Raw genomic sequence first — 144,179 nt, forward strand, 5'->3', positions numbered from 1 at the left:
CAAACTGTGAACATATTTATAATAGCTATTTTAAAGTCCTTGTCTCCTAATTTCAGCAGCTCTGCCATCTCTGGGTATGTTTCTATTGACCTCTTTTTCTTCCTGGTTATGTGTCACGTTTTACCTGAATTTTTTCCATGTCTAGTAATTTTTTATTGTATGCTAGATATTGTGGATGCTGTGTTGTTGAGAGCCTGGATTTTTGTTGTCTTCCTTTAAAAGATGCTGAGTTTCTTGTTTTTTTATCTGGCTAGCTTGATCCGGCTAAGACTTGTTCTAAGGGCTTGTTAGGATGAGATTGATGTAGTGTAGTGTAGCCTACTCCTAAACATGGGCTTTCTAGGGTCTCAACTGAATGCCCGGGCTTACCGTCATCTGTCTTGACTCTAGCTGGTCAAGAATTCCATCTTATCTCAGTAGTGTGTGATCTGTGTAATCTCCAATCAGCTCTTAGACCCTCTGTAGCTGTTTTCTATGTTGCTTTGACATTTGCCTAGTTTAATATTCAACTGAAGAGGCCTACATGAAGATTTCTGTAGCTTCTCTACACAACATCCTTCTTTCCTGTATCCTTCCCTACAAATTCAAGCCGCCTCTGCAGTCCCCAAACCTGGTATCTGTTTCCTCTATGTTGTAAGACTGCTTTTTCTTTGGGTTCCACTTTTCTGGGCCACTGTTTGGAAACTGCACAGGCAGAAAGCTCAGGTGAATGTGGAGCACATCTCATATATTTCCCTTCTCTCAAGGACCACAGCCCCATGTTGTCTGTTGTCCAATACCCAAAAGCAATTGCTTTCTATGTTTTGTCCAGTTTTACAGCTGTTACAACAAGGAAGTAAGTCCTTTAGCCATTACTCTGCCATGGCTAGAGCTGGAAGTCCCAATGTCATCTTTATCTTTGTGTTTTCAGAGCTTAGAGTAGTGCTCAGAACTTGGTGCTTGATACTAGTTGAATGAATGCACAATTATTTTGTTATATGACATGGCTAAGGATACATGGTAGAACAGCACATAGATCTTAGGTCTCTGGCCTCTTGGCCTGGGCTTTCCTATGCTGTTTTGCATGGGGCTTCATTTCCTTCTCTTTGTGGTTCTGAATTGGGGCCAATAGTTCACCCAGCATAGCTTTGTGGAAAGAAGTCTTAAGTTCCCCGTGAACGGCTTCTTCTCCCCTCCTTTATGAAATTGACACCCACGCTTGTGATGAAACCACATTTAACCTTTTGGGATTCACTTTGGGAAACTATGGGGGAATGTCCAGTGTTTTTCAGAACTCTCTTCTTAGCTTCCTTCTTCATTTAACAAGGCCACGGAAGAGTGCTTAGAGCATCTGTCTGATGCAATCAGGGGCTACTTTCCTGTCTCTTTGAATAATCCTAATGATTAGCCTGGTCCTTCTGCAACTATTTATTTACTTACATTCTTTCAAGTTGATGCTGAGATATCGATTTCTATTTAAGCCATTTCCTGGGACCGGCTGCAGCGGGAAGTGGAATTAGAAGATTGTATCAGTTCAGAAATGTGAACCACAGAAAGAAGAGGGCCTCTGAAAACTGTGTTCTCTTTTTTATTATATGTGCAGGACTGGTCAATTTTCTTAAGCTCTCTAAGCCTCTGTTTTTTCATGTTTAAGGTGGGAATATTAATACCTATCTTCTACGTAAGGTAGAGTACCTAGTGTCATGACTGACTCGGGGAGGTTATTAGTAATGGTAGATGTCCTTTCCTTCTTTCTCTCTCTCTCTCTCTCTTTCTTTCCTTCCTTCCTCCCTCCCTCCCTCCCTCCTTCCTTTCCTTCTTTCCTTCCTTTTTTCTTTCTTTCCTTTCCTTCCTTCCTTCCTTCCTTTCTCTCTCTCTCTCACTTTCTTTATTTTCCTCTTTCTTTCTTTCCTTCCTTCCTCTCCTACTCCTCTATTTCTTTCTTTTTTCCTTCCTTTATTTCTAGGAGAGGACAGGGGAGAAAGGAACAGTATATTTTGTTAGAGTGGTTAAAAGTGCTTAAAGAAATCACTTTATTGAGGTATGAATGACTTACAGAAAGCATAGAAGAGCATGTTTTTTTCGCAATCAGCCAGATCTCAGTTCAAATCTTGCCTCCCCACCTCATTCCTTTTGGGCCTGTGGAAGAGTCACAGCACCTCTTCCAGCTTCAGTTTATTCAGCTGTAAAATGGGAGGTAACAATTCCAGATTCATAAGATTATTGTGAGAATTGAATAAAAATTGAGTAAGTGAAAAGCAGCCACTGGAGCCTGTTGTGTGGCAGGTGCTCAACGGTTCTCTCTCCAGGGAGTTCTGGACCAATCCCAGAATGGGCTCTGGGATCAGCTGCTTGGTTGTTCTAGCTTCCTCCCATTCTGAGTTTCTCTCCTTCTTGCTAGGGAGAGTTGGTCTGGAGGGTGAGATGTGGGTGGTATCTGAACTTATATTTATGCAAAAACATAACTGATGAACACTTATTTTGCAGATTTGGGTCGGAACCTTCTCCCTCCACTTTCCCCACCTGCTTTCAGCCCCCACCGAAAGCCTGTTTCGGTTCTGGGTGGGATCCCCAGGGATAGATAGGAATGGATAGATCTCATGATAATTAATTTCCAGGTGGAAATTGGAAGACAAATGCTGACAGGAAGGGACTCTGCATTTGGAACTATGTTTAATATCTTGTGCCACAAACATTTATTAGGCTCCACTTGATGCTCAGTCCCCAAGAGTGAATAAGACACCATCTAATGGGGGAAAGACAGGCTAGGAGACAACGAGCCTGTAATTGGGGGAAGGGGTGGTGGTGGTGTCCGTGGGAGCCGCTGCATGGGTCACTCAGGGAAGGCTAAATCTTGACGAACGAATAGGAGTTCACCACGACGTAGGGGGACCGCAGGTGCTTTCCCCAGAGTGAAAATGAGGCCAAGGAATGTGAAAAAGCCACACTTTAACCTGTGGTGCTGGAGCCAGTATGTGACAATTTGCAAGAGCTGAATGTTAACTTTTCAGGAATTTTGTGAACCAGTCATTAAACACAGCTGTGGTTAAAAATTAAATTATGTAAACTTACTTTGAAATAACTCATATTAAAACAAAAGTAACAAATACTCAAAACTTATCACTTCCCAATTATCACAATGTTATACTATTAAATCCTCTTGAGGTTATTTGTTTCTATAGTATCCGTGTGGTGGAAATATTATGTAACAGTTGGCTACTATGCATCTTCTCCCAACTCCTCACTCAGTGGCAACACATTGGCTGCTTGAAATTGGTCATGATAGAAATACTTACACCACAAATGTTAGCAAAGGGTACCAACCAGGGCTTTAATTTGGAGAGCTGGTTGTTAAACATTTATCAGCACGCGACTGCCTGTAACATGGGAGGAGGGGGTACTTGCTACAGCAGAGAGACTGATAGGGTCTGAATCAGGAAGGCCCTTGGATGTCAAGTTCAGAAGCTTAGATATATCCCCGAAGAGGATAGGAAGCCACTAGAGCATTTGAAAGCAGGACACCTCTATGACTTGATGTGTCATAGAAGGACCACTCTGGCTGCTGTGAAGTGGATAGACTGGAGTGAGCTTTGCTTGCGGCAGGGAGACTGGTGAGGAAGACGTTGAAATAAAGAAGGACAGATGGGGTCAACTTTAGTAATGATTAATGTCAGGAGTAATGGAGTGTGATCAGTCTAAGACGACCCTGGGTTCTGCCTTGGGACACACGGTAGAAGATGTGGATGCCCCTGAAGTGTTGGTGCCCATGAATAGATGGGCAGGGAGAGTGTCCTGGAGACATGAGGAGGTACCAATGCATGGGGGACTTACCCCTCTGTTGCTGCCTGCCTCAAATCCACAAGCACTTACAGGGATTTATTTTTGCTGTGTATGTTCTCAGAGTGGGCATCTCTGCCCCTTTTGCCCACAGACTGCATCCTCTAGGGAGGCACCATAGGGCTGGGAACACAGAATTAGAGTTAATCAGAATGGCTCCCTTTATTCCTATGAATCCTTGGGCATGATAGTTTCCTCAATGAGCCTCAGTTTACTTCTCTGTGAAACGAGGGTTGTCATCCAGATTCTGTTCTCCTCCCTGTGAAACTCTTGGGAAAAGGGATACTTTTCTTACGGTGTCAGATTGTGTTTCCTAGGGCAAGGGCAAAAACCAGGAGAGTTCCCTAGCACAGAGGGAAGCAAAGTCCAGTTGGGTGTCATTCCTGAAAAATAGCAGGATTTCTGGATCCCAGTGCAGTGGCTACAGGAGAAATGATTCCCATCTGAGAGCATGGAGTGGAGTGCTAGGGATTGGTGGGGTGGTTGTCATCAGCCATGCCAGAAGAATCCAACATGCAACTCATTTGCTTTTGGCTCAGGGACAGCTGGCTGCTGGCCAGTGCTTGGTCATCTTCTTCTTTGCCCCTGAAGGTCCTAGCAGTTAGCAGTACCCACTGAGTGAGTCACTCTTGCTATCAGTCAGTCATTGTGTTGTGGAGTCACAAGGCCAAATGCTATCTAAATCAGACACGCTGAATCACCCAGATGGAATGTGGGTCCCCCTTGTTGCTCTCTATCTTCCTACACTGTTTGTTTCCTTTAGATTGCTTATCACAATGTGTTATTATCGTTCTCCCCTCACAATTGCAACTCAACAGCACGGAAGCTTGGGGAACCCCATAGCCATGTCTGTTGCACTCATAGCACCCAGCAGGCACCTAATGCAGCAAAGGTGCTTATCAAGCATCAGTTGAATGAATGAATAACCAAGGCCCCGGCCCATCATTTACCCTGCCTCGTTTCATTATGATCTTATAATTTCCATAATTTGGTTTTGCTTCCTTAAATGTGGAAGAGAAAAAGGACAGACAGCAGAATTTTCAAGTCACTTTCTGACAGAATCACTGTTGTTCATGGAGCACTGCCCAGGGGCCATGTGCCTCCATGGACGTAATCTCATTTCACTCTCCCCAGGGCACCATGAGGCAGCTTCTACATTATTCCCATTTTGCAGATGAGGAAAGTGAGGCTCAGGTAGACTGACTTAGCTATCTGAAGACTCACGGCTGGAGTGTGATGGAGCCAAGAACGTAAGGCAGATCTGTCTACCTTGAAAGGCCCTGCCCTTTGCTTCATGTGCCAGTGCTTTAAAAATACTGGTTCTTAACTCTGGCTACACATTGGAATTACCTGGGAGTTTAAAAAGTACGGTTGCCTGTCACTTACTATTGGAAATTCTGATTTAATTAGTCTGGGGTATGGCGTGGGCATTGGGCTTTTAAATCTACCCTCATCCCCTACTCCTGCCAATATGCAGCCCAAATTGAGAACTATTGCCCTGAAAAGCATGAAACAAACATGGAGCCAGTCAAGCAGCTTTGCTCAGCTCCAGGCAGGGCCATCTGGGAAAGTCTTTGATGAGGGTACCTTGTGGTCCCCTGGGATGAATGCACAGCCCAGAGAGGAGAGGATGCTGGGTAGGAGGTCTCCCTAAAAAGCAGGACCTGACCTTATTATCTGTAATATGGGGGTGATGACAATTCTGGCATTGCTTAGCTGGGATCCTAGAATCTCAGGACTGAAAGTGAACTTAGAGATTCTCATTGAAGCCCAAAGAAGTTAGACAACTTGCCTAAGACCACACAATGAGCAAGAGGCAGAGACACAGGCAAAGCAGAGAAGCAGAACAAGACAGTGGATGAGAGGTTGGAAGGAGACTAATTGATGGGTCCAAATCCAGATTTATCACTCTGGCTGTGTGGCTATCTGACAAGTCACCGTATCTCACGGAGCCTCAGGTTCCTTCTCTGCAAAATAGCCATGATGATATTCGTACCCACTCTCCAGGGTTTTGTGATGCTGAAAGGAAATTACGTTTGCAAAGTGTGTTGCACCATGCTTGGCACAGGGTAGGTGCTCAAATCCTCCTACGGTTGACAAAAGCAGAATAGAGACAAACCAAAATGGAGCTTCAGAGGCCTCCCTGGGTGGGTGGTGATATTGCAGAGGACCCTGGGGCCAGTAGAGAAGAGACTCAGGGGATCCTGTGGTTGGGAGCTGGGGCTTGTGTGAAGGCTGGACAGGGCCAGACTTGGGGCGCCCCAGCTTGGGTAAGGTTGGCCTGACACAATAGTGATGGCGCCAGTGTTCCTATTATAGGTACGAGGCATGGGACATCAAGTGGGACCTGGCATTCAGGAAGGGAGGGCATCCTTGGGTCCTTGCTTGGGTTAAAGTGATTTTTCAGCCAATGGTTATTGCACTGAATGGAAGACCATTCATCTTTTGAGGATTTGGCCATTCACCACTGGAAATGCCAATCTCTGTGGGAGAAGATGTGTTTTACTGACTGTGGCTAGGAAATCCGGTTCTGATTGAAGATTAAATGAGATGACGCAGGTGAAGCGCTCAGCACTCTAAGTGCCCAATAAACGTTCGCTATTGTTATTGACTGCTAAAAATAAACTCTGAGAGTTGGGCTCTTTCATCCTGCCTGGGTTCGAATCCTGGCTTAGCTGAGTCATTTTGGGCAAGTAGACTTTCTCATTTCTCTCATCTGTAAAATGGGATGATAATGCCAGTCTCATAGCGTTTTGAAAGAAGATGAACTCTGTGAAGAGCAGAGCCCGATGTCTGACATAAGGTAAGAACACAGGAAATGTCTGCTCTAAGTCCTGGTGGGAAAGCCAGCACTCGCCTGTGAGGGAACGGTCCCCTGGTTTCCGTGGAATGGTGAGTGGGCCGCCAAGCCCCGTGGAAAGTCAGAGGGGCCGGGGGAGCGAGGGGAATGAAGAGTGTGGTGAAGATGGAACAGCATTCACCCACCCTGGACTTTTACACCTCAGTCCCCGTTACCTTTCCATTTCCTGCACTGACGGGGTGAAAAGTCCCCGTGTGCCAACCGGAGAGCTTTGCCGCGTAAGGTACATGGGGAATTTTGCTTTCTGTTGGAGAAACCCGCTTCTCTCCCCCAAGCTACCTGAAAAAGGGAAGCTCAGTTGAAAGTCAAGCATTATAAGCATAGAGTTATTGAGACCTGTTTCTAAACTGCAGAAGGAAGGGACTTCAGCTCACTTCATCCACCTCTGCTCCTGGTCCTCAGAGGAGGAAACTGAGATTTGTAGAAGTGAAGTGGTTGACCCAAGGCCTCAGAATTTGCCAGCCGGCAGACCTGGGCCTGGAACACAGGTCTGTTGCCTCCGGAACCACTTTCTACAATTCTACCCAGGAGCATTATTATTACTATTGTTGTTGTTGTTATTGTTGCTTATTTTGGTGTGTGTGGGTGAGGGGAAGCAATGTCAACAAGGATGGTAGTCAAAAAGCTAACAACCCTGGTGGCATGAGCATCAGCCAATCAGAATCAGGTTTAACAAATCAGAACAGACACCGCCCCTGGACATCCCAACTGAATGTTAGCTGGGCTCTGATTGGACACTGGATATCCACTGTGGACAAGTGGATACACATCAGGAGAGGTGGTTAGTTTTGTCTCCTTGCTCCAGAGTTCCTAGGAATGGAGTGTCCTTTTGAGATTTGATCTAAAAAGTTGTCTGTGGTGAGCTAGATTAGGTGAACAATAGTTTTCATCTGGAAAACTGGCATTTTGACTTTTGTGATATTTGCCTTTAATAAATTTAGGCCAAATAATGTATTTCTCTCCACAAGTGTAAAAAATGTTTTCTTCTTCTCTCTCCCAGGAGTGGGTACAAGCTAAATGTGAGAACTGGATTTCAGAAGGATGTCAGTGTGTTCTCAGGTTTCCCACCGGGAGGGCAACTTGAGACTGATGCTCTGGAAGAGAGCCTTACCCTCTTCTTTCTTTAATCCTGGTCTGGTTCTACCTGTAACTATCAGATGGAAACTGATAGAAACAAAATTTCTATGTGACTATTTTTTAATTTTTGCTGAGGAAGATTGGCCCTGAGCTAACATTTATTGCCCATCTTCCTCGTTTTTTCTTTTTCTCCCCAAAGCCCCAGTACATAGTTGTGTATCCCAGGTGCAGGTCATTCTAGTTCTTCTATGTGGGACGCCACCACAGCATGGCCTGATGAGCCGTGCATAGGTCCATGCCAGGACACAAACTGGGGAACCTTGGCCTGCCGAAGTGGAGAGTGCAAACTTAACCACTTGGCCACAGGGCCAGCCCCTATGTGACTATTTTTGATCCACATGTGACTATTTTTGACCCACAGAAATGATGATTTAATATGGTCCCCATCTAATATCATTTGAACATTAGTGGTGACTCCAACTGCCGCTTTGGAAAATGGAAAGAGATGGATGAGTCGGACCCTTTGGACTCCTGCTGACTGCTGTTCTCCTGAGAGCCAGTGGGGTGTAGTGTCAGAGAGACCTGGGTGGGAACTCGGCTCCATCAAGTATTAACATGGCTCTCTCTGGCCTCTCTTTCTCTTTTCCAGGGTTGTTCAATACGAATTTAGGCCACTTAACTACAGAATCTCCTAATTCATAAGAAGAACTCAGGCAATTCCCTTCTCTCTCTTTCCCTCACCTGACCAGAGCGGCACCAGCTGTGGGGTTTCACATAATCTTGTTATAAGATTTATTATGAAAATCAGTTGCCATTTTGCATTCAAGTACATGGAGAACTAGATGCGTTTTTAAGACCCCAATAACTTGCCCAGAGGCTTTAACTGAGAAAGAAAAAGAAAGGAACAGATTAACAAAAGAGTTGACTTGGTTATTAAAATTCTGTGGCTTTCGACGCCGATTTATTAAATTACATCTATTAAATACATTAACACATACAACGTTTCATTCACAGAGATTGGAATTCACACAGTAGTGCCTGAAGACATGGGAGGCATCCAGTTAAGTTCATTCCAACAACATACAATATGCAGTTTACCTTGGGGTTGCGATGTTTTAACATAAAACATAAAATCAATGAAAGCACATGGGGCTTATCACTTAAACCACAGAAACACCTAGATATGTTGCATCTGTACACCCCCAAAACAAAAGAGGGGAAGGTTACATATTTTAATGACTTTAACAATAAAATCATTTGGTTACATTCGGCTACTTTATTTACTTGAAATTGAGTGTCTCTTTCCTCCTGAATATATCCCCATGAGATGGGGAGTTGCCTGTCGTGTTCCCTCTCGTCTTGGCTCTCCGGCATCTAAGTAAGTGCTGTCATGTGACAGATGCTCAGAAAATAACTGATTCCGGGATGAAATGGGAACACTGCTGGGCTTGGGGTCAGGAGATATGAATTCTGATTTCAACACTGTTACTACCTATTGTCTGCATTGGGCTGTTTGTGTCATCAGTCTGTGTCTGGGTTTCTTTATCCTTAAAATGATGTAACTTGGAGTAGATAAGCTCTCAGATGCCATCAGTTCTAAAATTCCGCGATATCCTCTATTGGGCAAGATCTCAGACTCATTTTATGTCAGACACGCTCTGAACAAGTGGGAAAAGGCGACCACTTCTAGGCCGGAAGCCACTGAATTCTTGAGAAGGCCTGCCAAGTTCTTAATGATCAAATAGAACTCACAGAATTCAGTCGAAAACGGCCACAGAATCAGAGATTCGGAAAAGACCTTCGACATCTTTAAGCTCAGTCCCTCCTCCCACCTTAATGAAAGCGTGGCTTCTCCAAAACCCATGAGATAAGCCCTTTGCTTGAATATCCCCAAGGACTGAGAAATCACTATCTGGGGACGTTCTATTTTTGGGTAGAAAGTTCTTTTGAGTATTAAGTCAGAAATGGTGACCCTATACCTGGAACTCGTCAGCCATATCTCTTTCTTCTGGCATGTTGACCCTAGCATGGTTTAGATATATTTGGCAGAACAGAATTGCCTAAGCTACTAAAATTCCTAGATTTTTTAACTAAGATACAGTAGAATGTGAAAAGTTGTACTTTCAGATCCTGTGAAAGGATCCTCCTAGGCAGACATGGAAGAAGTTTCTCACTACTGGAGCTAAAGGATTCAGGGGTTAACCGTCCACTGAAGTGGATCAGCTCCCGAGATGATGCAATCGCTGTTAATATCCAAGACAGTGATGCACACTCAAAAAAAATTCTGTTAAAAATGGCAAAACACTTCCAGGACTCTGAGCCCTAGGAGAGTAAGAAATCTTGAGGCCAGAGACTTCTGCATATGTTTTGCAAGGTGTAGAATATAAATGGCCCTGTCCTAAAGAACTAATCCCCAATGTCACAATCATGGAAATACAATTGGGAAAGGACTTGGGAAAATACCTTGCAAGAGAATGTTGGCAACGGACGTGCCTTGTGCACAGACAGCTAGTTGAAATTTTATAATCCAGAAGGGTTACTGACGAGCACGGAGGTGGAATTTCCTCCAGGGTGACGTAGCTTAGATTGAAATGGAGCCAAGGGCTTTGGCGTGCCATGTTATTGAAGCGAACCAGACATTTTCAGGATGTGAAAGTGCACCTTTTCACATTCTACTGTACCTTAGTTAAAAAAATTTAGGAATTTTAGTAGCTTAAGCAATTGTCTTCTGCCAAATATATCTAAACCATACTAGGGTCAACATGCTAGTGACCCCATGCTTGATTATGGTTCCTGTATTTGCTGAGGAACACAGGCTTGTCCAAGCACGTCTAGGGTCATCCATAAAGTTCTAACATTTTCAAGGGTGTTGATGGCCAAGCTCGAGTCCAGCAGATAATAACCTCTCTCTATGTGTGGCTTAAATAATGGATTCCACCATAGCAAATGGTCTCTTTATTTTCCCCCCTTTTATTTGTGAAAAATTGTCCTTGGGTAGCTATTTAAAAAACCACTTAGAGTTAAGCACAAATCATTTTGTTAATGATCATCCTTCATCAAGTGGCACCCATTTTCGTAATGAGAAAATATCCATGTGCCTAAAGTTAGCTAGTTAATTAGCTAATACAACCAAAATAAATGAAAGAATCTGTGGACGGTGGAGGTGCTGAGCAGTTAGAATAAACACATCTGAGACTAAATTAATTTATCTTTGTGTCCCCAGGGCGAATAGGTACTCAGTAAATGTTTGTGGAATTGATTTGAATTCAGCCTTTCGAGAGACATTGAACCACTAAAGCATTTTCCCCCTAAATTAACTATTTCCTAAAACACATAAGCTGCTTCTTCCCTTTCAAATCCTCGAATGCATCCCATTGATTCCTTTTAGGGAACCATCACATGTTCCTAAAAACCATTTCTCCTACTTCATTTTTCAAACGAGTGCACTAATTTTCGCCATGGAAAAATGTCTAGGAAATAAAGATTCTGACTGGAGGCCTACTAGGAATGTTTGGCTGGGCTTTTCTGAACAGTAAAACATATATTGTAATATATCATAGAGAACTTAACACATTCAGCAGTGAAAAACTTGAGCACAATATATTCTTCAATAAAAAGCTTATGACAGGAGAAAAATAAATATGTGGCAGGGATTTCTCCGAAGTCTCAAGTCTTTTAGGAGGGTAGGGAATTCCCATTTCTTGGATAAACTCCAAATCCACCAGATTTCCTATGGAACAGCGGGCAGATTTGAAGGCCTTGGAAGAAGGGTTCCTTTTATTGGAGGAGAAAGTGAACAAGTCACTCTGGCCTCTTCAGGGGAAATCTTTTCTTGCACCCCAAGTTGCTTGGCTCTCTCACGCAAATGCAGACAGAGCATTTTATTTTCTCACTGAGGGGTAGTTCGGATCATGGAGCCACACTAGGGTCGTTGAGAAAGCATTCCTGATCTACCAACAAATATTGTTCTAGGAGTCGGTTGTGGGAGCATTCTCTTTTCAAGTTGGTTTTGTAGTTACTGAGAAACCTTTGCTTTCTGCTTAAGTAAAGGGTATTTCCTCCGTCTGAGATGCCCTTTCCCCAAGGCCATCTGCAGTCCGCCCACCTTCTTGCACGAGTCACCCGGGCTTCACTTCCTTTATGAAGACTCTTCCCACCCAGGTGGAGGTGACCACACCCTTCTCTGTGCTCCAGCTGAGCCTTGTGCTGACTGTTTTGAGAAGCTGAAGGGCTTGGAGTCTTAACCTCCCAACTGAGGAACCGGAAACTAATTTTTGTTTAATTATAACTCAACAGATATTGATCAAGTACTGATCAAGCAATCCTTGTGCTCAGGAGCCCCATCACGCACCTCTGTGCCTCTACATTCTCCTGGCAACAAGGCTAAGAATGGTTTTGGTGCCAAGTTTGCCTTTAGACCCATCCGTGAGGTCTCCTACAATAGGGAGCATTTATAATACAGGCCAAGATGCTGAAGATCACTCTCCACATCATCCTGACATGCTCTCAGACTTCACAGAATGCTCAGAGTTAACGTGCTTCATCCCCATGAACTCATTGGATCTTGAGAAACAAATTGGTGGCTTCCTGCTTTAAGACAAGTCAGCATAGGCTAAACCAGCGGAACTGCCCCTCCCATCCATGACATATCCATGCAGGAAAATCACACAGATTAGAGAACGTAAACTCATGGAAGTATAGGAGGGACCTGCTCAGTGTTCAGTCTCTCCTCCAGGGAAGAAAGTGTGGCTCGGCTGATCAGCTAATCCTATATTTAAATCCTTTGGAATATTTTAGGAGAAAAATACCCATATAACACTCTACAAATAAAGTCGTGAATCAGACCTCAGAGCAGACGTGGAAGAACTTTTCCAGATTTGGTGAATGACTTTTTTTTTTTCTCCCCAAGGAATAAGTCCACTGTTTCCTGGCATCCAGCAAGTTTGTTGTCTAGCTGGTCTAGTTAGCTAGAAATCTGTCTTCAAGTTTCGTGAGTGACCTAATTGGCTGGATATCTTTCACAGTGAGGAAAGCTCCAGAAATCTTATGTAACAGCGTCAGATGACACATTTTTGAGGACTTGGAGTCTGTCCTTGGAATATGTTGAGTGATGTTTGACCAGGAGCCATCTAGTGATTTTGAGTAGAGTCTTTCTTGTTCTTCGCAGTGTCTTCTGGGTTAAGAGAGTTTCCAGAACATGAAAGGTGCTCAAGAAAATCATGCCGAATAAATGCTATTGTTGTGTTTTTGATCTGCATGTAGAACTCATACTTGCTTGCTTTGATGCCCACGTACATGATAAAGGGAAAGGCAACTTTTCTCATTTGCCATAGATGGCGTGAAAACCAATTTCTTTCTTTTGAGAATGTTCTTGAGAAATACCTGCTCTCTTTTCATTTTTTAAGCAAGGCATTAAACTATGTGCTTGGGGAAACTGATTAAGGATTTCACCTCTGAAGGGTTTACACTGTTTTCTAGGGTTTTGGATTTTGTTCAAGGCTCCTGAAGTGAAGCAAATACTTCATAATCAAATTGCACAATAATTGGGCCCACTGGTGACAAACACATAGTAAGAAGGTGTGGAAATGTTCCGAGTAGATCATCTGTTCATTTGATGATCAGTGTTCTAACGTTTAGAAACTCACCACTCTTCCAAGCAACCACAATTATAGGTCTGCACTCTTCTGCCTTTTTCCAATTAGTATTGTCATCAGGAAGGCAAATAGAGTGTGAACTTATGGGCCCTAAATTTCATAGCTAAACCACTGTCTCTGTGGAACGCTCCAGGAAAACCTCTGGTTATAATTACATATGAAAAGAAATTAGGAGCTAGGAGCCAGAGGACCTTCACAGGATGACGTCCATCCTGCCTCTATAGCAAGAAGGCTCCAAAGAAGGTTTTATCTTCTTTTGTGTAATCTACCAAGGAGATGTCACTGACGTTCACCATCAGCTTGTCCCCTTCTTGCAAGGAGAACATGGCCCCTAGATAGATGGGTTGGAACCAGTTGCTGCCTATTTCACACACTGACTTGGTTCCCATTAGGAGCTGGGTCGGCTCTGGGTAACTATCTGTTACCTTGGTGATGACCACGATGATGGAGTCTGGCTTGTTCAGTCGGCTCCCTTGGCCGATTTCGCCACACTCGGATGTGGTCCCCCGGAATGTGACCTGGGAGTAAACAAAGTAATCTCCCTGCTCTGGGATCACCAGGAATTTGTTGGTGTAGTTCATCCGGTTCTTGGTGAAGGCCAAGCCAAGTTCATGCTCCCAATGCAGGGCCGGGAACTGATTTTTCACGGGCTGTGTGGGGGTTTGTCTCACAACTGCAAAGACAAGAGAGAGATTTAATTTGCGTTGTCAGAACCTGTGAGCTTTGCTCAAGAGCCTCATATCGTTTTCAAAGAGTAACGTGATTGAATAAAACCAAGAGCTACCAAGCTCCTTGAGGAGGAATGAATGGAGGGTATGCCAGTGGACAGAAACATTGTTCAGAGAGTAGCATCTTCGGCAGGGGACGGGGGGCAGAAACCTTGCCTCTCTGAGCCTGAGTTTTCGTATCTGACAATTTTGAATTTTACCCAAGCCCTGTGATCCTGAAAAACAGTGAATGTTAAGAAATCGCCTCGCTGTTTTGTGTTTTGGAAAACAGTTTACTGCAAAGACCCACTCTTCCCCAAATGACGTGAGTAAGACTGGTGGATGTCCCCTTGTTTACCTATGACAAGGCCAGACAACAGACCCTCCAAATTCCCAGTCTTTGTCTCCTAAGGGATTAGCTGAACTGTTTTGTTCCCCTCGAGCCATTGGAACAACACGCTTGTTAACCAAACTTTGATCAAGCTTCTCTCCTTCCTCTGGCCTCCTGAGCTTTGCCCGGCTCTCAGCCTCAGCTTGTGTACAATCTCTCCCCAGCATTGGCTGGCCTCAGGGTAAGACATTCTCTGATCCTATCACGCCAACTTTTCTTCCACTTACCCCCACCTGGCTCTTTCTAGCTTTGTTTATGCCTCCCAATGAAAGAAAAACCCTTTTAGCCTAACTCTGCAGACACTTGCTGAGTTTATGGCCAGAGCATTCTCCCTATTGCAATAGTCCCTTCCCTTTCCTTGCTTCCTACCCTGCAATAATCCTTTTGAGTAAAGTCTCTCCTTCCTAAGTCAAGATTTGTTTTTATTTGACATATCTTTCCTTAAAAAAAAAAAAGAGATAATAATACCTGTGGAAAGAATGGAAAGAGATGGTGTGTATAAAATCCCAGCTATGAAGAATATTCTCTAAAGTACATTCGCATTTATTAGCCTTTTTGTTTCAGATGTGCTCTGCTACAAAGAGGGGACGTTTCCTGAGAGAGCCAGATGCTCCCTGTCACTCCCAATGACGTGGTCCAAAGTCGCTTGAAACGCAGGCAGTAATTAAAAAATCAACAGGCAGGAACCAGAGATCCAGAACATTTTGGAATTCCTTCTCCCACATCAATAGGGCAAAAATATAAGCCAGTGTAATATTGACTCGTGGAATGGCAAGGACCAGGGCTCTGAGCCAATTAGGCCTCGTTTCAATCCTGACCCTAGGGCAAGCTGGGTTATTAATCAATTATGTGGGTTCCTTCTCATCTCTGATCCTCAATTTCCTGTCTGTGAACTGGAGGTAAAGCTCCCTCATAGTTTTGTTCTGAAGATCAAGTGGATGAAAGAGACATGAACATTTTTATTACGATGGCCGGATACAGCAGTTCTCAATACGTATTTATTTTCTTGCCTCAAATAAACTGGCATCTTTCATTTTGACGGATTGAAAAGTAAGTTTATTTCATTTTATATAGTTTAATATGTTCTTATGGGTGTGCTACTTACAAATATACATTACATAGAACATATGAGTGAATGCTTTTATGAAGCAGCTGGAGCAGAAAAAAATGAGTCAAATGAAACCATTGATTTCAAATAAGATAATCTGCAATACAACCAATAATTTTCAGGAAAAATAAACATCTATTTTAGTTTCTTACAACTGCTTTTGAAATCCATAGCAATCACCATCATGTATTGTCAGCAACAGTTTGGGGATGGGTTATGTTCAAAGAAGCATTTAGCAACCTTCACCCTTGGTGGTTGACCAGAAACCTGGTTCTTGGATTTTTCTAAAGCATCTTTCCCATTGCTGACTGGACTATGGTTTACTTTGCAATTATGACACATGTTCAGAATGTGTGTGGTCTCCCCTGGCCTCTGCACTAAGTGGCCCCTGGAGAGCTCTGTTGCTTCTTTGCAAAATCTGTGAAAGGCATTTTATTAGTCACCTCTGATAGTCTCAAAACCTTCTTTGTGGATGATGCTGTAGATTTGAAAAAAAAAATCCTCTCGGATGGTGCAAAGGCAAAAATCACTTAGTCTCTAGACAAAGGAAGTTCGGCCAAATTGATATGTAATTAGCAATGTCAACACAGCAATAAGGGGGAGTTTGGGTAAGAAGTATGTTGTCACGGAAACAGTGCAGTTCTAAGAGTCGAGCTTGAATCTCAGCGCTTCTTAGTTGTGTGACTTGGGACACGTCAATCACATTGCCTGGTCCATATTAGGAGCTCAGTAGAACCTAGATTCCCTTTCCAATTTCTATTCTCCCCATTCAATAGGAAGAGGGTTGGCATCTCCACACTCAGGTTTGAGGATTTTCCCGCCCAGCCTGTTCAAACCCTCCCATTCTTATAGGCAAGTGGTAAGTGATGGCAACTTGACATCTCCCTGGTCTTAATCCTCACTCAGGATTCACCACAAACAGTTTCCTCTTGGCTAAACGTTAAGACAAATGTGTTGGGCACAAGGATATCCCTCCGTGGGTTGCAAATTTTCCTTTAGGTCAGGAAGGTAGGCTTGCTTTCTAGCTCTAGTTTTCAAATGGCTTTTTAGCACATCCTTCTGCACAGTCTTGCTCTTTTCTTCATAGTCTTAGATGGATATGCAACTCTAGGCATGAGATGCTAGGAATTTTGATAGTAAACTTGGGAAGCTGGCTAACTGGTGATATTGTGAGATTGCTCTTCATGTCTTCAAATCAATGCAAATCCTTTGGACTTTTCTACCTACCCGAATGTACACGTCCAATAACTTCATTTTGAATAGGGCACAGATGGACTCATAAATTGGCAACTCAGGGGATGTTTCATCTTTGACCAGATTTAGAATTATGTGAATCTCTGAGTCTGAGTAAAGCCATTCCTGAATGACTGAGTGTGTGAATGAAGGAGAGCGACAGTAGAAAAAGAAAGAAGGCTAATAGATTCTGAAAGAAAACACCACTAGACATTTGCCTTTGGACCCCTCAAATGAGGAAGACATCTGAAAACCTTCAACTGAGAGGAGGAGTCTGTTACCAGGGGGTGTGGTTTCCAAATCGAAGCTCCCAGAGTGAGTTCTGGCAAACACTCTGAAAGAAATCCCAGACCTTTGGCCCTTAGTCTCCTGCAAAACACACCAGGGGGAATTACCTGTCAGATGTGCCCTCGGCTTATCTCCACCTCCACTGGCTTCGGGAGGAAGGTCTGTAAGGATGGGAGAAAAATGCTGAGTCAGAGGGTGGCTGAAGGGAAGACAGTATTTTGGGGATTGCGTGGCACCCGCAACCGGAGAGAATCATTCCTCTCCTCCAGCTTGATTCAGTTCTAATCTTTGCAGGTTTTTTGAGGGGACGGGAGCCTCAGGAGAAGGAATCTTGAATACAAATGAATCTTGGCCCTGTGACTTTGGGCAAGCTATCTAACCTGTCTGAGACTCTGTTTTCTCACATCTAACGTGGGCACATCAATTCCTACCACGGGTGGAGAGTTCTCAGAAGATTCCTGGCACATGGTTGGTGCTCAATACAGCTCACTTTGCCTCTCTTTTCCTCCCACTGCTTCTGTGGGAGCTGATTGGCCTTTGGCCTTCTTCATGGTCCCTTTAACTATAGACACTGAGGCAACTGGATGGCCTGACAGAACTGGATGGAAAGAAGTCTGTAGCTATGTGATCTTGGCACGTCCCTTTTCCTCTCTTCTGCTGTTTCCCTGTCACTTCTCCAGAAGACCCCAGAATTTCCTTTTGGTTCTCAGGGATGATTATAATAGACGAGTGTGTTCTTTGTGATAAAGATGATGCTGTCGATGATAAAAAGGAAAAATCATTGTGTACTTTTGATGTGTTAGGCATTGTTCTAATACCTTTATAGGAATTAACTAATTTAATCCAGACTAACCCTGGGAGATAGACACTGTTATAATCATTTTGATAGGTGAGTAAACTGAGACAGACAGATGAAATTATTTGCCCAAAGACCATCGACTCCACAGGCTGTGAATTTGGTCACGGCACCATTTTGCCTTCTTAGTGACTGAAGAAGACCCTTACTTCTCCTCTGGGTTTACAACCTTCTGAACCTCCTACATCCCAGAACTACTAGATGTGTTTTTGTTCCCAAGAAGAAAAGGCATCAGATATGAACACACTTACAAGCTCGCTGATGTGAAGATCCAAACTCTTGTTCTCTTGGAGTCTGTTAGGAAAGAAAGATATAGCTCAGACCATCTGTGGTCCTTTTGACCCCAACACCCACACAGCTTCCCATGGCATGGGAATGATTAAGATGCTGCTGCTACCCTGCCTGGTCACTCTGAGATGAAGGATACGGGAGTGAAATATTTTGGGGATGGGAATCTGGTACCCAAGCTTTCCCCTTTCATCCTCCAGCATCCCTAAAGAGCTTTCACTCTCTTATGCTTGTCTCTGAAGCTCAACTTGAAGGTTCTATCCTAAGAGCTTTTCTTGTTCTGCTTTAGAGCACTCTGACATCTTGTCATTGCTTCTGTTATTTGAACGAAAAATGACACTTGCTTTATTTTCTTTTCCTCACCGCAATTTAAAAATTGGAGCTATTTTAAGAAAGTGATACCAAAAAAGAAATAATGGCTATGTTCTCCTTCTCAGCAGCCTCAACAATTCTTCCTTGTTCCCTTGCAAGAGATGAAGACTTTTTCATCACTACAATCCTAGTCTGTGAGCCATTTCAGATATCATGTGCTGGTGGACGGGTAATTGATTTGGAGGCAGACAGACCTGAATTTGAATCCTAGTTCCACCATTTATTAACATGATAATCTTGATCAAGACACTTTTCTTCTCTGAGCTTTGGTGTCGCCATTTGTAAAATGGGAATAACAGCATCTGTAGCCCTAGATAACCCCCAGCTTTGAGATAACGATCCACTCAGAAAATGTATGAGTCAGTGCAAAGAATGCATGGAAATGAAGGCACCTCCACTCACATGCCTGAATAGAAAGCTCAGGAGCAATAAAATCACCATCTTACATTCTACAATGTTTCCAAAAAACCTTCTCAGATAGGATTTTGACTCAACCCAGAGTCTTCTGATTTGGTTCTCGTAACTACACAGTCCCCACAAATGGTGATCCTCATGTAACCAGGGACGCTTGATCAGATTTACATCTTAAAACCCGTATGTGTGTGTGAGAGTGTACTTGTGAATGAGGAATTGTGTGTCTGTGTGAGTAAGACAGAAGACAGCTCCATCAGTGGGAAAGTGTGTGAATCGATGTGTTTTTGCATCTGTGCATCTACATGTGTCTGTGCTGTGGTATTGTGTGCATGGGTGTGTCTATACCCATATGTGTGGTCACGTGAATGTAGCCGTGCCATTTTTGAGTCTAGATCTGTAGCAGTTCTGTGACAACAGTGATCATGTTGGAGCCCAGACAGTCAGGCTCTTTTTACTCCCAAGCCAGGCAACCTGAGCTCTACTGGAAGCCCTCTTAAGGGCAAAGATCTTGTCTTTGAATGACTTCGAATGACTTCCGGCTCCCGTTTCTCTGCTTCCTAAGTCTATTAATGGCACCACTACTGCTTCCCATCGGTTACCAGGCCAGAAATTAGCTTTTCTTCTTCCATGAAGACAAGCTGTCATTTCTATTTGGGAGTTTTTCTCTTTTGTGCCTCTACTCCAGGCCCCAGCACGTTGTTCTCCTGGATTCTCCCAACAGCCTGTTAACAGATCTTCCTGCTTCTGCTTTCTCCTTTTCTCTAATCCATCTCCCAGCCTGCCTGCAGGGGGCTTTTTCTAAAGCATCACTTTATTGAGACACAGCTCTGCTCATAAAACTTTCCATGGCTCCTCATGGCCTTCAAGATAGTCCCAAATACTTATTTTGGCATTCAAAGTCCCAATTTACCCCCCAAGTCTTGTTGCCCGCTATTTACTCCTCTCCAAGTCCTCTGTGCTCCAGCCATGAGGCAACCACAGTGAATGATTCAAGGAACCTGAAAAATGCAGTAAGTGTAGCTACTGTTTTTTGAATGAGATGGGACACTGTGCTATGCTAAGCCATTCACAGGCATCATCTCCTTCAGCTTCGCAAGGGCTCTCTAAGGTAGAGGCTATTCTCACCCTAATCTTGAAAATGGGGCTCACGGAAGTGAAGTGACTTGCCCAATGTCCTATATCTGGAAAGTGGAGGAGTAGGATTTTAACCTAGGTCAATTGACTCCGGAAGACCAAGCCCTGGGCCATTGAACCTTACATCTTCTGGACAAGCTCTTTATCTGGTGTGGCGGATGGACAAGTATCAGTAGTTTCATGCACTATGACAGAGGGGAAACACAGAGTTCAGAAAACAGGAACCTGGCCCAGAGTGGGGGAATCAGGGGAAATTACCCTGAACTGAGTCTTAGAGGTCTCCCAGGTATTAGCCAGGTGATAAAAGGCAATGAGCATTCCAGACAAGACCAACAGCTTATGCAAGAGTCAGGAGGCCTAACACAGCATGGGAAGACCACGACATTCCAAGAGTCCCCAAGAAGAACGTCGTCTGGGACTCTCTTTCCAAGAACAACATCTAAAGCCTTCCGTTGCTGCTTCTCTTGATGATGGCTCTGTCGACCGTGGGAGAAAGATTATTGTGATAGGAAGCAGGAATGAATGAAGAGGAATCTTGAGAGGAAGAAGGAGTAGCTTATTTGGGGAAAGATCTATGTATTTGAGCCGGCTCAATGCCTGCTCTCCAGATGGTTGCTGGCAACACTAGATCAATAAAACCTCTTACTGTCCTTCACCTTGACTCACCTCCATTGATTCTGGGTTACTCTGGGGCACCAAGGAGATGGTGGCTCCTGAGGGACACTGGTCACTACAACGTTAACTTCCAAATCTGAATAGAGCTGGAGTCCAAGAGCACCCCGAAAGAACGTCATTTATTCCCCCTTCAATGCCTTTTCTAATCACTGGCTGAAAACAAGGGTCCAATTTTATTTTCCCTCGTGAGCATTTATCACTCTCTGCAGTGGTATTATTTATTTACGTGCTTATTGTTTTTCTCTCTCCAGTAGAATTCAAGCTGCATGCAGGCAAAGAGCTGGTCTGTCTGGCAGGCAGAACAGGCAGACAGAAAAGAGAGCAGAAGATGCAGTAAGATCCAGCTTCAGTGACTTTAGCCAGAATTTTGCAATCCGAAAAACTAGGAAAGAGACCTTTTTTTTAGAATACATGCAAAATTTTGAGTTTCTGTTTAAATTAAAAAAATTTTAATTATGGAGAGGTGGGTAGCCATAATCTTTTAGTCCGGGGGCCTCTAAAGGTTTTCATCAGGCTCTGCTTGGAGCCAAGTCGTGGGTCTAGAAATGTTTGTGGAAAGTTGCAAGGGTTGGCCAGGAGTCAGAGCCAGAAGAGGCAAATTGGTATGCCATGGGCATGCTGTGTTAGTGGACAGGGGGATGTCTGCTACCATCAGCATTCATTAGCCCAAGCCAAGCAAGCTGCTCCTTTTCCCCTTAGTTCCTATAGTTAGGAGAATTTTCACTCTTATTTAATTTTCTTTTTTTTTTTTCCCTTCTCATTTATTTTTCGTATGTTGATTGGTAATCCCTGACTCAAAATAACTATGACCTATGGCTATAGGCATTTTTGGAATTACTCTAATTTGTCAAACGGGGAGGAAGGCAGGATGAAGGGAAAGAGGAGACCACTCTCTGAGTTCTCGCTGGGTACCAGGTCCCCTATTGGCATTTGCGTGTGCTCCTCAACTAATACTCCAGCAACTCCCAAAGGAGGGTGCCACTTTTTTTATGGCCTTTGTAAGCCACAGATCAAAGAGTAAACAGAGCGCTTGAGCTCTGAACCTTTAGACCAAGTACAGACCCTGGCACATATCAGGAGCCCCATGAACGTGAACTGGGCACACACAGTGGATGATGGAATTTGAAGCGAGATGGTCTTTGAGATTCTCTTATTGGCATTTCCCCAGAAAAATCCCTTGAGTGTGTTTTAACTAACAGCCCGTTTAGCCTTTCTCCTGTACTCCGTAGCCACTGTCTAGTATATTCATAAACAGGAAGAGAGATCCATTTCTTGCCGTCATAAATGCCGCAACTGCAAAGGCATAAATGTTTTATGACCCTCACGTCCTTCCGGCACTTCTGGGAGAAATACACAGACATTTGCCTCCTTATCCTTTCCTCTTGCTTCTCTCTGTTTGTACTGGCACAGGAATAAATCCAACCCGGAAATATTTTATTCCAAGGCTATTTCATTTCATCATCCTCCAAGGTGCACCGGAAGGGGCTTTGCATGCAACATTTGGAGTGGTGCAGAGCAAAGAATGTGGTGTTTGCAGCTGAGCAGATGTGGAAATCCCAGCTCTATTATTTCCTAGTGGCCTGACATGTCACCTAACCTCAGTGGATCTCTTTCCTCATCCGTAAAAGCAAACAATGACTCCTCCTAGGGTTATTGTGATGCTTAGAAAGACCACACACATAAAGAAGCTATCCAATTCATTTTCCTTTTTTCTTTGGCCTCAATAAATGCTTGTGGTATGTGTTGTTGGTTCCATGTAGCTTCCCTTTGGTTTCATCACTTCAGTGACAAACAGAAGCCACCTGTGTGTTTTTATGACTAGCGGCAGATGGGGAGGGATCCTTTAAGCGCACAAGAGGCCCCCTCCTTTGCCCAAAAGGAGAGGCTTCCTCAGTCCACAGTTTGCTTCTAGACTTCCGCCCTTTCAGAATGCAAATGGGTGGAGGGAATGGAATGAACTCCCCACCCATTGCAAAACCCAAGCTTGTTGCTGTTGGCTGCTGCCGGGCCTCATTAAGGACACCAGGCTGGGAGATGACCTCTTGCAGCCATTCTGCAGCCACAGCCCGGCAGTGTGTGGCCTGTCAGGTGAGGACGTGGGAGCTCGCGGTGCTGGGCATGGAGTAATGTTTATTTTAACAGGGGAAGGAATGCATCCTGGCATTGCCAGCTCCAAGCTGCCGCGAATGTTTGGGATTCACACCCACGGCTCGCTCGCCCTCTGGTCCTTTGTCTTTCTGCACGCAACTTCACCGCCTCTGGTTTCTCTGCCCTTCGTTGGGCTCCTCTGCCAGGGCTGCCAGGACTTCCTGAGGCTACAGCAGGGGCAGTGGCACTGAGCACGCTCAGGGTTTTGCAATTTACCTCAACTGTCAGTTTCCTCTAGACCACATTGAAAGGGGATCATCACTATGATCCTCATTCCAAAAGAGGAAACAGCTTGAGTGAGATAAAAGGGCTCACCCAAGGTGCAGGGGGGCAGGGAAATCCTGTCTGTTGAGCGTCTACTTTATGACAACAGCTTTCTGGACATCTCCTTGCTGAACTCTGAGCACAGTGCTATGGAGAGAGGGTGTTCACCTCCCGTTTTATAGACGGGGAGTGTAAGGCTTAGGGAAATTGGGGACTGTGTGCCTCCCTCCATCCCTCGCTCCATCCAGCAAACAGTGAGTGCCTTCTGTGTGCTGGAGACAGCTAGGTGCCCCCAGGGGAGGAAGGGGGCTGGCATCTACTGAGGGTTTACTATGTGCCAGGCACTTTTCAGGGTGTCATTGTCAAATCCTCCTGACCACCCCAGGAAGTAAATAATTCTCTGAGCTCAGACCAGAAGCAGACTAGACTGGTGGTTAGGAGGAACATATATGGTGGATTTGCATCCCAATGTCACATTCTGACTGGGTGACTTTTGAGCACGTGGTTTAACTTTCCCCAGCCTCAGTTTCATCATCTCTAGAATGGAGATAATCATAATATTTTCCTCATGGTGCAGTTTCCAGGATTCCCTGAGACGGTGCATGTAGCAATAATGGCAAACATAAACTGCATGTGTTTATATGTCAGACGCCACGCTAAGGAATTTCTAAGTGTGATCTCATTTACTCTTTTCAAAACCCTAAATAGCAAAAAGCTTAGAGTGGTGTCTGGATATAAGAAGTTATTATAAGGTCACAGCTGTGATGTGGTGGAATCCTCTGTAACTCTGAAGACTGAGCTGGCATCATTCTGGGGTCTGGTTGGTCTGGGTGGAGAGGCTCAGGGGCATCGTGGGGGTGGGGGGTGGGGAGGAGGGGTGCAGAGAGCAAGGGCCAGGAGCCTTGCAGGGATTTTTAAGGAAGGGATGGAAATGAGATTGGAGGGGACCATGGAGGACGTGGGGGAATATGTGTAGATGATTCTAGAAGTAGGACATGGAGGGGAAGGACAGAGATGGGACAGTGGTGCACCCCGGGAAGCAGTGTCTTCTATGGCATCCCTGATAGTTCGTTGCACAGTACTGAGCGCTCACTCTAGGGGCTGCCAGGCTTGGGGCTGAGGCAGCGTTGTGCATTCTGTTACACCTGTGTGTGCCAGAGCAGAGGCTGGGCAAGATGGGAGCCTGGCCTTAGGGCACCTGTGGGCCACAGGAGAACCTGTGGACCCATCCTGAGGGCAGTGGAAGCCACGAAGGGCCCAAAGAAGGCCCAGGCTGTGGTCCAGTGCAGATGGGTAAAGAATGGATTGGAGGGTGGGTTGGGGGTACAAGCTCACAACACAGAGTGGAGAAGGAGGCACAGACACAGATCACAAATATCAGAGACCAAGCAAAGCTCTCCAGTGCCAAACCCTGCTCTCTGGCCTGGTAATGGCAGATTGCAGAGCAGGCAGAGAAGTTGTCTTCTGTGACATAAGTTCCATGAGCAGGGCAGTTCCCTGGTCATCATAATAATAATTGCTACCATTTACTAACCCCCCCCCCCCCCCCACCCCTGCCAGACACTTTAGGTACTTTACTTCTAATGAGCTCATTTCATATATAAGAAGCTGTGGCCCAGGGAGGTTAGGTAACATGGCTAAGAAACAGCTAGGCTAGAATTCAATCTGGATTTGAGCTTTTGACCCATGAGTTTTCCAAGATGCGCATCTACCTAACATTCTCCAGGAGTCTAAAGATCCTAAAACACTTAACTGTCTCCATTTTTCTTTGTATAGGGAACATATCCATTTTGTACAAAGGGATCAAGCTTTAAAAATGTGTCTCCCGTTCCCTTGTCGTCCAGCCACCCAGTTCCTCCACCGGGATGCTGGCAGAGTTCCCAGTCTCTTTCGTCCTCTCCTGAGACAGTCTACACGTTTATAAACACATTCATCTAGGTGAATATGTATTGTGTTTCCAGAAAATGAAGTGCCCATATTCTACACGCTATTATGCCCTTTGCTTTTTTTGCTTAATGATATGTCTTAGAGAATTCCTCTCTCTTTACATAGGGAGATGCCTCACTTTTTAAAAACAGTGGCAGCTGCACTTCTCCATTGCCTGGTGACACCATGACACATTTAGCTGATGCCATATTTATGGACACTTCACCTGAAAGCATTTATCCCAAACCTTCTCAAATCTAGTTTTGATTTCTGCTCTGCAACTGACCTGGGTAATGAGTTTATCACGTCACCTCTTTCCTTACACAACCCCTGAAGAAAGATTCCAGTTAAAAATTTTTTTTACACTCCCGGTAATTGTTTTTGTTGCTGTTAATAAAAACCTAGAACATCCCTATGCCAGTTGCTGTGGCTTTTCCAATGTCTAGTCTAGGGACCAGGCAAGCATGAGTTGGTTTCATTTTCTGGTAGAATGAGGCCCCCGACCGTAGAAATTGAATCTCGTTCTGGCTCTGCCCCCGACCTGCTCGGTGACTGTGGACTTTTCCTTCTCGTTTCTGATGTTCTGTTCCCTCAGCTGTAAAATGAGGAGATTAGATGAGATCAAGGGTCTGTAAACCATTCCTGTCAAGGGCCAGTTAGTAAATATTAACTTTTCAGGCCATGCGGTCTCTGTCGCAACTGCTCAACTCTGCTGTTGTAGCGTGAAAGCAGCCACAGGCGGTATGTAAGCGAAGGGGCGTGACTGTGTTTCAATAAGACTTTCATTTGCAAAAACAGGCAGTGGGTGAGACTTGGCCCATGGGTCCACGTTGCTGACCTCTGGACGAAGGGCATTTCCATCTCTTCGTTTCTACAAATCTGTGAGGGGCTTTCCTCTTCTACTTAGGGAAGGACAGGAACGCTCACCTGGTGCTCATCCTGCCAGGTGCTCACTGGGGGTTTTATGGGATTACCTGGAATCTGCAAAGCACTTCAGTCAGGAGGTATTATGGGAAAACAAACTCAGAGAGGTTTCTGTGCTTTGCTCACTCTCTTCCCTTTGAGCCTCCTTGTCTCAAGTCTTGACTCCTCTATGTTAGATTAGAAAAGATTCTTAGTGATGCCAACCTCCTGTGGTTGTTGTAAGGCGGCATGAGGAAGTCCCTTAGAGTGATCCTGGCAGAGGGAACAGCCTAGGTAAAGACCAGGACCAGGAGAGCACTTGGAGCGCTGGGGAAACTGAGGAAAGCCAGGGTGGCCAAGAGGCTGGTGACGGGGCAGGGAGAGGAGGGAAGATGGTACAGGGTGAGACTACAGAGACACGGCTGTGACACTATCTAGTGACGGTTTTCAAAGACTCACTTTGGCTCCTGTGTGGAGAATCAAAGCCAGCCTCACCTTCACAGAATTTCTTTCTTTCTTTTATTTTTTGTTGAGGTCGTATTGCTTTATAACATTATGTCAATTTCAGCTGTATGCCAGTATATGTTGACTTCTGTATAGATCATGTTCACTGCCAAAAGGCTAGTAGCCATCTGTGACCATACACATGTGCCCCTTTTCCACTTTGCTCTTTTTGTGGATGAGTGAATGGATCTCCCTTCTGTGCTGGGGATGCCTAGGGAACAAGAGGATTCTGTAAAATAGAATTCCCTATGCGTCCCCAACACACGAGGGGGATCCAGTCATTCATCCATCAAAAGGGCAGATGGAACGTGCTGTCCATGATCACAAAGCTTGCTTGTGGGTGGGAAGGAGGTGGTGCGAAGACAACGTGGAAACCAAAAGAGACCTGGATGTGCCGCCTCCGAGACCAGCTCCATCCCCTGCAGCCTCGGGACCTCAGGCGCTCACACTGACTCTCTTGCTTCAGGTTCCGCATCTGCCAGACATGAGTGCTCACCCCGGGCCTGCATCTCTGGGTGGATGTGACTGTCTGGTAGGATGGTGTTTGTGAGAGCTCTCTGCAAGCGTGAGATGGGAGTTAATATCATGTCATTATGATTGCTGTTATCATCATCTGCTTATCCTCTGCTGCTGAGCCTACTCTTCTGGCTGTGAATGCATTTGAAGGGCTGGGTGATCCTCCTCTCCTAATTCTCCTTGATTCAGAGTTGACTTGCCTTTGGGCCTGGGCCACTGTGGGAATGGAATCTCAGATTCCATGGACCTTGCTGGAGGCTGTGGGCAGAAGAAGAGGCCTGTAGGGCTGGGTGGGGGGACGTGAAGAGGAGGAGGGAACAAAGGCTGGGACACAAAGGGAATGGGGCGAGGTGGTTATTGCTATTTGTCCCCGAGGTGAGGCTGGCGGAGTCTACTCAGGCAGATCACAGTGGTGCTTTGTATTTGCCCGCCTTGTAGAATATTCCAGACTTTGGGGGAGACAGATCTGGGTGCACGTTCTGGATCTAGGTCTTACTAACTATGGATTCTAGATCATAAGGACAAATGCAAATTACAAATAGGAAACTTAGCTCTCCCAGCTGGAAATAATGGAAGAGATTGCCCTCCCCTCCTTGTCCCCAGAGCATTTACTTTCAAAAATTTTTAAGTACTTTCTCTTCTCTTTTAAACATTCATAAAAGCTTTAGAAGACTAGATATGCCTTTTCTTTCTCCAGAACTGGGAGCCATCTCTCTGAAATGTGAACATCAAGAGATACAGCACCCCCGTCTCCCAGTTTCTGTGGGAAAGGAGGTGGCTAACTTAGGTGGGCATCTTGCTCCAAGTTGCAAAACTACCTCCTATCATAAAGATATGAGAAGTTTGCTTTTCTGCCTGAGCAAGCCGATTAGCTAACCCAGATGGTCACCCCAATTCCGAGGTGAAGTCAGGATGAACCGTGTGCGACGAATGATGCTGTTAAGGCCTCTTGCTTGAGGACGAGCTGTTGTTTAGCTTGAGAACATGTATGGAATGGTTGCATCACTTTCTGGTTTAACGCTTATTCAATAATAAAAGTGTTTTCTTGGGGGCCAGCCCTGTGGCATAGTAGTGAAGTTCGCACCCTCTGCTTCCGTGGCCCAGGGTTCACAGGTTCGGATCCTGGGTGTGGACCCAGCACAGCTCATCAAGCCAGGCTATGGCAGCATCCCACATAAAATAGAGGAAGACTGGCACAGATGTTTGCTCACGGCCAATCTTCCTCACACATACACACACACAAAAATGTTTTCTTTCTCTCCTACCTTGGTGGAGGGGATTTCTGGGTTGGGAGAAGATTTTGTGTTCAATTGTATTTCCCCAATATGAGCAGGCCATGCCACCTCTCTGATCCTTTCTGCTCTCCTTGGCAAAACACGGGCGGCTCTAACTGCCCCCGGGCCCAGGAGTTCCGAGCAGGCGATTCTGAGGAGGAAATGAAGTGCTTTCTGAGTTCCTCGCTGGGAGGCTGCCACGGGGACGAGGAGCAGTCATTGGTGACAGTTGTGTGCTTTCCTCCATGATATTACTGATACCGCGTTTCCTGCGGCCCTTGGAGGGCCAGCCTGACACTGCAGAGGAGAGCACAGAGCGGGGGGTCAGATGGCCTGGTTTCCAGCTTTAGGCTGGAGGACCTGAAAAGACCTGTTACTGGCAGTGGCCTATGCTGTCGGATGGCTTTTTCTGTAATGAGGTTGGTGGCCTGGACCTCAGGCACAGCATTCTAGCCATGGGTACCTTCCTCGCCTCCTCCAGGAAGCTCTCCCTGAACGACTGTTCCCCCTGGGTTTGGGTAGGAGAACTTCTGGAATTCCACAGCATGTAGCCTATTTCCTTGTCCGTCTCCCACATCCAACTTGGCCAAGATCAAGTTTTCTTGGTAGCTGCTTGGTGCCCGGCGTAGCGTGAGAATCACGTCACAGTCACCGTGTGCATGTACCTCTCCCACATTCCCATCATACAAACTGCTCCTTCTCGTGCCTTATCAGTGCTGTTGGAGTATTGAGATTAGTATACTCTTTTGGGAGAAAAGGAAACAGGCTCAAAGGAATGAAGCCACATGCCTCTTTCACACGGTAGAGGTAGCTACGCTGGCGTTTAAACTCAGGTGTCTAAGAGCCGTGACGTTTTGCGGTTATGTCCAGCCAAGCGCTGCTCAGTGACTGGTTTCCCCCAGAAATCCCATCTCCTCTGGGCTGCTTATTCCCTGTTAGCCCCTCTGGATCTATTCTGTGCCCTTCTCGGCCCTGCCCTGCTCCCCGCTAGTGTGACCCCTGGGCACACTTGCTCCCTGGCTCCTATGAGCTTGGGTTCCAGTCGAGTCTGGACGATGGGATGAGAGGCTTGGGGTGGAGAGCAGTTTGCTCCCCCCTTCCTGCTCCCTCTCTGCTGTTTTGGCGCCGGCCGTCCTCTACTCAGCCGTCAGCTCCCCTGGGCAGGCCCTATCCAGATTTTAAGGTCTCCTTGCATTCCTCTAAAACTCCTCCCTCCATTTGCCCCCTCAGGCCAAGGGTGGTGATGGGCTTCCCACTGTTGCTGACCCCAGGATGCTTCCAGGCCTTGAGGTTCCCTTAAATCTGTCTGCATCTCAGCAGACAGCCCCTTCTTTGAACCCCTTTTGAACTCTTGAAACGTTTGTCTTTAAGCTTGCTTCTCTGACGGGCCAGCTGTTTCTACTCAGGACGCAGATTGCTACATGTGCTCCGGCCTCACCCGTGTTTCCCTTTCTCTTTCTCCTGACGTACAAAGAAGTTACACAGCCTGGCCAAACCACAGCTCCAAACGTCCCCACCTGGCCACTCTCCTGGCAGCTTGGTTTAACTATAACGGAGTGGACAGTATCAACCTTTTTGTCTCTTGAGTCCTACTATAAGGCAGGCACTGGCCCCTGACTGCTCAAGTCATCGGACCCCTCTGGACCGTGCCATTCCACTGGATGTCTCCTAAGTCAACAGATGCATTCTCTGGCTTCTGCCAACATAGAGGATCTCAGACATTGTTTTGGGCAGAGGTAGTGTTTCCCTTTGGCACCCAGGAGAGCTGACTTACTGGAGGCCACACAACGCCTCATTCAAGAACAACCATCTTTTTCTGGCTAAAGAGGGACAGAGTCTCAGAGCGTCAACTGGACACTGCACTTTGGTTCTATAGGGACCAGCCTCCTGGTGGTCTTGGGGTGACAGCCTCCCATGCCCTGCAGCTCTCTTCTACTATGAACAGCATTCCCGGGTCATCTGCATATTTCTACACTTTCTGAAGGATGGCATGTGGCCATAGATGCTGCGGCCTGAATCACAGTCTGTGGCTGACCCTCATGGGGCGGTAAGAGTTACACTTTAGCCGCAGCTTGCTCACAGCTTCGCTTCTTTGAGGCTGGCCAGCATTGCTTAGAAGGCAGCTTTCCAATGAAACAAACGGAAAAGCTTGTTTCCTCCTCTGGAATGTAATACTTTGGGCTGAAATGATTAAATCAGTCATCCCAGATTATGCAGGAGCATCTTTGAGAAAAGACTATGACTTGAATGGCACATCTTCCAGACTTTAAGCTTTTTGATGTTCCTAGTCCAGAATGATAGGTTTTCCCCTTGACACCTGTCACCCCCCTACCCCATTGCACCATTGTGCCCCTAGACCCCCAGCTGGCCTACTCCCTGCCCCCAGCAGGACCTGAGAGATAGACAATCAGGCAGGAGATTCTATCTTGAGCATCGAAAAAGACTATTTCTAAACCCAAGAAAGGGGGCTGATTAAATAAAGTATTGCACATACACATACAGGAATATAATACAACCATCTATAGCCTCACGCTGCTGTGAATTTATTAACAATAAATAAAATCATAACATCCTGGGAGACTCAACATAATGCCATCTTGTTAAAAAATATGAAACTATATACCCCCAAATGTTAACATTTTAGAGTGGTTATTTCTACAGGGTTACAGGTAATGGTAATTACCTTCTATCCTTTATCTAAGTGTTTTCTAAGTTTTTTCAATGACCATGTGTTAGTTATGTAATTTAAAGAGTTCCTTTTTTTTTTTTTTTAAGAAAAAGAATGTTCTCAAATTATCAGTGTACCACGATCATAATTATCTAAAAACATGTGGCTTGAGGTTGTTCCCAAATAAACATAAAAAGGGACAATTCATTCCCTGGAAATATTGAGAGGCAAACCCACACTGGACCTCTGTGCCCCTCACATCCTACGTTGCCTTTGCATGTGGCAGCGAGGGGTGTGATGGATCAAGGAGCTCAAGTCAGAGCTGCAAGAGCTGTCAGATGCTCGCAGAGGGTCCCCCAGGTGAGCGAGGAGTCTTGCTTACCTGGAACGCACACGCTTCTCCTTGGGCCCGGAGCTGGCCAACAAGCAGATAGGTGGTGAGTCCCGCCAGGATGGGGAGCGCCACCAGGCAGCAGGTGAGGGCCCAGCACGCACTGCTGCTGCTCCTCCTGGCTGCAAGCCTGGCTCTGGCGTGGGGCCTGCAGCTGCCATCCTCTGGCAGCATTTCCACGCTGGCTGTTTCCCCGAAGCCCAGCCCCAGATGCTCTGCCATGCTCCTGCCGGTCCTGGAGAGTTCTCTGAGTCCTCCTGGCCAGAGAGACCCCCCATTAAATACAAGAGCAGCTGTCACAGGGGGTGAATTAATCGCTGCCTACTCCTCCCCCTGGCCTCTCTCCCTCCCCCCTCCACAACCCTCTACGCCCTGCCCTGCTAGGGAAAGCACCGCCTACAACAGAAACCAAATTTGGCTTAAGGAAAAAAAAAAAAGAAGAAGAAGAAATCTTTCCCAAGCATATTTATATACAATGTACTCATGTGCTCCTTCCTTCATTTACAGAAGGAAGTTAGGAAAGTCCCTGGAGGAGGAGAAAAAAGAATTCATCAAGTCAGTGGGTGGGGCTAATTACAATCTACCTGCTCCCTGGGCTGGAGTCCTGCCAGCTGTGCCAGTCTGGGGAGTGTGCTCCTTCTGGAAGTGAAAGTGAGGGATGGGGAGGTGTGGCTTGCAGACTGGGAAATGGAAAACACTTTTCTGTCACCTCTTTGCAAAGTGCTGCCAAGCTCTCTGTCTTTTTGAGCTTCCTAGGAGCTCATTCTCATTGCACAGATGGGAATACTGAGGTTCTGGAAGGCGAAGGCACTTGCCCTCGGTCATCTGAGGATTAGGACACAGGAGCTAAGAAGACGATCTAGTTCATCTGAATCATGGTTCAGGATTCTTGCCTCTGCCCCACAACTGCCTGTGAAAGGAAAATGTGTTTCTTGCTTGTGTTGACCAAGGGTCAACAACAGAACCCCCAAAAAGGCTATGAGGTCATAGAGGTGACTGTTGGTCACAGGAGGACATTGACTTCTACTCTCTGATTAGTCCAAAGTTAATTGAGCACTAGTAATTGGCCTTGTCACAGCTGGGTGTGTACGCGGACCACAACTTGTAATGAAGCCTACACTTACTTTGTGCTATCACTCTTCTAAGTGAGTTAAATGCACCCATGAAATGATTCAATCCCGAGATAACCTTTTGATGTAGTAATGTTACTCTTCCCACTTGACAGGTGAGCAAAGGGAAGGATACCGAGTATGCTGTAAAGCCAGGACTAGGCCTCAGGCAGGCTGGCTCCAGAGCTTCCTAACCATTGCACCACATGGCACGTGCTGCCGTATAATGCCCATGCGCGGAGACCTGCACCTGTTCTACTCAGGAGGAGGTCATTCCTTCCCGGTAGGGGTTGAGGAGGCTTCCTGGAGAAAGAGGTGGTATTGCGACTAGGCCTTGAAGCTTAGGGAGGGTAATAGTGGAAAAGAGTAGAGGACCCTGCCAAAAGATGGATTACAGAGAGGGGAAATCTTCAGGATGTGCTGTGGCATGTGGTGGCAACCAGTCTGACTGATGGCTCCATTCCCTTGCTGTGTCTGCATCCATCACAGCTAAGCCCTTCAGGCTACTCAGAAAGGCCTTTCACGACCTGGTCTGTGCCCACCACCATCCCTCCCCAATGTCCAGCCTCATCTCTTGCTACTTTGCCAAGTTTCAATTCTCCCAAAAGCGTTATGGTCCAGCTCCACTGTTGCATATGCTGTTGCTTCCACTGTGAAAGCTACTAGTCTCTTCCCTTCATATCATCACGCTCTCCTATTTTCAAAACTTCATATAGAAAGCTTTCTGGCATCTCCCTGCCTCCAAGATTGGATGAGATACGCATCTGTGTTCTTGTAGCTTCTCATTTGTCCTCTATCATTGAATATTTCATACTAGGCTGTGATTGACTATTTTTCCATTTCCCCAATTAAATCATCAGATCTAAAAGGGCAGGTACTAGGTCACATCCCTTCCCTGTGGCTGTAGCTCCTAACATAGCGACTGTCATGTAATAGACTCTTAAGCAACATCTATTGAAATAAGCATGTAATATATTTCCAGAGAGTCCCAGCACAGGATGATTTTTATGTTGCCTGGTTACACGTTCTTGGTTTAACAAACCTAGTGAGAAACTTTCCCTTCAGAAAAAATATTTGCTGTTGTAACTTTTAAACACGTAATTACATTTCATATTGGATCGTCTTGAAGGGGTTTACGAATATGTTCTTATTCTTTTATTTCTTTTACAGAAAGTTGGTGTGCTTGATCAAACCAGGGTCTTAAAAGTGGTAAATGTTTGGGTTCAAATGAAGAGATCCATATTATCATCCACAATATGAGAAGCCCTCAAAAGATGGTGAATACTAAAAACACCGGAGTGGGAATCTGGACACCTGGCTTTTAGTTCCTCTGCTGTGTGACCTTGAGAACTCCAGCCGACTCTCCCTGTTCTAAGGTATCTGGTTATTTGCAAAACGTGATAACTAATTCTTACAATTTTATTTAAAGCAAGGTCAACGGATTCTGAGTTTGTGCCTGGGGAAGGTCCTATGGGAAGAGAATAAGAGTTTTGGGGCATGGACCCATAGACGTCTGTTTGAGATAACTGTAGATGTAGATTTTCTTCTTTTTTTTTTTAATATTTTATTTTATTTTATTTTATTTATTTATTTATTTTTTGGAGGAAGATTAGCCCTGAGCTAACTACTGCCAATCCTCCTCTTTTTGCTGAGGAAGCCTGGCCCTGAGCTAACATCTATGCCCATCTTCCTCTACTTTATACGTGGGAGGCCTACCACAGCATGGCTTGACAAGCGGTGTCCTGTCCACACGCGGAATCGGAACCAGCGAACCCCGGGCCGCCGGAACGCGCGAACTTAATCGCTGCGCCACTGGGCCGGCCCTAGATGTAGATTTTCATGCAGCAGTAGGAAATAATACAGAGACCCTGTGACCCTTTACTCGGTGCTCCTTCCCCAAAGGCAACACTTTGCATAACCATAGTGTAACATCACCGCCAGGACATTGACATTGACATTGACAGTCAGATTCCGCCAGCTTTATATGTACTCATTCGTACATGTATTCAGTTCTGTGCAATTTATCACGTGTAGATTCGTGTGACCGTCACCGCGGTCAAGATACAGAAAAGCTCCATCACAAGGATCCCCTATGCTCCATTTTATGGTCGCAGCTGCCACCCTCTCTTTCCTCATCCCTTAACCCCTGGCAACCACTAATATGCTCTCTGACTCGATAATTATGTTATTTCACAAATGTTATGTAAACGGAATCATGCAGTCTGCATCCTTGTGAAGCTGGCTTTTTTTCACTCAGTCTAATTTCCTTGAGGTTCATCCAAATTATTGCATGATTAGGAGTTCATTTCCTTCGATTGCTCAATGGTAATCCATGGTATGGGTATAACATTGTTTGTTTAACCAGTTGCCCACTGAAGGACGTTTGGGTTATATCCAATTTTGAGTTAAAATGAGTAAAGCTGCTATGAATATCAGTGTGCAGGTTTTTGTGAGAACATGTTTTCATTTCTCCGGTGTAAATACCCAGGAGGGGAATTGCTGAGTCGTACCATAAGCACCTGTTTGGTTTTGTAGGGAACTACCACACTCTTTTCCAGAGTGGTTGTATCATTTTACTTCCCACCAGCGATGTGTGAAAGATCTAACGCCTTCTCTGTGCCCTCTCTCCAGCATTTGATGTTAACACTGTTTTTTCATTTTAGCCGTTCTGGTAGGTGTACCGTGATATCTATGGTTTTCATTTGCATTTCCTTAACGGCTAACAATGTTGAACATCTTTTCACGCACTTATCTGCCATCTGTATAATCTCCTTGGTGATATAGGCATTTTGGCTGCTACAAGGTACTTCTTGCCTCCTTCTGGATTCTCAGCGGATTCCCAGGTAGATGGTGAATCGCTTCCAAGGTAAACGATGAGTTATTGCACTTGAGTGCTGACTAGATAGTGTTCTAGGTATTGGGGATTCAGCGGTGAGGAGAGCAGACGAAAATCCCGGCTTTCATGAAGTTTATATTCTAGTGGGGAGGGAGATGGCCAGTCAACACAGGACATAAGTTAAATTTATAGTATATTAGATGGTCTTAGAGCTTTAGGAAAAAACAGAGATGGAAGATAAGGAGTTACTTTAGTTGTAATTTAAAACGGGGTGGTCAGAAAAGGCCTCAGTGAGAGGAGACATTTGAGTGAAGACCTGAAGAAGTGAGGGGAGGCCCTGTGGGTGTCTGGTAGAAGGATGCTTGTGGCCTTGAAGGAGGTATGGTCAAGGAGCTTCAAGGTGGCCAGGATGGTTGGAGCAATGAGTAAAGAAGAGAGTGGGGGCCACATCAAGGTGGCCAGGAAGGCTGGAGCAGTGAGTGAGGAGGAGGTAGGGGTGATGAGGTCAGAGTGGTATCGGAGGGGGCTGACCGTGCAGGGCCTCCAGGCGTGGGTAGGACTTAGCTTCTTCACTGAGGTGGGGAGTCTTTGGGAGGTGTAGGGCAGAAGGGTGGCAGTTTCTGATTTCGCTTCAAAAGCATCATCCCGGCTGCTGTGTTGAGAGGAGCCTGAAGGGAGAAGGATGGAATGAGGGAGACCAGTCCGGAAACCACTGCGATAATCAGGCTAGACATGACGGTGGGTTGAAGGGCGTGCAGGCAGAGGGTCACTAGAAAGGATGGATTCCGGAAATATTTTGAATGCATGTGGGGGGAGAGAGAAAGAGAAGACAAAAGTCTGCGTCCAAGGTTCTTAGCTGGATCCTCAGAAGGATGGAAATGCCTTTAGAGGACACAGGGAAGACTGTGGGAGGGAGCTTGAGAGCTCGGATCAAGACTTGCAACATTTAAGGTGGCTTTTAGACAACCAAGTGGCGATGACAAGATGAGGAGGCCGTTGAATGATGATCTGGGGCCCTAGGGAGAGGCCTGAGTGGTGATATTAATTTGAGAGTCACTCTTGGTGTAGCACCTATCACATAGTTAGTGCTCCAAAGTGGAGGCTGATCTTTTGAGTACAGGTCCTCGAGTCCTTGTTCCAAAATCCTTAGGGCCAGGTTTCAGAAAAGCTTTAAGCTGAATGATGTGAAATCACCAATATTGACCATTTTTGACCTACAGTAGTAGTAATTTCATACGGTTTACCCTAATAATACACTCTATATGTCTTATATTACGTAACAGTCTCGATGGGGTCTGGAGCAGCACCCTATAATCAAACCCAGAAACGTTTCTGCAGCCCAACATACACATACTGAGTGGGATAGATACGAAGGACACGCCACACACATGGCTTCAGCTCAGCTTTTGCTGCCAAATGCATCATAACAGCTTTCAGATTGTTAGAGATTTTTGGATTTTGGACGTGATCTTGCATTATTATCATTGTTGTTGTTATTATTATTTTACAATTCTGTGTGGCCTCCAGTGAGTTGAAATAGGCCAGTGAGCAGGAGGCACTGCCAGGCATATTTCAGTTCAATTTTGAGACCGTCAATGCTATTCACTTGTCCATAAGGCTGCTTCCAAGGCTGGGAGCTCTCGATCCCAAGAGTAAATACAGGACCCGAATAACCACCTCCTGGGGATATTTTAGAGGAAATTTAACTATTGGAGAGATGATTGGAGTTGATGTCTTTTAGAGCACCTGGTCTCACTGAGGAAAGATAACTCTAAATCATTTCTGCTCTTCAGGCCTCATTCTCTCCATCTGCAAAGTGGGGCCATGGAGTTGAACTTTGTGGCTGCTGAAGATGCTTCTGGCATTCATGTTTTCAGGATCTCTCTGCTTCTCTGTGTCTTCTCTTTGCCCACTGGGTGTGCCCCCCAACCCATCTCTACACGCTTGTCTGCTGAGAAACCCTTTTTCCAGGCTGTACCATGGCCATTTCCCCATGATGCACAAGGAAGGAGTCACATGGCTGGCTGGGATGGGGAAGCCGACGTTTTCCCCGTTGCTTCCCAAATTGGGAAAAATGGTTATTTTTGAGTAATTACTTCTTGACATCTAAGTGTGTTTTGGCTTATGCAACATCCACGGGCTTCCTGCAAGAGTGTGAATCTGGGGCACAGCCGCACCTTCCTGGGAAGCTGTTGATGGTTGCAGGGCCTCCCCTTTCTGGTTCTCTTGGGAAAGGAGCTATCTGATGAAAGACTTGTTCAATGACTGACACACAGCCCTCTAAGGACCAACATAAAAAATTGCAACCATTTTGAATGGAAACCTTTCTAAAATATAGTTTACACTTTAAAGTAGTTTAATTTTTCTGAGGATAAAATAACATATTTTGACTTTAGGGAACTGAAAAAAAAATAGGGTGGGGAATAATTATTCACACTCTCTAAACTGAGAGTTGGCAAAATTTTTCTGTAAAGGGTCAATGGGAAGTATTTTAGAATTTGTGAGCCAAGAGGCAACATTGAAGATTCCATGTAGGTGTTTATATAGCCATTTACAAATGTAAAAGTATTCTTAGTCTGCAGGCCATACACAACCAGGGGTAGGCAGACTCGATTTTGCCAACGGGTGGTGTTTTCTGATCTCTGCTCCAAACCCTCTAGAAAGCGGTATTCACACTTAAAAGTATTTCTTTCCAATTTAATTTTCTATGCTTCTCTTTTAAACCATCCTTGGGATCACCTTGTATATCTCATTTTGATTCCTGCTCATCTCACTGAATGGCAACGTGTCATGAATCAAGTTGTGAAGGACGGCGTAAAACTTCTCTCAGATGAAGTGCTGGCGTCCGCTTAAGCAACATCTACTTAAAATGCATTTGGATCGTTTCTTATTAGTTTATTAATAAAGCATCAGTTGTTTTTTTGTATTTTGGGTCTTGCCTGGAGTCTCAGCAGGGACATCTCCAGGGCGAAGGTTATGAACCTATTTGATGCTCTTTCTATGTAGAGGTGGTTCCATACATCACCCATTTTTGCCAGGATTGGATATTTCCTAGAACAACAGCCTCATTTACATTACTTGGTGGGATCCCAAAGCAGATGCAGCTGTGCTTGGGTCATTCCAGTTTCCATGGTGAATGTCACCGAGTCTGTGCCCGGGTCCCCTGCAGCCGTGGAATCACACAGAGCAATGTTGCCCATCTGCTGAGTGTGCCTCCAAATTAGGCTTTTAGGATTCTCTCTTCTTTTCTTCCTCAATACTCCCTTTCTCTCTGCTTTGCTTAGATCTAGCTCCCTTTCGGTTTATCAAAATTCTCAAGCAGGTTGGAGCCAACTGGTCCCCTCCTAGGCACAGGCCCAAGAGAAGCTCTTGCACGTGTTCAACGGGAGGTACATATAAGGCCCTTTGTTGTAGCAGTTGTCATGGTAGCAAAAACCTGGATGCACATCAGATGCTTGTTACCAGGAAAGGCGATGACTAAAGGGTCGCAGGGCCACACAATGGGGCGTTGTACCATCAGCCAAATGAAGGAACAATGGCAATACGCCTCCATATGGATGAATCTTAGCAAGATGATATAAAGTGAAAAAGTAATTCCCATAGATTATATGCAGCAAAGGTTACATAAAGTTAAAAACAATGCAAGCACATGCACGCACACACACTCAAATGCATATAGATATAAGTGATTAAAAAGAGAGTAAAGCAATGATGAACACAGGACTCAGGATGATGGGTACCCTGAGGTGGGTGGTTGTGAAGGGTTTCATATGGCATCCTATGAAACCCCAAGCTCCTGGCTTTCCTTTTACACATCATGGGTTAATAGGTACTTATAACGTCCTAACTCATTAATTAACCAACTAAATAAAAAGCAGTCTAAGCATGGACTGCAAAGACGATGTGCCATGATCCGGGGATTATGACAATCCCCGTTCTGTCTTTCTGAGATCCAAAAATAGACAAGAAAGGAGAGTCAGTGGATGCTGCATGTGATCCTGATAGACTTTCCAGTGACTCATGTGGATAAGCATTAGGACAGAGATTTCAGGGTGACTGCTTTGTCTCCACAGGGAAATGTTTTTATTTTCTTCTTAGTTCTTGATTCTGGTCCAGGCAGCTGATGTTGCCAGGGAGCTGAGGTCTTGACGAACCCGCTCTCATTGTTAAACCTGAGAAGCATCCCCTTAAAAGGGCCTGGAGTTATGACTGTGTATTTGTTGACCATTTGGTTACAGTAAGAATTTAGGAGGCCTGTCTCCAGAGAGATGACATGCTCTGGTTGGGAGAAGAGTGCTCAGGTGGAATGAGGGTTGGCAGAGGCCCAGGAGTAAAGGAAGGGAGTGCAGAGGGAGAGGGGTGAACCATGTGGTGACAGTGTCTGCAAGCTTGGAGCAAGATGGAGCCCCTGAAGTCTTGACCAAACAGCCCGACTGTTTCCTTGGACTTTTTCTCCCTTCTCTGGCCTTTACGTTATTACTCGGTTTCGACCAAGAATGCCACTAAATTGTGGAGCCTGGCTGTGGGTGTGGGCATTTCCTCATTCCTTAGGTATCTACTTGGTGGCTCAGACTCAACCAGAAACTGGAGCTGGAGATGTGACGGCCCAGAGCTGAGGCTGAAGATCGCCGTTATTTAGTCTGTGATTGTAGCCCTACCTCCCAACACGGACGGTATTGGCCCTTAGTCCTGAATTGGGTTGAGTGGATCTTGCAATAAGAGAGCAGAGGGCTAAGATATGGATTTGCATTCCTGGTGGCAGCCCCAGGCAAAGTCGGAGCGCCCTCCCCGCAGCATGTCCAGACCACACCTCAGTTCACATTGCATTGTCATGATTTATTTACATCGCTCTCCTGCCCACTAGCCTGTGAACATCTCAAGGGTAGAGACTATGCCTTTTTCATTATTAGGTCTCCCAAGTTCAGGGCATAGTGTAGATGCCAAATAAATGTTTGGGGGAACACCATGCGTTACATCTTGTTGTCAGTGCCCAGTGAGTGGGACTTCTCAGTGAGCACAGGTTATTACTGTTAAGAGAGGTCAAGGGTCAGAGAGGAGGGGTGGTTTGGTTTGGACTTTGAAGTGGATTTCACGGATATTGATGGAAGACAGACAGTGGGGAGCAATGGCGGGGGCAGAGGGTAGAGATATTCAAAGTAAACAATTGGAACTTCACGTCTGCTGATCCATCAGAGTAGACTCTGGCAGGAAATAGTATTGCTGACCCTGTGTGTACTAGCTGCAGCTCAGCCCTGAAGCTGAGGATGGGCATGGAGTTTGGGTGGTAAAGAGGTAGCATGGGAATGAATGTTTTGCCATCACCATCTTTACTCCAGCTCTGCAGTGGGAGCTTTCTGGATGCAATCTTACCTGGTTCTCACACAACCACAGCAGACAGTCACTATGACTTGAACTTTTCAGAGTAGGAAATAGGCAACAGAGGGTGATGCAACATGCTCAGAATTACCCCAAAAGTGAGCAGGAGAGCTGAAGCTGAAGTTGAAGGCAGACCAAGTTCCTGAGGCTGTGCTCTGTTCCCTCTGCCACCCTGTCACTCTGCCACGTGTAGAGGGCGCGGCCAGTGGAGGTTAGGCTGAGAGCCAAGGTGGGAGGCGGGAGCCATTAGACACATCCAGGGGACAGTGTGGGAGAGGACAGGAATGAGGCTGCAGCAGCGGGCTGGGCAGCTCCTTGTGGTCAGGGACATTCTATTTGGACTTTGTAAACCTCCACCCTTCACACCCAAGAAAGTTCACAGCGGTCACACCCTAGTCACGGCCTTTCTGGGGAATGTTTCTGGAACTGCACAGAGAGCTCGGGCAGGGAAGAAAGGCAAGGCGCTGCCTTGGAACCAGGGCCAGAGACGATGATTTTGGAATTTAGAAGGGCACAAGGATTCAGCCGTTGGGGCTGGAGATGAGTAATGTCTGGTTAGGGGAGGAGTTCCACTTCCTGAAAAGGAAGTGACAAAAAAAGAGACTGAAGATGTGACTGAAGAAGCAAATGGTTTTCGTACCAGTTATGGCGCAAGAGAAGGCCAAAGACTGGTTTCTTGGGGGCTGTTTTTCATCAAAAAACTTCTGAGTGGTGTGTTGACAGAGGCAATGTATGTGGGAGAGAGAGAGAGGGGAGATTAGAAACAGGGAGAAATGACGTACAGAAACAGAGAGACAGACTGAGATGGAGGCAGAAATATCCAAAGATAAAAGAAAAATACAAAGACACAGGGAAGTCCAGGGGCACATGGAAACCAGGATGGTGAAAGACAATCAGAGGGGCAGAGAGATGGGGACAAAGACAAAGAGAGGAAAGGGGACAATGACACGAACACCCAATGAATAGCTGTGTTTAATGGAGAAAATGCAGGTGAACTTCCTGAGAAAGGCTGCACCCTGGCCCTTTGGGGCTCCCTGGGCGCACGGGTTCTTTGACTTAGCTGAGGTGCTGGATGGTTCAGAGTCTCTGTGCTCTCCTCACTGACAGGTAGAAGTCCTGAGGAACGAGGGTACCGACAATACAGACCTTCCCTCTAATCACAGCATCTCAGCCCTGTAAGACGCCTTAGTGTCATCTCCCATCCTCCCATCCCAGCCCTCTGCTTGCTCGTCTGCAGTTACCTGTGATGACTGATTGCCCAGTACTGACTCTCAGAACATTCTTCCTTAGGCTGAGCTGCCTCCCTGTGACTTCCAGTTTGGGATCAACCAGGAGCAAATCTAGTCCTGCTTTTCCACTTGGCTCTTCAGGTTGTTGATGATGATGACCGTGTCCCCACCATGTTCTTCGGCAGTTCCTTCACTGGTGTTTTCTGTCAGGACAGGCTAAGTGATGCTGTAGTAACAAAGAATCCCAGCATCTCAGGGGCTTTCGGGAACAAGGGTTTATTTCTTGTGTTAGAGAAAGATAATACTGTAACTGCTAAAGAAAAAATTATTCATGACACTTGTTAAAGAGTGGTAAGGCAGATTTTATTCAAGGAGAGCCTATTGCAATGGGTGTAGGGACCGCTTCAGTGGGGACTAGCAGAGATTGGACTTAACGCCAAATACAGCATGGGCGAGTGGAAATTTATAGCCAAGGATTGGAGTGGGGATCACTCGATGGAAAATTACTGAGATGAAACATCAGGGGTAAGGGGGATTCTGGGTAAACTGACCTAACCGGAAGGCAGGCCAGGGTGGTCAGACATCACCTGGGGGATGATGGGGGTTAAAGAACCTGAGTAGATATTGGGAGTGATCAGACATGGAGGGTGGAGGATTCTGGCTAAACGGACTTGGCAGGATTCTTGCTAAAACTGAATAATGCAGAGATGGACATCAAAGCTCAAAAGTCAGAGCCTGGTTGAGAGGAGCGTTCATAGGCACCTGAGAAGATTCTGGAGAGACTCTATCACTTGCTCACACTGTACGTTCATCGCTGGCCAGAACAACTGTTCCAATTCATATGCACTCCAAGACCCAGGCTGATCAAGCAGCCTCTATCTAAAACACTACCGATCATGGTGGTTGAAGAGAACCCGAGTCTCCATACCATGGTCCTGAAAACTGCTACCGGAAGCGACACACATCACCTTCAATCACATTACATTCACCAGAGCCTTATGCCAGTGAGGTGGGGAAGGGAACTCTGCCCTCAGAAAGGGGCAGAGAAAATTTGGGAGCAATAACACAGTGTGTCACACCTTTAATTTAATCTTTCTATCCAGGTCTTACTGGATCTTTATCATTTCAATGCCTTTAAAAAATCTCATCTGTTATTGCTTGGGGTCCAGAAGCAGCTGGCTCTTCTGTAGCTCCAAGATGGAAAAGGGCAGCCTATCTTCATTGGACTTTGAATGAGTGAGAAATAAACCCTTATTGTATTAATCCACTGAAATTTTAGGATTTGCCTGTTCTGACAGATACTGTTCATTATTTTAATGCAGAAATTGGTATCAGAAGTGGAGTGCTCTGTAACAAAAACATAAAATATAAGATGTTAGCTTAGTGATCCCAGACAGGAAATAGGAAACTGAGCTGGAGAAGATGAACTGGGAAGATGGGGCTCAGAGTATTCACTGAGAAGGTATTTGTAAAGTGGTCCCCTGTGATGGCTTGAAAAAGCAGACCTTGTGTTTACTGGACTCGTCATTCCAGGGGAAGAGATACGAAAATAGAATGACGGTGACGTGGCTGTATTTGGTAAGGTATTACAAGCATGAGACAAGCTCAGGAAATCAGGGGGTGGATTACAAGCAGAAATTACGAAGAATAGAGAGAGTCCGGAAATGTGAAACCTTGAAGTTGGAATAGCATACTACTTTAGATACCACACAATGCGAGACGGAATTCAATAAGAATTTAAGTGGCAAAGGCCTAGTAAAAAACCTCTCAGTTGGAAAAATGACTCAGGGCATAGATCAAATGAAAAGAGCAGACTTCTCATTGATTTTTCCATATAGTCTCAAGGTAGCTGCCATTAGCTTAAGAGAGAGAGAGAAGCAAGAAAGTAAAACAAGCAAGGAAAAGGACAGATTTGAGAACTATATCTTAAAAAGAACTTTGGCTGTGGTCCCTGGAAATAGATCAGAAACCTATTATGTTATTGAGTGAAATGCAATGCCAAAGAAACCACAAGCCCGGTCTAGAAAATCTTTGAGGCTTAACACAACTCTTGGGATGTCAATCTTTCATGAACAGAAAGTAGACTAAGAAAACCATGAAACATCCAAGGAGGCCGTAATCCCTGGTACTTACTTCATAGGTGTTCAAGGAAGATCTTGGCTCCCAAAGGGTGGACTGAGGGGTGGTGGGAACAATGAACAAGCATGAGCTGCCCTGAGGGAAGATTCAAAGCCTCTCTCTCATCCAGAGAAGGAATGTTCTTGAAGTCTGCCCAGCAGAATTTCAGAACTGTCCCACATCAGCGACTCCTGTTTGTTTCCCATTCTTTCCAAGTAGGAGCGTTGATTGTGGTTATCCTGTCTCTGTTCCTCCATTGTATCTTGGATGTGTGCTGTGTGTCCTGGGTGCTAGGCATTGCTGGGAGAGAGGAATATAGAATTTGTTCTTTTAGGTCATAGGTCTAGATAGTGACTCTCAACTGGGGGACATCTGGCAATACGTGGAGGCATTTGGGGTTGTTACAACTGGGGAGGGTGCTACTGTCATGTAGCGGGTAGAGGCCAGGGATGCTGCTAAACATTCTATGGTGCACAGGACAGACCCCTACAATAAAGAATTGTTCAGTTTAAAGTGTTAGTGTTACCAAGATTGAGAAACTCTGGTGTAGGGAAGAAAAGGTGTAACCTCCCGACCTAACAGCAAGATTCTGGCTATCACCTGGAAATCAGAAAGCCTGACTTGGAGTTGATGCTCATTCCTTCATTTAACACTTAACTGAGTGCCTGCAAAAGGGAAGGGGTGGGTGGGGGTGGTGGAGGGGCAGATATTTGTCAGACAATTAATGCTAATTGTTGTAACAGATAATCTCCCCAAATCTTAGTGTCTTAAATAGTGAAAGTTTGTTTTTCACATCATGTCAGGGAAAAATCTGCTTTTTCTCCTGAGCAACTAATATTTTTTTTCTCTTATGGACGTTACAAACCTGATAATGGATTGATTTTCCTCATTGACTTAGCTACTAGGAAGCTCTTTTTAGCAGCTGTTCATTATGTTTACTGATATTCCCTGGCTCATCTTCCTATTTGACTTTGATTTGCTCATAACTTGGATTTCTTCCTCCCTACCACCCCCGCCCCCAATATTGTGATACTTTTGTTTGTTGCCTCAAAATCCCTTTGGGGATGAGATGAGCTGTAGAGTAAATGAATGACTCAAAAGCAGTCTTGCTGGAAGATGGCTGCTATTGAAGGGAAATTGGGGAACAAGTAAGTATCCCTTTCTTTCTTTAAAAAGGAAAGTGGAGCTTTGGGTTCCGGCTTGAAAATTTACAGAATTGAAACTGTTGTTTGGGCTTGAGATCTGTAAATAACTTTTCTTTTCCATTCTGTAGTTCTACTCACCCCTTTTCAGTTGCTGTTTTAACAAGCCAGAGTCTCATTTGCTTTGGCTGGCAGAGGAAGGAGACAAGAAAACTTTTCTCCAAGATCTTTTGGGGAATCACTTCATGAAAATGTGTTTGTCTCAGAAGGAAACTGGCCCGAGGTCAAGCCCCTGCTCACTCCTGAGAAGGCAACGTTCAGAGTTGGTGTTTTTACTTTTTCTTGTCTGTTTCCAAATGTGAAACAGACAAGTCAGGAAAACCAGTTGCAAACTAGCTGCGTGACCTCAGGTCTTTGGTACCCCCTCTCTTGTCTCCAGAAAAATTAGTCGGCTGAGAAACCACCCAGATCTGTGGTTCTCGTCTGGGTACCAAAAGAATGGGCTAATCCCGTGAACTGTGACTTCTGATGATTTGGCTTGGTAGGATTTTGGTGACACCCAAACCCTGCATTCAGAGGAAGCAGGCTCTGCTTTCCATAAACATGGAGGGAACGATGGGTTTGCAGGCCCAGGCTGGAGTCTCGCTGTTGACAGCCTTAAGTGATGGATCCGTGTGAACTCTGGAGCCCCACCACCTGGTTCCAGTCCCTGCTCATCCCTCAGTTGTGTAACCTTGGGCAAACCACGTTGCCTCCTTAGGCCTCAGTGTCCTCATCAGCCACGATAGGATGACAACAATAGAACCACGTGTCTCATGAAGAGAAAATGACGTAATGCTCGTAAAGTGCTGGGCACGTTATGCAACACGTATTCCTGATCGCTATACTTAATAGGGCCAGACACTGCTGGATTGGGGTGTGGCCACCAGGGGGACTGACCCAGGATGCCCTCGCCCAGGGCCCCACTGGACCATCTTTTCTCCCTTTCGAAGAGGACAGAAAAGAATTGCCCCAGCCATTCTCCAGAAATGGATGGCAGGAGGGTACAGAAACATCCTCACAGCGAAGCTTCGAGAAAGCCAGCTCTTAATCAGCAGTGGCCTCTTCCCCTCCATCCAATCCTTCCTTGGGAGACGAGTCCCTTTCCCTTCTGGTTTCCATTTTCTCTTCTGTGAAATAGATAAATTGGATTAGACCATCTCTAATCTAATGGATTTCATCTCGCCCCAGTTTAGGTATTTTGTATTAAATTAAAGCAGGATTTCTCAACCTGGGCATTATTAACACTATAAGACAGATAATTCTTTGTTAGTCTGGGCATTGTAGGATGTTTAGCAGCCACCCTGGCCTCCACCCACTAGATGCCTGTAGTACCCCTCCCCTCAGTTGTGACAACTAAAAATGCCTCCAGACATTGTCAAATGTCCTGGGGTGGGGGGTGCGGGGAAGCAAAATCACCTTGGTTGAGAACCCTTGACTTAAGAGTACTTAAACATAATAATACTGATCACCTTTATCAAGTACTTCTTTATGCCAGCCACAGAGCTAAGAGATGTCTATGCTGGAATCTTATTTACTCCTCATAACCTCCTTGTGAAGTGGGAATGAATATCCTCTGCTTTGCAAACAAAGGTATTGACCTGCTCATAAGTAAAGAAGCTTGGATTTGAACCCACGTTTTCCCAACATCAGAGCCTATGATGCTTTACCCCTTTAAAAGTTTAGAAATACAGGGGTGATCTTTTGAAGAGAAAGGCACTATGGTTTATTTAGTGAGAACACAGAATTTGGAACCAGGCAGACCTGATTTGGAATATCCACGCCAATGAGCTGACCATCATTTCTTCACTGAGCTCCATTTCTTCCCTTGTTCAACTGAGGGTAATACCAGCCTTGTAGATTGTTGGAGGATGAAATGAGGCAGAGAGACACCTGACGTGCCAGGTCCTTCTCTAACTAATTTATATTGTCAACAACAATGGAGAACACTGTTGACATTTCTTTCAATCTTTCCCTGCAGCCCTGGGTGTGGTGTCAGCGTTCCTGGGGTGGATGAAAACCTTGTGCCATAGTGTATCACCTCATTCCTGGTCCTACCCTCTCTTGAGTGTCTGTACCTTTCTTCTGAGCTCCAGAGCAGCATAGAGAGCAGGCTGCTGGAAAATCCATACTTGATGCAACCAGAACTGAAATAGTCATGTTGCCCCTAATCTGCTCCTTCATTGCATCCCCTTTCTCAGTGACCCCAGTCACTCAAGCCAGGACTCTGGGCGTCGTTCTTGACTTCTCCCAACTCCTCACTTCCCATGGCGGAGCAGTGACCAGGCGCTGTCCATTGTACTTGCTAAGACCCCCCTGGCATCTGTCTGCATCCCTCATCCTCTCTGCCTTTCCCTGGGCCAGGCCAGCACACCTCTCCCTTGGATGCTGAAGGTGCTCTCAGACAAGTCTTGCTGGCTCTACTCTCGTCCTCCCATCTGTCCTGACAGTGCAGCCAGAAAGATGCTGCTCAGCTGTGCATCTGACCAGGTCTCTACCTCCTTATTCACACGATAAAATGTCCAGTTCCCTAACTGGTACTGGTGCTCTTCTCATTCTGGCTCTGTCTTCTTGTCCTCCTTACCTTTGGTCTCTCTCCTTTTTCTCAGTTTCAGCCATACTGAACCACTCACAATTTCCTGAAGGCACCATGCTCTCCCTTCTCTTTAGCCATCTGAATATGTTTTTGCCTAGTCTAGAACACTTCCCTGCCACTTTTTCTTTGGCCTAGATAACTCTTGTCAATCCTCAGCTTAGAGTTCACTTCCCCTTGGAAACCTTCTCTGATCTCTAGACCTGGTCAAAGACCTCCTCAGGGCTTCCCCACCAAGGCAATAATATGCTGCACTGTGACCATCTGTGGACAGGTGTGTCTCCTCCACCAGACTACAGTTTTTCTGGGCAGCAAGTATAGGATGTTTTCTGTAGCATAAATGAATGATACGTGGTGTTGCATAAGTTAAACAGGTGTGAGAAGGGAAGAAACCAACACAGTGAGTTATAGAAACTGAACAAATGAATAATCCATGTCCAGTCCTGAAACTCTCTAGGAGGCCCCCTTCCCGTCTTGAAATCTCCAGGAATTCAACAGGAAGACTATCCTATTCGGTGGAAATATGACTCAAGGTAACCTTATCTTTGACATTAAGATAGATAAGAAGCCATCTTAGTACCTGACAAGGAGCCTACGTTCCTTTTTGTAGTATAAATGTCAGATGGCGAGGGTCAAAGAGCTGGGAGCTATATGACCAGCAATTCACTTTTGGCTGAGCTGTTGGGGAATTTATTCATGAGTCTCTCTGATGATGCAACCTGAAAAACTGGCTGAGCTTTTGGTATGCTTTAGAGCAGGATTTCTCAACCTTGGCATTATTGGCATTCGGGGTTGATAATTCTTTGTTGTGAGGGGGCTGTCCTGTGCATTGTAGGATGTTTTGTGACATCCCTGGACTCTACTCACTGGATAACAGTAGTACACCCTCTATCTTAATTGTTACAACCAAAAATGTTGTCAGACATTGCCAGATGTCCCCTGTAGGGACAAAATCAGCCCTGATTGAGAACCACTGCCCCAGAGGAATTAGAATTGGAGTCCTTCTGATGGAGCCAAGAGGGCACTGGATGACAGTTGGATTTGAAGTTCATTGCCAGCTCTGCCATTTACTGAAGATGTTTTTTGTAAGTTCTATGTGAATTCAAGGTCAGGATGCTTGACTTTGGGGAATCATCTTGACCTCCCTGGATTACAGCCTTCTCATCCAAAGTCACTGAATAATGCAAGTCCAGAATGTTTTGGATCCTTCCAAGCTCAGTTGTGGTCTCAGGAATGATCAGGGAGATGGAGTGAGCTCAGACCTCAGGCTGGGGATCTGTGGCCTGGCAGCTACAGTGAGGTGATGAGATTCAGGCTTCTGCTTGCCCAGGATGGCCTGTCTCCACAGGCCAACTAGGGTTGCTCCCTAGAGCTTCTCAACATGCCCCAGGGAGGACTGTCTCATTCAGTCACTTCTTGGCTGTTCTCCTTTCCTGGCAGCCTAGACTGTCAGAGCTGGAAAGTGCTTAGAAATGCTGGTCTGAGCCCTTTGTTACAGAGGGGCAGACTGAGGCTCAGAAGAGGAAAGAGTCTTAGCTGAGGTCACACAATGAGTGAGTGAGTAAGACCCCTTATTGACCCAAGTTTCTTTTTGTTTTTTTTTTAAACCACTTTATTGAGGTATGATTGACATGTAAAAAGCTGTACATATTTGATGTATACAGCACAAAGGACTTGGGGATCAAGTATACACCCACGAACCATCACCACCATCAAGGCCATAATCATACACATCACCTCCCAAACTTTCTTCTCACCTCACTTATTATTATGATTATAATTATTATTAACTTTTTGTGGTAAGAACACAACACAAGCTCTATTCTCTTAGCAAGTTTTAAGCATAGAATACAGCACTGTTAGCTATAGGCATTATGCTATATAGTAGAGATCTACAACTTACTTATTGGTGTTAGTTATGACCCAAGTTTCTTGATTCAGAGTCTGGTATTCTTTCTCCCACTCTGTGCTGCCTAACTCTGGGAGCCTAGCCCCATGTCTGTCCAACCCTTGGTGGAAGTCTTTCCTATAGACTTTTCCTGACATTTCTTTTTTATTTCATTGAAACTTACATGTCTTTCATTTGACGCTTCCTGTATCCTGATTTCTGCCTGGTAAGAACCATCTAATGTAAAACTAGGACCATAACATTTTAGCAAGAAACAATGTGTTTACTTTAGCTCCCAAGACAAACATTTGGCTTTCAACTGAGCTTGAACCCAATGAAATGAAACTAATAGTAGAAGTTTGAGGCACTGAGCTAGGTTTAGAAAGATTTTTGGAGCAGCTAGATCCTTTTGGGAAATTCCCCATCCTTGGAGGTCGTGAAGTCTGCCATTGTGTATCGAGTTGCACACTGGGGTTGTTTCCCATCACGTGATTTAGAGGAAAGAACCTGGGCTTTGGACATAGGTTCAAATTCCAGCTCCATCTCTTCATAGCTGTGTGAATTTATCACAAGGATGACACTGTTTTTGGATGGTCACTAGGGCTGGTCCTAGAACAACTATTACCTTCTTAGTTCCTACAGCAACTATGGGAAGAAGGTTTGCAGTTTATGGATGAGAAGACTGGGCCTCAGAGAGTTTAAGACACAAAGTTACATTAAGTAACAAAGTTAGAAGTGGTGGAGCCGGGGACCCAAGCAAATCGGGCTCCTGATTATAAATGACCAAACTGAGATTGAAAAAAAAAGCTTTAGGCATAATATAATTTCCCTGAGCTTCAGTTTCTTTGTATGCTAAATTGGGATGATAGAACTTCCTTAGAAGAATTTCTGTGAGGATTAAATAAAATAATGCCTGTATAGCACCTAGCACCCACAAAGTGTCTAATAGATGGTTAGTTTTCTCTTTATCACAAGTCACTCATGTTAGTTTAACATCAGTTACAATTTATTGTGTTAACTTTTTGTTTGTTTGTTTCAGTCTTTATTCACTAGGATAGATTTCCAGAGTGGAATTGCTGGGCTAAAGGATGTGCAAATCTAAAATGTTGATAATTACAGCCAAAGAGTCCTCCAAAAGGGTTTTAAAAAAAATCAATATATACTCCCAATAACCTATGAGAATTTTTGCTTCTCGACTGGTTATTTTGTCTATTATCTTTGCGACTTCCCAGTAGTTAACACAGTGCCTTGCATACAAGTAAGTATTTAAAAATGTTTGGATTGAATTGTTTTTTGAATCTTCTTTCTCTCTGATATGAGACTAGCTCATTTTGTAGGTCACCCACTCTTGTTCTTTCACTTGACTGTCATGTATGAAGCCTTCCCTGGTTCTGGACATTGAAGATACCAAGATGAATTAGACATACTTCCTTCCCTGACTTTCTCTTCTTACTCACTCTTAGAGTTTTGTACTCTATTGGTTGACGCTTTTCTTTCACACTCTACTTATTTGAAATACTCTCTCCCTTCCATTTGAAGATATTTCCTTTTGCAATGCTTTGGGGTATATTTTGCCCAACACTCAAATGAGGTTATTCAGGCAGGGATTAATATCCCCAGGTAGCTCATGGGTACAACCGAGGCTCAGCAAGGTAAAGAACACTTCTTAAGTTCACATACAACCATGCGTAGTCTTTGGAGCTGCTAGGCAGGGTCTAAGAAATAGGAACTGGGTCTTGGTGTTAATTCTCAAAAGAGCTCCCATATTGGTAATTCCCAAAAGGGAGAAGATCTCTACCTTGGTGTCTGAACTTGGGTATGGAGGACCTCCTCCTATTTTCCTCCAGGAAAGAAGTGTGGGGTGTGGGCTCTGTGTCTTGGACAGCATTGTCCTGGGGCTGAGGAAGGACCCTACAGAGCCATGAGGCCTGCAGTGCCCAGTCCATGTCTTCTATAAGGAAGCCTAGATTTTGCCCACTGGTGTCTGTGAGCTCCGGGGTCCCCTGCATCCTGCATTGCCACACTGGGAGTGCCAAAGGACCCAGAAATGCTGCTCTTGCTGTTTTATCATTGACAATCTCTATCTTTGCATGTAATGTGTCTTTTTTCCCCTCCAGGTGCTTGCAAGACTCTTTTTAAAATCTTTTGTTTTTGGCAATTTATATATGATGTGCCCAGTAATTTTCTTAGTAACTATATTACTTGGGGTTCACTGAATTCCCTGGATATATGGGTTGCTATTTTTGATCAAATTTGGCAAAAACCATTGGCCAATATGTTTTTATTAAGTGCTAACTTGGTGTGAGCAAACTGCTAAGTGAGTTTACATAGGTAATTTCGCTTAATTTTTCCGAAATGATGTGAGAAAGGTCAGTAGTCTTTCCTCCCTATTCCCACTGAAGAAATTGAGGCACAGAGAGATGAAGGCAACTGCGGAGTTGCAACAGTGAGGACATGGCAGAGTCAATGGATTTCATTCCATTCATGCTTGGCTGACTCCAAAGCACGGCTCTTGCCCCCTCGACCATTCTCCCCCTCTAACTACCTAAAGCCACAAGTCGCTTCAGAAAATCTCAGATGCCCCAAGTCATCCTCTTGGCAGGGTTTTCACCTTTTGTGACTAAAATAAAATGAATTTTCATCTTAGTAAGTAGATCTCTTCCTGTTCAGGCAGTTGATGTCTTGAGGATCATTTAAATTCTATTAAGACTTGAGGGTGCTGGAGTCAATTCCTGCTTATCCTGGGTGAACTTCTGATTCAGACTCATATCCATCACTCTTCCATCCTGCCCAGTATGGCCTCGGGGACTTCAGACTAATCTTTAGCCAAATTGCAGTGAGATCTAATTAAAGTTGTTCATGGGGCACCCAAAGCACCCAGCCAGCCTCATTTCCCCATACACTCTTTCCCCCTGGAGCCCCTCTTCTGTTTCCCGCCCTTGGTTAATATCAGCCCTGATATTGGTTCCCCTACAGTGAACCCAGCACATATGGGTTCAAACTAAATGCACACATTCCCAGGTCCCTGGGTCTTTTGGTTACACTTATATGTAAATGTTTGTTTCTTTAACCTCTGAGTCCCTGAGCTATAGAGCTAAATAGAAGTTACAAATTGTTCAAGTCCAGAGGACGTCACGCTGGGCTCCCACTAAAGTTGTGGCTAGTCACAGGATCTTGAAGTCCTTTCACAGAGAAACTAATGTCCAGAGAATAGCAAGGAACTGAAGCTTCCCTAACCTAGCTCCTTGGCTTCCTGACGTCACAGTCTACCTTCCACCATGGAGATAAAGAACCAAGGACACTCCTCTGAGAAATCCTTTGTCTCCTCCACTGGAAGCAGCCGGAGACACAAGCCCATGGGAAAATGCTGACCAAGAAGGCCATTGCATCCCCTCCCCTACCTAAAAGCCCAAATAAAAGCCCCTACCTGTTTATTAACGGGGAGCAAACAAATTTTGGGGCACTGACCCTTGCTTTGCTCTCTCTGCCTGGCAAAGTAAAGCCTTTCCTTTTTCACCCAAGACTCTGTTCTCGTTATTTTGATTCGCATCAGGATCAGAGACGGAACTTTCAGTAACACTCCTGTGCATCACAGCTTCCTGCTCCCTCTGCCCCCATCACATCCCTGTTCCTCTACTCGGCACATGCCTGTCTTCACCTGATTCAAATTTCTTCTCTACACTGCCATGCCTGCAAGTGTGAAAAAGTTGGGTGGGGTCAGTCACATTTTTTCAGACCCAAATGATGAGACTGGAAGCCCGTTTTTTCTTCATTCTTTATCTGTAAAAGCTCAACATGGAGCCAAAAACTGTGGGCCCTAATAAATGCCTGGTGAAACAGGAAACTTCATATGGCATAAAGTAGGGGCTATGGAAGCAGACAGAGCTGGGTGTGAATCCTAGCACTTATTGCTCTCTGGTCTTGGGCAAGTTTTACTGAACCTCTCTGGGCCTCAGTTTCCTTATGGGTAAACTGGGGACAGCAATGTGGTTGCTGTGAAGATCCAAGGAGGCCATATCTATAAAAGCACTTACCACTGCTGTGTTCGATCCAAACAGGTGCTTGCTACATCATAGTGGAACCATAAGTTGCTCTTTTCTGATCTGATCTCCCATGGCATTTTCACTGTATCTCTTCCAGCCACTTGACACTTTATGTGATGAACTGGGTATGCACATATGTTCTACTCCTCTGAGCTCCTTGAAGAAAGGCCTCATAACAGACTCAACTGTGAATTCCTGGTACACCAGGGCCATGCCTTGTACAAAGGTGACTACTAATAGCTGTTGCACTGAGAAGCAGAATGAGCAACCTATGGGAGAAAGAGGCCTCTGTTGTGTTCCAAAGAGAAATACACAAGAATCAGCTTGTGAAGGTTGGGGTCAGGTCTGTCTCAGGCACAGCTGTGTCCCCATCTCTTGGCACAGTGACAGGTGATAGCCAGGGTTCAACAAATGTCTACTGGATAAATGAATATGGGGTACAGGAACATTTAACTAATCAGAGTCCATGGAGCTCACATAGAGCAATGCCCATCTAGTCTTGGAAAGAGAAACTGAGGCTCAGGAAAGGGGAAAGACTGCCCAGTTTCACACGGGACTCAGCAGCAGGTGTTTTAGATTACCTGATATGTAAGATTATCTATAACCTGGTACAACCACAGCTCTTGGTTGACAAACACTGACTTGGCGTGGCCAGTCAGAACTTAATCCAGCCTGTGATTGGCAGGAGCTGAGCCAACCAGAGGATGAAAGGGACTAAAACATTCAAGCAAAATAAGCACCTGTGTAGTAATCCATTCATGTTTGGGTTCTTTGGGGCTGAGACCCAGTGCATTCCTAAGTCAAGCTGTGTGATTTGGGAGGAAAAAGAGTCTTGGTTATTCTTACATCGTGTGCCTTGACTTTTAACACGTGGAGTTCTACAACCAGATTCTACCTTTTTCCCCCCAAAAGTTGTTTTAAACCAGCTAGTTATGTCTTCCTTGGAGGCATTCTCCTTGGGAACCAGAGTCTTGCCTTACAGAGCATCAAGGTACATTGTGCAGCCCCAAAACAATGGAGTCAAATCTCTTTTGGTTTTCTCATTCTAAACTCATCGTGTTTCCTTTTGTTTGCAGCCTCTTTGACAAATAAATCTTTCCTGTGATTCAGATGGGTCCATAAAAAATCAGACAAGGACTAGAATGTAAGCTTTAAGAGGGCATGGACTTTGTTTTGCTGTCACTGTGTCCCCAGTACCTAAAATAGTGCCCTGTGCACGGTAGGAGCAGAAAGAAAGAAGGAAAGAAGGAAAAGAAAGAAATAAAGAAAAAGAAAGAAAGAAAGAAAGAAAAAGAAGGAAAGAAAGAAAAACAAAGAAAGAAAGAATGAAGCCACTGTTCTTAGAGAAGGGGAAAGAATCTTAAGGACTGGTGCTGGAAGACCCTGAAGATATCTGTAGTCTTACTTATAACCAACTGTGCAACCTTGGGCAAGCACCCTACCCTCTTTGGATTGCTGGTTGGTCTGTAAAATGAAGTGGGTGAGATGAGTGGATGTGAAGAAGATTGAACTCAGTAATAGATATAAAGTATTTTGGGAAAAATATTGTGCTTTCATCATTTTTCTTTCTTTGAAGTCTCTGTATGGGAAAATATCCAGATAGGCTTGTTCTGGGACCATAGTGGACCAGCTGTGCACCAGGGTGGATTCCAAAGACATTGCCAGGTGGTTAGACTGGTGGATTGTACCCAGATCAAATATGTGCAGGTGGCAAAGACTGAGGTGTTTTCCAGAACTTTTTACTGGGGCTGGTGTCGTATGTCCACCTGATAAATGATGCTCTGAGCAGTGTTCAGGAACGATTGAGGTAGGTGGAGACACAGAGAGAGCAGCACTTGGAAGAGCCTATCAGTAAAACCTAAAGTGAAAATTAGGGTTGTTCAGGTCAGATTTGTGTCCACAAAAGAGTATGAAGGAAAATGAGGGAAGACAAAATCTATTGAGAGAAAGCAAGCGAAAAAGTGAGTTTATCAGGAGCTAGTTCGTGCTTGACCTCTTTTAGTTGTGTGACCTTGGACCAGTCGTTTCTAGAAGAACCAGGCATTGTTTTTGGCCTTCTGGGGGATGGAGATGAGTATAACTCAGTCTCAGCCCTCAGAGGTGTGGGAGAAGCAGGCAGGTAAAACGAAGATGCCACTGAGAATGATGACTGCTGAGATAGAGGGCTGTACAAGATTCTGTGGGAATGCAAAAGGAAGCGGGGCTTGAATTGGCTTGAGTGGCTCTGGGAAGGTATTAAAGAGGAGGTGGTGTTTGAGACGGGCATTAAGAGAAGCAACCTTTACTAGGTAGAGTAGGAGCGATGGTGGGTCAGGTCCCACTGTTCCTGAAGGAGAGAATAACTTTCACAAAGAACGGAGGTATGAGGCAGCATGGTGTCTTTGAGCAATGAACTGTGATTTGGCATAGCTCTAGCACTGGCTATATGGAAAAGAAAGCAGGGAAGAAGGGAGGGCACAGATCATAAAGATCCAGTAGAAGAGGCTCATTGGGACTTTTGTACCTGTGGACAGTAATAAGTCAAGGAAAAATTGTAGGCAGAGGACCAACATGGTCACATTTGCATTTCAGAACAATCTTCCCAGCTCTGTGTGAAGGATGAGCTGGAGGTGCGGGAGGACGGTGGCAGGGCCACCAGTGGAAGCCTGTGGCACCTTTCCAGTTGAGAGATGATTAAAGCAAAGGCCAGGGAGACAGGATACGGGGGAAGATAAAAAAAAAAGATGAAGAGATGAGATCATCAGAGCCTCAGATTCCCATCTATAAAGTTAAATGAAGTTAACTAGTTCTGAACCCAATTTCTCTGATGGCCTCAAAGACTAAAATGGAGCGTAACTGTGGTTGAGATTTGGAGATACCATGGGAAACGAGTGACCTCGTAAGGAATTCCATTTTGTAGACTCTCTATAATCTTACTGCCGGGTATATTTGCGAGGGAAGGAGTGCTCCAAGTTTCCATAACAGCCCTGCTAAAGGGTGAAGAAACTCTGCTGTGAAATTGAAGAACGGGATCTGAGACTGGGTTTATTTGAAGGATTGTGAGAGAGTCTCAAGGTTGAAAGAACCCTGAGAAGCCAACGTGTTGGATGCTCTCGACGCCTCTACAACACGCTCACTAAGAGATTGCCCAGTCTCCTCTTGGTCCCTCCTGTAATGAGAAGACGTTCACTTCCCATCAGTCCCATTTCTACCCCACCTTGGCCAGGGAAAGAAGTGCCTTTGAAAGAGACTGTCTTAAGAATCCTCTCATGAAAATGCCTGATTAATGAAGGCTTTACAAAAGCAAGCCGTGGCCTTGATTGAAATTGATTTCATTTTTTCTCTTCTGAGGCCTAGCAGTATTTCACACTCCATGCCAGTTAGAGACAGAAACATGGTTGAGCTCAGGAAGGATTTTGGTGAAAATAGAGCTCTGGAAGTCAGATAATTCTAATGCCTATGGTGCAGTTGAGATGGTTCCATCCATGATGTGGTGTCCAGATGGGGCAGCAAGGGCATACGGTAGAGGCTAAGAAAGCCAGAATCCATTCGTGGTGATAAGGATGATGTAAAACCCTTATCCTAGGATGAAAACAGGAACTGTTAATAAATTAGGCAGAACCTGCTCAAGTGAGTGTGACTAGAGGATTGGAAAAACATTGAGGCAATGACTACAAATCCAATGGGCTGCTTGCTGCCCTCCCTCACCCCCACTTCCCTTATCCTCCTCCCACTCCAAACCTCTTCTAAGTTTCTTCCATCGCCCTCCATCTAAACTGACAACCTTCTTCCTCCTTCCTTCTCCACCCAGTTCTTTCTCACTCCAGGTGTCTGTCTCATTCCTCACATAGAAGCAATGCCTTACGTTTTTACGATGCCTCGCAGTTCACAAAGCCGGTTGGAACACATGATGTCATCAACCCTGCAACCACACTTAGAGGTAGGTGCTGTCCCCATTCTGAAGATGATGAAAATGAGGCTAAGGGAGATGACATCACTTGCCCAAAGCCACAGAGCCACGTGGTGACAGAGGCAGCTGATGGCCCACGCTCTTTTCTCCAAACATTGCTCCATCACTCCAACTTTACAGATTAAGTCTCTGGTATTCCAGTGTGCTGACTTGCACTGGATTTTCCCTGGACATAGGGAACCAAGTGATCTCCTCATTTGAGGATCCCAAGGGATGGCTACTTTCTCCTGGAGGGATTTTAAGAGAAGGTCAAAAGAGAATTTGTCTCCCTGAAAGTTGCCTTGACTTCTGGGGAAATCTTATTCTAACCGCTAGAGTCTTTTCATGTCCAGGCCCACTGCATCCACCCAAACTCCATTCTTATGACACCAATACTGTGGGCAGAGAAGGCTAGAATCAGCAGTGTGCCCACACTGGCTCATTCGTTAAATTTTCAAGAATTTTGCAAGCTGGTTGTGAAACACAGCCATTATTGAAAATTACATAAACTTATAAGCAAATCAATTATCATGAAAACAAAGGTAAGAAATACTCAAGACACCACTTCTTTTTTTTTTTTTTTTTATTTATTGCCTTTTTCTCCTCAAAGCCCCCCAGTACATAGTTGTATATTCTTCGTTGTGGGTCCTTCTAGTTGTGGTATGTGGGACACTGCCTCAGCATGGCTTGATGAGCAGTGCCATGTCCACGCCCAGGATTCGAACCAACGAAACACTGGGCTGCCTGCAGCGGAGCACGTGAACTTAACCACTCGGCCATGGGGCCAGCCCCTCAAGACACCACTTCTTAATTATTTTGCTACATTTTACTATTACTGCAATTTCTATAATCTCGAGGTTATTTACATTTAATGTATGTGAAGGGTGAAGATATTTTATAGGGATGTATTATTGCTCTTCTCTTCCTGACTCTGTGACATCATATTGACAGATTGAAATTGGCCATGAGGGAGAATGTTTACACCATGGAAATTGGCAAGAGCTGCAAATCAAGGCCCCTTTTCCCCCTTAGAGAGCCAGTTATGAAATTTACTAGCCCAGCACTGGCTAAGATAGATAGAAGCTGGTAGTAATTGGATCTCTAGAATCCTCAATGCCCAGCTTGGTCTTCCTTCCTGCCAGCATGAACTTGGGCAGAAGAGATAATGGTGTCTAGAGAGAAATGGAGATAATAGACATGAGGAGGTCCCTCACTATTCGCCCTCTCTTCCTCTAGCTGGGGGGTGATGATAACACCAGCAGTGGTATAAAACATTTAACGCCTGCTTTGGGCCAGGTACTGCGTTAGATGTCTGACATGCCCTGCTCCACTGAATCCTCACCAAAGCCATACGAAGTAAGGATGGCTGTCCTCCTTTCACAGATGGAAACCTGAAGTTCAGGAAGTGGAATGGCTTGCTCGAATTTGCCCAGAGAGATAGTAGTAGGACCAGGCTTTGAGGCCAGATCTGTCTGATCCCAAATCATTGCTCTTTCTGAAAAAGTGGTGGAAATGGAAGTCACTGGAACTCTGGACCACCTTGAACATCTGTTCTCACCTCCAGAAGCTCTTTGGTTGCTGTCGATCAATAATCTGCCAGGTGTCTTTTGTTAAAATTAATCACTAATTCCAAATAGGAACCAAATTTGAAGCATCTATTCACTTATCAGAACTATTTTTTCAAGTGCGTCTTATGTGCCAGGCACTGTCTTAGGTGCCTGGGATCCAGCAGTGGACCATCCTTGAGATCCCTGCCTTCAAGGAGCTTATGAACCAGCAAGGAGTCGACGTTGGGCCTGGCGACACACTCAAAGATCTAGCACCTCCCTGATACGTCCCCAGAGCATTCTCTTGGTTATTATGTTCAGAAAACTGGGTGACAAACACGTGCTCTCCTGAGATCCCCAGGCCTTGCCTAGGCCTGGTAGCCTCCACTTCTGGGGTTAAACTCCCTTTCTCTCCCCTCTTTCAAAACAAGATTGGTCACCAATTGTCACATGCACCACTGCCACAGAGAGGGAAAAGCGGCCCTGGACTCTGTTCACAGATGGTTTCCCCTTTCCCCGCAGAGGGATTGGGAGAGAGGTGTGTACACAGTTTCCTCAAATTGTGGTTTCCCGCGTGGGTTTGTGATTTAAATCCCTATTTTTGGCAGTCACCTCCGCTGTAGACCAGCCAATCGTGAAGCTGGGTCTGTTCCACACCCCACGGGGCAGATTTGATGTTAGAGCGGAGGTGTCTGATGCGTTATTATTTCATCCTTCTTTTTGGGGAAGGGAAGCAAAGCCAATAGTTTGGGGAATTTTTTTGCTTCTTTAAGGGCAAGGTCAGGCCATTCTAGAATACTTTGTGCAGCCACACCCAGGTTGCCTAATGGGGATATTTACTGAAGCTTATATTTTGGCTGGGAAATAGACCATAGAACTCTTTTGGCAGGTGCAAGAAGGGGTGCAATCATTTTGATCTATGTCATGTTGATTTCCTTAGGCTAGCTGGAGTTACTCTCCCAATCATGATGGTGGAAGAAACATCTTGAAAAGCCTTGAAGCCAAGAGGAAAGTCCCTTGGGAAACTTGATCGTTGAATGTCTCTGACCACAGCCTCCGTCAGATGTGATTGGTTTTCATTTATCTGAAGATTTGGGCTTGCCATGGCAGCCTTCTCTCCTCCTCTTGACATTTGTAAAGAGTGGTGAATATTGACTCCACTTGGAAAGTATGCCTAGAAGATGGCATTCATTCCAAGGGGATGATGAGAGAGGTATGTTGGCACTGGGAAATGGCAGGCTGGGAGTAGAGAGGAGAAACAGAAGAAAGCACCCACATCGCTGGAGAGGTATGAGCATGGAGAGTCCCAACCTGTCAGGGAGAGGCTCCCAAAGCAGGTGTAGTCTGAGTCAACCTGGTTTTCCTCCTCAGGCTGCCTTCCTCTCTCTTCCACCAGGGACATAGCTAGATCCTCTTCCACAGAACTCCCCAAGAGGGTCCCGTTTTAGTAATCCAGGCAAACGGAGCCATTTCCCCAAGCGGGAACCACACACAGGAACTGGTATTATTTCTGTTCTCCAGAGTTCTTGACCTTTTCTTTGCTTTTGACTACATCCACCCCCTCTCCTTTGAAATCCCTGCCCACAAGCAGCTCTCAGCTCTTCCCCATCAGGGACAGTTTGACCATTCAGCAATTCTGCTGCCCAGGAAAACTCCATGTTCTGAAAGAGGTTTTCTACTAGTAATTCATTTTCCTAGTTTACATGAATCAAAAACCTAGGAAGGGAGGAATAAAGCTTCTAAACTGCATGAGATAATCAGAGAGACGACAGCAGGTTCATTTACTTAATAACCACGAGAACTTGGACATCTCATTTTGCATAAGCTTCTGTTGTTTAGGTGAACACAATGATAACATAATAATATACACCTCAAAGAGTTGTTGAGTGGATTTTAAAAGACAAGGAATATAAAATGCTTAGCATTAAAGCTGAACTTGCTGTGATCTCTCTGATTATCTTGTGCCTGATGGATCAGAGGACCAACATTCGAGGAAAGCGTATTCTAAGTAGATTTTTGACACTGAGCTTGGCTTTGGGGATACAGTAATAAGCATTCCTGTCCACAGTCTCTGTTCTCTTGGAGTTTCGAGTTGAGCAGGGAGGAAAATCAAACTAGAATAAAACCAGTGTGTACGAGAGTCTGTCTGGTCAAGTCCATGTGGTTCAGTTATCCCATCTGGTGGAGAATTCTGCTTCTACCATCTTAACTCTTGTCTAAATAGAAGCCTTTCCAAAGTGTCTTTTTCTGACAGTGACTTACCTCCTAAGAGTTTCATGTTTTCAACTTTCTAGTGAAAATTGCCTTGGCTATACCGCCACCATTGTGTCTCATTGAAAGTTTATTCATTGAACTCATTGTGTCTAAAAGCAAGTTTATGCTTTTCTTCTCTCTGTCCTGACATTCCTTCTGAAAGGCACTAATGTTCCCTAGTCAGCTGGGCTGACTATCTGGGTCATCTTCAGTCTCTTCTTTCCCTTGTCCCATCTGTACTCTTCATCACAAATCTGTAGGATTCCAAGCCATATCTAAACCTTCCTGTAGATTATAATCATCTCCCCGCCTCTAATGCATCATGTATACCCACCTCAAGTAGATTAATTTTCCCCAAACGTGGCTTTGTAATATGACTTGACAGACACCATTTATTAATCACCTATTATATGCCAGGTTCCATGCTAAGCATTTTATATTCAGTGTCTGTTAAAACCCACTCAACAAATCTTTCAAGTGTTTATTATTATGTTTACTTAAATAACAGAAGCTTATGGGGAATGAGATGTCCAAGATCTCGTAGTTATTAAATGGCAAACAGATTTGAGTGTAGATTTTCTCTAATTCAAAAGACTGTGTTTTCAACTACCATGCTAAATGGCCTGTTGATTTTTTTTAAACATCTGTTATCAATGAAAAACTATTCAGTGGCTCCCCATTGCATAAAAGATAATGTCCAAATACCAGGTCAGTTTCTCTCGCACTATTTTTCAGCATGAACTTGCTGCTCTGGCCAGGCCAGGATCCTGATTTCCCTTCCAATCTGGGGTTCATTCCAGCCTTTCCACTTTGGGTCATGCTGAGAGCTATCTAAGAAGTTGGGAAAACTGATAAAGGAGCCCGACTTAAGCACTTTTTACAGAGCAAGAGTAACTACTCAACTCTACTTAAATTAGAACAAGTTTAAGGAAAATGACAAATATTATGAAATGAATTGGCATTCAATGCCCTTGACTGGTGGCAATATGAGGTCAGCATGTCTTTTGATGTTCATGAGCTAATGAAACACTTGATGATTGAAGGGACTTGCAAAGTGTTCCTTGAGTGAATGAATGAATTTCTGAGGGGTGAATGCGAAAGCAAAAAAGGCAAGATAAGAAGGATGGAGATCTTTGTACGAGCAGAGAGGGGCTGATGTAGGCAGACTTTATTTACATGTTGAGGGCCTTAAAGTTTAAGCAAAAGCTGAAAAAATATGGAATTTATATGTGCTATTTTAAATATAAGGGTTTAACAGCTCAGAACTCGTAACACCAAGAATATATCACATTTGTGCTATTCATAGGGCGAAACAGACTTTATAAACAGTGTTATGCTGTATCTCCCAATATGAGGCAAGATCTTCATGCCCCTCTCTCCCTGATTACCCCTGAGAAAAGAGAGTTTGTTCATACTCAAGTCCTTGTGGAGCGTCTCAGATTACAGGATGATTTCACAACGTATTTTGTTCCATCATCAACATAGTGTTGGAGGAAGACAATTAGCCTGAGCTGATCTCAAGTGTTGCAAGTTTGAGATGTTTACAGAAGTAAGCTGATGTAGTCATTTAAAATGAGGCAAAGGGATCAAATGCAGATTCAATAATTTTTCTTGGGTTCTGCCTTCCCAAATGTGAAGGATGAGTAGAAGTGTAACAGATGGCTTCATGAAACAGCAGAATTAAGTGGCTGTGCTTTGAATATCACAAGACGCACCAGAAGACAAAGGAAAACAAACTCTTCCAATGTTCTGAAAATGGGTACTTGTTGCTTGGGATTATGTTTGGGCTGTGAGTATGTTTTGTGGATTAACTAATAGCCCTTAAGCAGAAGTATAGGTGATACACTCTGGGAAACTAAGCTGGACAACTCAAATGGCTCTAGTGATGCTGAAGACACTGATGTTGAAGATGTAAATGAAGACTTGGAATAAAGTCTTATTACAATATACATGAGCATGGGAAAAAGCAGTATTTCCACATTAATAAAATTTTACCAGATTCTTTTAGATGTGTTTATATAACTTAATTGCTATATTAAATATCATGAATAGAAATATGACTATTTCTTGTGGATCCCTAAAAGGTTTTATATTCAGCTTGACTAATTTTTTTTTTTTTTTTTTTTTTTTGCTGAGGAAGATTCACTCTGAGCTATCATCTGTGCCAATCTTCCTCTATTTTGTATGTGAGCTGCCCCAGCATGGCTTCTGACGAGTGGTATAGGTCCGTGCCTAGGAACAGAACCCAGGCTGCCGAAGTGGAGCATGCCCAATGTAACCACTAGGCCAAGGGACCAGCCCCACAAATCTTGTTTTATTGGTATTTTGTCAGGGAAAATGGAGTCTCTCCCTACTGGGTATCTCTACTACTGGTAGAAATACTGATATTTCTACTGCTCTCTCTCCTACTGGTATTTTGTCGGGGAAAATGGGGCAATCCCTATGGGGTTGCCTTGTATTTGGGCATATATGGCATTCATTGAGCTCTCTAGGAAGTGTGGTTTGTCTATTGGCATAAGTTAAAAGTTGTATAATGTGTGCCTTTTAAAATCCTGACAGCAATGGTCTGTGAGGTATAAACATAACTGGAATTGAGGTTAAAAAGTCTACATGGTGGGTCCTCCAAGAATCTGAATCCATTCCTGTTGGGACCCTGCTTGGCTTTCTGAGAGAAGAGAAATGATAGGAGAGGGTTAGGTGAGGAGATCACAGGGGTCTTCAACTTTTTAAAGTTCCAGATCATTCTTCTCCTCCTAGACCTCAACCATACAAGAAACCCTCCGTCTCACACCTTGTATTCGGAAATCCAGCTCCTTAGAACTGCCTCCCTCTCTTCCAGCCTTTCTCAACTGGGAGCCTCGTTGGAGCCACTGAACTAGGAAATGATTTGAGGACCATTTTCTCATTTCTCCCTAGGAGGTGCATAACTGCACCAGTCTGGATGTGGAGGAGAGAAGTTAACGGATGATGCCTAATGGACATCTAAGGGCTCTCTATTCTATATCTCTTAGGGTTTCTTTCTTTCCTGGGATTCCTATGTATGAAGACCCCAATCTCCTCGTTAGATGAGAGATACTATTGATATAGAGCTTACTATGGGCTGGGACTATGTGAGACATTTTGCATACATCTCATTTACTCTTTCCAACAAGGCCATGCCCTGTATACTGCTCTTTGCATTTTGCGGCAAAGGAGGCTGGGACTCAGAGAAGCTAAATAACTTGGTGATAGTGCTGGTTAGTTACAGAGCCAGAATTTGGTCCCAGGTCCTCTGCACTTCAAAGATTGCTTTTAACTACTGCCCTACATTGCCTATAGCTTGGTGTGAATTCGATTTCTTCCTTTCTGATGATGAAAAGTTTAATAAGACTAAGGTTTATAAGAATCATGAGCAAACTCTCAGTCTATGGTTTGGGCTTTATTGTCTTCTATTTCTTCTCTGAGTCCCTTCTGAAGCCAAGTCTGTCTAGACGTCTCCTGAAAATTTGACTTAAATTGATATTTATGAGTCCCTACCATGAGCTGGGTGCTGTGCTGGGCAGTAGCGTAAAAGGAGAATTAGAAACTTGCCCCAGAATTGATCCTAGGGAGGTTACTTCATTTATTAAGTGTGACTTGGGGTTGTGAGTGAGCCCTCCCCAAGGGCCCTGGTTAGAGAGAAGGGAAAAGAAGGAGTTAAAGGACTCTGTATAAGAAGTCAGCAGGAGTTTGGGTACAGAAGGGTGAGAAGAGAAGAGAGGCGTAAGGGCTGGTGTCGGTAGGGAAGCAGCAGCTGAGGAAGTTTTTGAAGACCAGGGTCGTCCACCATAGAATTGTAACCCGCTTGGGCTGTTGTAATATAACCCCATCTTCACTCACAATCTCCATAAACCTCTTGTAAAGTCTTCTGTACATGTCAAGGTTCTGTGAGCTCACGTACTGCAAATAAGGAAGTGAGTCAAATTCCAGATCTGCGTCAACTTTTAAGGAAGAGAGAAAGTTCACATTAGAAAGCAGGACGGGGCATAAAGTGAACTGTTTCAGTTGAGAGAAGCTGGGACTCAGAGCGTTCATGAAAATATCAGTTCCCTGGGAATTGTCTGAAAGCTTGGAGAAGTCCCCAAGCTTTCCCCAGGTTGAATGATGGAGGTTCTAGACAATCTCATCTTAGATCTTAGGCATAGTGCTTGTAGCTCTGAATCTGATATTCGGGTTACTTAGAGAACAGCAAGGTATAGAGTCTGTCCTCAAAAACTTACACCCTAGAAGGGAAGGCAATTAACATAAAGATATCATTTCAAAATCATGTCCCAAGCTCTAGGGGAAGGGAAAAGCACTGGGTTCTATGAGTTCAAAGGAGGGGTACAAAGATGGGTTGTGTTAGGACCAAGAAAGGCTTCTTGGAGGAGATAACCAGAGTCTTAGAAATTATCCAGGTAAAGAAGAGTGGACAGAACATTCTGGGAAGGTGACTTAGTCTGAGAATACTACTGCTGTTACTATTACTACTAGCTCACATTAACTGAGTACATGCTGTATGGACCAGGCACTGTTCTAGGCAATTTACACCTACACACTCATTTGAACCTCACAACCCTATGAGATATACGCTATTATTGTCATCATTTCACACATGAAGGAGCTGATCAGGTGACTCACCCAGGCTTACACAACCAACTAGATGGTGGTGAGTTGAACCCAGACAGTCTGACACCAGAGCCTGACAAGCTTAATCACTATGTAAGAGTGATTCCTCATACTGGTAGGGAAATTTAGGGAGTTTGGTATTACCGAGTGTAAAGATAAATGCTGGAAATGGTCAAAGATGAAGCTGGAGTTGGTAACTAAAGCCCAGGTCATGGGGTCCTAGTGCTCTTTTCTTCCGGAGGAAGAAGCTCCTAGAATTTTCCCTCTCATCTCTCTTCTCTACCAAGGAATCTCTCCCCAGTTGAGATGGACCAACGCTTGTGTGTTAGTTGGGTGTATCAGTCATCTACAGCCGCAGAAGTGTATAGCAACCAACCACGAAATATTTATCTAGCTCAGAAGTCAGTGGGATTCAGATGATCTGGGGTAGACTTGATCTTCACTGGGCGTGCTCATGCATTTGCAGTCAGCTATGAGTCAGTTGGGTAACTCTGCTGATCTGGGATGAGCTCACTCACATGTCTGAGAGTGGGCCGACTATTGGTTGATCTAGGCTGGGTGCCTCTGCTCTGCTCTGCTCCACATGACTTACATCCTCCAGCAGGCTAGCTCAGGTCAGCTCACATGGCAATGGCAGAAGTTGAAATGCTCAAGATCTTTTTCAAGACTCTGATTGCATCCTGTTTGTTAACTTCTCATTAGGCAAGTGCTAGTGCTGGTAAGCCAAACCTAGAGTTAGCATGTCACTAGGCCAGCCCAGATTCAAGGGGTGGAGAAATAAACTAAGAAGCACATGACAAAGGGCACGATATAGGAACACATGTAGAATTGGAGCATTAATCCAATCAATCTGCTATGCAGATTCAGCTGTTCTCAGCCTCCTGTTACAGGCCATTTATGTGATCACTTGAAGGAGTGGCTTGAGCACTATGCTTTTTAAAGCAAGGAAAGGAAAAGAAAAATGGGGAAAAGAGAACTAGGACAATGTTCATTATGGAGTTGGGAGAAAGGAAAGACATATTATAGAAAAAAGTTATGATTCTGCATCGAGTTTTTTTTTTTTTAAAGATTTTATTTTTTTTCCTCTTTCTCCCCAAAGCCCCCTGGTACATAGTTGTATATTCTTCATTGTGGGTTCTTCTAGTTGTGGCACGTGGGACGCTGCCTCAGCGTGGTTTGATGAGCAGTGCCATGTCCGTGCCCAGGATTCGAACCAACGAAACACTGGGCTGCGTGCAGCAGAACGCACGAACTTAACCACTCGGCCACGGGGCCAGCCCCTATGCATTGAGTCTTTTTACAAAAATAAACCTTTATTTTAGAAATTTTAGAATAGCTTTTTTTTGAAAGGTATACTTTTTGGTGAGGAAGATTGGCTGTGAGCTAACATCTGTTGCCAATCTTCCTCTTTTTTTTGCCCCCTCCCCAAAGCCCCAGTACATAGCTGTATATCCTAGTTGTAAGTCCTTCTAGTTCTTCTATGTGGGATGCCGCCACAGCATGGCTTGATGAGCAGTGTGTAGGTCCGTGCCCAGGATCTGAACCTGCAAACCCCAGGCCACAGAAGTGGAGTGCACAAACTTAACTACTATGCCACTGGGCCGGCCACTAGGATAGTTCTTAATTTACAGAAAAGTTGCAAAGATGTTACAGAGAATTCCCATGTATCTGCAACCAGTTTTCCCCTATTGTTAACATCTTATGTTAGCATGGTACATTCGTCATAATTAGTGAATCAATACTGATACAATATTAACTAAAGTCCATATTTTATTCAGATTTCCTCAGTTTTTACCTAAAGTTCCTTTGTGTTCCAGGATTCCACCCAGGGTATCACATTACACTGTCATCGTGTTTCCCTAGGCTCCTCTTTTTTCCCAGACTTTTCTTGTTTTTGGTGATCTTGACAGTTTTAAGACGTATTTGATATTTTGCAGAATATCCCTGGATTGGAGTCTGTCTGATGCTTTTCCCATGATTATACTGAGGTTATGGGATTTGGGGAGGAAGGACCACAGAGGCAAAGCGTCATCTTCACCACGTCCTATTCAGGGTACATACCATCAACACAACTTATCGCTGTTGATGTTAACTTTCATGGAATTTTAAAAATTAATCTTATATAATAATTCACTTAGAACTGCACAATCTATAAAAGGAAGAACAACCTTACAAATGTCTTTTCCTGATTCCAAGGAAACCTGAACCATTTCATTATAACTTGGATTAAAGATGACAAGACGTGTGAGATCTCAAGTCAATTGGTGAACGATTACAAGCACGATATGTAAGTTGAACTTCTCACAGCGACTATGAGGTGAATTAATACAATTTCCCAAAGCAAACAAAAAAGAGGAAGCGTCTTAATGTCAAAATAAAGATTATATCACCATGAAGCGTTGCAGCTGAAGGAGTATTTCATGCGAGCATTTCCTGTAAATAAATGGCTCCTTTCCATGATGACTAGATGTAGGATCATAGCTTCAATTTTCAGTAAGGTCTTTCTTTCTTCCTCTTGACTCATGTTCCCCTGCACCTCAAGTTGCTTCTAATTTTTGGAAAAATGATATTGTCTACCCCAGTGTGTTTCATTCTCAAAAGCACTCCTGGCAAGAATTTCTTTTTATTCTTTCAAGAGTCTTTGTCTCCTGAGATAGAGATATGGGGCCTCTGGTTTCAATGACAGTATCAACCAAAGTGGAAACAAGACATCGGAACACATAATTCTGTTTCCCCAGTCTAGGGGCACAGGCAAGAAGGAAGCAGGCAGCGTGAGCATTTCACTTATTCAACAAATACTTATTGAACACCCATTATGTGCCCAGCTCTGAGTCAGGGGACAATGAGATATTTGGTGCCCTAAGAGTTCAATCACGGCATGGAAACAATCACAAACCAATCTGAGGAGTGTGATATAGAGGAAGCCACATGCGTGGGGCTACAAGGCAGAGACACCACCCTCTGGGGAGGGGGGCTGTGGGCACGGCTCAGGGACGGTTTCTCAGAGTCACCGACGCCTAGGATACCTGAAGAATGAGTAGGATTAGGGGAAAGAGGTGTTTTTGCACGTGCGTGTGAGCATGCATGTGCGTGCATATATGTGCATGCTTGTGTGTGCAGTGTGCCTGTGAATAAAGACTGTTTTAGGTGGGGGGGAAATCATATCCATAAAACCTAGAGATAAGCATGGTTGTGGCATGTTCAGAGAAGAGCAAAAATATCTCTGTGTTTAATTTAATCTGAGGAGTTTGAGGTTTAGGAGGGTTTCCTGGTCGCAGTAACTGTGGGGCTGGTCTTAAATGATGGCTAGGAGACAGGGAACTGAGCAAGGGGGCAGGAGAGCGAGCAGGGGCCACAGCCTCAACGAAGGAGCAGAGGAAGGGAAATGCCTCGCGTCTTCAGGAAACTACAAAGAGCTCATCCAGACCAGAAAGTAGATTGCGGCGAGGAGGGTACAAAGAGAGGGGAGGTGGGGAGAAGAGGAGAATCCTAGGTCTGCCACTCACTAGCCTTGCGATTTTGAATGAGTTAATTGATGTCTCTGAGCCTCAGCTTTTTCATCTCAAAGTAGGGATAATAACAGCAACAACAACAACCACCACCACGATAATAATAATAGATCTTGCTGCACAGCGATGTTGTAAGGATTAAATGAGATAAGCCTGCAGACCACCTAGCCCAGTGCTTGCATATAGCCAGAGCTCAGAAAGGGGCAGATTTGATTATTATTCATCACCTTTGAATTGTTGATGAACTTGGCAACCATTGTTTGCAGCAGGAGGTTTCTGAAATTCCTCTCCAAATTTCCCCAGAGGGCTCCTTGGAGAGCCTTGGCTGGGCACAGGGCCTGGCGCGTTGTTGGCAGCCAGGGCTGGGCGAAGAGGGAAAGGGAGGTTATTCTTTGGGTTCCAACCACAGTGACGAACCTTAGCCCTGCCCAGGCTCAAGTGAAATAGACTGGAAGCCCCCGCAGGGGTTTGGCCCCAAGCGGGAGATGTTCCTCACCCTTGACTGAGAGATTTCAGACACACATGTCTCCTGGAAGGCCGCTCCATTCTTGTTCCAATTCCAGTCCCCTCTCCTTGTCTTTCTTCCCCCTGAAATAAAAATGTGCGTGTTGTGGGGTGGTGGCAGGAAGGAGTGTTATGCAATCATTTTTCATTTGGTGAAGTACTGCTCTGCCAAAAATTCTACTTATGGTTTCCGTCTTTTCAGTGGAGTGGCTGACTCTGGGTGGATAGAATGCTTAACAAGACAAAAAACTTTATGGCTTTAATTTTTACAAGAGAGAAGGAGCCTGGGGAGGCAACCTGCCTGCAGGAGACAATGTTTGCGTCCCTCCAAAATCCGTAGGTGGAAATCCTAACCCCCAATGTGTTAGGAGGTGGGGGCTCTGGAAGGTGATTAGGTCTTGAGGGTGGAGCTCTCGCAAATGGGAATAGGCTCTTGCCCTCTTTCCACCATGGGGGATACGATGAGAAGTCTGTAACCCAGAAGAGGAGCCTTACCAGAGCCTGACTATACTGGCACCCTGATCCTGGTTCTTCAGCCTCCAAGATGGTAAGAGATAAATACCTGTTGCTTATAAGCCACCCAGTCTGAGGTACATTGTTATAACAGCTGAACTGACTAAGACCCTCCCTACTCACGGCCAGTTCCCACTTAGATTTGGACCACCAAGGCCTCCGTAGGTCTTCTCTGAAGGAGAAGGTGTTTGGAGCCATTAGCTCAGGGTACTGAGGTCAGTCCCCCAGGGACAGAGTTATTAATATCGCCCTATTCACAAATATGAACAGGATGGCAGAGATTCTACAAGGTTCTATGACTTCTTTTTATAAATTGAGAAAAATACCAAACCGGTTCTTGACCAAATCAACTTCTCTTCTATTCTCCTATAGTCACCCCACTTTCTGGACACGTCAACCTCTATGTGTCTGCATTTTCATGCCTCCTTGCTTTTGCCCAAGCTGTGCCCTCCACCTGGGCTGCCTCTTGCCACATGCCCATCTCCATCAGGCTGGCTCCTGGGCTGACTGTAGCTGGTAATGAGGCTCAGGCAGGGCTCTTTCTGCAAAGTCTTCCACATGAGTCCACCTTCCCCACCCAGTGGATGACTTTGCTTGATTCCACCTTCCTCTGTTGCCCCGTGGTCCCAAATTGGTATTAAATTGGAAGCTCATCGAGGACAAGGATCCCACTGGACCGATGTCTGTCATTCAGACAATCACCATGAGTGTATAAAGATTGAAAGAATAAATAAATGAATTAGTAAAAAAAATAACTGAGAGTAGGCTGAGAAGAACCACTAGAATAATTGTTTTTTTCTTAGGTTCTAGAATTTTCACTCTTTGTGATAGCTTGGTAAAAATGGCATTAAAAAGTTTATTGCTTAAAAAATCATTTCAGAAGTAATTATTTATTGTAAATACTTTAGAATTTACCAATAAGGAGCAAGTACCACCTCCTATAATTTTGCCACTTAGAATATTTTGATATACACCATTACAATTTGTCAAACAAGTGTGACTGTGTATAATTTCAAATATTATACAAACTTTTCTATAACCTCCCTTTAATCACTTATTATGTCATGAAAACCTTTCCTGTCATTCAATATTTTTGTTGTAATGGCTGCGTGATGTTCTACTAAAGATGGATCATAATTGACTTAATGATTCCCCTGGATGTAGGCCTTTTACATGGCTTCTATTTTTTTCTTTTTTGCTATTGTAACTAATGCTATAATGAGCATTTTTACAGATAGATATTTGTGCACGTTTATGATTTTTTTTTCCTTCTTTAGGATACATTCTCAGAAAAAAAATAGTAAAGTCAAGGAGTATGCATATAATTTGTAAGACTTTTGATCCAGGTTGCTTCTTTGCCATTGAGGAAGTTCATGCTATTTACACTACCCTAGAAGTGGCCTCTTGCCAACACCGGGCATTGCCATTATTTTTCATATTTGGCAATTAAATGAGTAGAAAATGGCATCTTATTTTAAGATGCATTTCTCCGATGATTGATGAAGTTTAACATCCTATTTGTTGATTGATCGTTTGGTTTCCTTCTTTTGAGAATTATTTGTTAATGACTTTTGTCCATTTTACAACTGCTGGGTTCATCTTTTTTTCTAGTAGCAGTGATAATACTAATATTTTCTCGAGGTTCACCAGTTGCTAAATGTCTTGCATCAATTCTCTCATCTGACTCTGGCAGTAATTCTGTGAGGAGGTAAGAGGTTTTTTCCTCCTGACATCAAATATATAGTGTTTTCCAAGACCACTTCTCTGACTCTCTGATACCACCCAGGTGTCCTACAATTCAATTCAAATCTGGCATTAGCTACCTGGAATTAGCGTCACACTCCACAGGTTTAAGGGCTCCATTCCACAAGACCGCCTTCACTTCGGAGAGACTAGTCACAAGGATCAGGTGACTGATAGATCAGCTATAAATTGGAAGTTCCCACAAGCTCCTTCTCAAGTTCGACGAGGTGCTAGAATGGCTCATAGAACCCAGGAAGGCACTTTACTTACTCTTTCTTACCGGTTTACTGTAAAGGATATAGTGAACAGCCGGCTGAATAGGTACATAGCGGGAGGTCCAGAAGGGTCCTAAGTACAGGAACCTTTGTTCCTGTGGTGTCGGGGTATTTACCCTCCCAACACCTTGGTGTCTTCACCAACTCTGAAGATCTCAGAGCTCTGTCAGTTAGGAGTTTTTATGATGGTTTCATTACCTAGGTGTGATTGATTAAATCATTGCCTATGGGTGATTGACTCAATCTCCAGCCTGTCCCCCCTCTCTGGAGACTGGGAGGTGGGGCTGAAAGTTCCAAGCTTCTAATCAAGGATTACTCTTTCTAGCGACCAGCTCCCACCCTGAAGCTACCTAGGGACCCACCAAGAGTCATCTCATTAGAACAAAAGATACTTCTATCACCCTTAACATTCAGGAAATTCCAGGCTTTTAAGGAACTCTGTGCCAGGAACTGGGGACAAAGACCAAATATTTTCTTATTATACCCCAGGAGGGCATTATCCTCATTTTGCAGAGAAGGGAACTGAGGCAAAGAGAGAACACCGCCCAAGTCATACATGTGGCAAGAGGCAGCCCGACAGCTAACTTGACCTGTTTGTCTGCAAAGCTCACTTCTGAACAAAAGTCTTCATGGCATTATTAATATTTACTAGCTTTTCACATATTAAATACAATAGCCTATGTCTGTGATAAATGTTGCAAATACATTTTCATTTTAGTATATTATTTGTCTTTAATATTTTTGGACTCAGAAGTTTAAATTTTTGCGTTATTATTTTATCATTTGGAAAGCTAACCCACAGACGTAAAAGCAGCACAATAAGTTGGCCATCTTCCCACTTCTGGCTCCTGGGCTTTCGTTTTCCACTCCAGAAGTTAAAAAAAAATTTAAAGCTGAACCCATTCATCTTTTCTTTTGTGGCTTCTACCCTTAGTACCATATTTAGAAACTGTGTTACGACTACCAGATGTTGTGAATATTCACTTCAATTTTTCTTAAAGCTTTTAGAGTTTTTAAGATCTAGATTTTTAATCCCATGGAATTTATTTTGACCTCTGGATGAAATAAGGTTCTTTTTTTATTTTTACAAATAGTTAACTAACACTTGCTTTTTAAATTTGGAGGGAAGACAGAGTCTATTTCATGTCCAATTGCAGAATCCAAGAGAATTATGCAGTAATAAAAAGGGAAAAGATGCCTCATCTGGAAGGAATGCTGAAAGGGCACAAGAGAGAACTGCTTCTGTGAGAGAAAGTGAATACATTCATCAGCTCACCGGTGGAATCTACAACTTTTAAGAGAACTGATTTGAACAAAACTGTGTGATGAAAGAGGAACCTACAGGACCACTGCCAGCATACTTTCCCAGTTGGATCTCTGCTGCAACACCCAGGCAAGAATGAAGGAAGGGATTTTTTCTGTGCATGTCAGGTTTGGGGCCTTTCCCAATTTCCCTGGGTGGAGACTCCTCCTCTCTCAGGGTTACTGTCTTTGGGGCCTTTGGCAAGTAGGAAATCCTGGGATTCATGAGGGGAGATCCTGACTCTGCAACCTTATTTGGCTCAACCAGTGCCAAATGCAAACTAAGATCTTGGGAGTACCAATCTTGGGGGAAAGTGGTGAGTTAGATTGAGGCTGGTCTGGGGAAGTCCAAAACCTCTTTTAGTTTCCATTTTCTCCCTGATTCCTTGGGTGAATTTGGACATACTCAAATTCTATAGGATTTCCAAGATCCTTTCCAACTTGAAGTTTCTGATCCTTTTAGTACTTCCCACTGTCATACTCATAGGCCTCAAGCATTCATTCACTCATTCAGCAAATATTTATTCCGTAGCTACTATGTGGGTAGAAATTGTTCTCACAACTAGCTCAAATGGTATTGAAAGCTCTTCAAGACACTAAGACCCCAAATTAACGTGGCTTAATTAATAAGACTTAAAAAAAAAATGTTACATCACAAAACATCCCAAGGTCGGAAGATTCCAAAATAGGTTAATTCAACTGTTGAATGATATCAAATACCAAGTTCTTCCTGCCTTTCCTCTATGCCATTCTCAGCATGTTATTTGGGTCCCCTCATTTTCTCAATATAGCTGCAGCAGCTCCAGGTGTTGCATCCTTGTGCGTCTAGGGGCAAATAGAGTGGGTATTGAAATGTCTTGAGCTCTCTTTTTAAGATCTGAAAAGCTCTTCCTGAAACTTTTCTTATTTTTCTCAGTATGTTTCCATCACATATCATTAGCCAGAACTGGAATATGCCCCTTTCAAAGTAAATCAGTGATAAAGAGAATGGAACCACCAATTTTGGCTCAGCCTAATCAAGGTTCTTCCCTACTGGGATGAGACTGAGCTGGGACCCAGAAAAATAAAGCCGACTGGAAAAGCCTGGATGACTGAGCAAATCCAGAGTTCTGTTGGCAAGGGAGGATGCTGTTGGTAGGCCGCCAATAGTATCTGCCTCTCCAACCTTTATATTTTTTGTCAATATTAGAGGCAAAAAGGGATATCTCATATTTTTGTTTATATTTGCATTTTAATTCAGCTATGTGTTTTATTCCGTATTTCTTGGCCATTTTAATTTCTTCTTTTGTGAATTGCTTGTTCATATCCATGGCCCATTTTTCTATTGGTGTATTCATTTTTCTTATTGATTATAAGAGGTCTTTGGTTATTATTTCTAGGGGATTATTATTTCCTTCCCTATTCCTTTGTTCTGAATCACGTAGTCTTGAGTTCTTTTTTTTCCTGAGTCCAATATGCCTTCCAACTATACCTTCTTGGGGAAGTCTCAAAAATTCTTTCATTTATTATAAAATGGGCAGAGGATCTGAATGGACATTTTTTCAAAGAAGATATACAGATGGCTAACAGGCACATGAAAAGATGTTCGACATCACTAATTATTAAGGAAATGCAAATCAAAACCACAATGAGATATCACCTCATGCCCATCGGAATGGCTATTATGAAAAAGACAAGAATTAACAAGTGTTGGAGAGGATGTGGAGAAAAGGGAACCCTCGTACACTGCTGGTAGGAATGTTAATTGGTGCAGCCACTATGGAAAACAGTATGGAGCTTTCTTAAAAAATTAAAAATAGAAGTATCGTATGATCCAGCTATTCCACTCCTGGGTATTTATCCAAAGAACATGAAAATACTAATTTGAAAAGACATATGCACCCCTGTGTTCATTGCAGCATTATTCACAGTAGCCAAGACTTGGAAACAAGTTAAGTGCCCATTGATGGATGAATGGATAAAGAAGATGTGGTATATATACACAATGGAATACTACTCAACCATAAAAAAGGCAAAATTGTGCCATTTGCAACACCGTGGATGAACGTGGAGGGTATTATATTATGTGAAATAAGTCAGACAGAGAAAGACAAATACTATATGATTTTCTCATATGTGGAAGATAAACAAACACATAAATACAGAGAATAGATTAGTTTCACCAAAGGGGAAAAGAGTGTGGAGAGGGCAAAAGGCACATGTGTACAGTGATGCATGTCAACTAGACTTTGGGTGGTGAGCATGATGCAGTCTATACAGAAGTCAAAATATAATGATGTACACCTGAAATTTATGTAATGTTATAGACCAATGTGACCTCAATTAAAAAAATTCTCTGTTATACACACAGCCCTGTTCTAGCACGTAATAGTTTCCCACCAATATCTAGTTAGTCCCCAGTCTTCTGGATTCTTCTTTTAAAATAAATGTCATGTCCTCTTTTCCTCTTCCTGTCGCGAATGCCCCGACCACTTCTCCCTTTGGACTGTTGCCATGGCCTCATAATTGGTTTCCTCTCCTCTGGTGCCTTCCTTCTCTTCCATCCCGCAGTATATCAGTGACAAAACACCATGGTATCGATGACACAGCTTTATACCCATTGTTGCCAAGGCTGACCTTTTGCTTGTTGAGTCAAGTCTAGACTTCCCAGCCCGGCATGTAAGACCTGCTCCACCAATTCCAAACACAGCCTTTTTCACTCTTGCCTTACGCTCTTATCAGATCAGTCTACCATGTCCAATCTTGCTTTCTGCTAGCACTGTTTCCCTTTCTCTCATGTCCTTTTGATGGAATCTCAGCCATTTTTCGGCATCCACTTCAAGAGCTACCACCTTGGCACTGTCTTCCCAGATTCTTCACATCAGAATGACCACCTCTTCCTGCTCTCAAAAGCATTTCTACTGTTCGTGCATGAGTGTTGAGGACACTTTGCCTGTATCTCTGCTCCATATGCGAGGAACTCGCCTTGTCCCTGAGGGAGGACTCTGTCTGGTGTAAGCTCATGTCCTCATTGTCTCTAGGGTTTATGTGGAGCGATCCTCACTGTGTGCTTGTTGAATCTGTTAGTGCTCAGTGGATGTTTGACGCTAACAATTCCTCTCGGTGTACAATTAACCCAAGGGTCAACTTAAATTTAATTGCCATTTAGCACTTGCTAGAGCAAGGCAAATTACCACTCTATGCACAAATGCTTTTGGAAAAGGAGGCATTTTCCACAGTCTGTTTGTAGTACGGATTTTCACGCCTCATTTTTAATTTGTTAGCAGAGGACTCATAATGGTATCTTAATTAATGGATCCTTTTCGTGTAAGGCTATTTTATGTGAATTCAGTCTTAAAATTACTACTGCCAATAAATCTTTATAAGTCATGCTAACTTATGAGGAATGAGGTCAATTGTAGAAATTTACTTTTCAAGTTCCTGTTAAGAAACTTTAAAAGATATGTAATAGCCAACAGTTATGATAATTTACTATGTGCCATGCACTATTCTAAGCACTCTATGTATATTAATTTATTTAATCCTCCTAACACTTCTAAGAGACGAGTACAATGATCATTTTCATCTTAGGTATGGGGAAACTGAGGCAAGAAAGTTTAAGTAATTTGCTTTAAGTCATACAGCTAGTAAGTGGAGGAACCAGGATTTAAATTCAGCCAGTTGCATTTCTGAACTTTACCCTGAAGTGAACTCTAAGCTATATTTCTACTGGCCACCAAGGGGATAAGTAGTCAATTTGAAGTCATGCAATATATTACATGCAATATGTATATTATATATATAATATATATATTATTTAGCCATGAATAAATTACTTCTTCAACAACTTTAAGCTTTAGGGGACAGGAGGACAAAAAGGAGAAATGTTAGATGGGGGAAAGTTTTGGCTACGTCTATAGTTAGGAGAATTAAACTGCACTCATCTACCATTTTATTCCATCCTTGGTTTCCTTGCTAGAACTCCTGCTGATGTGGCAGGCACAAAGATGCTGAAAGATGATAAGGTACTAGTTAGAAGGAACGTTACAGAATCTATGGTTTCGTGCTGCTGCTATGAAGATTCTGCTTCAAGAAGATAAGCTTTTGGTGAATTTTAATGTCTATGATATTCCAGTCATTTAAAGAGAATGTGCATTCGAATTTCTCTGCTGTGACATCCTAGGATAGGGATTTATCCTACTGGGGTAAATCCTTATATCTCTTTCAAAGCAGGGAAACAAATCCTTTGATTGATTTTTCCTACTGCGTGCAGAACTTGTATTATGAGATGTGTGGAGCGATGGTTCTCAAAGTGTGGTCTGGTGATCCCTGGAGGTCCCTAAGACCCTTTCAGGGAGTCCAAGAGGCCAAGACTATTTTCATAACAATAGTAAGATGTTGTTGGACTTCTTCATTCTCATTCTCTGGAGTTTTCTAGAGGCAACAGGTTGCATGCAGAAGCAGACCTGAGAATCCGGGTGATGTCTATTAAGCTAAACATTTAAAGAGATTTGCAAAATGTGAAGCAGTGCCACTCTTCTCATTAGATTATTTTTGTTGGAAAAATAGTTACTTGTCATAAGAATACATTATTTGTGTTAACCCATTAACATGTAATGGGTTTATTACTGTTATTTAAAATAAACAAATATCCTTTAAATGATCACTTTTAATTCTTAATGCAGTCCCTACCGATGGATATAACCCACATAAACAATGCTCTTTAAGAGCATCAATAATTTTTGAGAGAAAGAGGTTCTAAGACCAAAACATGTGAGAATGGCTGGTGTGGAGGACTTAACAGACCCGAGTCATGAGTTGTACCTAAATTAGCTTCTTAGATCACAATGTTAACTCTGTGTATGTGCTGAAATATTTTCATCTTGAAATATATCCATTTATTTATTCATGCATTTGAGGGATAGTTATTGAACACTTGCCATGTGCCAAGTGCTGGATGGAGCACTGAGGGGACAATAGGGGGTACAATGGGGATAAGACAGCCTGCCCTCCCGGAGCTTAACCTTGGTGCTCATTCCTGCAGCTTTCCCTTTAGCAGCCTTACTCAGGGTCGATTCTTGTCTTAGCACAGCCCCCAAGGAGTTTGCAATCTAGGGAGGCAAGACGCCTGTGTGGAATCTTGAAGCAAGTCAGGATGGATACAGTTAAGGTGTCACCGTTAGCAACTCTCATGATGCAGATGCTCAGTGAAGGGAGAAATCAGTGTGGGCTGGTATGATAAGCGGTTCTGGGACTGGCCTTAAACTCAGAAGAACAGGCAGGCTTAAGAGAGCTGAGTTGAGTGGAAGGGGCCACGCTGGGTGGGGGAAGAGGTGAGCAGGCTGGTGGAAGTGAGATCGTTGCTCACTGTGTAGGGATGTAGGGAAGGGCAAGAGGTTGTCCGAATGGAGAAGGAGTCTTATGGAGGGGAACTCCTGGTCCAAGACTGAGTGTTCTTCTCTAGCTAATGGAAACCTCCTTACATCTTCCAGGCTACTGGTCATCAGATGTCTCTCTGGGGTGTGATTAAAAGTTGATTCCATCATTTAGTATTTTCCAAACTTGCCAGATCCTAAACTTTCCCAAATAACAAGAATTATCTGGAAGTACTTGTTAAGGACACAGATTCCAGGGCACCATCTAAGATGTACTGATCTGAGGAGGGACCTGGGGTTCTGTATGTTTATTAGGCATGCCAGGTGATTTTCTTTTTTTAAATTATAGTCAAGTTTGGGAAATATAACTCAACCCATTACCAATGGTTCCAACCCTGAGGCTGCACACTGGGAAACTTTGAAAAAATACCACTGTTCAGGCCCTACTGGCAGTGACCTAATTTAATAACAACAAAATTATAAAAATAAAGATAAACCAATAATAATTAGAATTAAACTAAGAGAGTTTTGGTCCATAATTATTCCTTCAGTTGCGTCATATTCTCCATAGCCCCAGAATCAGCAAGGAAAATCACATCTGGCTCCATTAAGGGTGTTTTTCTAGTTTTAACATGCCAAGAATACAGCATGAGAATTGATAGGGGACATAGCTTTGGACAAAAAGAAAAAAAAACATTTGTGGTTGCTTTGGCCTCTCAACGTCTGTTCGGATCGTAGGAAATGTTAAGAGTAGCCCACTGAGGCCACGTGGGAAGTAATCTTCCTGGCTCTGCTTAACTGGAATCTTCGGGAAGAAGCTGAGAGACAAAATTACACTAGGGTTCTCATTGTTCCTAAGAACTTTCTGAGTAAATGCGAAGTATCCCACAGGGAAATCAATGCCATTTTTACTGGGGAAAGTATTTGTATTTTTCCATTTGTGAAATCATGGACTCCACGTTTTGGGAGATCACAGGGCCAGAAGACATTTCAGATGCCACTTGGCTCTACCTCTTCCTCTCTCTCCTTCTGGGTGCCAGACGATGTGAACTTTGAGCTGCCTCTGGCACTGGCTTGCTGTGTGACCTTGGGCAAGCTCCTTGCCTTCTCTTGGCCTTAGCTTCCCTACGTGTTCAAAGAAAGATGTGCTTTAATCTGTTGAGCTCTTCCAGTTGGAACTTTGCAAAAATATTATGCTCTATAATGACATTATTTTCGCATCTTACTAGACAAAGGACACCTAGTTTATAGAGGCTAAATGTTGAAGTGCATCTAGAAAGAGCTATATTTGTTATGTGGCCAAATTGAACAGGATCTGGTCAGGGACTTAGAAAACAAGCTTAGCATTCAAGAAATCACATCTGACATTCTAAAGAAAGGAAGGCTCTGAAGCTTGACCTTCTTGACTCAACATCCTGTTTGGTTGTATGGTCTTGGCCTTGTGAATTACTCTCTATAGGATCTATTTTCTTCATTCATAAAATGGGGGTAAAAATAATAATAGTACCTGTCTCGTGAAGCTGTTCTGACAAGTAGATAAAATGATGTACTTAAGATTTTAATAAAAATTGGCTTTCATTATTTTCACCTTATAATTTTGGTCCCAATGGGTATTTTCCCCTTTCCTTGGTGTGTCTGTTGGTTGCTGTTCTAGCTTAGTTTTGTTAATCCATCTTTATGGCCTTTCTATTCTATTATTATTTTGGCCTCGTTCTCCTAAGGGAAAGAAGAAAAGAAGTGTTTCTTAAGGAGTTAAATTTTAAAGTACAATTAACATACCTGGATGGTAACAAAGAGACAAATTACCAGTATTTCATTGTGTCAAATGGAGTCAAAAGTAGAATCCAAGATTTGGGAAAGAGAGCAGGTCTCTGGATGAGGTATTACCCCTCAGCTATGTGCTTTATGACCCTCATTTCCTGAGAAAGAACTTTCTATGCAAACCGTTGGCACTTGGAATTATGGTAGATCCAGTGCATATAAACATAAAGATAAAGAGGATGTGAACATAATTTATAAGGCATTTCCAGTAGAAGTGTATTGAACTCTACAAACAAAGAATAAACCTTTTTTAAAACACCAATGGGACAAAACTGTGCCATATTTTAAGCCTAAAAATAGTCTAATAATTTCTTCAACGAAAACTAGCATTGACCTGGGCTGTCCAATATGGTAGCCACAAGTCACATCTGGCTATTGTGCACTTAAAATGTAGAAAATAAAGAAATTAGGAAAATAAAAGCTGTCCTAGAGATCTTATGGTCAAGTTGGAGAAAGAAGTCTACCAGTAGACTCACAGTATTGCTCACAGTATTGAATGTCTACTGTGAGCCAAGCAGCAGTGGCTCACTTATACTACCTCTAATCCTTTCAAACATATTACAAAGTTGGCATAATTATACCCATTTCTCAGATGATTCAACAAACTCAGCAAGGTGAAGTGACTTGTTCAAGGCCTCAAAAAAAAAAAAAAAGTAGATATGTGATTGGAATTCTGGCTCTAATGCCCAGGCTGTTTCCAGCTCATCACACTGGTTCCGTAAAATGTTCAGCTACACTATTGCGAGTCCAGAAGCTATAGGATGGAAATTCAGAGATGAGAGAATTGAGAAGCCTCAACCATTACATTTGTCTTGATTTCACTGGCATCCCTTGGTTTAGTTTCAGGAACTTCAGTCTCCTCCTTTGTAAGACAACAACAATAGGTGATTGTTTAAGGTTCCCTTTTAGAAGGTAGCAATGAAAGATGCTTTGGGTAGGTCAGCTTTCCTGGGGTGTAAGGGTGTTACTGGTTCCTGCTAGAAAATGCCTCCCATCGTGGTACGGCATGAAGTCACATGTGCTGGGCACTCCTGACACGTGTTCCATTAAGAGTTCCCTGGAATTTGGGTTATCTATCCAAGTAACATTCTAATACTGACTTCACGTCGGGACACATTGCATTTGAGTTTCATTAGCTGTAAAATAGACCAGAATTTATTCTCTCTTTTAAGAGAAAGGGGAAAATCATAAAAAAATCCAGAATTAATCAATTTCTTGGAACATTCTGGTCAGTTGAATCCACGTCAACATATACTATGCAGGCTCCTACTATGTGCCAGAACCAGGGGCAGAGTTGTGAACAAGACAGAACACCAGCCCTGGGAGGGACCATACAGACTCTCTTTGTGTGTTATTTTTTCAGTTGTAAGAACAGAGACTCTCCCAGGTCAACTCAGGTAGTACTCAATATCAGAGTACAACTTGGATAGACAAGCCAAACCCCAGGGGACTCAGGAGATCCCTCAGCCTGCTATAGGGCTATGATGAGAATAAGGGAGAATGGAATCCCAGTCACACAGCTGGGCTTCCAAAAGACTGGCTCATCATGGGGGTACTGGAAAGTTCCAGACCTTCCCAGAACACTTGACTACTGTTACTGTTTCAGCTACCACCGACAAATTTCTCTTTAGCAATTGTCGTATCTATTAAGGATCAGGCACTATGCCAAACACTTTCCAATTCTGATGATTTTCTTTTTTCCTTATTGTCTACTCCTTCTTGGCTGTTATTTTCCCTTCCTTTACATGTGTGGTTTGGTTTCTGTCTCTGTTATCAATTTCTGAGCTCACTGTGCCTGGATTTCAAAGGATCGTAGGATGCCTTGATTGTCCACTTCAGTGATTTATCTGACCAATATTTATGGTCTTCCTGTTATGTGCCAATGTTGAGCTACGTTCTGGGGATTCCAAACTTAATGAGAGAGTGGTGGGTTTTAAAGTTTGTGTGTGTGCGCATGTGTGTGTGAGAGAGAGAGAAAAGAGAGAGACCAAGAAACCAACAAGAACCAATTTTTATTTTAAGAGGATCCTTTTTCATGGGTGGTGAATGCATCAGGGGTGAGGAGGAGGCAGTAAGAAAGAGAGGACAATGGGCAGGAGCCTATTCTCGTAACTCAGGTGAGAATGATGGTTTGGATTACAGTGCTGACAGCAGAGATGAAGAAAAGAGGGAAAATATAAGAGCTTACTAGCAGGTAGCTCAAGTCAGTTCCTGGTTGCTTGGCTGTTGGATGTTAGTGAAAGGGTGATTTCTAGTTTGAGCAGTCAAGTTGATGGGATAACACTGAGGAAGTCTAGACAATGGGAGGTGGGGCAGGGAATAGATGTTAAAATAAGGAGTTTGGGACATTTTAAATTTGAAGTGTCAGAGGGAAAATGTTAAATAGACAGTTGAATTTGGAAGAGTAGACCTCAGAGGAGTTATCTGGAGTGGAGATAGAAATTTGACAGTTGTAGCATGTAGATAGCACTTGTAGCCATCATCATGGAAGAGAGAATGGAGGGAAAGACTATAGAGGGAGACCAGAAAGATCCTCAAAGAGCCTAAATTCAGGGAGGTGGGAAGAAGCTAGGTGGTTGACTGAGGAAGATGTTCTAGTTACGTGGGAGAAAAAAACCAGGTGACTGTGGTGTTATGGAAGCTGAGAGAGAAGCAACTGTCAGGGAGGGAGTAGTCAACAGTGACAAATGCTGAGAGTTTGAGTAAGATGAGGACACAGAGATGCCCATTAGATTCCAAAACATGAGGTTGTTGATTGATGATCTTAACAAGAGCAGTTTCTGTTGAGTGGTGGGGCTGGAAGCCAGAGTAGAGAGTATTAAGAGTAAAAGGTTGAAGCTAAAGTTCCCATTGTCCCACACTGCTGACTTTGTCCTGCTATCCCCACAATAGTAGCAACCTCTGTCATGGATTTTAATTCATTCCTTTTAATTCACTTAAAAAATATAATAAATATCTGACTTTTTCTCTGTATTTTAAAATTTTGTAGAAAAAGTGTAAATAAAAAAAGCAATAAGGGGAAATAAGAACTTGGAAGTTCTATATGTAGATAACTCTAGGCAAGTTTGGCTCTGAATGGGGGATAGAGGAATGGTGCGGGCTCTGGAGGGGTTGAGATCTGCCTTTTTGATAAAGGCAGGCACTAGAGCACATTTGCTAGTTGATGGGAATGATTTAATAGAGAGGGGGACACTGACCATGTTCCAGGAAAGGGCAAATCTAAGGAAGTGAAGTCCTTCGGAAGGCAAGGATGACTCCATGGATGGGATTCAGAGCCCCAGAGAAGGATTGGTTTTTCATAGGCCTACACACACTTCCTCCATCACGGTAGGGTAAAAGAAGGACAACATGAATACGGATACTGTAGGCTTGAGCATGGGTGGTAAGTTTGCTTCTGGTCACTTGTTATTTTTCTCAACTAAGTATGAGGCAAGATCATCTGCTGAAACTGTAGATAGAGGAGGAGGTGTGGGAGGCAGAGGAGAGAGAAGTTATTCACCTCAAGTGAGTGGGAAAGAGAGCCCATGAGAGAGAGAGGTGGTCAGGTCCCTGGGCAGCTGTGAGAGTCCGTTGATACTTGAGACTGCCACATGAATGTGAACCTCGTCAGCTCAGTTGTGTGATCGTTTGCTCCAGCAAAACACACCTGCTCGAGAACAGCCTCAGAGAAGGGAGATGCCTGGTGTGTGCTGGTGAGAATGATGGAGGGGGCTGTGGGTGAGGAAGTTGAGGGAATTTGCCGGAGAGTAAATGAAATGAATGTTCACGGAACGGAGAGTGGGCAAGAAGGGAAGTGAAGTCAGGGGAGACTAAGGGATGTTGAGAAAATGGTGGGGGTTGAAGGATAAGGTCAAAGAGTTGTGGTACTGGGAGTGGTGGGGGCCGTTTTGGAGCATGTGATTTGGGATGACGGGAGGTGGAGGCAGGGTGTGAGGTGTTTCAGCTGATAGTTCCTAGATGATGTATAGTTTTTGTTGGTGGGGAGATCCAGGATGCGACTGTGGGAGTGGGTAGCCAAGATAGAGTGGAGGAAAAGTCGAAGGCGTTGAGATGCCGGGGCACTGGATGGTTCATTGTGTGGATGCTGAGACCAGTGAGAATGATACAGGACTTGGGGTGAGGAGGAAAACTGAGCCAGGAGCTCAGGTCCTTAAGGACTAATGGAATGGTCAGAAGGTTGGTAGATAATAGCAACAGGAGAGGGTGTGAGTTCACGGGACCCTGAGTGTTTTATAAGAATAAGGGGGAGGAGAGTGTTTAAGGACAAACGAGGAACAAGGAGAACACCTACGTCATCTCAAGACTCTTATGGTGTGGGGTGTGGGAGAGCAAATCCCCTTCCACCTGAGAGGGCTACAGGAGAAATGCTGTCTCCAAACAGCCAGATTCCAACTAAAGCAAAAAGGTAAACAGAACTTACCAAGAAAAGTTGATGATTTATGGATGTTTGCTGACTCTAGAGTAGGGTTTCCAGTGGAAGGGTCTGTTGGGGAGGGAGTGGGTTAGAGTAGGGGATGGCAAAGCAGCATGCAGACGCGCACCACTGACTCCCTGTTGTCTCTGCAGAGCCAAGTTTTCAAACCAGACTCATTCATAGGTAACCGACCATTGTAGGCTCAATCAGGCGTAAACTATCCTTGGTCAAATCCTCTAAAGCTAGGTGATGATGACTTGGCTGTCGAATATGGCTTCCTCTCCTTAAGAAGCTACCCAGAACCATCTCAGCAAAGGCTGAGGACAGGACAGATACCCCTGGGTACAAAACCTTAAGCAATCCCAACCCCTTTCAAAACAAAAGTCTTCCCTATAGCACGGTGAGTAGCTTATGTTTAAACATGTTTAATTAATAGGATATTATTTCTAGAGTCTAGTGCATATTTGTTCTGGCAATTTTCAGCCTAGATATGTGATTAAGTTATTTTAAAAATGCCAAATAAAATGTCAGTGCAGTGTCATCTAATCCCCCTTAGATTAGCAAAAATAATAAATATTGGTAGTACCTGTGGTTGGTGAAAGTGTGGGAGGTGTACCCCACTATATACTCTTGGATGGATAGTGACCTGGCTCAAAATTTGTGGAGGATAATTTATGATAGCTGTTAAAATCTTAAATACTTGTATCCATTGACATCAAATCCACTTCTAGGAATCTAATTTACAAAATATTCTCATTGCATTTTAGGTGCATAAAGGTGTATTTCCAGGGATGTTGATTGCAGTACTTGAAATAGCAAAGTACTGCAAACTACCTGTTCATCACTGGAGAAATGGTTTGAAAATTACCTCTTTACAAATAAATACTAGACAGTCATTTAAAAGAATGAAGAATAGCAACAAAGATGGATCTATAAGCATTGACATGAAAGGAGGTCTTTGCTATATTATTTTTAAAAAGTAAATTAAAGGCCAATGTATATAACATGACTGCACTTTTTATAAAAGAAAATATGTAGGTATATATATATGTGTGTGTGTGTGTGTGTGTGTGTGTGTATTTCATCCATTCTAAGACTTACATTTTTCATTGCTCTGACATCAGGATGTATCTTACAATGTGTGGTGTGTTACAGTTTAATTGACAGTAGTCTTTTTTCTTTCTTGGTGGTACAGAAATTAATGATGCATTTTACAATCGACAGAGACAAGTGTAATGAAATATGATAGATTAATAGATCAATAGAGAGAAAGAACTTCTTTAAAGTATTCTAAATTTAATTTTTAAATTGAGGTAAAAATGCCCAAATTTTAAGTGAACAGTTTGATGAGTTTTCCTAGATATATGTAACCTGTGTAGCCGTCACTCAGAACAGATTTCGATTATTTCTATCACCCCAGGAGTTTCCCTCATACTCAGTCAATGTCCACCCCCGCCATAAACACTGTTTTGACTTTGATCAACGCAGATTCGTTTCGCCTGTTCTGAACATTATATAAACACAATTATTCATGAGTGTATTCCATTCATCAAATGCAGTCAAATGGAATGTATTCTTTTGTGCCTGTCTTCTGCCTAACGAAATGTCTTTGAGATTCATTCATATTACTGTGTGGGGCAGTAGCTTTTTCCCCCCATTGTTGCTTCCCAGTGCTACACTGTATGGATATACCACTATTTATTTATCATGTCTTCTGTTGATGGGCATTTGAGTTGTTTCATTTTGAGACTATTGTAAATAAAGCTGCTTCATTTTTCTACGTGTCTCTTTGTGGACATATGACCTCAAGTCTCTTAGGAATATGCCTAGGAGTAGAATGGTTGGGTCATAGGGCAAACATATGTTTAGCTCTAGTAGATATTGCCCAACAGTTTTCCAAAAGGATTGTACCATTGTCACTTCTCCCAGAAATTGATGAGATTTGCGGTTGTTTGACATCCTCACTGATACTTGATATAGTCACTCAACTCAATTTTTGCCATTCTGGCGCATGTGGTATTTCATTGTGGTTTTGATTTCCATTTCTCTGACTCCTAACGATGCCAAACACCTTATTGGCTTTGTGGATATTCTCTTTTTTGAAGTCCTGTTGAATTCTTTTGCCCCTTTAAAAATGAGATTGGTCTTTTCAATTGATTTATAGGTTTTTCTTATACATTGTGGATGTGAATCCTTTGTCATAGGTACGTAGCGAACATCTTCCAAAATATCTGCGGTTTTCTATTCATTTTCATAATGGTAGCTTTTGATAAATGGAAGTTCTTATTTTAAACGAATACCAATTTATCATTGTGTCTTTCATATCCTATGGAAGACATTTTTTTTTTTTTTAAAGATTTTATTTTTTTCCTTTTTCTCCCCAAAGCCCCCTGGTACATAGTTGTATTTTCTTCGTTGTGGGTCCTTCTAGTTGTGGCATGTGGGACGCTGCCTCAGCGTGGTTTGATGAGCAGTGCCATGTCCGCACCCAGGATTCAAACCAACGAAACACTGGGCCGCCTGCAGCGGAGCGCGCGAACTTAACCACTTGGCCATGGGGCCAGCCCTGGAAGATGTTTTTATCTACCTCAAGATCGTGCAGTGTTCTCCTATATTTTATTGCAGAAACTTTATTGTTTCATTATTTACATTTAGGTAGATGATTCATCTCAAATAAATTTTTATGTATGATGCAAGGTAGGGGGTAAAAGTTCATTTTTCATACAACTGTTTTAGCATCGTTTATTAAAAAGAATATTGTTTCTCCACTGAGACTTTGCCACTATTCAAATGATCGTATATGTGTGGAACTATTGTTAGATCACACTGCTTTGATTATCTTAACTTTATAGTAAATTGAAATCTGATTGTATAAGTTTTGCAACTTGCTCATTTTCTTTGAGGCTGTCTTGTTTATTCTAGGTTCTTTGCATTTCCAAATAGATTTCCAAATAGGAGTGATGATAATGGGCATCCTTGTCTTGTTACCAGCCTGGGGGCAAACACTCTATATTTCACCAGTGAGTCTGATTTTAATTGCAGGCTTTTGTAAATACATATTTTTTTGTTTCTTGGTGTGAACTATTTAAAAGAATGATGGAGATTAGTGAGGAACACCTCTCTTATCCAGATGTTTCTTTCACATGAAGGAAACTCAGTTAGTATAACTTTGTGTCTCTCTGTGCCCTTGTTCGTTCTGCCACAGGGATGGTGCAGTGACTTATCTGGGAAGAATGCAGTGGGCATGTTCCTCTCAACTGTTCTCTTTATCTTGCTCTTGGGGGACCCCTGTTCCTGTCCAGGATTCAGTGATGCTATGACAGGCAAGCCTGTCTAGATCTGGGATTCGGTTAGCAAATCTGGCCCAAAATTTGGCTCTTAAACTAAGCTACACCCTCAAGTGTGGACTTTAACAATCACAAAGTTGATATTTTAATTTCCCATCTGTCTTAATCCTTGGTTTACTTTTCAATTTGTTCCAGAGCCTGGATGCAGAAAGGAAGGGCTTGCTATTTATTGTCTTCCCCTACCCCTGAAACTTCAAGGGTAGTATCAAGGGATGTTTTTATTTTTCTGTTGTATTATTTTTAAATGAAACAAATTTGTCACAAAGAATTTTTAAAAATCTTTTAAGGCAAGATATTTTCAAGATACGATCTTCATGAGCCATTTGAGCATCCTTCCTTATTCTGCTTATCCTGTCTTCTTTCCATTACCTTTTTCTTCTCCTCCATCTGCCTGCTGCGCCTTATCGAGGCTTCATCCCCCAACAGAAACTGCCCAATACCTTTCCTTGAAGACCTGAGCTTCTCCCACGGAGCTGCTACATCCGCACAGCTAATTTTTCTATGGATCCCCTTCTTCCCTCTTGGGCCAAGGGTGAGCCTTCCAAACAAAGTCAAACCCCGCAGTTATTCCAGGAGCTCTACCCTTTAGCTAGACATTCTCCTGACAGGCCCGGAAGTAAATTAACCTCTCAGGGCCTCATTTCCATATCTTTAAATTGGAGAGAGTAACAGGACCAACCTCAGAGGATACTTGTGAAGATTAAGAGTCATTTGGATGTAAAAGAACTTAGACTGATACCTGGCTCATAGAATGCTCTTATTATATTTTGCTATTATCATCAGCTGATATTATTGCATTTATTGGGCTTTTTAATATGTCATTTCATACTTTTATCAGGATGTTTGAGGTACATATAACTTGTTTTTCAAATTAGTTTTTTTAAGCTCTATAAAAGCCCATCTGGGTCTTGTGGTTTTCTTGCTTTCCTTTGTTCTAGTCAAATTTACTATCTGCAGTAGAATAGCAAAATGATCACATTGGGATTTCGGTATTTTTTTTTTCTTCTATATTTCTGAAATACCATTAGCCTGATCCTTTCTGAAGTGGTGATATTCGGGCGTAATGGATGTGTCTCTATTATGCGAAGATCTTACTTCCTCGAGAATTCAGATAAAGAGACGAAGGAAGCTTCTCTCATGAAATAGAATGAAAACTAATTTAGTTGTCAAAAATCTACATTGGAGCCCTGGTTTTTCCATTTATTGATGAGGTAGGTAATTTTCGTCTCTGATTCTCAGTTTCTCTATATCAACAAAATGGGGACAATAATGTCTCCTTTTTAATGCAGGATTTAGCTTTCTTCTATATTTCAATATTCGGATTAAAAATACCAAAATAATCATATTCATTCAGCAAAAATACTACTTAAAAATAGGTAGACCACCAGAATATTGTAAATCTGTACTGCAATCACTAGTGTGTGTATGTGTGTGTGAATATGAGATATACGCACAAATGTGTGTATATGTGCGTGTGCATATATGTACATGTCTATATATGGCAGTGTTGAGTTAACAATTGCAGAAAAGGGTATAGACCAATGTTTACTAAAGAAGGGTCTCTGGAGATGCTAATAGATGCTCCTGGATGGGGGAGGGAGTTACAAATAGATGGAAAACTTGCAAAACTGGTGAATATCCACAGAATGATAATCAGTCACATTGCATGGGGCATAATTTGCATTTTTATGGACAAGAAGTATTTGCATTGCTATCATTTTCCGACAACTTTCAGGTTGTAAAAAAATCCCAGAGACAACAAAAGTTGGAAATAATCCAAATTCATGAACTAGTCAGTACTCTCACTAAATTTCTGTCTTTCACAATTATTCCCTATGCCACATATTTTCTCAAAGGGAACGCTATTCTCGCTAACCCTTTATTGAAAAGCAGTCTTGAGTTAATTATTTTAAAAATATACACATATATAGCTCATTTAATGAGTGTTTGGATAGAATGTTTTCAGTTGGAAAAGCGATTGAACTAAAAGGAAAAAATTCAATATAGGAAGTTTTTTGTTAAGTTGATTTCAGCTTCTTTTCAAATCAATAAATATTTCATAAGTACCAATCATGAGATTTAGACAGGAATAGTAATGACACCTTGTCTTTGTTGAGGACCTACGATGTTCTCTCACCTGCAGTGTTGGGTTTAGCCCTTTGTGTTTCGGGATCTTTTCTTGGTGAAGAAGATTGGCCCTGAGCTAACATCCATGCCAATACTCCTCTGTTTTTTACATGTGAGGTGCCTCCACAGCGTGGCTGATGAGTGGAGTAGATCCAGGCCTGGGATCCAAACCTGCAAACCCAGGCTGTTGAAGCAGAGCATGGAACTTTAACCACTTGGCCACGGGGCTGGCTCCCTGGACCTTTGTTTGAGTAGGACCCTATGTCTGATAATATATTTCTGGGAGTCTAGATAATTCAGTCTGGAAAATAGCCATATATAGGGTTCCACAATTCACAGGGAATTCACTTACATCCCCTTCACTAGTGTAAGCGGAAGACACATTTTCACATCCCTCCAGTCACCCTCTGGTCTCTGCTTCCAAACTCTCCTGGGTGGCTGATTAGAAAAACACACACATCCAAGAGCAAAGGATAATATTCTTGAAGCAGTACATTCTGCAGCCATATTTTAGAAAGAGACATTTCCACTAAAAACCTTTTCATTATTATAAAGAAGTTCAAATGCTCACATCTCAATCCTCTTTTATTTAGGACACGATCTTTGCTTTGTTTTTGCCTAACTAAAAAGGCCTTTAATGTGTTTTTCCAAAAACAAAATTCTCTTTGTCCTCAAAGGTTCATTCACACTTCTGAAGTTAGAAAACTCCAGGCAGCTTTTTCTCTCAGTCAAGTCATCAAGATTAAATAATGATAATTATAAGAATACAAGAAATCTATTTTATGGTGTCAGCCACCATAGCACAATTGGAGATTGGACTGAATTGTGTTATTACAAGAGTGTGTGTGGCTTTCATCCCTGAGCTAAGCGGTTCGGGTTGTGATTTTAAAAATTATTCTGGTTTTCATGGTTCTGCTGTCTCCTCTTGTTGGAAGCTATCCTTTCTCACTTCTTTTGGTGGATGTGCCTCTGAAGTCTTTTCTTTGTCTAGTTTGTTACTTCCCTATATTGTTGGAGTGGTTACTAACAAGTTCAAAGTCAAAGCCCAGTGTTGGTCCGTGGAACCCCTTCCTCAGCACTCACAGACATACTCTCTGCACGATTTCAACACTGTTGGCACTCTCCTCTTACAACTGATGATACTGAGAAGTTCACATCGAGGGAGAGGCCACGAAGTTCTCCTCATGGATGAATTTAGAATGTGTGTGTGTGTGTGTGTGTGTGTGGTATGTGTGTATGTATATCGGAACATAGATGGAGTCACCAATAACACATGAGTGGCGGCAAACATTTTCTATAAAAGGCCAAATAGTAAATATTTCGGGCTTTGTGGGCCATAGGATCTCTCTTGTATTCTGGCGCAAGTACTCAATTTGTAGTCACTGGAACTCAAAAGCAGCCACAGACTGTATGTAAATGAATGGATGCAGCTGTGTTCCAATAAAACTTTATTTACAAATACACATAGAAGCCCCAGAGGCTGCTGTTTTCTGAACCCAGAATGTAGTATAGTCTGGACAAGAAATCAGAACCCCAGGGGCTCCCAGCTCTGTCCCTTATCAGCTGAGAATACAGCTTAGTTCCCCTCATCTGTCACTTGAAAGAATGGTTTTGCGAACTCTAAAGTACTATGCAGACATCTAAGATGGTATTCATCCAATATTTCATTTAGCCAACAACCATATATCAAAGGCCCACTGTGTGTCAAAAACTGTCCTAGAACAATGAGGTGGCAATGGATAAGGGTGAGTCATATAAACTTTGGGGAGGATGCCAATATCGGACTGTTGGATGATTGTCAGGTTGGGGTCATAGGGTAAGATGACAATAGGTGGGGGTGGGGTTTTCCCCTGAAGGGAATTGATTTTCACACAGTCACTCATTTTGGGAAGTGGTTAATTCTGGGCAGGAAATGAGTTGGCACTTTGGGACGGGGGTGGTTATACTTCTGTCTCTCTTCTGGGGCTAGAGAGAGTTGGGCCAAGATTCTAAGACACCAACAGCCCTAGGTAATTCTGGTTGTAGAAGTAAGATGTGTCCTGGTCCTGTGGAGTCAGGCCTAGAGTGATCGGTATCATCAAGCTCATGAATTTCCACTTGGAAGTGACAGTGACCAAGAGGCAAGCAGCCAGCATTTCTGCAGCAGCCAGCATGAAGGATCAGGGTTGTAGAGTCACTGGCCTCAAGGGAAGAGTGTCCCTATCAGAGGCCAGACTAGGGTGTGAATGGTGTGGGATCATGCCAAAATAATTTGGAGGCGTGTATCAATTTCTTTTGCAGACCGTGGCAGAAGTGGACTAAGTTATCAAGAAGTCCACAGTTGAACAAGGGAGGCAAACACATCCTCATACAATTGTAGTACAGGGTGATAAGGGTTTAGACAGAGGTAAGAATTCAAGGTCCTGATTGGATGTCTAACTTACCCATGGAATAGTTCTCAAGAAATAATGTCTGAGTTGAGATTTTATGAATAACATCAAATTTACCAAGCTGAGAAAGGCGGGCAAGGGCCTTGTGGACAAAGGAACCAGCATGTGCCAAGTCAGCTGGCTTCACAGCACTGCCGAGTAGCGTATTAGGGATGTGGCTCAGGAGTCAGACTTCCAGCCTTTACATCTGCCTTCCAAGCTACTTAAACTTGGACTTGCTTATGCATTTCTTCGAGCTTCTCTTTCCTCATCTGTAACATGGGAATGGTGATCTCGATCTCATAAGGTATTGTGGGAATGAAATAGACTACAGTCTTCAATATGATGCCTGGAACTTGGTAAGCAAGCATTCAGTAATTAAAGCAGTTATATATATTTATATAATATAAAGCTATTTAAATAAACACACCCTGGTTAATGAAGGAGGAGCATGAAAAGATCAGACACAATTGAGGGCTGCGTAGTTGAGTGCACGAATGTAACTCTGGCAGTAGGAATTCAGCTCCTTAAGCATTTTCTTGCTGTTTCCTCATCCTGATGTGTCAATCCCCTCATGGGTTGTGGCCTTTGTGCCCTTGACTACTTCCGTGTCTGATGCTGGCTGCATCAGGCCAGCCAGTAAAATGAAACCAGTCGTGAGAGTGGAATGAGAAGTCAGAAGGTTGCGGCAGTTATGTCATCTGTGTCTCCAGCAATGGGAATGGAAGAATGAGATATTTCAGCTGGTTTTCCCTTGGAACCTTTTGGTGGTGAAAGGGGACCAGACCTCAATTCAGCGTGTTCTTAACTAATTGGTACCCTCAGCTGATAATTCCATCTTGCTGTGAGTGAAATCTACACAATTCTTGGGTGCTGACTTGGTGCTAGACAACAGCCTAGAGGCTCGAGTTCAGAGGCGGATTCTTGTCTTCGAGGCACTCCATTTTAAGTGGGAAGAAGGACACGCAAACACCAACACTCCAGTGTGACCAGTGCTGCAGTGAAGGAGACACAGGGAAGGGACCCTCAATACTCTGTCTCCCAAATATTCAATTGGCTTCTCTAGGCCAGTTTCCCTAAAGTCTGAAATCATCCCTGGCTGGTTTTTCGGGATACAGATGGGAGTTGGCTTCAGTGCGTTTGAGGAAACTTCATTCTTCTTAAACTTGCTATTGATTTTTTTCCTGCTCCTCTCCCACAGTCAACCTCTTTCGCGGATACTGAATATAATAAAATACCTTCCTTTTAAACACTTTTCAAGCTGACTGTATGCTTGTTCTCCCCACAGCTTTGGGAAGGATCATGTTTCTCATTTTACAACAGAGGAAAGTGAAGTTTAGAAAGTGTTTATGACTCATCAGGATCCTCATGTGAATATACCTGAGCTAGGATTCAAACTCGGGTTTCCAAACTGTTCTTTCCCGTCTGCCACCCCCAGACTTATTTTCTCTCTGTCTTTGGCCACAGGGAAAGTACACCCCCCACTGGACTGTGTCCAGAGCTTTCAACATAGTGGTCAGAATCTTGTCCTGGTTCTTGCTCAAGATTCCCGAGGGAGATAGATAGACCCAAAGCAATTTTTAAAAACTCAGTGACGATAATTACAAATGAATCCCGTCACGATGACTTAATGATGCTTCTGGTAGTGTCTAGACTCTCACATTTGCATAAGCAGCAGAAGGGGAGGGAGAATCCATTTCCCAAAGTCAACTTGGGGGAAGCAGGGAAGCATAATGGATTCAGAACAATCTTCTCCCCTTACTAGGGAAAGTCATCAAAACCAGCGTTCCTCACGCTGTTGGGTGTCCCCGAATCTCTCCCACATCTTATTAAAATGTAGATTCTGTTTCAGTAGGTCTGGGTGGATGTGAGATCTGCATTTTTAACTAACTCTCTGGTGGTGCAGGGCTGCTGGTCCAGGACACAATTTTGAGTAGCAAGGATTTCTACCACTGACTCTCAAATTTAGCTAAAAGTTTGAGAACATAAAATAATCCTGATGTCTGGGTTCTAACCCCAGAGATTCTAATTTAATTGGTCTGGGATGTGAGCTGGGCATCAGGCATTAAAAACTTTCTTAGTTGATGCTAAGGTCCACTAAAATTTGATTTAAACTCTCTAGGGTGAGTATACTCACTTACAAAATGATTAGAATAGCATGGAGCTATCTGATAGGGGTAGGAAGAGAAATGGATTAAATGGCAAATATGCTACATCCAGCTCAGAGAAGGGGTTTAATAACCTAAGTGAAGTTTGTCTTTTTCCCTTCCAGATTCTCAGATGGCACAGGTGGATTCTGTTTTCTGAAAATTCCGCCTTTCTTTTGGCAGCCTTTTGACTTTCCTGAATGCTCAAAAGCATTCCTAAGAAAAAGGTGGCTTTCGATCCACATTTCTGTATTTTATAAGGAGATTTTATTCCTTTTTACATTTTTTGGATGGCTTGTTTGGTATCCTTTCCTTAGAATGGGGCTTGTGTTTAAAGAGATTTTTCTTTGATTACTCCTTTAAGAGATAGCTATTGATTGGCTGTCTAGTCTGTCCCAGGAGCTGGGCTGAGCTGTGAGGACCCAGTGCTGAGTAAGATTGATAGGGTTTCTGCCTTCAAGGAGTTTGGATGTTGGAGAGGAACTACATAGAGAACCAGGGTGAACAGTATAGTGTCACGCGCTTAAGAATGGGGCAAGTGTGGAAGAAGACAGAATGGAATTACGTAAGGCCAGAAGAGTCAGGAAGACATCTCTGACGAGATGAGGACAATGATAAGAGTTAACTAGGCAAAAGAGAGTGAAACAAGTATTCTAGGCAGATGGAGGAACATCTGCAAACATCTGGTGGCCAGGCTGAGCACGGAAGGCTTGAGGAATTGGGGGAAGTTCAATGGGACTTGAACGTACAGTGCAAGGAAGTGGGAGCTGGGTGTGAAGCTAGGGAGAAAGGCAGGATCTAGATGGAGAGGGAGCTGCCTCAAAGAGCGTAGATTTTAGGAAGGCTGATTCCTAATGACTGGAGCATGGAATGTTGGATTGTGGATGCTCACAGACCAGGACTTGAATCCCAGCTCTACTACCCACTGGCTGTGTGATATTGGCCATGCTACTCAATGTCTCAGAGTCTCAGTGTCATTGTCTGTAGTGTGCGGATCATAATGCCTACCTCATGGGGCTGTTTTGAGGATTAAGTGAGGGAGTACATGAAAAGTGCATAGCATGGAGGAGCTTGATAAACGATCATGATTGCTATCAATCCTGAGGACAATGAAGAGTCATTATTGCTGTCTGGAGATGGGATTTGTAAGGAGTGAGGCGGGAGACAAGGATGTGAGTTAGGAGGTGATAAGAGTAAGCGAGTAAGATGATGGTGGATGGGACCAGAGAACTGGATGAGTTGGACAGAAGTTGGTTGGATGGGAAATAGGAAAGAAGGGTCATGAGACTGTCCTTAAGATGGAAAACATAGGAATAGTGACAAGTTTGGGGTGAGTATCTTGAGGTCAGTTTTGTACATGTTGAGACTGAATCCATCAGGGATCAGTTACAGAACACACCACTCCAGTTTGTTTAGCAGGAAGGCATTTATCACAGGGTATTAAAATGGCTTGTAGAATTGTCAAGAGAGCTGAGGAAACAGAATCCAGGTTGAACTTTCAGAAGTAGCCTCTTACCCTACTCCAAGGAACAGGGTTGCTGTGGTAGCTGCTGTCTCTTCAATAATCTTCCACTCAGGAACCTGCCCCCTCTAGAGCCGCGACACCGCTGTTTTGAACAGGAAACCACCACAATCAGGAAGCTGCTGCTGCTGCCAGTTCTAGAAACAATGTGAAGCTGCAACAGACCGTGTCAGCAGAATGGATGCTCCTCTTCTCCCCCCAGACTCGCCACACGTGCTGATCTAGTATGTGAACACTGGGACCTTTGCAAATGCAGTGGTAGAAAATCCAAATCCCTCCACAGTTGGGCTTGCCAGCTGAATGGACAAATGTTCCAAGATCTTGTCCATTTCAGACTAAACTATTCTAGAGCCCAAGCTGTAAGAGAATAAGGAAAGTTTATTTTTAGCTTTCCAACTTCTGGAGCAGAGAAAGTCACCCTAGAACAATATTTTGCAAACTGGGTTGTGACTCATGAAAGCATCGTAAAATCAGTTCAGGTGGTCACAAGATTTTTTTTCTTAGTCACAAATAGGAAGAGTAGGTATTACTTAATGAAACTTTTGTCTTAGGGTTGTGTGTGTGTGTGTGTGTGCATCCTAGTTTGCAAAGTAAAGCATTTCTTCCTCTGGGTCATGGTGAAAAAACCTCGAGAGTCACTGCACTAGACTTTGAGCATCCATCTTCCATTGCAAGAGCTCAGAAAGAACTAATGGGTACAGCCCAGTGGCTACTGAATCCATGGGGTTGGATTTTTGGAGAAAATCAAAGCTGGAGATATAGATTATGAAGTCAGTGGCAAGAAGATGTCATTTGGAGCCGTGGGAGTTGATTAAGTGACCCAGGGAGAGAGTGTGGAATGCAAAGAGAAAGAAGTCTGGAACAGACCCCAAGGAACACAGACCCTTGATCTTGGAGGAGAAATTTCCTTCTGGGGTTGTGCTCATCCTTCTTGCACTCTGGTATTTCTCGTTTCCAGAGAGCTTTGGAAAGGCACGCTTTGAACACATACTGACTAGAGCTGATTTGCAGCATCCTGTCAGAGCCATTGCATCTGTCATGCTGGATCATAAACTGACACCTGGCTTGAGGGCCTGGCCCCACACTGACACCCAGGGCTTAATGTGGACGGATGAGCAGAGCAGACAAGTTCTTAGGAAAGATGGAAGGAGCTCTCCAGATTCCAAAGCTCCAGCTCATGAGCTGTGACCACAAAGAGATCTACCGCCACCAGCCAGTAGCTCTCGGGTACTATTTATAATTTCTAAAGAGTACTTTTGCTGTATAGAAAATAGCAACAAGGGTTGGGAGCTGTACAGGAAGATGTGCTTATCGCAACAAAATAAGGAGGCAAACTAAATCTGCCAGAGAGTGGGCAAACTGGTATATTCAAACAATGAGATAGTATATGGCAGTTAAATGAGTGAATCAGAGACCTACGTGTATCAGTCCAGATAAATCTCAAAAACTTTGTTACATGAAAAAGTCAAGCCACAGAATATTATATAAAGCATGATATTTATTAAAATTTAAAAAACCACACAAAATTGTACTACATATTCTTATGGAAAAACAAATATAAAATTACATAAGCAAAGGGGGTGCCTTGACGTCCGGAGAATGGCTCTGGGGAGGGCGTAGGGAAATGGATGAGGAGTGAGACTTTAGCTCAATCTGTATTGTTTAATCTTTTAAAAGAGGCAGAAGAAAATATAGCAAAATATTAATACTTATTAAATAAGCTGATGAGGCATGGGAAAAATATTATTTTCTGTTCTTTTCATAATTAAAAATAAATACGAGTGTATATCAATTTTGCAATGCCAGAGCAAGATTCAGACTTCTTTCCCTGATCCTAGGTTAAGCAGATGACCTGTAAAACAATTACTAAGGAAAAGTATATATATACACACACATACACAGATATGTACATGCACATATATGTGTGTATAATACACATACGTACATAATACACATACATGCATTTTCTATACATATACACACATATATGCATAACTTCAAGTTAAAACAACAAGCTTCTAATTTTTTTATTTGAAAAAATATTGACCATATCATATATCTCTTCAGTTTCTGAGAGAGAGAATTTCATATCATGAGACCCTAACCCTTTTCTGTGATTTGACCATGTCCTGAATCTACAGACCATCTGTGTGTCATGATAAAATGATGATCCCGGAGTGACTGGAGTGGGGACAAAGCAGAGGAAATCCCTGAATGCTGGGGACTATTCCAGTGCAAGACTTGAAAGATGTCAGGTGGGGAATTACAGACAGCCTACAGAGGAGGACTGAAAATCCTGGTGGGAAATAATGGAGACAGGAGTCGGGAGGCTGGGCTCAATCTTTGCTCTGTCACAAATCACATGTGAGGACTTGACCAGTCCTTGCCCCATGTTGGGCTTCCATTCAAACATTGGCTTAGCTGATCTCTCAGGATCTTTCTAGAGATGACATTGACTGACTGCTTTATCCTCTTAATTTAAAAGCTTTGTCCCCTGGTTCCAGAATAATCAGTAGTATTCCAGGGATTCTGGGGGGCTCCCTTCTTTGGTAAATTCTGCCCAGTTTCCTTCAGCACTTTCTCCCTTTAGAGACTGTTCATATCAACCCTTCTGGGGTACTGGACCATTCTCCGAGCCAGGCTTTGTGTGACTGGAAGAGTCTGAGAAGGAATTGGATAGGGGCTTTATAGGAGGCATCGGTGGGCAATAGAGAGACTGGGTGAAGAAAAACTTAGCAAATGTGCAGAAAAAAGTCCTGTGAATTTTCCCAAGGGCAGAAATACATTTAGTCTACACTGACTTGCTAATTTTCATCAACTCACCCATCACCTTCCTCAAGCACAGGTTCTACAAGCATACTCTGTGTGTGTGTGTGTGTGTGTGTGCGTGTGTGTGTGTGTTGGGGTTGGAGGGCTCACTTGACTGAGTTCCAGTTGCGTTTTCACCAAAGAGGCATTTGTTTCAGGTAGCCTGGGTTCCCAGTTAGAAAAATTATTTGTTTCACTTGCATAGATGATGCCATTGGTTCATAACATTCCCAGGCGCTGGTTAACCCTCAGGGAGTAACAGAATTTAGTTTTAAACTTCCTAGAATGTCCACTCCCTATGTATCTTTCAACTGAGTTCTTAATGATTGTCCTCTTTTCATATTTTTGTCTTGCTACAAGATTCCTTTAAATGCTCTACCCCCTTGTGTCTTCAGCTGTTGGCCTTCAGAGCATCACTTGACAGAGACTGACATGAGGAACCACTCCCAATGTAAAAATCAGGTACCTCTGCTCAGAGGATGGCTGGTGAAAAATGAAAATGGAATCTTTCTCGAGTTAGAATATGAGACGGTAGAAAATTTTCTTAGCTTGCCTGTGTTTAGATTGTAGATACCTTTTCAGTAATGCATGAGTTGCTTTAAGTAAGATTCACTTGTCCTACAGGGTTAGGGCATAAATTGCATGCCACATGCCCTGTTTTTCTCTAGCTTTGGGTCCTTAAAACCTGTCTATGTTTTTACCACATACCACTTGGCTTGCTGAATTCAACACCTCTTCCAGTGCCCACTCCTCCCCGAGAATCTACTCACGGAAAGTGTTAAAGAGAAATGTGGACTTTCCTGAATATTTCATAGAGCAGACCTAGGAGGAGGTTGGCATAGCACACCCGTCAGCAAATGGCTTAAAATTGTCCCTTAGCCAATTTATTCTCCCAAGTCCCTCTCATCCATTCCACGATGCCTGGGTTTTTTTTTTTTCTTCTTTTCAATCTTTTTTTAGTCTTTCTCTGAATTCCTACTCCTTTCTTTTCTCTCCTCCTTCTTGAGAAAAATGCAAAATTTTTCTCCAGTCTTTTGCACAGCAGTTAAAAGTCCCTTTTCCTTCTGAAGCATAACCTCAAGAGCTCACACTTCAAGTCAAATGGTCCTTCTTTCAAACAAATAGGATGTCCCTTCGAAAGATGATGGTCAAATGCAAAGATTGATGTAATTAGAGAAATCCCCTGGCTACCCAAGTCAGGAGAGGAAGTTGCTATTGTTCAGAAGTCCTTTTTGCCATCTTCAGGGTCATTGTTGTCTATCGACAACTGTGTGGGCCTTAAAAACTCTCCACAGAAATGGTTTTCTGAGAGGTGTTTGAAGCAGGGAACAGAGAAATATCGTGTTGGAGATGGCAGCAGCTATTCCCTGACCAAGTGACCACATCACCTTGACCATTGCACGCTGGTTGAGCAACAAGTGCACGCACACACTTCCTGACAAGAAACAAAGGCTATCTGCTGTTGACTTACTGTCAGTCTTAACTGGAATGGAGTCAAGCCTGCTCAGATGGCCTCTTAGATTCGGGAGGATCAGCTGGCAGTTCTTTTGTTTCACATTTTAGATCCTATAGTTCACACCATTTGGCAAGGTACCCTGAACCTTGTCGTTCAATTCTGACTCTGCTAAAGTGACATGCAGCCAGATGAGGTTGATTTTATACTGGTGTGGGGGCCTTTCCTTGAGTTGGGGGCTTCTGGAACACTGCCTTGATTCTTAGTTCGCAGGTCTGTGATGAGGGAGCCTGGTCTCAGATGGAAGAGACTTGGAGAGATTCAAATCCAGCCCCTTCATTTCTCGGACGTGGATCCTGAGGTCCAAGGAGGGGAAAGGGGTAGCTCCAGGTCATGCAGTGAGTTAGTGGTAGGGCTGGGGCATAAATCGAGCCCTTCTGCTTCTCGTGTGGGACTCTGTCCACCACACCACATTACTTCCCTGCCTTCTGTCTGAAAGATACTTCACTCAAAACAGTTTTGACCCTGGAGCTGTATCTTCCCAAGAGACAGAAGGAGAAGCGTAGTCTTGAACCCTTTGTGGTTTCAGTCTTGGTCTAAAGTTTTCTGTTTGCCCAAGCATTTGGATGGAGGAAGTACTGTATGGTGGAGAGCTGCTTTCTTCCTGAAGGCCAGGAGAATGGTTCAGTCTGAGCTACTGTATAAGAAGATGGACAACACATTCTCAAGAGGAAAGGTGTTTGTATCCACATACTGGAATTTGTCCACCTTCACTGATATGGTGGTGTTGACCTGGAGGTGCTCCAGCAGGAACTGAGAGAGATTCTGGTATATGTTTTTGCTTTGTGCTCCAGACTCACACACCGTCACCAGTGTCTGCTTTTTGACATCTTTGTTGATGAGAAGCTCCAACTTCAGGTCGACAGGATGTTCTGGGCATTTCACGAGAAACTGCAGTTGGCAGATGATGAAGTACCAACCTGGGAACTGGATCACCAGGTTCCCATCCTGGTATCTGACTCCATGGACAATGCCATCTTTGTTCCAAGACAATTTGGTTTTGTTGATGTGCTTTGATGCTGGAAAGAGAAAGACAGAAAAATAGAATTATTGGGCAAATTTCGGGTGCAGATTGGAAAATTTGAAGTCTTTCTTCAAGGTTCTCCACTCAAGACCCATGTTTTCTATAATATTGGCTGCTATTCCAACTGCCTGGAATATCTTCCATGTTATTCCTTCTAGATGCTGCTTAATAACCAAAGCACACGTACAAAACCATTATTCTCCCTTTTCTCTAATGCTTAAAGCTGGAGGATAAGAACACACACGATATTAGATCTCTATCTCCTATAGAATTGTTTTGCACTGAATTATTACATTATGTTATTCTCTTCTTATTATAATTATTATCTTCTCCTTTCAGGGTATAAGCTCCTGAACTGTATTCTCCATAAGTTCCAGACTATCAAGTTCATTTATTCAATCAGTCAATGAACATTTGATCAATGAGGGACTACTGTTTGGCAGACATTGCACAGAGTATCAGAGCTAGGACATCCAATTTTCTTAATTAGTAACCAATTTAGGCATCAGGATGTCCAGGAGAATCCCAGACTGTGAACTTTCACATTAAGATGCATCCTTTAACCATTCATTGTCTGAATTTTTGAATGTCTTCCTCTCTTTAAAAGGGCAGCCAAAAAAATGTGTGTAGACCCCTGAAGTGCACATTAACAGGCATTCCTCAGCCAGGATTATTAGAAAAGCAGAGAATTAGCAGACCCTCTAAGCTGATGTGTTCGTGTCGGAAGCCAAGTCTCTCTGAGACCTGATAAATGAATATCAGCGCTGATGGGTCAGGGTGACTTTCAGAGCTGGGAAGCTGGTGTGTTAGTTTTAGTTACTTCCATGGCTTCCCTTTAAACCTCGCTGCAATTCAGCTGAAGAGTGAGAACTAATCTAACTGCAAAATTGAATTTTTCAAATGAGCAGAATGGCTATGCAGCGCATCTTGGCCATCTCCTCCGTATCTCATCTTTCCCAGTGTAAGGGCCTCTGATTATTTCATTTATGAGGGTCCTCTTTCCTGAAGAGTGCTCCAGTATGCAAATAGGCCCTGTGCCAGCATGTTCATTAAGCTGTCAGTCTGGGGACAAGGCAATTTTGTGGATCCCTGGTGAATAACCTGACAGAGACAGAGATTAGAGCCGCTTCCCTTGCATGAGGAAAAGTACTGTGCACTTGGTCCACAACTTGTACTTGGCTGAATATAGAGAGGTGGTGGGGGTGGGATGTGAATGACTTCAGAGGCTAGGGACGCAACATGAGGGAGTGAATGAGACTGAGGAAAGAGGAGCCTGTATCTGGAGAGAGTAATGCTCTCTTCTTTCCCCCTCAAGGCATTAAAATTCAAATTACAAAAATATCATGCAGCCTAAACAGAACCCACAAGCATGTCCATTGGCCATGGATTCCCCTTGTGACCTCTGGCTTAGAAGTTTCAGCAAGGTCACAGGAAGTTGCCCTTATACGCTTACGGTTCCTAGATTTGGTTACTGACCTTGGAGGTAGGCCCATGACTTCTTGAACGGAGCCTTTTCCAGGATACATAAGATGTCCTCTGAGCAATTTCCTACAAATAAGGAGACCACATGTTAAGTATCTTTGCTCTGGAAACTGGAGACACCGGAGGCTTTTCCCATGACGCTTTGATGGAGATGATAATTACTCTTCTGTTTCCATTTGGGGAGCAAAAGGAAAACTTGTTCATTTCTCATTTTGCCATCAAGGACCTTAGGAGTTTTTTCAATCGATTGCTTCCACTTGGGCTTTTACAAAAGACTGTGGAAGTTGGAGAAAGGAGACAAGTATGACCTGAGTTCCTATATGTGCCAGGTGTCACTCTTGTCACTTTACGTGTTTACATATTTCACCTCACATAATCTTGGCAGCAACTCAATGAAAGAGGTATTAGTAAGTCCCTTTGACGGATGGAAAATAGCCTGGGGACCAGAGAGATTAAGTACATTGTCCCACGTCACTCAGCCAGGCAGTGGTAGTCAGAACGATACAGCTCATAGTAATTACTGCTACTCTTCTTTTAAGAGTGTACCAGGTACTGGTCTGTGTACTTTTACAGAGTTCAGCTAATCTAATTCTCTGAATAACTCTGCAAGGTTAATCCTGATGCCTAGACATGGTCAATGATACAAGGTCAAGCAAGTTGAGGAAAACACTGAGATTGACTCTCATGTCTCTCTGATTCCCAAGGGCAGGTTTCCTCCTGGAGGCCATTTTGCTAGACAGTGAAACTAAACACATTCTTACATTCACTTTTAAGAGGATATAGGATCAAAGAGATCTAAGCAGGGAGTCTGCTGTCTGGAGCTTCTCTGGCAGGGGGAAAAGACAACGTTTATGTCATTATGGTATTTAAGAAATAAAGATATTTTTAACGTATCCATTGGTGGTAGTGGTTTAGCTTCTTATTATAGTAAGTATTTTGTATGCAAAGAACCAAGTCATACATTTTCTGCAACGACTCATGAATTCAACTTATTCTGGGCAAATTCCTTCTCCTCTATGGACCTTGGTTTCCACGCTGTAAAACCGAGATCTATGACCTGACGTTGACATTTTTTGGATGACGTCCCCATTCATTCCATCCATCAGAGACTAGGCAGCCACAGACACATTCAGTGGATGCAGCCACACCCTGGTGTGTTTGTTCACTGAATCTCTGAGTAGCATCTGTTGGGCTCACAATCTTCTCCATTGCTCTCTGCCCAGGCCTGAGATCCCTCTTAGCCTTCCTCACAGCGCCATGGGGCCTTGGACTGGTTGAAAGCTAAGTCAAGAGTTCCCTCTACTGTCTAAACAAGCTCACTGCTAGAAGTGAGAAGGGGGAGGGCAGTTTTCATCCTTAACTGCCCTCAACCCAGAAAGAGACTCTGGTCCAAAGGTCTCTTTGGGGAGGGGGGTTGGTAGACCAGCTGCCTTTCTCTTGATCACATCTCTCAGTCATTCTCCAACTAGTGTTGTGGTCCTGCCTATTTCAGGCCACAGCCCACGCTCCTGGGGTGTGTAGAACAGCAGCACAACACTGAGGGCTGCTTATTGTCGAATGCACTATGACTACTGTTTGAGAGTCCCCCTGGCCCGTCTTCCTCTTTTGGGGTGTGGAACATCAAGTCAGAAGGAATCGCAGAGAGGTGCATCTGGCTGCATCTCTTCTCTGCTTGGAATCTCTTCCTGGCTCTGCTGTTCCTAGAGGATCAGAACCAAGCTCCCCTATATGGCATTCGCGTTCCCTTGTATTCTGATCCCTACTGACCTCTCCGGTCCCATCCTTACCTCCCTCTTTCCCTTGACCTCTCTGTGCCAATTACACTAATAGTAGCAGTAGTGCTAGTAAAAATAATGGCTAATACGTAGTGAGGGATGTTTATTTTCCAGGTATTCTGCTAAGCATGACACATGCATTATTTCACTTAATTCTCACAACCACCCCATGAGAAAGGTACTATAATGATTTCTATCTTGTACATGAGGAAACTGAGGCTTTGAAAGTGAAATGACTTCTTGATATTCGCACAGCTGGTCAGTGGTGGAGCGGAGATTCAAGCCCAGGCTGTCTGACCCTAAGGCCCAAGTGGATTGCTGACCACTCTACTGGAGTTTGGGGGCTCGTGGTGCCCCCAAACACACCGTGTTGATTTGCCATTCCATCTTAACACCTGCTCTTCCCTCTGCCTTCACCGGACAAATCATTCTTTGTTTAAGGCACAGCCTGGCAGTCATCTCCTCTAAGAAGCCTGGTCTGACCCTTCTTTCTGTTTACCTTTTTATCTCCTCCAGTAGACAGTGAACCCTCAGGGCAGCGGCTACTGTTTATACATCCACCCTGCCCAGCCCAGAAGATGCTCAGTAAATGTTTGTTGAATTGGGTCATCTAGTCCATCTCTCCTACTTCCCTCTCTGGAAGTCAGGTAAGTTCCTATGGCACGAGTGAGGTGATGGGGATACTGGCTTGCCTTTCTCCTCCAGGCTGGAATAACGCCTGGCCACATTCTCCCATCCATTCTACAGGTTAGGTTAGATTAGAAGGGAGGATAAGACTCATGCCCTGAGCTGAGGCCAGCGCATCCCATCCAGAACAGCTCTGCTCACTGGCCAGAGGCCCCCTCGCACCAGGCCACTTCTGGTGGCATCTATCAGGTGAGCTTCTGTAAACAGGTGGCTGTGGAAGTACAAGCCTGGGCTTGCCTCTCACACATACAAGTTCTTTTTTTTCTTCCCCTTTGGTCTTTGCATGTTTGGTGGGTTGACCTCAGTTGTAATTCTGAGAAACCCAAGGATGGAAAAAAACACTTATTTTGAAGCATTTGCATTTCCTGAAGTCAAATGGCATGGCGTATTTTAGTTTTTCTTGAAGAACCTCTTAGATGGTTTCAAGCGAAAGGAAAAACACGACAGGCCCCTTTAAGGATGACATTGCTGGAGCTGGCTAAGGGAAGGGGGCTGGGAACCAGGATCCTGGAGGGCCTGTTGATGGAATGGGGCTGTTGAATCTGGAGAGGAGCCCGAGGAGGGCACAATTGCTGGCCTTAACACCTGACAAGGCTGTCAGCAGGAAGACGGTGCAGGTTCCTCCGTGGGGCCCAACACTAAGGCTCCAAGTGGAAGTTTAAGGAGATGATGCCCTCAGCTAATAGCTACCACCGCTCTTGTCCCCATTTCTCAGATGAGGCCATGGGAAGACCTTCACGAAGGACACAAAAATCACGCTGTAAGGCACAGTGCTGGCAGCTCAAATGTTTGACCAGTTAGTGCTGCTCAAAGATGCACTGGGCTGCTTCCAGAGTCGTGAAGCTCTTGTCAAGAGCGAGAGGAACATTTCATGGGATACCAGCCACATGGCTTGAGTCTCCGCATCGCCCTGGGAGTCCATGATATGACTTTCTTTTTTGGTTACGAAGACAGGAAGGAGTAACATAAATAACTGGGGCTACATGTGGCTGGAATCCTGTAAGGTCCCTGGAATTTGGAATGCAGAGAACATAGGGAGCAAAACACACTCCTGTTTCATTCATTTCCCAGCTGAATGTGATGTCTGGAGGGGTTGAGTCTGAAGAACTGAACGCTTGGGTGGGGGAAATGAGAACTGTCTGCAGGTCGTGGCTGAGTTGATGGCCTTGGAGTTAGAATTAGGAATTTCCCCTCTCTGGGCTCTTGTGTCCCTCGCTTGAGAAGAGCAGTGTGAATGTGATGATCTAGAAGGGCCCTGCTTGTTCTCTCAGGCTGTCTAGACTCAGCTGTGTACTGCCAGGCCTGCTATAAGGACGGAAAGTCGGTCCCAGCTCAGCCTGCCTATCTTTGTGGGCATGTTGATCTACCCCAGCTAGGAGACTATCTCCACAAATTCAGATTTCCAGACACCTGCAGTGGTAGAACAGAACATTTTAGGTCTGGGGACAATCTAAGTTATGAAAAGCCTGGGTCTGTGAGGATTTGTATGATTCAGAGAGATGGAAGTTCACTGAGAGGTCACCTGGTCCAGGCTTGGTAACCACATAACACGTGTGCTCCCCAATGCTACTCCATGGCTGACTTGTCCTAGCTCACCCCATTCGTTAGTGACAGAGGCAGGAACAGAGATCAAGCCTCCTTGCCTCTTCTGTGGGGCATTCCATCTTTTGGACAACTCAAGTACTCTGTGAATTCTTCTGAGGACCAAGCTCTTCAGATGGGCAAGATTTGTAGTTGTTTTCCCAAGATTTGGCTTCCTCTAGAAGGATCAAGGACCTTTCTCTGGCTTTGTTTGGAAGCCTGGAGAGAAATATGTGCCAATGAAATCCTTCTGGCCAGTTGCACAGAAGAGAGAGACAGGGAGAGACAGTTGTTGTTGAAGGTGATTGAAAGGATCACGTTGTGAAGTCAGAATAGTGGTAACCTGAAGACGGGACCCTGCCTTGAGATCTCAAAATGTTAGACCTGAAAGGGCCATCGGATGCCAAGTTAACCAAGACTCTAGTTTTGTGAGTGGGGTGACTGAACCCAGAGTGATTGAGGGTCTGACCCAAGACCCACAGTAGGTTTGTGGCAGAGCTAGGTTCAGAGCACTGAGCTCCTGGCTCCCAGTCCAGGGTTCTGTCCCCTGTTTTTTAGTCTTTGCATTGAGGCGGGAGGCTAAGTGTAGGAAGAAGTGGGTTTGCGGCCACCATCATGCTGGACTGAAAACTGATGAGGCAGCTGGAGGTGCTGGGAAAACAAGCACTAAAGAGCCTTCTGGGCTCCCTCTTGCAGGAGAATGCCAGGAGATGACTTTAGACCTCTGTGCTGAACCCTGCCAAGTCACCAGTCAGGGGACAATCAGGCTTCCATTAAGATGCAACAATGCCCAAGATAGCAAAACAAACCACACTGACCGTTCCGGTCAGATGGTATGTGGTCTGAGTGCCAGGAAACTTCCAGGTTGGTATCAGGACAAGACAGACACAGTGCATCTCAAACAGAGCACTTGGGTTGCAATCGAGGCTTTTAGCTTCTGACCTTTCCCTTCCTCTTACTGCCCCTCAGTTACTGCATCTATGAAGTGGAGATGGTAACAATCAACCAAATGTATGGAAGTTGCAAAGATGCAATAAGATTGTGGGTGTCAAGTGGCCAGGGCAGCACGTGGCTCAGAGGAGACACTCAACAAATGGCAGTCCCTTCCTCCTCTCCTCCTCTTAGTTGTTTTGGTGGCACAGCTTAGCAATGCTTCTTTGCAAGGTGATCTGGCGGATGAAATGCTCACTAAACAAAGCTCATGGCATTATCTGAATGATTAGAGGAGTTCAATTACATACATAAGTGTTTGAGGCCAAGTGATGCTTCCAGGAAGTGTTCAGAATCCCCTTCCCTCTGTTGAAAATATTTTAATCCTTCCAAGAAGGAGAAGAATTACCCTAATGACTCTGCATCTACCTTGTCCTGGCTCCTTAGTTCTCTTCCTCTGGTGGAATACCCAGGAGAGTCCCAACAGTGACATCTAGGGGACAGTCTCTCCATTATGAGCAGAATTTGGAATCAAAGTGAATCTGTAACCTAAGGATAGTTTCAACTGTTGACTGTTTCCTTGATGCTACCAGGCCAACCAGTGACAGAGAAACTCCAAGATGGGCTATTTCTTAGACCAAGGACACTGGGTGACTCTGGAATTGCAAACAGCGTCTAGGGAACACCCATCCCAGCGCAATCAGCATTAAGCACATACAAGGTGATCATTAAGTACAAATCAAGAACAAGTTGGAATTCATTTGAATCCTTGAAGGTTCCTCAGGACTTGGGGGTCTTTTCAATCCTGACCTGTTACAGTATGTACGACAAAGCTATCTGACTCTGGGTATTTCCTGGGAATTCATTTATACTAATGCAAGTTGAATTAATATCGTTGGGGGTATTTAAGGAGCACCTCTGAAGTCTATAATTTAAAAGGTAAGGTGAGTCTAGAGTCATTTGGTGAGATCTGCTAACATTTTATATAACTTTTTAAACCCCCCCCCCCCCCCCCCAGCAATTCTAGAAGCAGAAGGATGACAGCGCCCTTACAAATTTAGGCTTCTGGTCAAACAGGCTTGGGTTCAAATTCCAGCCCTGTTACTTACTAAGTTGTGTGGTTTTGCACAAGTCACTCAACCTCTTTGAATTCTCTTGAAAATGAGAATAATAATAACCTCCCTTGATGAGTTGCTGGGAGGATTAAATGAGATCATGCATAGCAGGGAGCCTGATGTCCACTGCCCAAAGTACACCAAGAAAGGGTTGGCTCCCGTTCCCGGTCCAGGGCTTGCTCTGCTGGGCTTGTGGACATGAGGCTGACACATGTGGTGTCAGCGACCTTGGATGAAATATAGAATGAAGCCAGTTTTAGGAATAGGCCTGCTTTCCCGCCCCCCCTCCCTCCACCTCTCTTCTTTATTTCCTTTTTCTTTCCCCAAAGTATTTAAAAGATGGGGATTTCTTCTGAATTTAGAGACGTGATTTGTATGTGCTAAATTCAAGTATAAATTTTAATCCGTTTCTCAGTGAGCTGAGTATTTTTTTCCTCTTCTCTCCTCTCCTCCTGCATCTCCTCTCTCCTCCCTCATTTCCTCCGTGGCAGGGGGGTGGGGAGTAGGCAGAGCTGGCTTTAGCTCTCTGGGCGGCATCCCCAGGGCCCTATCCTGCTTTATTCTGAGTGGCCTATTTTCTAATTTGTTTCTTGTAGAGAGAGTCTTGACTCCTGTCAGCTCTGCCTTAACAAAAGGACAGTTCAAGAGTAGGTTTTCAGGAGTGTGTTCAAAGTAAACGCAGAAGCAAATCGACTTTTTGAGGCCAGTGACTATCTGAAAAGCAATTTACCCCCTGAGCAGGAGTCCCCCCTCTTGCTTTGAAAAAGAAAAAGCAACAACTGATGGACTGAGCAATCTAGATCCAGATCAATCCATCTGACAGAAGCGGGGGTTCGGATGCTCACCTTCAGTCTTTCTAGGGGAGAGGATGCTGCTTCTCCACCTGCCTTTTCTGCTGTCAGTGGTGTCCTGGTGTCTTAGGGTCGTGGTGGGGCTGTGACCATCTGGATCACAGCCATGTGACACCAGGGATAGCTGGGGATTGCTGAGTGGCCAGCCTCTGTGGTTTTGTTTCATTGCCTTCAATGGGTAGCTTTTATTGTTTCTTTGGGGATGGTTCGCTAGGTACAATTAGAAAGCCAACCTTCCTTGATCTCTTTCAAGGCCCGCATTTTCTTTTCAGCAGGGGGAGTGAGCGGGGAGGAGGAGAATAGTCAGCTAAGCTGCACAAAAATTGTAAATTGTTAGCCCGGTAAAATGGCCAAAGAATCCTAAGTTATTTGTTCCGTTTCTGGAATGTGATACTCAAAGCAAACTCCACGCCTGGGTCAGGTCATCTGGCTTACCCCCATCATTCCATGTATTCTAGAAAACAGGACACCCCAGCCCCTGAGAGGGAAAGGAAGAGCTTCAAGTCCCAGGACTGGAATGGAGGTATTCCAAAGTTCAACCCCGCTCTCGCCTTTTGCACCTCGTCTTCAGCTGAAGACGGAACTCAAGCGAGGGTGGGGAGTGCGCGGAGGGGTCGAAGTCTATCCACTGTTTCAATGTGTCAGGGCTTCCAGGAACCTCTGGATGTTAGGGGCCACGTGACATTCACAGGAAAGAAAGACCTCCTCTAACTGGCGTTTGTAGGGGAGGGAGCACTCATTCCAGGTCTCATGACTCCTCAGCTGCAGAGCCAGGGCTTAAATTCAGTCTCTGGATCTCCTGCCACCGGCCGCTTATGCAGCCTGTCAGTCCACCTCGCATGCAGACCCACGTGTGTGGTCACCCTGAGGACCCTCTCTGCCCCAGAGCTTGATAACAGAGAGCAGGCTTCAGCGACAAGAAAGCAAACAGCCACGGGAGCAGGTGCTGAGGAAGCGACAAAGAGTGCTCGAAGGATTCCCAGCTTTGGAGGTCTGGTAGGGGCGCCGGAAGGAAGCACAGTCATGCTTTACTAAGCATCTGGTGGGACAATCCCACTTAAGCAAGGGGTATCAGGGTGGGTCAGCCTGGATTTTGAGGTCTTGTCCCACTCCTTGCTAGCTGTGCAATCTTAGGCAAGTCAGTAAACCTCTCTGTGCTCCAGTTTCTGTACCTATAAAACAAGGCTCATAGTTATCCTTGGGGCTCATTGTGAGGATGGCATGAGTGAATTACAAGGCATTCAGTCCAGCACTTGGCACATAGCGGACGCCCGTCACTATTCATTATTCTCACTCTGCCAGGCCCCCATCCGCACATAGTGAGGGAATAAAGGAAAAGCTGATTTAAAAGTTGTGTCCAGAATTCTTTCAGTGCAGAGAAGTCCTGTCATTCAGTTTTTGGAATGTTGGGAAGGACTGGTCCTGAGATTAAGGCCACCAAAATCATTTGGCAAAATAAAGTCAGTAGAATTTGAATCTCTGCAGTGTTGGTGAGGGGAGGAAAAGGACGTACAAACAGGTAGGAAGGAGAGTGGGCGAGTGTGCATGGCGGAGGGCTGAGCCCCAGGGAGGAGACCTGTCTCTCCAGAAACTCCCAGTGGCTGGAGTGGCAGAGGCCTTACAAGAACAAGGGTGTCTGATATTCTGTTTGCATCTTCCTCTGTGATGGAGTGCATTGCCCCCCACCCAGCTTCTTTGCGTCCCCTAAATCCTGCTAGGAACTTTGCTGGACGCAAAGGCGGGGTGCTGTTGGAACTCTGGGGAAATCAAGGCAAAAGTGTCTGCATTCTGTGATTTGCGCAAATAAGTCACGTAAGGTGAGCACATGCGAGATTCAAAATGAGCTGGAAGCAGAAAATTGGAACAAGAAGGGACGAGAAGCAGCACAAGCCTCGAGCTGACAAGCAGCCCTCCTGGCTTCCTCACCATATGTCTGGGGTGGGATGGAGCCATTTTATTCGGAGATGAAAGAATAGAGCGGACCCTGTGTCCAAAGGACATAGGCTCAGACACGTGGCAGACAAGAGCTGTATTTGCTGCCCAATGTCACCCTCGTGGCGGCTCTGTGTGGGAGTCCTTGTTAACCCCATTTTCCTGATGAGAGGAGAAGCATGTGGTGGAAGGTTCTCCCAGGCCCCTTCCTGGCCCACAGTCCCAGCTGAACCCCTGGAATGGTCCACTGAGTCCTGAGCACAATGGAGTGCCTACGAGGTGGCAATGTCTCGTGACAGTCTCCTGGGAAGGAATGGGCAGCTTGTGCTGGGACCCAGAAATCCTTTCGTTACAAAGAGGATTGGTTTTCCGTGGATTCCCCTGCAGCTAAGTGTCATCTGGTGTGAAGTTACTGTTGTGTGTGTACACGGCCCTGCTTCCTGGGCTCTGGGCTGCTGCTGGCTTCCCGCTGACGGTGGATGATTTCCATCAGCTGGTGACAGAAGAGTCCCTGGAAAAAGTCTGGCTTCTGCCCCTGTCCGCCCCAGCGACAAACCACATGTTTCCCAGTGACAAACTACATGCTCCTCTAGGGGTTCCCTTCTGCCCAGAAGGGCTTGCAATGGCTTTTCAAAGGGACAGTTTGCTGCTTGTGCCCATTTAAGAGGGCTTGTTGGGGGAGGAGGCTGTGTCTTCAGACTCCCTCAAGACTATTGCTAGACTTTCTTCTAGATTTAGATAGTGAATGAGAGAATCCCAGCGTTATAAAGTGTCAAAGCTGGAAGGACCTTCCAGCTCCTTTAGCACGTCGCTGGGATGTTACAGACGAGGCCCAGAGAGGAGGAGAGACTTGCTCAGAGAAACACAGCCGGCTGGTGCCAAGGTCAGTTCTGGAGCCCAGGTCTTGCTCCAAGGTGTTTTTCCACCTCCCCTTACTCCCGTGTCTGCAGTCTGCCAGCTGAGAGAAGTGTGGACTTGCATTAAAAGCAGGAGAAAGCCAAGGACCACAGAGAGCAGGTCACTGACATTTCATGGCCGGAGCACATCACGCAGGGGGAGAGAGGGGACCTGAGATTCTGACTCCTGCTCTGCTATCAACTCCTTAGCAACTCATCTTGATTGCTTGGGCTCCAGCTCCTCATCTGCAAAATGGGAATACCAATCCCCACGTTGCCTGCTCACAGGATTGAGGCAAAGTTCAACCTAAGGACAGTACCGGAGGGTCTTTAACAATAGTCATGGCCCTCGTGGAGGGTCCTATTAGCATTTTTTTGTCTGGTTGCTGAGACATTGAATTGTGAACTGAGGTTGGTTTGGATTGGCTTGTATTCTGATATTTACAGCGATGGCCCAGATGAGAAGGGAGCTGATAAATGATCTCATCCATGGCTCCCCAAATTTTGGATTTAACGGACCAAAGAAATTGATCCCCAAATGAAAATTCAGTGACCAAGATACAGTGGGCATCTTTTGATTTTGCCTATTATGACCACTAAAACAAACAAAGAAAAGTAACTCAGACAAAAAGCAATCCAACTTGACTCCTGTCTATATCAACTTCATGTTGTAAAAGAAAGGACATTTTACCACTTGAGGAAAGGACATACTCTCAGAGGACAGAAGCGCCCCTTACCTTAAAAATACTTGGCTATGGGAAAAGGGGGCTGCCTTGTCCTTCTTTTTCCTCCTCCACTCTGGACTGGTGAAAGCCGTTATAGGGCCAGAACCGCTGCTTGGAGCCCCTGTACTTGGTAACCCATGTGGAGGTGCGGAAACTGAGATGCAGAATGGCTGAAGTCACATCGCCCCACCAAAACTGTCCTTCTCATTGAGATCATGTTCCTGTTCAAGATCGCCTCCCCCTCTCAAAAAACGAAAGGATCTGGTCTTGGAAAGTCTGAGTGGACGTGGTGGCGGAACGATGGGAGTGGGGAAGGGAAGGTGACACTTACTCAGTGCACTTGGTTTTTTGCAGGCTCTGTAAGAACATGTGTCACATGTTCTGACTCCAAGCCTGTGGGGTTTCCATGATAGGGGTCAGCAAACTCTGGTCTGTGGGTCAGATCCATCCCACCTCCTCATTATACAAAGAAAGTTTTATGGACTCGAAGCCATGGCTGCTCATTTGCACAGAGCCTGGGCTGCTTCTGCACTACAACAAGAGAGTTGACTAGCTGCAACAGAGACCTCACGGCCCGCAAAGCCTAAAATATTCACTATCTTGCCCTTTACAGGAAAAATTTGCTGACCTCTGCATTGTACCGTTCTCCCTTTTACGTGAATGGGACTGTCTGCAGTGGGAGGCATTGTGGGAATTGGGGTCATGTGCTAAGTAATTCTAGCCACGATTAAGACATTTGTTGACAAAGCTGTGATTATCAGTCTGACTTGAAAGATCCAGAAGGCTTGTGTGTCTGGGTCCTTCTGCCCTTACTTGCTAAGTCTCTGGGTGACAGATAGCAGAAAAGGTTTCCTGATGGAAACTCCAAGTGCGATGCTGCTGGTGTGAGGAGCTGTGTCCAGGCACTTGTGTCCTCTGGTCCCAAGGATGCCCTGGTGTCTCTACCTGGGTACTTATGATGGCACGTCTACTTTCTCTTTCTCTCCTCCTTTTTTCTCTGAGCTGCCTTGTTATCCAGCTGTGCTTGCTGTCTGGGTTCTAAAGTTTACAGGACTGGAATGGGTTAATGTTCTTGAGTGGAAAGAACTTAGAGATGAGGACATCTGAGTTCTAGGTTGGCTCCATAGGCCCTTGGACATGACACTTCACTGGGTCTTACTTTTCCTCCTCTCTGCATTGAAAACATTCACCGGATGATCTCAAAGTTTTTCATCTTCAGTGTTAACCTAACTGCACATCCCCTCTCTGGGGCTGGTAGAGATGGCGCATTAATTAGTGACTTCACTGATAGGAAATGCGGGGGAGAGGAGGTCTGTTTTCACAGATCCTCAACTTCATTATGCATTTTGGCTACTACCAGTTACTTAACGATTACTGTGTGCTGGTTGCCATGCCAAGCAATTTACAGACAAGATCTGATTGGCCTCTCCAATACCTTCGTGAGGTGGGTATTACTATTCCCATTTTGTAGATGAGGAACTGAGGCTCCCAGGTGGAATGCAGAGCCAAGATTCATACCCATATTTGCCTGACTCCAAATTTCAAGCTTTTAACACAACACTTCTTTGCATTCCTGTCTATGTCCATGCAACAGCCCATGCCACAGGTAGAATTTTCATTAGTGGGAGAGTTGAGGGCTAGTGGGAGACTTGTGGGAATGAGGGTGTGGATCAGAGACTACTCAGACGAATCAAGATGCATCAGCTCAGCCCTGAGCAGCTCCCACCTCCGCCTCCGCTCCCTTTTCTGTAGGGCACTGTCCTGCTGTTTCTGGTTTTTAATCAACTGTGGTGTGATAAGGATGATTCAGTACATATTTACTCCTAATTCCAAGGTCTTACCTCCTTTCAGGGGGAATTTGCCTGGTGGGTTGGGAATGGAGTCCTGGAAGAGAAGGAAGAAAAAAAAGAAGCAACATGAGGATGACATCCAACTGAATCCACTCATCTTTTTCTCTTCCATCTTGGTGGTCCTCAAAGTACTGTGTAATTTAGATTTCACATTCCATCTGACCCTTAAATTTTTAAAAATTAATTCACTGACTTAGTTTACAAAGGGTTTTCCCATCTCTTTGCTTGACAACCTACCTATCAGGGATGCAAGATGAGGGTCACTAGCCACATTTCACACGTGACAAACTGGGGGCTGAGAGAGGGAAAAGGAAAAGTTGACAGCAACTCAGGGGCCTGAAATCTGCAACTCTTAACTCCTAGTCCAGCGCTTTTTGTCTTTTTTTACCTCCACATGTGTTATTTTTTCCTCCTTCGGTCAACATAAGAACAATCAAGTGTATAAATGTATGCGTTTTTTTTTCCATGTTTGATTCATCAAAAGTAGGTTGTAAACATACCTGGGAAGGTACATTTCTATCTCTCCTGTGGTTGGAAATTCTGAATTAATTGAATGTTTATATGCTAAGTATTGTGAGGATACCATAAATAATTAGATTTTGTCTCTGCCCTCGTGGATTTATCACAGGTTTATATTTGAATATAATGTCTAAATATTTATAAATAAACACAGATGTATATTATATACTTATACATTCACATTATATTTTATATTATTTATTCTATTACAAACATACATATATAGAGAGAAATATTTACACAGATAAGGAGGAGGTTCATGGAAGCAGATGTCCCCTGATGGGGGGCCTCCCAGGCTGGGGGATTAGATGGCATTAAAGAGAGGTCTTGTTGGGCTGCTCTGAGTATGTGGTCAGCAGAAGCAGGTGGGCACAGTTCTTCAGCTCTAACAAGTTCCTCAAGACTAACTAGTCTCTCTCCCCCTTCTCCCCACCTCAGCCATGGAGACACCCTCCAGTGTCCTGCCAATAAGGAATGAAATGCCTTATTCATCTTTTGACCTGTCCAGTTTGGGATCTCCTATGGCACATTGGATTGAAATATTAATAATGACCTAGGGAGGTGTGAGCACTTACAAGGATAAAAACAACTTCCCAACCTCTGCCAGAGCAAGAAGTTAGCAGCTGCCCCATCTTATTTTCTTAGTCTTCCGCACAAACACCTAGGACCACCTGGAGGTCCTCTTCTATTCCACCATTTCCTTAGGGGCTCTGTCCTTTGCCTTCCACTGACAACTTGTTTTCTGAGAAGTGGATCTCCTCTCTACCCCAGGGGAGTTGTCATGAGTCCAGAACGTCTCCTGACAGCAAAGTTCTGGCATAGCACTGATCTGGAGCTGGCGGAAGGCAATATAAACTTTTGGTCTTCAAGTTTTCGGGGGAAAGAGAGTGAACTTATCTTGGAAGAGCCTTCCCTCATTTTTCTAATCATCTATGATTTTATTGCTTTAGTTGGAAGCTCTTAACCTAACTAACAATGCTGTATGTTTGCGATCTCTCAGTTACACATGCAGTTCATAGGAAAACCTGACATCGAAAAATTTCCCTCCATGTTGCCTCTGTGAGACAACAAACAGCATTTCAAAATTTAGTAAACACCTCATTTACGGCCAAGGGTGACTGTCAATTAGTGTGACGTGTGAATGCACAGAGAAAAACTTCTACATTTAAATGTGGTGCTAAGACTGTTGAATTCATCAGCTGCCCAGAAAAGTCTCCAGGGACAGGGAGAGAATGCTGGAAGAGGAAACCCAGTGGAGCTAACCCAGCTGCCACCAGCAGCTGGACACAATACCAGAGATTCAGACATCCAGTACACGATGAGTGAACGCCTGGTGTGTGCCAGGCATTACATTAGTCCTTGGAAGACATCCTGTGGACTTTATGGCTTAGCCATTAAAGCTGTCTTAAAAATGCGCAAATAAATGGGGCTGGCCCCATGGCCGAGTGGTTGAGTTTGCGCGCTCCGCCGCAGGCGGCCCAGTGTTTCGTTGGTTCGAATCCTGGGCGCGGACATGGCACTGCTCATCAAACCACGCTGAGGCAGCGTCCCACATGCCACAGCTAGAAGGACCCACAGCGAAGAATGTACAGCTATGTACCGGGGGGCTTTGGGGAGAAAAAGGAAAAAATAAAATCTTTAAAAAAAATGTGCAAATAAATATATAACTAGAACTGCAAGTTGTGGCAAGAACCACAGTGAAAAGAGTCAAAGCGTTTCAAGATGGTGCATGTGTGTGTATATGAATCACCTGGGGAGATGTTAAAAGGCAAATTCTGATTCAGCAGGTTTGGGTGGAGCTGGAGAGTCTGTATTTCTGACAAGCTCTGGGTGATGCTGATGCTCCTGGCCCACAGAACACATCTGGGTAACAAGGTTGTAAGAGATAATATTTGGGAGGAGGATCTAATTTAGATGGGAGCTGGAGAGGCCTCTGTCTGTCATTTAAGGGCTTCCTGGCTTCCTAACTTCAGGCAGGAGGATGTCAAAACCAAAGCATCTTAGTACAGAAAAGAAGTCTTTTATTAAAACTTCATCCAGGGCCCATGACATCCAGGACAGAAGTGTGACTATTCTTAAAGAGCTCCCTGGATGAGGTCTCCATAGCTTCCCTGGATACTCATGGTAGAAAAGATCAGAGAATCAGAGTCAGAAAGGAACCTAGACATCTTTCAGTCCATCAAGCTAGTTTTACAGAAGAGGAAACCGAGAAGATGCTATCTTCAGAGCCAGGGATAGAAAAGCTCATTCTTCATTCCTCTCCCTTCCCATTAGCAGTCTTTGCATTTGGAGATGGAAAAGCAGGGTATAAAGAGATAACTTTTAAAATTTGCTGAGGACTGTTTATGCCCTTAGGCACTATGCTGAGTGCCATCCATCAACTCCTCTTTGGCCAGTCCTAGAATTCTCTTCCAAATCTTGCCTGGGGATCTGGGTCCTGGCTGGGGAAGTGTGAACCAAGTGAGTTGACTTTGAGGTAGACAGTACCTAGGTTGGACACAGCACAAGCAAATGGACCCTCCTAGGTTGTCATTCTCAGCGCCACTGAGTAGCTCAGGAAACTTCATCTCCATGGTTACCAGCCAGCTACACTTCCTTGGGTGTACTTTTGTTTCAGACTCTGCTTGTCTGATGAGTATCCCCAAAAATGTTTCTGTGTTTGGAGAGAAGAAGGTCATCTTTAACCTGCTCATTCCCAGGTGAAGTGACCTGATCCCATTCATCTTCCCTGCCGAGAACTCTGTTTCCTTGTTTCTTTTAATCATCATGATAAGAGGACTGATAATCCTTCCCCGGACTGGGTTGTTTCGGACATAATAAGATATTGTACATAAAGTGTTGGCAAGTACTCGAAAATGGCAGCTATTTTGGTTACTCCCTTGATCCTAATGACGTGCTTAATTTGTCCCAATACTTTGAAAGGCTCATTTCTTTTCACAGAGCAACGCTGTGCAGATGCAATCAGCTCCCAAATTTACTTTTCACAAAAGATACTCTCTCTGACTGAAAATGGCCAAAGGCAACTAATGTTTGGAATATGCCAGGGAGGGTCCCCATTCCTTTCCTTGCTGGTCTCACATTGTCTTGTAAGATGGGCCACTGAGACCTTTGCCATGAATGTCTCTTATTTTCAAGATAAGATCATTAAGCACTTGATGAGGGTGTTTAATCCCCCAGGGTTAAATGATTTACATGTATTATTCTATTTGATCTTTACTGCAAGAGCTAGTGATTGACTTAGAGAAGTGACTTAATGATTACAAAGGGTCCTACAGATGGTGAATTGCAGGGAAAAGATTCAAAATCAGGGGTGTTGACTTGGAAGGCAATGCTCTTCAAAGTCATGCTCGACTGCCTTTCTAGGGGAGGGCAGGATGAAGCTGGGGCAGAAAATTCTTCTGATACTCATTGAGAAAGTGGACGGAGGTCATAGAGGTCTCCTGGGGAGGAGAAAGACTGTGTTTTTATTGGCAGCCTTTGTTTTGGTATGGTTAGTGAAAGTGAGAATTGGACCAGAGTGGCTTAAAGCAGTGCTTCTGCCACTGGGGATCTTGTTAAAATGTTGATTCTGGTTCAGTAGGTTTGGGATGGGCCCTTAGGTTTTGCATTTCTAATGAACATTTGCATTTCCAGATGATGCAGTGCTGCTGGGCCGGGGACCACAGTTTGAATAGCAAGGGCTTAAAGATATTACTTAACAGGCATTCAGATCTTCCTTCCCCAGGGAGTGGGGGATGGCTACAGGAGGATGAGTCTGGAGCCGGGCTCATAAATGGATTTGGGAAATCTTTCTAGTCTGCTGATGGGAGTGGCATCCTCTCCTCTCACCTTCCTCAATCAATGAGTCTTGCCACCCAGGTCTACTTCCCGCTGCCCCACTGTGCAGTCTGGACTGACCTCTGACACCTTGCCTTCCTCTGGGTTTATGCCTCTGCTCACTCTTTTGCCTGACCTGGAATGCCCTGCCCCACCTCCACCTGCCACCATCCTTCCAATGGAGAGCTCTCCACCCTTCAAGAATTCCAGTTAATTAAGGTGGAAGGAATGATAGAATTAGGTACTCATCATTCTTCAAGCCTCAGTGCGTTAGCTGATTCGGAGAAGGATCATCAAGAACAGCCAAATTTTTATGTCTTCGAAGTATTACCCCATAGATTACTTATTAATAAGAAAGAAAAAAGCATTTTTACAAAACAGCTAGCTGGTGGTCACTACCTTAATCAAGTGACTAACCATTATCACCTATAATGAGACAGTCTGACCTAAGCCTGTGACAGTGCTACAATAAGAAGTATATAACATTACCTATGTACTGTTCTTGCCAAAAAGTGTTTCATCTGAATATAATTATGAGTAAACACTATGAAAAATCCAAAAATGAACTCTTCTGCAACAGAACTGGCCTAGACACTTCGAAAATGTCAATGTCATGAAAAAGAAACGACAAAGGGCTGGAAGGATTGTTACATCATTGCTTCTCAAACTTTAATGTCCATACAGACCACCCGTGGAGCGTGTTAACATGTAGATTTTGATTAAATAGGTCCAGAATGGGGCCTGAGATTCTGCGTTTCTAACAAGCTCCCAGGACCATGCTTGAAATAGCAGTGTTTTAGATTAAAACAGACATAACCAAATGCTGTGTGTGACCTTGAGAGTGGATTCTGGATACCCAAACAAAACAAGGCACAACAGCTATAGAAGATATTTTTGGACAAGTGCAGAAATTAAGATATGGACTGTTTATTATTAGATGATATTACTGAATTAACATTAACTCTTGTTGCCATGATAACAGCATTGCAGTAAGTAGGGAATGGGTGCTGAGATAGACGTGGGCAAAAAGTCACGCTGTCTGCAACTTACTTTCATATATACTTTAGGAAGAGCACAAATATGGAAAAATACTAACACAGCGAATTTAGGTGAAAGAGTATATGGGTGTTTACCATTCTACTTCTCTACAGGTTTGACAATTTTCAAAATAAAACTTTGGGCATAAGGCATGATCCTTCTAATTCTTGGAGGAGGCTCAGCTTCCGTTCTGGCTCTTCTGCAAACTCGTCTCTCATCCCAAGCAGAAATTGTCTTCCTCTCCTCTGATCTATGGCATTCTGTGTCATTCTGCCCCAAACTCAAACTCTAAGTGTCCCCAACTTAGAGAAGTCCCAGAAAGCAGAGGTTCTGCTCTGTCCACGGGGGCCCTTCCCTCACAGCCCAGCACAGGGCTTGCCCCTGAAAAGATTCTCAGTGGATTTTTTTTCATTGATAAAGTGAATGCACTGGAGAGAGTAACTTGGGTAGAAGGAAGCATCACAGGGCATTTCAACTCACCCGATATTTCATCTGAGCTTATAAGCAAATCAAAAAACCATACCACCACCTCCAACAATCACTACCCCTTCAGAGGTGCTCAGCTCCACTCTTGGTGGGGACACTAAGTGGTACTGTAAGGATAAAATTTTTAAAAAAGGGAATTTTCTTTGCTAATAAAGGGAAGAGGTGGCAGCTGCTTTCTCTTCTTTCTAGAAAGATTCTCCTTGAAAACTTAATGATCCTGGGTCCTTGCTGTAACCTTTTGGAATGTAAATAAATCTCTCCAGGGACTGGATAAGCCCACTCTCTGGGTTTATAACACAGAGATGTCCCTAAGATGGAAGACCTCAGAGCCCCTTGAAATGTAAAGACTTCTAGTGTCAATCTTGCAGCCCATCTCCTTATATAAACTTCTGTCTCTGGAAGAGATAAGAGAAATTTTATAGTTTTTCCTTTTGCTTCACTGTATAAATTGTGTGACATTTCATCCTGACGTATGTGTGTGTACTATGTTGTGCTTACTCAATAATAAATCAATTTTCATTCTTTCCATATTGACACTAAGAGGTGTGTCTTTGTTGGTAGGACTTTTACTCCCTCAAGAGTATATTGGTACAATCTCTTTGGAGGCTGGCTGACAGCTTTTTGGGTTTGTGTGTGTGTATGTGTGTGTGCGTGAGGAAGATTTTCCCTGAGCTAACATCCATTGCCAATCCTACTCTTGTTTTGCTTGAGGAAGATTCGCCCTGAGCTAACATGCTGCTTATCTTCCTCTACTTTGTATGTGGGATGCCTCCACAAAGCGTGGCTGATGAAGGGAGTAGGTTGGCACCTGGGATCCAAACCTGCGAACCCTGGACTTCTGAAGCGAAGTACATGGAATGTTAACTGCTCGGCCATGGGGCCGGCCCCCATGACTGACAGTATTTATTGAAGTGAAAAATGCACATTCTATTCCCACCACTAGGAATTTATCCCACAGATATACTTGGAGATGTGCAGAGTGAGCAAAAATTCTAAAGAAAAACATGCATCCTTCACTAAAAGTTATGAAGCAGGCATACAAGAGAACACTCTATGACTCTTCAAATGAATGAGATGGACTTCCATGTATTGGCATGGAAGGGTCTCCATGATACACTGTCAGGTCAATAAAGCAAGGTGCAAAATTGTGAGTTTACTATAATGACATGTGTGTACTATATATTTGTAGACACACAGATTTTTGTGGAGGACATGGAAGAATCTGTCAATGGTGGTTATCTCAGGGAAGGGGGGCTGGTGGTTGAGTGGAGAGGGTATAACAGATTTTTGATTTCTTTCTTCTTCCTTGTTCACTGTTTACCTTTCTTAAGCCATGTGAACATAATATTTTATAACAAATATAGTGGTTTAAATGTAAGTAAAACAAAATGAAACCTCTATAGAGACTTTATAGACCTTGCTAGACAGTAAGTTCCAGAAGCAACATGGAAGAAGGATTCTGTTGGCTTTGTTCAAGGCTGTATCCATACTGCTTAGAACAGCGTCCTGCACAGTGTAGATGCTCAATAAATACTTGAGATTGAAACCTAAGTGCCTTCTTTGTCTCTCCCAAGGAGTTTGACCTTGGAGTTATTTGAACTTCAGGCCAAACCTCAAGGTGATCTTTGATTTTCCCACATGGTCTATATCTTCTCCATCTCTGGCTCACACAGCTCCATTGGCCAGGAGGGACCCCTCCTCTGATTTCCCTCTCCACCTCTTTTAAATTGTACACATTTCTCAAGCTAGTCTGAAACTCTAATCTCCAGAAAAGATTTTCCTAAACCTGAGAAAATACTGTCTCCTTAACTTGTGGTCTTATGGTGGCCCTATGTGTCTACCTTCCATCACTTATTATATATTATGACTTATCTTGTTTTAAATTTTGTCTGTAAATTTGCCTTTTTACCTAGAACTATGACTTGTTAGGCCAAAAACCCTTCTCATGGTTCTCCAACCCTGCCCCCATCCAACCTCACACATAGAGTGCTATGTAGCCATCAACTGATTCCTTTTTTTAATAATTGGGATGTGAGGTTAAGTTCCTTGGGTCTCTCGCAGGGATTTCTTTACCATAGGTCCTGTTAGAGTCTTTTTCTTGGTCTAAGTTCTACCTTTTCTAAAGTTAGCCTGCTTTCCCTCTTGCTACAGGAAGTTTCCCTTGACAAATCAAGCTCAAGGGGATAACTCTTCTTGACTCTTACAACACTTAATGTCTGAATAATTTCTTGGAAATGAAATGTGTAAAACACTTAACATTGACTACCACAATTAGTGTTATAGGCCTTAGCTTTTAAGTAAGTAACTGATATTTCTCAGGCTAAGAAATCACAGCACACCACACCATACAATCAGATTGTGAAGTGAATCTTTACATAGCCAAATACGAGGGGTCAGTCAAGGAAACAGGTGCACAAGAAGATAAAGCTTCCAAGAGAAGAGTAGGAACACAATGTCTTAGTGCTTTGTTGCTGTCTGTATTGGCAAAGGGAATGCTGTTCTCATTAAACAATCAAGCATTCTTGACTCTACCCGTTTCTCAGGATGACTTAGTTCAAGCCCTGTTCTCTTTCTGTTATTCTTTTTCCACATTTACAAAAACGAAGCAGAAAGATCCACTCCAGTTCCTTTATAGAAAGAATTAGTTTAACTAAAATTGGGATTTGAATAAGGACCATTCTGGAGGTGTCTGTAGCTTTATGTATCACAATCACATCCCAACCCCCTGCTCCTATCATCCATCCATCCATCCATCCATCCATCCATCATCCATCCATCCATTTATCCATCCAACCATCCATCCATCCATCATCCCTCCATCCATTTATCCATCCAATCATCCATCCATCCATCCATCCATCCATCTCTCTTTCCTTCTTTCATTCATTCTCTCTCTCTTTCTTCCTTTCAAGCTTAACTAAAGAAATTTTAGAAGTCCACTTCAATTTCTTTTCTTTGGCCCTTGCTATAAAATGATACACCTCTGATTTACTTCAAATTAGAATTACAGAAATTATAGAGCCTCTACAGAAAAAAACGTGCCCTGGAATGTTTTCAAGAGCACTATTTTTAGTAGATGTCTATGAGCCCATTAAGTGATGAGTTTTCTAAATTCTACTATCTAAATCAAATGTTGGCCATTCTGTTTTCTTTCTCTAAGAGATATGAGCCTTAGAGCTTCATTTAAATTTCAAAGCTGGATGACACTTGAGAAAGAGATACCAAAGTCTTTTAAAGCCTGGTTCTTTTTAGCAATCGATAAGCTATAGAGCATTCAGCCTGAGAACTAAAGGAAAACCAGAACGCATTTTGCAGGACTTCATACTGTGAAAAATGGGAAGAATAAAGGAATCAACAGAATGTTCTCACTTTGGCAGGGTATGTTTGGGGGTGTGGGGGTAGAGTTCTTAAATTATCAAAATTAACAAAAACTTTACTTCATTAAAACAATTCATGAGCAGTATATCCTATCAGTGCAGTATTTTCTATAAAACACATACTGGTGGATTCTCTGTAAACACCCCTTTCCTAAAATACAAAGAAGCTTCCTTCTTCATCTCTTCTGTTTTGGTGACAAATCTTACCATTTACTTCAGATGAAATAAATTTCCTGCAACAGTTTGACTCCACAATGTGTACCCATAATTGCTTGTAGTTTTAGTATTCTGAGAAGTCTTAGAGGGAACAGGTGTTAAAAACATTTCTGCGTTCTGCCTCTGTGCTGTTTCTTGTGACAGCCTAAGCTGTTCAAAGCAGTGGCTACGGAGGGAGCGTTCAATTCGTCTTGGTGTTTTAACACTGAAATGCCCAAAGCTCTAGGTAGCCCTGGTCTTCTCTCTTGCCTCCTTCCCTTACAGCCCTTGGCCTCTGAAACTTAGCTCCTTGTTAAAAAATCTCCTGGTTATAGATGAAGGCTTAGAAATCTCAGGAACATTTGGACCAAAAATATAGATCCTTGGAACCTGATCTGAAGACCTTGAAGCCATGATAGCAAGTTGGGCAAATATATTATCAGGTTTCCTTATGGCCTCCTTCCTTGGTACAAGTCTCTGGCTCAGCAAGATTTAAATCTTAATTTCTCGAGGCTGATAGCTCCTCTCCCTTCTCTTGGCTTATACGAGACAGGGAAGTTTTGAAATAATGATAGCTCAACACATTTTTCTCTCAAAAATGCAAACTATTTCAGAGTTAAGTTCCCGTTTCTTTTCTCCCTTTCTCTACATGATATATGTTTTGCTTTGGCTCTCAATCAATTTATTAGTTTATCCCCAAGGCTCTCTCTCTGGGGAAAATGGAACATAAATAAGAAAGGAGAGGCGAGAAAGAGGAGTCCACTTACCGTCTTCTGAACTACCAACACCATAATGGTTGCCACGGCGAAGACAAGACACAGAGCCAGCGTGGCCGTGGTGAAATAGTAGTTGCGCCTGGTGGTTCCCAAGTGGCTGGCGACGGAGCCTCCTGGCACATGCATGACTGCGTCTTGAGAAGGGGCCACTCGGTTGAGTGCTTGCTGCAGCCCTGGGTCCATTCTTATATAGTCTCCCCCACATCACACCTTATCTGTCCTCATCTGATTCGGTTCTGGGCCCATCTCCGTTCCAAGAAGGATTCTCCCCTGTATCCTGGATCATGTGACTTGGAAAAAAACCTTCACCGGCTGCCTGGTGAAGAAACTCTTCTCTGGGGGCGTGAGGCGAAAGGCGGCAGCAAGGGTGGGGGAGAGGCTCATTTTTCACCTCCTGGGATTAATATCTGAGTGCAGAGAAACTGTAGCTACAGACAAGGTGGCTGATGTCAGAGGGCGCGAGTAGGAAAATGACGGTTTCCCTACGCGCGCGCGTGTGTGTGTGTGTGTGTGCGCGCACAAAGAAACTCCTGTTTCAGTTTAGACTCAGCCACAAAACGCCTTCCTGCTTGAGAAACAGTACATTCTCTTTTGCGAGGCCTGCGGCTCAGAAGACCTCATCAGAGAATGTCCTGGGGAGACTGGATTCCTTGGACCGCAGTAGAATGACTCAAAAGTCTTCAGTTTGATTTGATCAGCTTCTGCTGAAAACTGGAAATGCTGCCAGCTATCTGGGAAGGAAGAGCCCGCAAATGTGAAGATTTATCCAAAGGGGGACAGGCTTGTGGCAGTATGCAGTGTGGGGACAGGTTCAAAGATATTGTTTGAAAGCAGGAATCTGGAAACATTGATCTTCTGAACAAAAATGCCTGCAAGGTGTATTGGGATCTGCGAAACTGGCAGATAAACCTGGACCTGCTATAAAACTCATAAAAAGGGGAAGGAATTGGCGAGGAGGGTGAGGGTGGGGAAGCAGTGTGGCGTGGAATGTGGGAGGGGCTGTGTTCCATGCAGTGTGTGCGTGTGCTAGGTGTGGGTGGTGGGTATGTGGTGTCTGCGTGTGCTGCATGTGGGTGATGCATGTGTGGTTTGTGTTTGTGGTGCATGTGTGGTGTGCATTTGTGTTGTGTGGTGCATGTTCTGTGTGTATGTGTGTGGTGCCTATTGGGTGTGGTGTGTGTATGTATTTGACTGCCACCATTGAACCCCTACTGACTCGGGCACGGTGCTGGGAGCTTTTCACGCTGCCTCGCTCCACCCTCATCTCCGCTTTTTGAGGCAGGTAACCTTTCTTTTTCACGGACGGGAAAATTGAGGATCAGAGAAAGTGAAAAGCGTCTCAAGCAAAGTTACAACAGTGGATGAATGAAATAACTTGGGTGCATAGTCATACCTGGCTGGTCCCCAAGCCCATGCTAAATCCTCCAACCTTTACTGCACTCAAAGGCTGAAAACCTGAGGTCCGATGTCAGTCGGACCCTTATTGGTCTTGAGGCCTTGTACAAATCGCTATGCCCCTCCCTTTCCCCATCTGCGCTGACAGCCACCGTGAAGAACAAGTGAGATGGTGATGTAAGCGTACTTCATGAATGGGAATAGATTTGGCAGAGGGTGTTGGACCATTCCGGTTAGATATTCCCCTGGGGCCCAGTCTGGAATTTAGATAGATACAGTAGATAGATTCCCTGTGGGACAGAGCTGGTCACATCTGTGGTTACTAACAATCCCCACTTCCAAACACCATTTAAAATGTGAATCACTGCGTCGCTGCCGCCTCCGGTAGGGCTCTTTGAAGACTTCATTTGGAAGTCCCCAATTCTTTGTAGCACCCCTCCTTTTTCTGCTCCCTTTTTGGCTGCAGTATATCTCTGAGAGGCAGCAGAAATCCCACGTCCTCCTGGGGAAATGTCCTGTGTCCAAAACCAAGCTTGGAGGATTCCCAATGCTGCCTTGCGCAGATCCCAAACTGCTGAGCATCACTCGAGTTGGGTCAGACACTAGGAGCTGGTCTGGATATTCCTTCCCAGTGACCTCGCAACATCATAGATCCTGGAGATGGAAGAGCCATCAAGAGGTAAATTGTTTTTGTGGGCTAAATAGAGCAGTAGGTAATATACCCACTTTACAGTCACGGAAACTGAGGCCCCCTTGATCCCAAGTTGGACTTGGTTTTGGAAGAAGTAGGTGCATGCATTCATTTGGTCTGGTAATCGAGATGGGAATGAAGCTAGCCAGTGTTTTTTGGTGTGTGTCCCTGGCTGCTCTGGGGAGAAAGCTGTGTCCTGTGGTGGGCACGGGCAGCGAGTGGGTAGCCGGGGGCTCTGTAGTCTGCCCAGAGCTGCTGAGAATAGGCTGCTCCCTCGGCCTCTCTCTTCAGTCTCTTTGATGAAAGTGGAAAACTTGTGATTATTGAATGGAAGCTGTGGGTGTTGAAAAATAAAAGGGCTTTGCTTGAAGTGCAGGTCTTTCTGAAGGCCCGTGAGGCTGAGAAGGGCAGTGGAAAAAAATGTTTGTCTTACAGTTACCCGCTTTGCATACAGTACAGTGTCCTGGGAAGGAAGGCTGACAAGGGGGAAAAATCACCCTTTGTTTTTACTCAGAGCCTTCTGGGCTCTTCAGATTTTCAGATCAGTTTGCTTCTCCAGCACTTGTGGCCCTATTTCACTCACCTCCGTGTGGTACTCTTCCACTCATGAACCTTCAATGGGTCCCTAATTCCTGTCCCCACTGGGCTCAGCTCCCCTCTGCTGCCAAGCTGTTCCAGAAGCTAGCCCAGCCAACCCAGCGATCCCATCCCTTGTGTTAACTGGCATCTTTCTCTTTTCTACTCAGCCACCCAATGCACAAATGGAAAAAGCCTTTACAGAGTTTCTTATTGAGTGATTCTCAAATCCTTTCTGGAAGTGAAACTCAACAGGGGGTGAAAAATGTAAGAACGCAGAGCTTCTCTGGCTGAACCAGAGGTGGGACCAGAAGAAGGGCCGAGCCCAGCTTGCTCATTTACCTTCGAGTGGCCCAGGGTCTCTCCAAGATGGCCCGAAGTTTGGAAACTTGCAAGTTAGCTCAAAACTCCTGTTCCTCAGATCAGGAAACTGAGACAAAGAAATGGAAATGATTTGAGGGCGTTCACATAAGGAGGGGCAGAGACAGGCTTAGACGTCCCCTATGCTCATTCTCATCCCCTCTGCTGATATTCCAGGCACACTCAGGCTTCTGGCCATCTTCTCCTCACCCTTCCACTACTTCAGATCCTTCCTGTCCATCCAGGACCCTGCCAGCCTATCTCACTTCCTCCGGGAAAGCCTGTCCAGCTCTCTCAAGTCCACCAACCTCCTCTCTCCAGAACCCTCTATCTCCATACTAAGTAAGACTGCATCTAATTATCTGTTTGTCTTGACATATGATAATCAAGTGTGTGAACACATAAGATGGAGAGTCCCTGAGGGCAGTCTGCACTTTCCTTGCATCTCACATTGCCTTACTTGGCACTGGGCTTGTGTATGATCGACTCTCAGTCAATGCTTGTGTTGATTTTGTGCTTATGGAAAGAGAAAGTTCTAGAAGTTTGGCTTATACAAAGGAATTGTGTGATGGTATATTTGCCTCACGCTTCTCCACTGTCTCCCATTTCCCTATCCTTCCCCAGATGGCTCACCTGGCTGCCCATTGGCCTTTATGTTCCAACATGGCCCCGTGAGAGTGACCCCTTGCCTCCTTTCGGCCTGTGAATAGTAGTGAGGTGTGGCTGCAGTGTCTGAGACTTAGTGGGCACACAAAACTCATTCGTTATTCCTTCAAGAAGGAACTCCATTTTGAAAAAATGAAGAAGAACTCGTTGTATGACACCCCTCTCCAGCCCTGCTCCGCCATTACTTTCTCAAATGAGGGCATGTGGGATCTCCATCATGGAGACTAGTGGCTTTCGAAGTGTGATCCCTGGACCAGCAGGAGCAGAACTAGGTGGTCCTGCACATTCTCAGGCTCCACCCTAGACCTATTGAATCAAAATTCAGGCCGGGGTCCAGCAATCTGTGTTTTAACAAGCACCCCGGGGAATTCTCATTCCTGAAATCACTTGGAAATCACTACTCTGGGAAATGACCTAAGTTCCAGAGAGCGCTTCCAAGGGATTTCTGGTCCAGACACTGGCCTTTGGGCGGGTGAACTCCTACCCCCATCGTGCAGACGAGAAAACTGAGGCATAGAAAGATTACTGTCCAGGGTCACGTGGCTGAGGAATGTTGGCATGAAGACTTGTTTTTCTGCCCTTTGATTGAACCTTCTTTCTAACCTCAAGTATAGCTATAGGCTATAAAGATACTATTGCTTATACAGATGCTGATATATTTTTAATATTTATCTAAATTTGTTTTGTGATCACTGTATGTGGTAGAAAGAAATATTTTTTAAAACTATTGGTATATGTGAGAGGAGGAGAAACTCACACAGGGTATTTTTCAAGCATAAAATATGTGATGAAACTGCCAACTGATGAGAGAGGATTCTGACCCATTAAATGGAGAACCTTCTGTTATGCTTGAGCTAACTTGAATAGATGGCACATTGGAGTTGGCTGGAGTGACACCTCACTGAGAGGGATCCAGTGAGGACAGATACGAGGGGGTAAGGTTTGGATCAGGGCCGGCAAACTAGGGTCATGGGCCAGAACATATTTTTATAAATAAAGTTTTATTGAAACACAGTCGTGTCCATTTGTTTACGCATTGTCCATGGCCGCATTTGTAATACAATGGCAGACTGGAGTTGTTGTGACTGAGACCTCATGGTCCACAGAGTCTAGACTGTTAGAAAGTCTTAACCCTTTACAGAAAAAGTTTTCTGACTCCTGGTTTAGATTATTAAAATAAACTCATAGTAGGTTAACCAAAGAAGGGGTTTGGAGAAAAGAACAGAAACGTATTTCTTAATGGTCGTCTGTAAAATCTTCACTTATGTTTACATTGCTAACTCATGCTTTCATGGGGGAAGTTTATTTTTTAGATCCACTAACTCGAGAGGAGCTGGATGTTCTAATGGGTACGTGACAAAAATAGACTACTGGAGGGGACACAGGAGCTGAGAAATGTGTGGCAGAAGATATCTGGGAAATAGATATACTTTCAGTATTTGATATGTGCATATGTGTTTATTATACATATATACATGAATATATACATATACACACACACACATACATACATATGTATGTTATTCCTGCCTTTAAAAAGGTTTTGAGGCAACTTAAAATAAATACACGGATATAGAAGAAGTGAAGCCATTAAAACAAAGCAAAAGGTAGGAGCTAAGATGTGAAGGTAGAGAGTAAAGTGAATGGGTTAAGAAATCCTGGCTGATGACAGTTTCAGCAGTTGAACACAACCTGTATAGCTCTGAGCTTCCTGGTAACCAAGGCAAAGAAGAAAACACATTAGGTTACACAACTCTCTTTGATCGTGAAAAGCAGATGAATTCAAAAGGAGAAATGGGCCCTTCGCTCATTGGGTCAGTGCTTTGAAATATATAACATCTTCTGAAATGGTAGATAATTGTAATCTGTGAATTGAAAGCATGCCATTGCAACGAATTAGAATAAGAGCCAATTTCAGCAAGTGAAAATAATGGAACGTTTCAAAAGAAATGTAGTTTTATCATTTTCAATGATGCAGAACTGATGATAAACAAATATTAGGGAAGTTGGAGATTCAAGAAAAAGAAAAAGCATCACTTTCTTGGCCTCCAGGCACTTCCAGTAGAATTGAAGGACTAGAAAACTCTTAAGGTAGATGGTCCTTAAGAACTCTATTGTCACTCAAAGAAGAGAAATGAGTCTGTGCTCTTTTGCAAAGCTGACACAAGATCCTTCCACATCAATAAAAAATTGGTATTGTTTACAGAAAAGACAGGACGACGTGCTGTATGGTACATCATCTCTCTGGGGTTTGAGAGCTGACTATGTACTAGGCACTGTCAATATAACAATGAACACGACAGACATCATCTCTGCTTTCATGAAGCTTATGATTGGGTAAGTGAGATGGGCCATTAAATGAACAGTATAATATAACATTACTGATGTCAATAACAGGCGATTCACGGCGCTATACGTGCAAAGTGGGAAAACTCAAGCTGATCTCATTTTCCAGGAGTCTTCCTTGAGATGAACTCTTTGACTTCGACACTAAGTTAATGAGTAAAACTCCACCCAAACTCTACCAGATCATTCACTCCCGTCCTTTTCTGGTTTAAAATCTTTCAGCATCTCCCTTTGCCTGTGGAATCCTGGCCACATTTATTTGCAAGCCTTCCTAGCTTTTCCCTAAGCTTTGGTTTCAGCCTCTGATCCACTAAAACCCTACCCCCTCTCCAGGTACACTGTTTTCTCTGATCCTGAACCTGCTATCCCTTACCCAACTGCATTTTTGTGCAGGCAGCATCCTTACCGCAATATCAAATGCCCTTTCTTACATCTCTTGCTCCGGCAATTCAACACATTTTTTTTTTTTTTAAAGTCACTATTCAAATACCGTCTCTTTTCCGAGCTTCCACTCCCAACCTCCAGTAAGAAATACATCCTTCTTTTCCTTGTAGGGTTTCATAGCATGCTTCTACTTCCAGTCAATAACGATGAGAATAATAATAATAATTTTATGATCACAGCCACCACCTACATTTAGTGAGCTTGTATTGTGTGCCAAGCACGTTACATAAGTAATTTCACCTAATTTTTATGATTATCCTGTAAGTGCAAATTCCCATTTGGCAGGTAAGGAAACTGAGGCCTGGAGCTGCCAAGTGGCTTTTCCAAGGTCTTCTTGTTATTCAGTGATGGAGCTGGCATACTGACACAGATCTGCCTGACAGGAGAGCAAGTTGCTCTAACCACTACGCAATCATATTACCGGTACTTTAGTAGCTACCTGGAACTCTCTGTCTCCAGCTACTCTATAAGCACCTTGACAACACAGCATGTTTTGCTGGCTCCCAATAAATGTTTAAACTGTACATTTACCTAATAAACCCATTTTAAATACATAATATTGGGGAAAACACCATTTTTTTTAAAGGCCCCCCCCTTTTTCTTATATTTACATAAATGATGTCTAAACATGTGCCTGTCCTGGAAAAGAGATACCAGGCCTGACTCTCTCCCTCATCTCTTCCCTCTTGCTGCCTTCCATCCTGCAAATTCCACTCTCTGGCCTTCTGCAGTCCTTCCCTCCAAGTCTATGCACATACACATCTTGGAGAAGAAGCAGACAGAAACTGTGACACATAGATGAGTAAGAAAATCAGTGTCTTCTTGGAATGGTGCCTGGAACGTAACTGATGGGCAAAGAATTGGGTGAACAAATGTTATTTGGAGAAAGGAGGGAGAAAGAGAGAGAGAGAGGAGGTGGGGAGAGAGAAATTTTGAAACATTTCAGAAGTTCAGGATCTGTTTTCTTTGAAGAGAAGAATGGCTCATTTCCGAATTACTCAAACATTTTGCACGTAGAATCCAGCTTCTGTCCTCCGATTGTGCTAGATTTATTGACTGTACTGGGGGTGGAGGTTGACAACGAAAGATGTCCTAAAGTGTTGTTTCCTGATGTTAGCAAAATCAGGAAGTGACCTTTTCTTTTCTCTTTAAAGTGGGCTAACTTTTTTTTTTTCAATTTCTACGAAATTTGAAGCTCGATGGGTCTTGGTTTTGAAGTAAAACTCGATTTATCCGTCAACTGAACTACTTCAAATTGAGCTGGTGCTTTAGCTGTGCAGTGCCACGTATTTTCAGTTAGAAAGGGATAAGTAAGCGAGAACACGTGTGAACCACAACAGAATGCACCAATTTGTTTTGTATAGTTGTTATTTTTACTGAGAAAGAGAATAAGTCTCAACCTGGCTTTGCCTTCTTGACATCAAACTTTCAGCTGTGCAAAGAAAGGGAGAATTCGCAGATGGAACATGCCAGAACGTGAGCCTCTGCAGAGCGGTAATGACGGGAGGAGAACATAAAAATTGTTAAAAGTGGGAAAATATGTAGTGGAGCATCTCTTTTCAAAGTCTGTCCTCAGGGAAGCTGGAGAAGAGTGTGAAAGTTTGAGAAGCATTCAGAGGTGTCCTGGAAATACACATGTGACTTCAATCCCTTTTCCCTTCCTTCTACTCAAAACAAACGTTTGTTGGGTACTCACAGTAAGATAGGTGCTTGAACCTTTGGGAGGGGGTCCACATAGGCACCCCAAGTCTCACTTGTTTTCATTGGTAATGTGACAACAATCATTTTTCACTTTGGGAGTGGTTGAAAGATTGATATCATGTTGAAAACACCTTAGAACACCTCCTGGTACGAAGTGGCACTTGGTTTACATTTGATGAAAGGATCTGAGTCTTTCTTTTGTTGACTTGAAGTGCTAGACGCTAATCTAGCTGAATAAACCACTGAGTGCGTGTCTAGGCAAGAAAACTCCTCCTCCATCATCCCCATCAAATCACCAAGATGTCCATTGCTCCCTTCTCCCTTCCCAAGCTCTTTCTCTCTCTCTTTTCTCATGCATCCCTTTCCTTCTTGGGTTCTTCTATTCCCTCCTGCTCGTGTCCCAGCTGCAATTTTACCAAGCATGTTTCTCTCTTTTATCTTCCTGTTATATATTTTTCTTTGTCCCAAATTGGTGATGAATATGTATTGCTTTTTGTAAGAAAATACTAGAAACAGTCCATAATCTGTACCCAGAGGGAAGACCACAGTCATATCCTGGGATCATACTGAATTCATGTCAAACTGTTATTTTCTTTTTTAATATCAGAAGTTTCCCATAGGTTATAGGAAAATCTATTATTTTCTTGTCTGAATACTGTGTACTGCCTTTCACTACCTCTATCTAGGGAATGTGGAATATGTAAGAAATAAAATTAAACTTCTCTTTCTGAAACCAGCCCGCAGAGTGGTTGAGACAGGCCTGTGTGCCCCTTTCTTCCTGCTGTGTAACGTTACTTTCTGGGATATCCTATTCTGTCCTCATGTCAGAAAATGTCAGCATGGCTCTCCAATAGCTAGACAGGCTGAACCCCTTCTATGGGAACTGAGAGCAAATAAAGTATTAGTCTAAGGGGTTAATCTGACAGTTTGGCAAAACCTTAGACGATGACTCCCTGGTCCCTAGAGGAGTGGAGCTCAGCCGTGGCTTGGCAAGGTGCTCTTGGCAGTGAGCTCCTCTCATGAAGTCCTGCCTTTGGTTTCCCTATGCATGCCCCTTGGAGGATCCTGGCTCTCTTGGACTTCATGGAATCAGGGAAACCCCCACTCCGGAGACCACAAGGCTCTGCCTTTCTTTCTTCTTTCTCTTGCGTTGATATGATGGAGGTTGACAAGCCCAAAGTTAATACATTTACAACATTGTGGAAGCTGTCACCCAGGCTGCATTGGGACTGAGGGCTAATTAATTAGCTGTAGGTTAAAATAAAAGGACCCAATCTCTCTTACAGAGCCTTCTGGAGAACATCAGTAATGTTGTGATTAAAGGATTATAAGTAAAAACTAGAAACAACAAGAGGAAAATATACATGAATATTAATTTGATCTGGGCATGAGTAAGAGGTTCTTAAGAGCGACAGAGTCTGGCTAGTGTCCACTGTTACGCCCATTCTGTGAGGCCACTTCTTCTGGACCTGGGTTTGTCTCTACTACTGCCTCTCAAATTTTAATTATACATACGAATTGCTTGAGGATCTCATTAAAATGTCAATTCTAATTCAGTAGGTCTGGAGTCGGGCTGATTACATTTCAAGTTCCAGGTAACGCTTATGCTGTCCTTTCAAGAGCCATACTTTGATGGGGAGGATAGATGATCAAGCCTACAAGACCACAAAGGTCCACTTCACTTAGAAGAACATGGCAGAAGAAACCCAGTGGGTCAAGAGAGCCGCATCAAGTGTCTCTTCAGTGGGAGTCTGCATGGCAGTCCAAGGGCTATTGTCTCTCTCCCCCCAACAACACAGGTGTTGTCCTCGTAATGAGACTCCATACTTGGATAGAAGGACCCCCCCCCCCCCCAGTTTAAAAGCCCCAAGCTCCTCAGGAACCAATATCTGTTTTCACAGCTTCCAGGTCCTGCACTGGGAGAAGCCCAAATCTATCAATCAGGGGTCATTTTCCCCATTAGCAATGTCATTCCACCTTTATCTGGAAATCGTTTCCAGGGAATAGTGCTTTGAGCTTAACTCATAAAGAAAGCCAAGGCATTTGGTTAAATATTTACTCATACTCACCAATTTGTTTTTTGTTTCTGAACACACAAGGTCACCATGAAGTCTCCAATAATCTGTCTCCCTTGCATTTAGGGTAGAGCCATGTGACTAGTTTGAAGCAATGAAATATGAGGAGTTACGAGTTGGCATATTTTCTGAGCTCCTTATCAGCAGATGAGCTGGGTGCAGAGGATCCAGTAAAGGACCCCAGGGAAGACCTGTGGAGGATGGTGGAGGGATAACAAGAGTATGACAGAGAGATGCCTGGTAAGAGTTGCTATACATTTTGTGTGATATAACTAGCTTACCCTGTAATTTAGTCTTTAAACCATGATGCCAAAGAGGCAAAGGGGACTTGTATTAATAATTACACCGGGTTACTCTGGGACAATAGGTATAAACAGGGACTATCCCAGCCAAGCCATAACATATATGGTCACTCCCAGTATAACCCACTTTATCACATAGCAAAGTCTTCAGTAAAAATGGTATGATTTACCATTACTTTTAGAGCTGTGTATATGTGTGGGAGAGAGGGATGTAATGAAGCCCTGAGTCCAGTTTCCGGGTGGATATATGGCAAAAACAAGGAGCATCCATGGTGACCTATTCACATTTGAGTAATGTGGATGAGAAAATTCAGAGTCAGAGAGGAGATGACTTTCCAACATCACATCATAAGCTGATGACAAAGTTGGGCCTCAAAGTCTTGTCCTCTTCATTTCTTTTTCCAGTGTTCCACTCTGCCTCTTTGTATTAGTCAGGATACTACTAGGTATGCAGCAGTAACAAGTTAGCCCTGAAATATCAGTGATTTAATCAAGTAAGTATTTATTTCTCATTTATGTGGAGTGTTATGGGTGACAAGTAGCCCTTGTGGCCCCTAGGTTGACTGTGGAGAGGGAAGACCATGCAGAAGATTGCACAAGGGATATTCAATGGGTCAGGTCTAGAATGGCTTATATCACTGCTGTCTGCATTCTGTTGGCCAGAACTAATCATGTGGCCTCAATCTGAGTGCAGGGGATGCTGGGAAATGTAGTCTTTCTATATGTTCAGGAAGAAGAAATAGTGTGGTGAATATTAAGCATTTTCCCCACACGCTTTCTCAGAACTACGCTTTAAAAATTGGCCTTATTAATTGTATAGGAAAGTATTCAGATAAGGCTGAGGGCCTCATGAGTCATCAAAGTACCCCCACCCCGACTCCTGCCCTCTATAGGAGATGGCATTAGTCTGCTAGGCTTCTATAACAAAATGCCATAGACTAGGTGGCTTAAACAACAGACATTTATTTCTTGCAGCTCTAGAGGCTGGTGCCACCATGGTTTGGTTCTGGTGAGAGCTTTCTTCCTGGTTTGCAGATGGCTGCCTTCTTGCTGTGCCTCACAGGGCAGAGTGAAAGAGAGCAAGCTCTCTGGTCTCTTCTTGTAAGAGCATGAATCCCATTAGGAGAACCACACCCCCACGATCTCATCTAAACCTAATAACCTCCAAAGGCCGCATCTCCAAATACCAGGAATTTGAGGAGGACACAAACATTCAGTCCCAACAGAGACTTTCTGCCATTTTGTGCCTATACCCGGAACACTGTAAGACTAGAATATGGATACCTGAGTTCTGGCCCACCTGTGACTCTGGGAACTGCAGTCTCTGGTCACGTGGCTTCTTGCTGCATCAGTTTCCTTTAGAGCTCTTAAAATAATGAACATGAAGGAAACGTATGGAAAAGTGTGGTGATTATGGTACCAGTCAGAAGGAAAGAGGCTGTCTGTTCATTTTTTCATATAACATATATTTTGAGCACTAAGTGTGAAACATTTTCCAAGTAGCTAGAGATACAAGGGTGACCAATAACAAACTTGCTTGCTGCACAAATCCTAACAGATGTTTTTTCTGGGGGATGCCTTGAGACGGACATACACATTGTTTTTATGATTATTTGAAATGTACCTAATTATGGATTGTAATTAGTGCTATGAAGGAAAGGTACCCAGTATAATGAATGGGTATAATTGGGGCATCCAATCTAATTTAGGGGAATGTAAAATCTTCCTGGAGTAAGTAATATTAGATTAGCCATCTGAAGGATAATTTGGAAGTAAAGTAACCATTAATTATGACGACGACAACACTTACTGAGATCTTGCTATGTGACAGGTGCTCTTCTGTGCACCTTATGTGAACTATCTCAGTTATCTTCTTATCTTGATGATGTCTCACAATCATTCTATGCTCTAGGTACAGTGGTCCCCCGGTGGATGCCTGAAACCACAAATAGTAACAAACCCTATATATACTATGTTTTTTCCTATACGTATATACCTGTGATAAAGCTTAATTTATAAATTAGGCACAGTAAGAGATTAACAATAACTAATAATAAAACAGAACAATTATAACAATATACTGTAATAAAAGTTAAGTGAATGTCTTTCTTTCTCTAAATATCTTACTGTCCTATATCCACCCTTCTTCCTCTTGTGATGATGTGAGTTGATGCAATTCCTGTGTGATGAGACGAAGTGAATGAATGATGTAGGCATTGTGGTGTAGTGTTAGGCTACTATTGACCTTCTGGTGAGACATCAGAAGGAGGATCATCGAGACGTGATGAGTCAATGGTTGGATGTCAGGAGCAGACGATGTCTACGGTTGGGGATCCAATAAAGGGATGATTCATGTACCAGGTAGGATGGAGCAGGACTATATGAGATTTCATCACAATACTCAGAATGGTCCATAATTTTAACCTTATAAATTTTTTACTTCTGGAATTTTCCATTTAATATTTTCAAACCACAGTTTACTGCAGGTTACTGAAACCTCAGAAGGTGAAACCCCGGCTAAGGGGAGACTATCGTATTAATATAAGTCCATTTTACATAACTAATTAGAGAAAAGTGGGGTGCATCTTTCAATAAAAGGGAGTGACAAATACAAAAGCTCTGTGGTTGGAGAGAACAAGGCACATGGTGCATTTGAGGAACTAAAAGAAAGATGAAGTATTTGGAATTGTATTGTGTAAAATGCCATAAGGAAAAAGACTTCCCTTTTCTCACCGAAGTGTGAATGTGTTGGGGAACAGAGGAGATGAGTACGTGGAAGTTTCTGGTTGGATATCAAATTTAGCTGTCTATGAAATACACTTACCATGTAATATGAACTTATAGAGAATTTGATTTAAAAGTTTTGTGTCTGGATTCCTCATAATGTTACCACAAGAGCTCAAAGAAATCTAGGCTTTTAGAAGATGCATAAAACCCCAAGATCAGGCAGAGAGAATTTAGAGTTTCCGAGAACTTTCCTTCTTTTGAAACTACGAAATTGGCCATGGTAGCTACTGGAGTTTTGCAGAAAACAGACTTCAAGGAGGAATACTTCCACTTGACCTTATTTAAATCTGCAACGTGGATTGGGGAAGATCATTTTGTAAAATATAGAGATAGCTTATCTACCCTGGCTCAGAGTGTTTTCAGAGCAGGTTAATAAGAAAGACTTTTTTCTTCTCTTCTTAGAAAACGATTAGCTCTTTTTGAAGTTAGAGTTTGATTTTCTATGCAGCATTTTGTTTTCATTGAATTGACTTTGATGTGACATTTCCTAGCATTTCTTAATTCGGTAGAGGAGGTTTCTCCCTTTGAAACTGAGATGTGTACGTGTATAATCACGCATGTTATTGTGTCTCTGACTGTTCCTTGTGCTCATGCATCTACTAGCAAGTATTTCTTCAGCACCCACTACATGCTAGATTCTAGGAAAGCTGCAGTGAGCACATCACCAGGGCTCATGTCCTCGTGGTTGTGAAATTTATGATCTGAAGTTGCTTATAGGCATTCAGCAAAAAGATACAGAAGTGAAAATGTTATTGAATACTAAGAAAAGAAAGAACAGGTTGCTATGAGGCGGAATAACAAGAGAGTCTACCTGAGAATGGATGGTGTGCCGGGTGGCTTCTGTTCACCCTTGCCATCCTTCTTCCCACCGTCTGCACCTGTCCTGTGTGACTGGCCTGCATGGACTGCCTTTAAGAGCTCCTCTGCTCCCATTTGGGGATTGCCCATTGGGACAATGGGAGAAGAACAAGGCTGGGGTATTTATGTCCATAGTTCCTTCTCTACCGGATCATCCTGATTGGTTGCAACCCTCTATCGAAGGCCACCGATTCTTTAAGGTAGCCTTCTTCTTACCCTTACTCCCACCAGGGTCTGGCACATGTTCCCTCCCCTCCTGCTTCAGGCCTGTTGCTAGCCGTGGGGCACTGAATTCTCTCTTCTTGGTGTCCCTCAACTCTGTCCATATTGTTGTATATGGCTCTTTTATGAGCATTTTAGCCCACTTGGTCTGTGACACCTGTTTCCTGCCAGGGCCCTGACTGATGTATATCTAAGAGGGTCTTTCTAAGGATGTGGCTTTTAAGATGAAACCTGAGATGTCAGAAATTGTGGACCAGGAAATTAACGGGAGGAAGTGGGTTTTAGAAAGAGGGAAGAGCCTGTGTGCAGGCCCCAAGGCCAGAAAGAATTTTGTATGTTCAAGGGACACATAGAGGAGAGACATATATGGAAGGACAAAGGAGAGGGGGTGCCAGATGAGGCTGGAGAAGTGGACAGGGACAATGACACCTGGCTTTGTAGCTGTTGTTAGGGAGTTTTGATTTAATCTGAGTGCAATGGAGGCCATTGAAGGATTTTAGGAGTTTAGGAGTTTACAGTGTCATGATCAGATTTCATCAGTTTATCTATTATGCTTATGGTCACTAACTGACACAGTAAATCAGAACCTGTATAGAGTATGGGTGAGAGGGAGGCACACATAGAGACATATAAGGCCTAACTCTTCCATCAAGTAGGCTACTGGAAGAGTTAGGATAGGGGTATATAGAATGCTAACATAAGACACAATATAAGTAGTAAGACAGGGAGCACCAATGACAGATTGTTTTCAGTGGAGATGAATAGGGGAGAATTCCTGGAGGGGACAGCATTTAAGTGGGCTTTATAGGATAGATAGACCTTAGATATTGATTATGGAAAGGCATCCCAGGGAAAAAGAACTGTGTTAGACAGTGCTATTCAAAGTAGCTGGTCTGTGTACCAATGACATAAGAAACTTGAGTCTGAATGTGAATCAATTCAGTGCTTCCTTCATGAAGAGAGCCTTGCAATGGACCACCTGGCATTTGTAGGTAGGAAGTAGGGGAGTAGAGAGAGAGAGAGAAGTTTGGTAAAGTGGGATGCAGCCAGATCACAGAAGGATGCAAATAGCCGGGTAAGAATTTGGGATTTTAGGCTGTGAGCAGGGGTGGGACGTTGAGTATTTTTGAGAAGAATGGCAAGTTTAGATTTGTATTTAGAAATATAATTGAGCAGGACGTGGCGGGACAGATCCAAGAGGGACAGTGTGAGGCAGTAATCAGAAAACCACTGCGGAAGCCATTATGGGGATTCAGTTCTTTCTATTGTGGTTTCATTAATCTCACAGTAGCTGTTTTATCTTTGAAATGATGGCTGTGGTCTGAAATATGTTATTATTTATCTGCTCCCTTTCTGTGCTAATTTTTGATATGCTGGAACAAAACCAGGCATCTTCAATGAAATAAAACAGAAGTCTTGAGAACAAAAGTGAACTGCAGTCTGCTAATTTTTAGCTTATTGATTTGGGAGAGAGGTCTACTTATCTTTCTATGTGTAACTGGTGTGAACTTGGGCAAATTACGGAATTTTAGTGGGGCTCATCCTTTTTAGAGGAATGTCAAAGAATTTTGCAGAGAAACTTGGTGAATTATCGGCAAACGGTTCGTTTGTAGATAAAAGGGATCAATCATTTTAATTAACAAAAGTTCCAAATAGAATTTATAGAAGAGAGAGGGGAGAGGGAAAGGGAAACAAAATCAAAATCCAGGGCAGACCGTGCAGGAAGAGCGAATCTCTTGTGCATGTTTTCTGGGTAAACTGACAATCTGGCATCAAGCAAATAGTTCGGTGTGGACTGTATCCTTGGAGACTGGTTAGGGGTGTCAGAGAAAACGGTTCCAGTTGTTGGTTTCTCTGTAAAACCCGGAGAGTGTGGCTGTGGAACATGCATGACAGACTGGGTGATTGTGCATATGGAAGGGTTCAGAGCACTTCCAGGCAAAGGGAATAGCATTTAGGAAATCCCTGAGGCTAGGAGGAACCTGGTATAATTGAGGATCTGAAAGATGGCTCTGTGGCTGGAAGACAGAGAGGGGAAGGGAGGTTGGAGCTTCTGAATAGAAGCCCTTCTGTGGGTCCTTGCGTCAACTGGCTGTGCCAACATCAGGAATCCTGCTGCATCATCGTTACTATGGTCCACATCATCGTAGCTGCCATTTATGGAGCTGTCACTATGCATCAGGCACAGCGGTTGGCACTATCCATGCCTTATCCTATAGGAACTTCCCAACAACCTGGGAGACTGACATTGTCATCCTATTTTACCAGTGAAGATACAGGCATACCTTGGAGACATTGCAGGTTTGGTTCCAGACCACTGCAATGAAGCAAGTATCGCAATAAAGAGAGTCATATGAACTTTTTGGTTTCCCAGTGCATATAAAAGTTATGTTTACACGTATGTTTGCACTATGCAGTCTATTAAGTGTGCGATAGCATTATGTCTAAAAAATAACGTGCATACCTTAATTAAAAAATACTTATTGCTGGAAAATGCTAGCAACCATCTGAGCCTTCAGCGAGTTGTCATCTTTTCGCTGATGGAGTGTCTTATAAAATCGCAACATCTGTGAAGTGCAATAAAGCAAAACCAAATAAAATGAGGTGTGCCTGTACTGAGGTTCACGGAGTCTCACGACTTACCCAAGTGATACAGTTAGGAAGTGGCAGAAAGGGATTGGAAACCAGTTCCATCTTACCGCATAACCTCAGTCCTTGCACTGTACTCATTGCTTCCTGCCGTGGCTGTCTTCTCCGTCCTCACCTCCAGCACTCAGTGGGGTGCACATCGGTATTTGCTCAGCTGATTATTGCCACGACTATCGTTTTGTTCAGCAGCTGCCAGGTTTAGGGCATTGTCTGCCTTCTAAAAGTGGTACAAACAAGAAAATAGGAGGCACCAAAATAAGACAGTCTGCTTCCTGGAAATAGCAATCTCCACGAGACAGATGAAATAGAATTGAGATGAGCTCTTGAATAATGGATCCAAGTGAATTCCCCGCAATGAATATCTGAGGACAGAGTGAACTACTTACTAAGGTGAGTCCATCACTTTTGAGTGACATCACTTTGCCCATTGAGTGTCCACCCAAAGAGTCCCATAGACCCTAAGTCATGGTTTATGCATCCAAGTGTTTAAAAACAAATTCACCAGTGTCTTTACTAACACTTTCTTATATGTAATGGGATATAAACATATT

At 43.8% G+C, this 144,179-nt stretch overlaps 2 protein-coding genes and 1 long non-coding RNA gene across 3 annotated transcripts; 1 reads left to right on the plus strand and 2 right to left on the minus strand.

Moving 5' to 3' along the window:
- Positions 1–8,701: 8,701 nt before the first annotated feature.
- TNFSF15 (TNF superfamily member 15) lies at positions 8,702–31,767 on the minus strand. The gene is made up of 4 exons (XM_046638963.1): positions 31,459–31,767; positions 18,242–18,284; positions 17,242–17,295; positions 8,702–14,080 (listed from the first exon to the last, which is right to left on the minus strand). The coding sequence occupies exons 1-4, from the start codon at positions 31,687–31,689 to the stop codon at positions 13,626–13,628; spliced, it is 783 nt and encodes a 260-aa protein (XP_046494919.1). The 5' UTR covers positions 31,690–31,767; the 3' UTR covers positions 8,702–13,625.
- LOC124226144 (uncharacterized) lies at positions 22,876–63,567 on the plus strand. The gene is made up of 4 exons (XR_006885210.1): positions 22,876–22,961; positions 33,747–33,952; positions 57,631–57,759; positions 60,256–63,567. It is a non-coding gene; the product is annotated as an uncharacterized LOC124226144 (long non-coding RNA).
- A 35,654-nt stretch (positions 63,568–99,221) lies between these two features.
- Positions 99,222–126,939, minus strand: TNFSF8 (TNF superfamily member 8). The gene is made up of 4 exons (XM_046638974.1): positions 126,548–126,939; positions 116,341–116,383; positions 104,002–104,073; positions 99,222–102,520 (listed from the first exon to the last, which is right to left on the minus strand). Exons 1-4 carry the CDS (start codon positions 126,737–126,739, stop codon positions 102,126–102,128), a joined length of 702 nt encoding a protein of 233 aa, XP_046494930.1. The 5' UTR covers positions 126,740–126,939; the 3' UTR covers positions 99,222–102,125.
- Between the last annotated feature and the right edge of the window lie 17,240 nt (positions 126,940–144,179).

The sequence above is a fragment of the Equus quagga genome, chromosome 1, assembly GCF_021613505.1.
Source record: "Equus quagga isolate Etosha38 chromosome 1, UCLA_HA_Equagga_1.0, whole genome shotgun sequence".
NCBI classification, from domain to species: domain Eukaryota; kingdom Metazoa; phylum Chordata; class Mammalia; order Perissodactyla; family Equidae; genus Equus; species Equus quagga.

Coding starts and splice junctions, on each gene's coding strand:
- TNFSF8 (XM_046638974.1), bottom strand. CDS start 126,739: ATGGACCCAGGGCTGCAGCAAGCACTCAACCGAGTGGCCCCTTCTCAA. Junction 104,074..116,340: donor CAAATTCCCCCTGAAAGGAG/GTAAGACCTTGG, acceptor CCTTATTTGTAG/GAAATTGCTCAGAGGACATC. Junction 102,521..104,001: donor GTCATGGGCCTACCTCCAAG/GTCAGTAACCAA, acceptor TTCTCTTTCCAG/CATCAAAGCACATCAACAAA.
- TNFSF15 (XM_046638963.1), bottom strand. CDS start 31,689: ATGGCAGAGCATCTGGGGCTGGGCTTCGGGGAAACAGCCAGCGTGGAA. Junction 18,285..31,458: donor GAGAAGCGTGTGCGTTCCAG/GTAAGCAAGACT, acceptor CTTTCCTAACAG/ACTCCAAGAGAACAAGAGTT. Junction 17,296..18,241: donor ATCTTCACATCAGCGAGCTT/GTAAGTGTGTTC, acceptor CCATCCTTACAG/ACCTTCCTCCCGAAGCCAGT.